The 141707-nt window shown below is 46.9% G+C and overlaps 3 protein-coding genes, 1 long non-coding RNA gene, 2 other non-coding genes and 2 pseudogenes across 7 annotated transcripts; 7 read left to right on the forward strand and 1 right to left on the reverse strand.

Annotated features, from left to right (window-relative positions):
- The first annotated feature begins 6761 nt into the window (after positions 1 to 6761).
- On the forward strand, positions 6762 to 35148 carry CCNT1 (cyclin T1). Its single transcript, XM_004599361.2, has 9 exons — positions 6762 to 7102; positions 8519 to 8600; positions 15049 to 15177; positions 17971 to 18031; positions 26801 to 26863; positions 28889 to 28934; positions 29933 to 30096; positions 30246 to 30316; positions 32755 to 35148. Exons 1-9 carry the CDS (start codon positions 6942 to 6944, stop codon positions 34150 to 34152), a joined length of 2175 nt encoding a protein of 724 aa, XP_004599418.1. The 5' UTR covers positions 6762 to 6941; the 3' UTR covers positions 34153 to 35148.
- Positions 35149 to 42474: 7326 nt separating this feature from the next.
- On the forward strand, positions 42475 to 64117 carry KANSL2 (KAT8 regulatory NSL complex subunit 2). Of its 2 annotated transcripts, XM_036497088.2 has the most exons (10): positions 42475 to 42601; positions 43049 to 43307; positions 44412 to 44590; positions 44944 to 45058; positions 48064 to 48227; positions 48430 to 48596; positions 49498 to 49594; positions 54924 to 55177; positions 62895 to 63014; positions 63774 to 64117. In XM_036497088.2, the coding sequence occupies exons 2-10, from the start codon at positions 43057 to 43059 to the stop codon at positions 63903 to 63905; spliced, it is 1479 nt and encodes a 492-aa protein (XP_036352981.2). In that variant the 5' UTR covers positions 42475 to 42601; positions 43049 to 43056; the 3' UTR covers positions 63906 to 64117. The 2 variants fall into 2 exon arrangements, with proteins under 2 accessions (XP_036352981.2, XP_058529803.1); XM_058673820.1 differs by lacking the exon at positions 63774 to 64117 and having other exon boundaries at positions 62895 to 63314.
- Positions 49688 to 49824, forward strand: LOC131482145 (small nucleolar RNA SNORA2/SNORA34 family). The gene has a single exon (XR_009246782.1). It is a non-coding gene; the product is annotated as a small nucleolar RNA SNORA2/SNORA34 family (small nucleolar RNA).
- Positions 63425 to 63560, forward strand: LOC118760135 (small nucleolar RNA SNORA2/SNORA34 family). Its single transcript, XR_004996604.1, has one exon. It is a non-coding gene; the product is annotated as a small nucleolar RNA SNORA2/SNORA34 family (small nucleolar RNA).
- A 34201-nt stretch (positions 64118 to 98318) lies between the features above and the next one.
- Positions 98319 to 98954, forward strand: LOC101530079 (mediator of RNA polymerase II transcription subunit 28-like; annotated as a pseudogene).
- Positions 98955 to 111405: 12451 nt separating this feature from the next.
- Positions 111406 to 114511, forward strand: LALBA (lactalbumin alpha). Its single transcript, XM_004599363.3, has 4 exons — positions 111406 to 111644; positions 111928 to 112086; positions 113095 to 113170; positions 114181 to 114511. The coding sequence occupies exons 1-4, from the start codon at positions 111512 to 111514 to the stop codon at positions 114239 to 114241; spliced, it is 429 nt and encodes a 142-aa protein (XP_004599420.1). The 5' UTR covers positions 111406 to 111511; the 3' UTR covers positions 114242 to 114511.
- A 16755-nt stretch (positions 114512 to 131266) lies between these two features.
- LOC131482129 (uncharacterized) lies at positions 131267 to 133177 on the reverse strand. The gene is made up of 2 exons (XR_009246769.1): positions 133045 to 133177; positions 131267 to 131763 (listed from the first exon to the last, which is right to left on the reverse strand). It is a non-coding gene; the product is annotated as an uncharacterized LOC131482129 (long non-coding RNA).
- Positions 133178 to 135874: 2697 nt separating this feature from the next.
- LOC101525486 (large ribosomal subunit protein eL21-like) lies at positions 135875 to 136697 on the forward strand (annotated as a pseudogene).
- Positions 136698 to 141707: the final 5010 nt, after the last annotated feature.

Genomic DNA, 141707 nt, shown 5'->3' on the forward strand with positions numbered 1-141707 from the left:
TGAGCCGCAACGGGCAGATGCGCGCCGATCCAAAGCTGGGAACCGGGAACCTCCTCCAGGTCTCCCACGCGGGTGCAGGGTCCCAATGCATTGGGCCGTCCTCCACTGCTTTCCCAGGCCACAAGCAGGGAGCTGGATGGGAAGTGGAGCTGCCGGGATTAGAACCGGCGCCCATATGGGATCCCGGGGCTTTCAAGGCGAGGACTTTAGCTGCTAGGCCACGCCACTGGGCCCGGCTGCTCCACTTCTAATCCAGCTCCCTGCTGATGCGCCCACGAAGCAGCAGCGGATGGCCCAAGCCCTTGGGATCTCTTCCCCACCTGGGACGCTCGGATGGAGTTCCAGACTCCTGGCTTTGGTGGATCCTTCTTGGCTACTTATGAAGTAAACCAGCAATAGAACATTTCTTCCTCTGCCCCTCCCATTCTTTATCTGCTTTCAGAGAAAGTAACATTTTTTTTTTAAAGTGATATAGAAAATGTTAATAATGAAGTTTAAAAATGTGTGAGAGGATGGGCATAGAGCCCAGCAGTTGGGACACCGGTTAAGCAGTATCATGTTCCTTAGTGTAGTACTTGGCTTCAATATCCAGCTCTGCTTCTAATTCCAGCTCCTTGCTCACATGCAGCAGCAATGGTCCGAGTGACTGGGTTGCTGATTCCTCATGGAACACATGAAATTGCACTCCTGGATCCTACCTGCAGAACCCCAGCTGTTAGTAAGTATTTAGGGAGCAAACCAGCAAATGGAAGATTTGTTTTTCAAATAAATCCGCTTTTTTAAAGCTGTATTATTTGGGGTCAGTGCGATGTGTTGCATGTAATCCTCTGCCTGAGATGCCAGCATCCTATACGGGCACTGGATGAATTCTGGCTGCTCCACCTTGATGCAGCTCCCTGCCGATGGCCTGGGAAAGCAGCGGAGGGCAGCTCAAAGCCTTGGGACCCTGCACCTATGTGGGAGACCCAGAAATTCTCGACTCCTGGCTTCAGACTGGCTCAGTTCTGGCCACTACAACCATTTGCGGAGTGAACTTGCAGATGGAAGACCTGTCTCTCCTCTCTGTACTTCTGCCTTTCAAACAAACTTTCGAACAAACATATCCTTTTTAAAAAATGTATTACGTCTATAGTTATTACATTATCAATAGCACAAAAATGGTTTCAGTGTCAAACGCCTATTATCCAACTTAGCAGATGGTGTGCTCATCTTAGACAAATGAGTGGTAGTCCAAGATTTCATTTTCATCTTACGATAATGCATTTGAAAATACCAACTGCTGAGGTTTGAACACTAGCTTGGCTATTTCACAAAGGCCCACGCAGCTGAGGGTTGGCTCCAAGGGCGGCAGGCATTTGGAGGAGACAGTCTCCACAGGCTGAGGTCTAGTAGGAAGCCCTTATGTTATTCAGGCTGAGCCGTTCCGAAAGTATTTCTCCTAAGAGTCTTACTACGAAAGTTTGTGCTTGGACCCAACTCTCTATTCTCTGTGAGCTATATAAACTTCGCTTTCCTTTCTAAGTAGTTTTTTTCTCAGGTATTTCACCGCAGAGACAAAGGGGAGACGAATCCACCCACCAATATTCACAACTGTCAGAGCAGCACAGGGTGAGTGGTGGGAAGCAGGCTGGGGATTGCTGGTGTTGTACACCATCGGAGTCAACTGCAACTCACATGGGCTGTGTGTGACTTGGCTGCTCCAGCACCGATCCGCCCTCTGGTGGAGCAGCAGCAGACGGCTCTAACGCTTGGGCTTTTACCACTGATGTTGGAGATCTCAGCTCCTGATTTCAGCCTGGCCCAGCCCCAGCAGATGGGAGATTGTTTCTCCTTCACTTTTTGTAACCTAAACATGGTTGTCAGATGTAATCACCATGAACTCAGGGATCTGGCAGAATTTGGGTGTGTTCATTTTGGTGCAGTGGGTGTAATACTGTAAATGTTGATGAGCCAGGGACCAGCGCTGTGGTACAGCATGTTAATCCACTGCTTGCGTGCGGGTTTGAGACCCTGCTGCCCTTACTAATGGCCTTGGAAAGCGGCAGAGGATAGCCCAAGTTTGGGCCCCCACACTCACATGGCAGCCCCCAGAAGCTCCCAGTTTCTGACCAGTCTAGCACCAGCTCTTGTGACCATTTGGGAAGTGAATCATTGGATGGAAGATCCGTCTCTCTTCTCTTAATTCTGCCTTTCAAGTAAAAGTAAAACTAAAATCTTAAAAATATTGATGTTCTCTAAGTTGGCTGGGGTGGCAGCAGTAACAGCTTGAGTACCTGGGTCCCCAGAATAGAATCCTGGTGCCCAGGTTTGGTGCTGGTTCAACCCCAGGCACCATGGGCACTGGGAGGGGCCCCAGGATGGAACTCTGTCTCTCTGCCTCTTAAACAAAAAGAAGAAAAAACGGCAAACCTTGAAAGTGAGACCATCCAAGTCTGCCGAGGTCTTGGCCACACTTTCAGGTGGGCGGCACCAGCATTGCCCATCCATTTCCTAATTAATTAAGAGACCACCAATGGGAAACATCTTACCTGTAGGTTCCCCACCCAACAAGGAGGGGTCAGAGAATGCTTAAAATCCCAAGACCCTTCCTCAAACCTTTGGTGTCTCTCTCTCCCTCCCCTTTCGAGAGGAACCCTCTCTCCCAGCTTTCTCTCCGGAAGTACTTCCCCTTCTCTCTCCATTCCCTGCTCACCTGGTCCTTTCACAAACTAACTTTTCTGTCTGCAACAGATTCCCGGCTTTTTATTTCTATACCAAGCTGAGGAAAGAACCTACCGGGAATTTCTGGTAATGAAAGCATTCTGTGAGAATTGGTGGGCTACTGGAAATATACAATAAAGATTGCAGATCATTTTTTTTTAAAAGAAGATTTATTCATTTTGATTGGAAAGGCAGATTTAGAGAGAGAAGGAGAGACAGAAAGAAAGGTCTTCTATCCACTGGTTCATTCCCCAAGTGACTGCAATGGTGACATTTGAGCCGATCCGAAGCCAGGAGCCAGGAACCTCATCAGCCAGGACAACGACTGGCACCCATATGGGATCTGAGTGCAGGCAAGGTGAACACTTTAGCCATTAGGCTTCTGCGCTGGGCCATGTAAATTTTATTTATTATTATTATTTTTAAATTTTTATTGCAAAGTCAGATATACAGAGGAGAGACAGAGAGGAAGATCCTCCATCCGATGGTTCACTCCCCAAGCGGCTGCAACAGCTGGAGCTGCGCCAATTCGAATCCAGGAGCCAGGAACTTCCTCCAGGTCTCCCACGCGGGTGCAGGGTCCCAAAGCCTTAGGCCATCCTCAACTGCATTCCCAGGCCACAAGCAGGGAGCTGGATGGGAAGTGGAGCAGCCGGGATTAGAACCAGCGCCCATATGGGATCCCGGGCATGCAAGGCGAGGGCTATAACCACTACGTTATCGCGCCGGGCCCATAAATTTTATTTTTTATAAATTCTATGATACACATTCTTTATATTAAGTTTCAAAATAAGATGAATTTGGAGCAACACAATGGCTCATTGGCTAATCCTCTTCCTGCAAGCACTAGCATCCTATAGGGGTCTCAGTGTGTGTCCCAACTACTCCAATTCTGATTTTTTGTCTTTTCTCTGTAAATCTGCCTTTCTAACAAAAAAATCAGTAATTAATTAGTAATGCTACACATCATGGATAACTTTAAAAATTTATTTGCTCCAAAAGCAAGAGAAGAGAGAAGGTCAGAGAGAAAAAGGGTAAGAGGGAGAGAAAAAAATCTTTCATTTGCTGGTTCACTCCCCAAATGGTTACAACAGCCAGGACTGGGCCAACCAAAACCAGCATCCTGGGACTCCATCCAGGCTTCCTAGAGGGACACAGGGGCCCAAGCACCCGGGCCGCTGCCTTTCCAGGTGCTTTCCTAGGAAGCTGGATCAGAACACAAAGGAGCCAAGATTCAAACAGGCAATATGGATGTGGTCACCTCATGCGGTTGTTTAACCCACTGTACCACAACGTACACTCCCAGACGTTAAAAAAAAAAAGGAAAATTTCTCTGCCTAGGATTTGTCAATGGTAAGGCTGTTATTATTATTATTGTTTTAAGATTGATTTGTTTTTATTACAAAGTCAGATATACAGAGAGGAGGAGAGACAGAGAGGAAGATCTTCCGTCCGATGATTCACTCCCCAAGTGACCGCAACGGCCAGTGCTACACCGATCCGAAGCCGGGAACCAGGAACCTCTTCCAGATCTCCCACACGGGTGCAGGGTCCCAAAGCTTTGGGCCGTCCTCCACTGCTTTCCCAGGCCACAAGCAGGGAGCTGCATGGGAAGTGGAGCTTCTGGGATTAGAATTGGCGCCCATATGGGATCCCAGAGTGTTCAAGGCGAGGACTTTAGCCGCTAGGCCACGGCACCGGGCCCAACGCTGTTATGCTTTACAGGAACTATGCTGAATATCCATGGTGGGGGGTGGTGTTCTATCAGGATGTGGAGATATGATTCAACATCACACAGCTTACCCTGTTGTGTCCAGATTTTGAGATCCCCAGAAATCACCAGGAGTCTGAAATTGATCCAAGTGCAGAAGGATGGTTTATTCAAGCTCAGCACAGGGGAGCCTGGGTTCTTGGTTGAGAGCTTACCGGGAGTGTGCTCACCCCTCCAAATGGCACATTCATAGTGTTTGTATAGAGGCAGTGCACAATAGCTTGAAAAGGGGCAATTCACAATAGCCTGCAAGATGTGTGTGGGGGGGAATACCACACATTCCCTACCTATCTTGGCTGCACAGCCCATGCCTCCAGCAACTAAGGGAAGCACCCACTTAATTACTTGGAGCCACCTGTGAGATAACCAGACTTAGGTGGGCCTTGATTCATTAAAGGTCACATAGGCCATTTGGCCTGCAAGCTCAAGGGGTTTCTTAGTAGCAATGAGCCATGAGCAAATGGTTGGGATTTTGATACTGAGGTTCTTCAACCCAAAGAAGGGCCGCCATCTTTGACTACTTTACACTAATTGAACTAAGCCAGTCGCAGAAGACAAATTCTCAACTGGCGTTTATCTGAGGCATCTGAAGTTGTCAGCATCAGAGAAACAAAGCAGAACAGTGGTCTCCAAGGACCGGAAGAGGGGAAAACCAGTCGTTGTGCACACTTTCAGTATTGCAGGATGAAGTTCTTGAGACTTGCAGTGCAACAAACTGTTATTGAATTGCACAAAATTGTGGTGCGGGAGAGGAGCTGGCCTCATTGAAACACTCGTATTTTACCTGATTGTTTCCTACTTTCAGTCGAACAATATTTCTTTTCTTTGCTTTCCCTGGCCTCTTGTTCTGTACGGCAGGGTGGCAAGCCACGGCCGGCAGCTGCACCGCCTGGAGCCTGACAGATACCACAGCTTTTTGCTACTGCAAATGCAGTAGACTGATTAATGTGAGAAATTAAATGGAAAACCAGAAAGAGGTCAGATGGCAACTAGAATCTTGGGAAAATAGTTTTGGTTGTTTAAAAAACAAACCTACACGACTGCATAACTAAAAATGTGCATATTGTATTGAAGTAAAAGTCTGCTAGAACTTGAAATCACAGCTGCTTTATCTTATAACCTGCAGTGTCATTACTAATTATGGGCAGTATGTGGCAGTACAAGGGCCTCAAACGGAAGTATTTCTGAGAACAAATGAGAATTAAACACACTTAGTGAGAAATGATTAAGTCCAAAATATAAAAACAAAACAAAAAATTCTATTATAAAGTTTTACGCAGGATTAGCCAAACCCAGTCCAGGTAAATTGACTTTTTTTTCCCCCCAGAAAAGCAGAAAGTTTGCAATCACAGAAAAAACAATGGAGTAGGACTTGATTTTAATATGCAGCCTTTGGTGTTGGTGTAGGACAAGCTACATCCCAAAGTGAAGCGCTGTCTGGCACCCTGACTGCTCAGCTCCTCACCCAGGTGTTAGTTACTCTGCCTTCCCAATCCTCAAACAAGGTAAAGAAGGCTTCAACACAATCTAAACTTGGAAGCCCTTGCGCTAAGGGCTAGGGCTAGCTACCTGACACGGTTGGCCTGCCTGACTGTACTCCAGGGAGGTATGGACACCTGCTTGGCTTTATCTCCCGGGGCCCGGGCCGCACTGGCTCGGTGCGGGATTCGAGAAAAACGAAGGCCCCCGTTCCTTTGCCCTCAGTTTCAGCACAACGTTAAGACCTACAGGCTGTTCGAAACACATTCAGTGTGCATTTGCCACAACCCGACGCGGGCACCCGTGCTTGGGGGCGAGCAGGGGAAAGGCGCGCGGTGCGCATCCCACTCGCGCAAGCGGGGCAGCGCGGCCCTGCGTCCTCGGCCGGCCCTGGCCACCCGCGGCCAGCGGACTCCATGCCCGACAAGGTCCGCGCGCCAACAGCCGCCAGGGCTGCTCCCTTCCGGGCCTGCGCTTGGTCTCCGGCAGCGCAGCCCTGCTCCTACGGAAGCGCTCCACCTGGCCGCTATGGAGAGCCCGGGGCGGGAGCCCCACGGCCCTCCCGGTCCCTCCTAATCCTTCCTGGTCCTTCCTGGTCCTTCCCGGTCGCTCCGGTCGTCCCGGTCCCTTCCCGATCCCTCCCGTCCCTTCCTGGTCCTTCCCGGTCCCTCCCAGGGCCGACACGTTCTAGAAATCTCGCGAGAGGAGCCGTGGCTGACTCCGCCCCCAGAGCGCGGCGCCTGCGTGCTCGCCGCCAGTCCTTCCCGGGCTGTTCCCGGGTTGCGCAGTGGACGCAGGAGCGCTGCCGGCGCCGTTCCGGAAGTGGACTTGCCGGCTCGCCCTGGGTGGGCGGAAGCGGCTCACAAAGCCGACCCTGGCATCTTGGCGGAAGTTCGTCACGTCGCAGGGCCCCCGCCTGGCGGATGTGTGTCGCCGCGTAGGTGACGCTGGGAAGTGCCCGCAGCCTCCGCCGCTGCCTTCTGGAAGCGCTATGGAGGGAGAGAGGAAGAACAACAGCAAGCGGTGGTACTTCACTCGAGAGCAGCTGGAGAACAGCCCGTCCCGCCGCTTCGGCCTGGACCCGGATAAAGAACTCTCCTGTCGCCAGCAGGCGGCCAATCTGCTGCAGGAGATGGGGCAGCGTCTTAACGTGTATCCTTGCGGCCTAGGCCCTGGGCCTGGGAGTCGGAGCTCCGGCGGGCGGGCGGGCAGGGCCGGGGCCGGGGCTCCGGCGGGCGGGCGGGCAGGGCCGGGGCCGGGGCTCCGGCGGGCGGGCAGGGCAGGGCAGGGGCCGGGGCTCCGGCGGGCGGGCGGGCGGGCAGGGCAGGGGCCGGAGCTGCAGCCTGAGCTCGCGCCGCGGAGGCGCCTGCTCAGCCCTTGCCGGGAAGCCGGGTGGTGTGGCCGGCGCTCGCGCTTCCTTTCCTGGCTCTGACGCCTTCCCCGCGGCCGCTGCCTCCCACGCTGGGCGCGGAGAGCGGATCTCCCGCAGGTGCGGTGTGGGGGACGAGGCTGGCCCTGCGGTGCCGTCCGAGCTGTCAGGAGCGGGTGTCTCGCCTGCTTTGCGTCTGGGCATTCGCGGGGTCGGATGGGTGTAGAATTCATGGATCCAGTGTGTTCTGCTGTTTGCGAAATTCTGGGTTCTTTAGCTTTACTCAGATTCGTTTTTCTTCATAATTCAAAGATTAGGGCATCTCGGGATGTTTTCCACCCGAATGCGTTAGAAAATACACACTTCGTGTTAGGGAAAACGATATCGAGCTAAAACGCCTTCTGTTGTGCGCGTGAAAACTTGCTGAAGTTCTAGCGTGTTCCTCGTACGTGTTGTATCAGGAAGTGTGTGTGCAGCTCCGGAATACAGGAGGCATCCTCCGATGCCAGTTTGCCTTCTAAATCGGATTTGTTGCTTAAGCGTTTGCCCTGTACAGAGCTAAACAGTTTTGTTCGAAATTCTGTGTCTGTGGATCCTTGAGACACTCTGTGTTTGATTTAGATGGTTGGTGTCAGGGGCCTGGTCGTTATTGTAACCCTGTTGTTCCATGCGATCTGGAGATGTATTTAGAAGTTTTTCTTTTCAATGAATGAGCATCAGATAATTTAGAAACTGCTGGTCCCAAGGGTTACTCCGTGGCCAGAGAGAAGTGAGACTGTTAGTTGCCAAGGGAAGTGGTGGCAACACATTTGCCAGGGCCGTGACTGCATCCCAGAGGACTTTGTAAATGAAGGTTAGGAGCTGTCCTGAGCCAGGGGATCATCTTTGCAGGATTTGTGGAAGTTGTGTGGAAAAAGCATTTAAGATGTTATTACACAGTTTTGTTGGTAATCCACACCGAGCCACACATGCTGAGAAATTTAATGACTTGGTGAAGTACTTGTGTTAAACTATTGCAATGAATAATTTGGTGAAGGAGAGCAGGCTGCTCTTTGAGTGGGAGAAGTAAGGAGGTTTTCCTTTCAGGACGTCTATTGTGCTCAGCCTTTTGGTCTTTCCGGGAGAGGGGAGAGAGGTGATATTTTTTGGAATCTTACTGCTTGCCTGCTTGATTTTGAACCTTAACGGAAACATCTCAGCTCACAGCTGACAATCAACACCGCCATAGTATACATGCATCGATTCTACATGATCCAGTCCTTTACTCAGTTCCATCGCAATGTAAGTATAATATGTTTATGTTGGTGATACTTCGGGGACTCCTTCCACATAGCCGTTTCTTTTTGTGGTTCGTCTTTGCGACTGAACTAAGCTACGAACTTGAGAATTCAATGTTGATCGGTTTTTGTCTGTGTCACACATTGTTCCGAATACAGCTTTCCAGTTTTCCTGTGAAATGTCTTAGTTTTCTGGGAGGTGGATTCTCTTATTTATTTTTTTTTTTTGAAGATTTATTTATTTTTATTACAAAGTCAGATATGCAGAAAGGAGAGACAGAGAGGAAGATCTTCCATCCGATGATTCACTCCCCAAGTGACCGCAACGGCTGGTGCTGCACTGATCCGATGCCGGAAACCAGGAACCTCTTCCAGGTCTCCCACGTGGGTTCAGCGTCCCAAAGCTTTGGACCGTCCTTGACTGCTTTCCCAGGCCACAAGCAGGGAGCTGGATGGGAAGGGGAGTTGCCGGGATTAGAACCGGCGCCCATATGGGATCCTGGAGCGTTCAAGGCGAGGACTTTAGCCGCTAGGCCACGCCGCCGGGCCCATTTTCTGGGAGGTGGATTCTCTTAATAATGAAGTAGACTGTTGAACGTGTGAAAATTTTTTTTTTTTGTGGTGAAGGAGTGGCATTAAGTGTAAATCATTTTTCAGTTCAGCTTACGAAGGGGCCAGTAATAACATGACAACAGTGCAAGTGAGTCTAAGTAATTTAGATTTTCACAAGTTCTTGATGAAAATCCAATCAGTGCTGCAAGGTTCTGGAAAGTGTATTATGCGATAATGCCTGGAGAAATAAATGCTTTGTAAGAACAGGAAAAAAAAGTAATAGTGATAAAGACTTCTTTTTTCTCCTGCGCAGAATTGTAAATAATGCTGTTTTCCGTTTTGTTGTGGAAGTGGTCCTGTTTAGCATCGCTACTAGTAAGTTGCCGTGGAAGTGAATGAATAGTGATAGAGTAGCTTGAGCTAAGACTTTTTTTTTTTTTTTTTTTTTTTTTTTTAAAGATTTATTCATTTTATTACAGCCAGATATACAGAGAGGAGAGACAGAGAGGAAGATCTTCCGTCCGATGATTCACTCCCCAAGTGAGCCGCAACGGGCCGATGCGCGCCGATCCGAAGCCGGGAACCTGGAACCTCTTCCGGGTCTCCCACGCGGGTGCAGTGTCCCAATGCATTGGGCCGTCCTCGACTGCTTTCCCAGGCCACAAGCAGGGAGCTGGATGGGAAGTGGAGCTGCCGGGATTAGAACCGGCGCCCATATGGGATCCCGGGGCTTTCAAGGCGAGGACTTTAGCCGCTAGGCCACGCCGCCGGGCCCAAGCTAAGACTTTTTTATCCCAGGGTCATAGGGATCAGCTTACGGAGTTGTTGATCAGAGATTTCCTTGCATATTTTTAGAAAACGTTATACTTTTGAAGAAACTGCTTTCGGACTTAGCTTTGGGATGATGGGGTTTGAACTTTTTTTTTTAAGCTCTCGGAAGAGAATTCGTGAAGTCAGATACAGCCCCTGTAAATGAACACATTGGCAGAACCAAGATTGGGAGTAATTGCCTAGAAAACCCTTTGGATTTGTGCTCTAGGAATTGCTCGTGTTTTCTGATTATTCAGCAGTCGCTCGACTGTTTCTGGTCTTGACCCTGATACCTCAAGTCATACATGTGATAGTACCAGGTAGCATGTAGTCAGACTCCAGGAGCAGGTTCATAGCTGCCTTGCCAACGTGAGGGCTTTCTACACCTCTTCCCTTTCATTCTGAGAAAGAAAGAAGATCTGGGGACAGCTGTGTCTGAAGTCAGTTTATTGACTCGGTGCATATCCAGGTTAATATGTACTTCTACCTTTTAAATTGTATCTTAAAATTTTGTTTTCATTGTGTTTGAAAGGCGGAGAGAGACAGAGGTCTTCTGTCTGTTGCGTCAGTTCTCAGATGTTAGAAACAGCCGGAGCTGGGTCAGGCTGAAGCAGGATCCCACAGCTCGATCTTGGGTCTCCCACGCGGGTGGCAGTGACCCAAGGCTTCAGCCATCCTCTGGGCCTCCCAGATTCTTCTCTAGCAAGAAGCTGGAGCAAAAATAGAGTAGCCTGGACTTGGACCAGGATATGGACATAGTCCAACTGGCGTTTTAACGACTGTACCAAAATACTACCCCCTGATTTTGTGTCTTTACTTACTTCATATATGTTAAGTTCAGCAAGAACAAGAACTTGGATTTTCTGTGTGTTTTCCAAAGCACCTTCAGTAAACTTGTTAAAGGACTGATCTGGCAGTTTTCCATTGTAGAATAGTCTTTTGGATGTCCTGACTGTTTTGAAAATCCAGTGGTTAGTTTGAGGCTGTTGATCCTCTTGGAAGGATTGGTCTTTGGAAGAAGTGTTTAGAGGCTGAGTGTTAACATGGGTTAACATGCTGCTGGGAACTGCCTTATACCAGTGCCTGCTCCATGCCTGCTCTATGCCTGTCTCAACCCTTTGCTGATGTGATCTGGGGGAGGTGGTAGGGGATGACTCGGGCAACTTCGCAGCAGACCCTGTTTTGGGTATTTTGGGAATGAAACTGGTGGATGCAAAGTTTGTTTCTTTAGAGTCCTGATTGCTCTGTTTCCAGTCCCTTTTTTAAAAAAAATTATTTATTTTTATTGGAGTTGATAGATGAAAATTATTACCTTTTTTTTTAAATTTCAGTTTTTGCAAAATATACTTATTTACTTGAAAGGCAAGAATTACAGATTGGTTGAATGGGGCTTGCGGTAGAGGATTTCTTTCTTCCTTTCTTTTTTAAAAAGATTTATTTTTATTGCAAAGTCAGATTTACAGAGAGGAGAGACAGAGAGGAAGATCTTCTGTGCGTTGATTCACTCCCCAAGCAGCTACAATGACTGGAGCTGAGCCAATCTGAAGCCGGGAGCCAGGAGCTTCTTCTGGGTCTCCCATGCGGTGCAGAGTCCCAGGGCCTTGGACCGTCCTCCACTGCTTTCCCAGGCCACAGGCAGGGAGCTGGATGGGAAACGGGGCTGCTGGGATTAGAACTTGTGCCCATATGGGATCCTGGCGAGTGTTTTCAAGGCGAGGACTTTAGCTGCTAGGCCACTGCACTGGCTGCCCCATTTCCCCTGTTTTTTATTTTTTTATTTTTTTATTTTTTTTGTTTTAATATCTACTGTGCCATGAATTCCTAGACTCCTTTCCCTTGCTTATCACAGAATGTGTTTCTGTGGCTGAAACAGGCTGTGCTTGGTGGAACCCAATGAATTTTCTCTTTGTCTTCTTTCTTTTTCTCTTTCAGAAGCTATCTCAGCTACTGTGGTGCTTAGTCTGGTCCTTGGGTGCTTACAGCAATCTGCTGGGTGACACTGTAGCTTCTTCTAGTTTTGCCTTTGTAACATTGTGATTTTATTTGAAAGGCAGAGTGACAGAGAAGGAGGGAGAAAGAAGAGAGATTAATGTTTCCCTCTGTTGCTTTATTCCCCAAATGTCTGCAGTGGCTTAGAGCTGGACCAGGTTGAAGTCAGGAGCCAGGGACTCCATCTAGCTCTTCACACAGATGGCAGGGGCCCAAGGTCTTGGACCATTGTCTGCTGCTTGCCTTGGTTCATGGTCAGGAAACTGAATGGAAGTGGAGCAGCTAAGATTCAAATCCACACATTGATATGGGATGCTAGTGTAACAGGAAGTAGCTTAACTCCCCATACCATAATGAACAGTTACTTAATTCCCTTGATGTCTATAATGTCATCTTTGTTGTTGTATCGTATTTGTGTGGCCAAAGGAACACAGCAGCCTGGAAAACTTCTGTTGGAAGGCTGGTGGCATTGTGACACTGCAGGGGAAGCCATGCTTGCAATTCTGACGTCCCATTTAGACACCAGTTTGTGTCACGGCTGCTCCACTACCATTCTCCTGCTCCCTCCTAATGGCCTGGGAATGACAGCAGAGGATGAAGCAAGTGTTTGGGCTGCTGCACATATGTGGGAGGCTTGGATGAAGCTTGAGGCTCTTGGCTTCAGTGTGGTGTGGGCCTGGCTTTTGGGGCCATCCAGGAAGTGACCTAGTGGGTGGAAGATCTCTCTGTCTCTGTTCTCTCTTTTTGAAATAAAGACATTTTAAAAAAGAAAGAAAAAATACAGGGCCCAGTGCTACCAATAGCCTAGTGGCTAAAGTCGTTGCCTTGCAAGTGCCAATATCCCAAATGGGCACTGATTTGTGTCCTGGCTGCTCCACTTCCCATCCAGCTCCCTGCTTGTACCCTGGGAAAGCAGTCGAGGATGGCCCAAAGCCTTGGGACCCTGCACCTGTGTGGGAGACCCGGAAAAAGCTCCTGGCCCCTGGCTCCTGGCTTTGGATTGGCTCCAGCCATTGTGGTCCATTAGGGAGTGAACCAGTAGATAGAGGATCTCTGTCTCTCCTTCTCTCTGTAAATCTGACTTTCCAAAAAAAAAAAAAAAAAAAAAAAAATCTTTAAAACAAACATGCAAACAAGCAAACATCTCTTGGGTGTCTCTGCCTCCTCCTGGAAGACACTAGTTCTGGTCCAAAGAGCATGTTATTTAATTTTTATTATAAAGGTAATAAATTCCCATGGTAGAGAGCAGGACAGAATGGAAATGGTCAGTGTAATGGAGGAAGTGACAGCTGCTCTGTGACACCCACCTGCAGAGGCAGCCACTCACCTTGCTGTCTGTAGACTCACATTTGTATATTTGCATAAAGAAATCATGTCTTATTAAACGACCGTGGTGTAATTTGCTCTTACCTCTTAACAGAGCTTGAGAGATATCTTCATATTTCCGTGATTTTATATTTTCATAATTTTAAGTAATCACTTAGTATTTGTTTAGTAACTAATCTGTTTAACCTGCTCCCCTATTGTATATTTGGGCTGGATTAGTAGTGGCAGTAATCTTATACTTGCATATTGCACTTCTGAGCATTTTAATCCAAGTTTTTACATGTGGGGTTGCTTTGGTCAAGGATATTCATATGTAAAATTTTTGTTGTGATAGTTTGCCCTCTTGAAAGATTATACATTGTTTCTGTGTGGAAGGTTCCTTTTCCCCATATCTTTATTTAAAAAAAAAAAAGGCTTATTTGTTTGAAAGGCAGAGTTACAAAGAGGGAGAAAGAGAACAGAGAGAAAGGTCTTCTGTCTGTTGGTTCATTCCTCAAATGCTGAAGCAGTTGGAGCTGGGCTGGGCGGAAGCCAGTAGCCAGGAGCCACTTCTGGTTCCCCTGCAGCCGCTTCTGGTTCCCCAGCAGCTGGGCGGCCTGCGGCTGTTCCCCAAGTGCTTGAGGGACTGTAAACCATCACAAGTGTGGGTTGCTGGCAGCGCAGGTAGCAACTGTGCTGTGCCTCAGCACTGGCCTCTGCACGTGGCAAATAACAAATATTTTTAGAAGTGCCAACGTTATCAAGTGCGGAAGATTTTTTTTTTTCAAAGATTTATTTATTAGAAAGAGTTACAGAGGAGATTTTCCATTTGCTGGGTCACTCGCCAAATGACTACAGTATCTGGAGTTGGACAGCCCAGAGCCAGGAACCAGGAGCTTCTTCTGAATCTCCAGCATTGATGTGGGTGTCCAAGCACTTGAGTCATCTTTTGCTGCTTTCCCAGGTGCATTAGCAGGGAGCTGGGTTGAAGTACAGCAGCTGGGACTCGAACTAGCGCCCATACGGGATGCTAGTGCTTCAGGTGGCAGCTTTGCCTACTATACCAAAATGAAAGATTATCGAACAAGATACATGGGGTCCTAAATTGTTTGCTTAAATGTCTGGAGTTGGATTGGGTCTTGTAGTACAGCGAGTTAAGCCATGGCTTGGGATGCTGGCATCCAATATCAGAATGCCTAGTTTTGACATGAGTGAGAAGGGATTTTTTTTTTTTTTTTTTTTTTTTTGAAGTTCAGGTCCTTGTCTTTGGGAAATGTATTCTAAGTGCAGGCACAAGACAAGTGCATAATGTGATCAAATTTAAAGGGTGAGAAAATGAGCACACTTTTGCAGCCGCGTAAACACAGGTTGCCCTACACAGAGAAACCCTTTTCAGGAAAGGAAGTAAGCCAAGATTCCTCTGAAAGCAGGAAAAAGGCCGCGGGTGCCTGGCAATCCCTTTAGCTGTAGATCGCAGCAGAAGAGCGCTCCTCTCAGTGTTTGAGCTCCTTCATGAACTCAGGTGGTGCCTCCCCGGGGATTATATGACATCTCCACAAGTTCCAGGTGGAATTCAGTGTCTGTTTTCATGGCGTCTTCCCCTCAGGTCTAGAGGAAGCAGCCTCATCCTGGGAAAGGGGATGCCTGATTGACAAGTGGGTTAGAATTACACTTGTGATTATAGTCGGAGGGTAAGTATAAGAGGTGATGATGCGGAGCCAGGCAGGGGACCTGATTGGAGATACTTTGGTCTGGAAATAAGTAATGACTGTGCTTTTCTTCTCTGGTGTGTGCAGTCTGTGGCTCCAGCAGCCTTATTTCTAGCAGCTAAAGTAGAAGAACAGCCAAAGAAGTTGGAACATGTCATCAAGGTGGCACACACCTGTCTCCATCCGCAGGAGTCACTTCCTGATACGAGGAGTGAGGTAGGAAGTTGTTACACGCTTCCTTATTTTGCTTGTAACTTTATTTTGCAACTTTCATGTACTGAAGTATGACTTAAAGGAACTTTTGATTTAAAAAACTGGGATAGCAAATGTAACGAAGGATGTAATGTCCACTTGTTTTCTTCAAAGCATGCTGATGTGCAGCTTCATGCTTGAGGCTCCGGGTTTTCGAAATGATTGGCAGAAGATATTTCCTCTACTAAATAGAAGGAACTAGCATAGTTTATGTTCTTAGTGTACTTAGTAAAATTGTGAAATATGGTGGAGAGTTAACTGCAATAAAGCTGTGAACTCATGAGTTATCCCAGTAGTCATTTAGCATACATGTAATCAGTGTTAAAACGTTATTGATGGGATCTTTTATATTGCTGTTTTTGCTAAGTCTTTAAACTCCACTGTGTAATTTATAATCACAGCACATTTCACTTAGACTAACTGCATTTCTGCTAGTCAGTAGCCACATGTGGCAAGACTAGATTTGACTGAGATAAATCTGAATTTTTTTTGTTTATTCCCTTTTGCTTTGAACTCTATTTTTAGAAATCTAGCATTTTCCCAAAGAGAATTGTTTGAGTCAAATATTGACTAAATATTACAATACAATAAGAAGATAGTACAAATATGTTTTGATGACAATTTTTGAAAATTTTAGATTTTTTTTATCTTGAAATGTTTGTTATGCAGATAATGGGATTGTAGACCCATGCTGGTCTCTGGGTGGCATGTGGGGGGATGAGGGGAGACCCCACTCTCCCTCCTATGACTGTGGTGGGAGTAGGGAGAAGAGGAGGTGTTGTGCTTCTGCTTGCTGCCAGATCACATCAGCACCAGGGGGCAGAAACGGTCCCTTGGTTTCATCTGAGGGAGCCTGATCGCAAAAAGAAATTCCCTGAGGGTGTTGCTTGAGTAGTCTAGATTGTTCTGAGATTGTGTTGGCTTCCTTGTACCAGGTGCCAGATACCACTTCCCATACTTGCCAGCTGTCTGTCTGTTTCGGTATGTCCGTAGTCTTAGATGCTTGGTGGAGAATTTGGCCTTCAGCATTATTCAACTTGCTCTTCTTTGCATCTTTTGGTGAGGCACTCAAGTTCCTCTGCTGAGTCAGAGAAACCAGCTGTCCTGTCTTCCATGTGCATCCCAGTGTGTTACTTCTCTAAGAATGGAGTCAGCAACAGAGGTGGGGCAGTCCCACAACATGCTCTGAGATGACCATTGTGGAGTTCCCCTGAGGTTGGAGAAGAGGTGGTGTGGATCTATTGGCTGACTCCTAAGAGTCTTTGCTGAGTTGGTCTCCAGATCTGGCTCTTGGGTGTGCCCAGCATGGCCCATTTAGGACCCACCCGTGCATGCACTGGTGGGTACTGAAGCCTGGTTGGAGTAACCCCCAAGAACCCTGACCAGGCCTGTGCCCAGATCCAGCCCCTGTGTGTGCTGGCAAGTGTTGCAACCCAGCCTGGTGTCTGTGTGAACCTACAGGCCTGGCCCGTCCAGCCCCCAGCGGGTGCTGTGGCCTGATCCAGCCCACCCCTGAATCTGGCACCTGTACCAGTGGGTGCTGTTACAACCTAGTTGGCGAGATCCCCAAGGACCCATTCTAGTGCTCCCTCCAGACCCAGCCTCATGTGTACTAGTGGTAGGTGCTGCTAAGGTCTGGTCAGGGCTGTTCCCCCAGAACCAGACCCTGAGCATGCTAGCAGGTATTGTGGCCTGGCCCAGCCTGCATCCAGACCTGGCACTTTGTTGTATCAGCAGGTGATGCAGCTTAGACAGACACTTGAGGCCCGCTTCCAGGCTTGCCCTCAGACCTGGCTCTCAGGTTTGCTGACAGGTACTGCAGCATACCCCAGCCCCAGATCTTAATTGCATCAGTGAATGCTTGTGGCCTAGTCAGGAACACTACTGAGGACTCCTACTAATTCGCCCTCTGCAACCTAGCCTGGCCCAGACCTGACTGTTAAAAGAGTGCTGGCAGATGCTGTGGCCTAGTTTAGCTTAGTCCCACCCTGGTCCTGGCTCTTGGGCGTGCAGGTGGGTGCTTTGGCCTGACCCAGGGAGTACCTCCGTTCTGATCCACCCCATCTCAACTACCCTGATATCCTGTGAGTAAAGGGGTTTGGTCTATGGAAGCCCCCCAAAATCATTCAATGTATGTCAAACAAGCCCTCAGTAGCCCCCATTCTGACCTGTTCCTAGTCCCTCAGTCCCTAACAATGCATGCAACCCTTTCCTCCCCGCACTCATGGTGGCAGCAATGGTGATGGGGTGGCCCTGGCTGGTGTGTGACCATGGTGGCATAGTGGGCATTCTCTGCTCCCTTTCCCTAGATCTTAACAGAGAAAAAAAATAGAAAAAATAAAATAGGTAACTATATTGGCACATTGGTATACTTAACACAAATTTGGCTTACCCAAGTGCAGAATGTCTGCCAGCTGTTAACTTTTCTCTCAGCAGTATAATACTGTCTGGGTATAAGGCAACCTAGGCCATTGCCCTCAGCAGGAGTAACGGCAGTGTTTAACGAGAAAATGACCCAGATCTCTGCTTTTGCTGTCACCATATGATTATTTCTCAGTGTTCTACTTCATCTCCTTTTTTCTTTTTTTAAAGGAAGATCGATAATGAGTAAGGATAGTGATGCGGAGTATTTGCCAGTTCTTAGTCTAACTGCAACCACCCTTTTTTGTGGTGTTGTTGTTCCTATTTTGTCTTGATTGTGTGCATTTATATATTATGCCTTTTCAGGAACTAATTTGTCTGTCCTCTTACCTTTAGGCTTACTTGCAGCAAGTTCAAGATCTGGTGATTTTAGAAAGCATAATTTTGCAGACTTTAGGTATGTATATTTTTCTTCACGTTTAAAATATTATGTATACAATATAATATTTAGGTTTGTAAAATGGAAACAGAAGGTTTTTGTAAAGTGTCCATCTGTGTTGGGGTTAAAAGGTTGTAGAGCGTGAAGAGTTTAACACTGGTCTATGTAGAATGTAGACCAGTATGTAGGCACAGTTGATCTTACCAACAGTGATTAGTAAAGGTGTTTTCTCCCTCTTCTAGGGTTCATGATACACTTTTAAGGTTTTCCGATTTTTAACCAAATACATATTATCAAGAACTGTCTAAAGAACATTTTTTATTCCATGGATTGTTACGGACTGTCATTGCATTTTAGAGAAAAGCATTTGTTTTTACAATTAGTGTCCAGTTCTGTTATTTATTTATTTATTCGTGTGAAGATTTTTAAATTTTATTGGAAAATCAGATTGACAGAAGGAAAGACAGAGAGAAAGCTCTTCCAGTCACTAGTTCAGTCCTCAAGTGGCCACAGCAGCCAGAGCTGAGCTGATCCAAAGTCAGGAGCCAGGAGCTTTCTCCCAGTCTTTCACACGGGTGCAGGGTCCCAAGGCTTTGGGCTGTCCTTAACTGCTTTCCCAGGCTACAAGCAAGGAATTGGATGGGAAGTAGAGCATTGGGACATGAATTGGTGCCCATATGGGATCCCATTGGATGCGAGGCAAGGATTTAGCCACTAGGCTACTGTGCTGGGCCCTACAATTGGTATTAAGTTTTAGAAAGTTGGAGAGACAATCAGAGCTCGATTGTCCATCTGCTGGTTGATTTATCAGATGGCTCGGCAAAGGCTCAAACCAGGAGCTAGGAGCTTATTCTCCATCTTCCATGTGGGTGGCAGAGACCCAAACACTTGGGTCATCTGCTGCTGCTGCTTTTTTTAGGCCAGTAGCGGGGAGTTGGAACAGAAATGATGCAATCAGACATGTTGCTATGCTACAACCAATTGTTCAGAGAAGTGGAGTAGAAGGATATGAACCCAAGCAGTAGCCATCAGATAAGTGGCTCTGATGTTTTATCTAATATGATTTCTAACAGTTTGCTGCTTTAGTACTTCAGAGGATAGTGATATTCTGGTGGAATAAATTGTTAAAATTTAATAGGTGAATCAATAACATCTAATGCACAGAATTAGGATAATTTACATGACCCAAATTTTGCAATAGAACTTGTTATCTGGGAAATTTTAGTTACATGTTCAAAAAGAGAAACTGGAGGATAATTTTTATGGCACACTGATTTTGCTAAGTTATCATGAGAAAGATCATTTGGGGTTGGCTATTATGAGTGCCATGTTGCAAGATGATGAGAAAGAACAAAATAGAGCTTAGAGAAGAAAGGTTTTAAATTGGGCCCGGCGGCGTGGCCTAGCGGCTAAAGTCCTCGCCTTGAATGCCCCGGGATCCCATATGGGCATCCAGCTCCCTGCTTGTGGCCTGGGAAAGCAGTTGAGGACGGCCCAAGGCTTTGGGACACTGCACCCGCGTGGGAGACCTGGAAGAGGTTCCAGGTTCCCGGCTTCGGATTGGCGCGCACCAGCCCGTTGCGGCTCACTTGGGGAGTGAATCATCAGCTGGAAGATCTTCCTCTCTGTCTCTCCTCCTCTCTCTATATCCGGCTTTCCAATAATAATAAAATCTTAAAAAAAAAAAAGAAAGGTTTTAAATTTATTTTTCAAGACTAAGATTTGGAAGGTAGTTGTTTCTTGAACATCTTATTCTGATTTTGCATTATTTTCTATTGTTCCTAAAAGAGATGGTTTTCAGCAATAAAAACTGGAACGGGTGAAGGCCAGTCAGGAAAGGCCACTGTTCCTGCTAGGACAGGAGGTGGACTAAGTAGGGCTGGCTCATGGACCCATCGATGGGCAAGAGATCTGGCATTGGGAGAGGTTCTGATGGAGAAGCTTGGGGAACTCCTCTGTCAGGACACAAGTCCCTGCAGGTGAGCGCAAGAACCACAATAGGGAGCAACCCAGACCAGGTCAGGGTTGGTACCCACCGGCATACATTTGGTGGAGGCCAGGGGTGAACCACGCTGGCCCAGTTCGAATCACCCACTGGTGAGCGCCAGAGTGGAGTGTGGGTTGGGATGGGTTTGGTCGCAACAAAACGTGGTTCACATGAGGGCCAGGACTGGGGACTGCTTGGGCTGGGCTGGGCTACACTGTAGCCCACAGCAGTCTGAGTTGGAACTGGGAATGGGCTTGGCACAGCCAGGTTACAGCACTCACTGGCAAGTGCCGAGGCGGGCCATGCCAGACTGCATGCACCCAAACCAGCACATGAGCTCAAGTGGGGAAGGGGTGAAGTTGGTAGGGGGGGTGTGAGGGGCTTCCCTGCTGGACCACCACTCTCACTGGAGAGAGTGAGTTGAAATAGTGGCAGACCAGGCCAGGCAGGGCTATAACACCTGTGATCCTCATGTGAGCTGGATTAGGGGAATGCCAGGCTGGGTTGACTGTTCCTTTTGGTGTATGCATAAGCCAGAGTGGGTCTGGGTTGGTTGGGCTGTGCTGCAGCATCAGCTGGCAGATGCTGGAACAAGGGGCACATTCTGTTAAGTTAAACTGCAGAATCACTCGGAGAGTGCAAGATCCAGGAGTGGGGGTGGGCGCAGTGGGCACCTCCCTCTTGGGTTGCCACTCCCACTGGTGAACATGAGAACTAGGACTGGGGCAGGCATGGCTAGGTAGAGAATGGCACCTGCTGGCCTGTGTGTGGGCTGGATAGTGGGATTGGTTGGGTTGAACTACGCTTCAATGCCTGTTGACATGTATGAGAGCTGAATGGGATGTGGGACAGACTGGACAAGTCTGTGGTACATACTGGCAAGCACAGGAACCAGAGTAAGGGGCAGGCCTGGTGGGGGTTATTGCGGGTCACTCTGACTCGGCTACAGCTCCCACTGGTTTGTGTGAGGGCCTAGTGTGCTGTGGGTAGGATCAAGCTGGGCTCTTAACACTCAGTGGTTTGCATAGAAGACAGGTCTGGAGACAGAACTGACCCAGCAATTGCAACGACCCCTGTGTGCAACGAAGTGTGCCAGACCCTGTATTGGCAGGAACACACAAGAAAGAGGTCTGGGATCAACTCAGATGAAGTTTGTTTGGCGATCCCTCCAACTAACTGCTGATTTCAGAACCCCAGCCATGAAGAGAATTGCAGGCTCCGTGGTCTGACTGTGTTGTGTGGATGTGTCAGAGTTGAGCCTCCTCAGAGGCCCAGATGGAGCAGTGGATAGCATATCCAGGTGCACATGGAGGATATGGCAGTCCGTTGGAACCTGCAGAGGACACCTGGTACCGGAATAGAAGACAGAGGACAGAACAAATCCATCAACTAGCCCAGCCAAGCATTGGCAGTGAATACCTGGGCAAATGGAGACTCTTAAGAGTGGAGTATGTCAACCAGTGGATTCTGGAGAGATTTCATTGTGCTTGGAGTGGCAAGATTGGCAGTAATTCAGAACTGTTGAACTTTTTTTCAGAAAGTTTTTAAATCTTGGGCCCGGTGGCATAGCCTAGCAGCTAAAGTCCTTGCCTTAAATGTGCCTGGATCCCATATGGGCGCCGGTTCTAACCCGGCACCTCCACTTCCCGTCCAGCTCCCTGCTTGTGGCCTGGGAAAGCAGTCGAGGACAGCCCAAAGCTTTGGGACCCTGCACCCGCGTGGGAGACCTGGAAGGGGTTCCTGGTTCCTGGGTTCAGTTCAGCGCAGTCCGGCCGTTGCACTCACTTGGGGGGTGGATCATCGGATGGAAGATCTTCCTCTCTGTCTCTCCTCCTCTCTGTATATCTGACTTTGTAATAAAAATAAATTAAAAAAATTTTTAAAGTCTTTTGTTTATAATTATTATCATTTTATGTTACAGTTCCATAGGCCCCTGGGATTTCCCTTATGCACTCCCCAATTTCCCACCTCCCATAGTCCCCCTGTATCATTACTAAAGTATAGTTCTTCACACAGAAACATATGTCCGTTATTGTGGGCATGGACAATGGCAGAGAGTCCATCGTCCTATTGTCATGTAACAGTTTCATTGGGAGTCCATCTTTAGTCTGGAAGTAGAGATGCATACTACATTGTATCCTCACATCTAGATATGTTAGTCTCCATCTCACAGTGACTATACATCCCATAAATGAAAAGCCACAAAACAAAATCAACAACAGGAAGAAAAAAGAAATTAACAACACCATGAAGTTAAATAACATGCTACTGAATGACTAATGTGTGGCTGAAGAAATATAAAAGAAAATCAAGAACCTTCTTGAAGAAAATGATGCTTCTGTATGATATATGAGTCAGTGGAGAATTTAATGAGAAGAAAGTGTTCTGAAGAGATGAAACTAACAAAAAAAATCAAAATCCATGAGATATAGTTTCAGCTTATCTTTGTGAAATGTGTCTCCTGTAGGCATCAAATAGGTGGGTTTTGTTTTTTAACCCAGTCTACTAATCTGTGACGAAGATGCGTTTAAGCTGTTTACATTCAGGGTTAATACAAATAGGTGGTAATTTGGTTCTGTTATTTTACTGGGATGTTCTTTACATTTGCCTTTGGTTTTGGTGGGTGCTATTCCTCTTCTCTGTCAAGAGAACATCTTTATCCGGGAGTGGGAGTGGCCTAGAAGGGAAATAGTGGGCTCCTCCCTCTTGGGTTACCACTCCCACCAGAGGGCACAAAAACCTAGGACAGGGGCTGGGGTGGCTAGACAGAAAGGCACCCGACAACATTTGTGTGGGCTGGATAGTTGAGCTGGTTAGATGGAACTAAGCCTCAATACCCATCGACATGTACGAGAGCCAAATGGGATGTGGGACAGACTGCACTAGTCTGCTACACAGACTGGCAAACCAGGGTAGGGGGCGGGCCTGGTCTGGTTATTGTGGGTCACTCTGACTAGGCTGCAGCTCCCACTGGTTTATGTGAAGGCTGAGTATGTGCTGGGCAGAATCAGGCTGGACTGCAACACCCATTGGTTCCAGTGGAAGTCGGGACTGAAACCAGAACCAACCCAGCAATTGCAACCACCAGCTGATCGTGGTGATGGACTGTGCCGGGCCCTGTACTTGCTAGTACATACAAGAGTCTGGTCTGGGAACACCTCAGAGTTTCTTTGGAGATCTCCCCAATCGAACTGCTGGACTCAGACCCCTAACCATGAAAAGACAGAGGACAGAACAAGTCAATCAACCACCTCAGCCATATGTTGGCAGTGAAAAACTGGGCAAACGAGTAAGATGGACTGTGTAAGTTGTGCTTGGAGTGGCGAGATTGGCAGCAATTCATGACTGTTGAACTATCAAAACCACTTGAACAGGACCCTTGACGCATGCCCCACATCCGGTACCTGGGGTGGGTGGGAGACTGGGTGGGGCTTCTCCCTTAATTTCTCCTATACCTCAGATACATGAAGGAAACAATGTAGAAATAATAGTCTTATCCACTTTCCTATAGCCCTTTAACCTTTTTAACTATGTAACGATTATCAAAACTATAATAAAAAATTTAAAAAAATCTGTAAGTATCATTTGTAGGGCAGATTTGGAAGAGGCAAATTCTTTTAACTTTTCTTTACTGTGGTAGAATTTTATTTCATTTTCAAAGACAAAGGAGAGCTTTGCTGGTTATGTTATCCTGGGCCGGCAATTTTTTGCTTTTAGAATCTGGAATATGTTGCTCCATTCTCTTCTGGCCTGTAGAGTTTCCTGTGACAGGTCTCCTGTGAGTTTAATTGGCATTCCTTTCTATGTCAGTTGATTTTGTTCATGTGTACTTTTAAGGATCTTTTCCTCATGTTTGGTTTAAGAAGCTTGACTATCATGTGTCATGGTGAAGATCACTTTTGGTCAAGCCTCTTGGGAGTTCTGTGCCCCTCCTGGATGTTGTTTTCCAAATTATTTCCTTAGATTCAGGAAATTTTTCCTTTTTATTTCATTGAATACATTTTTTTAAAGTATAGTATTTTTTTTTAAGATTTATTTATTCCTATTACAAAGTCAGGCATACAGAGAGGCGGAGAGACAGAGAGGAAGATCTTTCATCCGATGATTCACTCCCCAAGTGACCGTAACGGCTGGTGCTGCATTGATCTGAAGCCAGGAACCAGGAACCTCTTCCAGGTCTCCCACGCGGGTATAGGGACCCAAAGCCTTGGGCCGTCCTCCACTGCTTTCCCAGGCCACAGGCAGGGAGCTGAATGGGAAGTGGAGCTTCTGGGATTAAAACCAGTGCCCATATGGGATCCCGGCACGTTTAAGGCGAGGACTTTAGCCACTTTGCATCTTCTGGGACTGCTATACCTCTTATATTAGGCCTCTTAATAGTGTCTTTCAATTCTTGAATATTTTTTTTAAGCTTGTTCAGCACTGCTTCCAGCTTTTTGTTTGTTTTCCCCTGGTGACAGGAAATAGCTTCCAATTCTGAGATTCTTTCTTCTGCCTCCTTCATTCTATTTTGAAGACCTTCCACTGTACTTTTAATTTGCCCCACTGTATTCTTTTTTTTTTTTTTAAAGATTTATTTTTATTACAAAGTCAGATATACAGAGAGGAGGAGAGACAGAGAGGAAGATCTTCCGTCCAATGATTCACTCCCCAAGTGAGCCGCAACGGGCTGGTGCGCGCCAATCCGATGCCGGGAACCAGGAACCTCTTCTAGGTCTCCCATGCGGGTGCAGGGTCCCAGTGCATTGGGCCATGCTCAACCGCCCTCCCAGGCCACAAGCAGGGAGCTGGATGGGAAGTGGAGCTGCTGGGATTAGAACCGGTGCCCATATGGGATCCCGGGGCGTTCAAGGCGAGGACCTTAGCCGCTAGGCCACGCCACCGGGCCCCCCACTGTATTCTTCGTTTGTAATTTCTATATTCTTTCATTTGATTCAGTTCCAGTGTGACATATTCCTTGAATTCCTTGAACACCTGCTTTACATGCTTCTTGTTCATAAAAAGCTTTATAACAAGTGTTTTTAATTCTGTATCTCTCATTTGCTCGCTGTCTTCCTCAGTTAACTCTGAGGTTGGCAGAGGGTTTTGCTCCTTTGGGGGGGAATCTTCAGTAATATTCATTGTGGCTTTGTCTCTTCTTTTGCTCTTGGTCATTGTACTTCTGGCTAGCAGAATCTTCTCCTTGGGCAGGTTTCTAAGCTGTGTCACCCACAGATCTACAGTTCAATTTTACTTATTGCAGTCGGTACACAGCTCTTTGTTTGTAGTCAGTTTTGCCACTCCCTCCAGTGAGTTCCAGGTCTGGGTTCTTATGTTAAATTTTCTCCATGGTGTCTGTAGCCCCAGCTCCTGGCTCACCAGTCTCCACCTGAGTGCAGGTGAGGCTGCACTGTTGTCTTTACAACTTTTGTCCCACCTCTGGTTGGAGCAGGTCCCAGGATTACGGAGGCACCAGGATTCCTACATGGCTAGGTTGTTGTTGGGGGTACTCTTGCAGGAATGTGTTGGCCGTTAGATCTGAGGGCCACATGGACCCATTTTGTGCCGTACAATATCATAGTTGGTATTATGTGGGAGCAGTGCAATGCACTGAGTTCAGTGAGTTCATCCTGTATCTGGCACATGTGCAGCTCACTGTTGTCCTTTGCAGTCCTAAAACTTTTGCCACACTGTACAAAATGTCACCTGACATACCACTGCTAGAGTTCTTGATTTGCTGGCCATCCGTTTTGGTGGCTACCTGGACCTGTCTTGGGTGGAATCTGTAGGATGCCATGTTGTTGCAGTTCGTGGAGTCAGAAATGAGTTCACTCCCAGCTCCGTGCATGCTCATTCCTTTCCCTTGCCTTTGCCTCCTTAAACAAAATGGCGCTCAATTTGGCTCTAGGGGGGCCGACTGGGCTGTGAAATCCACTCTGTTCCAGCACTGCTCGTCTGGGATCTGCTGCTCTGTCTCTGCTCCTGGTCAAATCAAACAGACCAGCAGGATGGACAGTTTCTGTCTGGATTTACCTCCCAAGCTCCCAGTGAAAGTCCCTTCCCATCTTATTGCTGGTGCAGTTCCGGCTCCTGATGGAGTTCAGATCACCGTTTGCTGAATGCCTCTGGGGTATCCGTCACTGTAACACCTCACTGTTGTTTTTGCTGCTTTCCTGTGTTTGTCAGTCTCCAGGTACCCCTCTGCTGTTGTTCTGTCATCTCTTATTTCCTGGAATGTGCCCTCTCTGCTGTATGCTGGTTAATATTTCTCCGTCTGTTTAAACATGTCCTTACCCTATTCTGCCATCTTGATTTTCCCAGAACTGTTGAACTATTAAAACCTCTTTAGCAGGACCCTCGGAACATGCCCCACATTGGGGACCCTGGGGTGGTGTCACGTGGCTGGACCCAGGGTGCAGAGTCGTTTGGAAGGCTGCGTGTGGCTTCTCTCCTTATTTTCCCCTTTGCCCCAGATATAGGAAGGAAAAAAAAGAATGTGGAAATGGTGATCTCACCCACCTTCCTGTAGCCCTTTACCCTAATCACCCTAATCAACTATGTAAAAATCATTTAAAATTTAATATAAAAAAAAGGAAAGAAAAAAGGGTTTTTGGTTTTTCAGTGGTTTTTTGCACTTGCTGGCAGTGCTGTATCATCAGCTTGGGAGGTAATAAGTAGGTCTGAGAGTGCCTTGAGTCTTGTGAAAGAAGGAAATCAAGAAGGTCTTTCGGTGATCACCAGGTCTTTTGTGATGAGTGAGCAAAAGTGTAAATTGCCTTGATATCTTTTACTTTTTTTAACTAGTTACTTTTTTGTTGAAGGCTTTGAACTTACAATAGATCACCCACATACTCATGTGGTCAAGTGCACTCAGCTTGTCCGAGGTAAGTAATCCTGAGCTGAGATGACTGTCTAGATTGTTTTGCTGGGTTGGGTGTTGGGGCACAGTGTAAACTACCTTTTTGGGTTCCTGCAGCTGAGTTTACAATGTTTGCGATTGAATTCTGCCAGTGGTTATTTGTTGTTGTTGTTGCTGTTTGTGTGCTCAAGATTCAATTTTTGTTTGAAAGGTGGAGATACAGAGAGAAAAGAAAGATTGATTCTGTCCTCTGGTTCACTCCCCAAATGATTGCAACTGCCAGAGCTGAACTGATCAAAAACTGGGAGCCAGTACCTTTTTCCAGGTCTCCCACATGTCATGGGTGCAGTGGCCCAAGGACTTGGACCAGCTACTGGTGCTTTTCCAAGCTCATTTTCTGGATCAGAAATGGAGCCAAACCAGCTCATATGGGTGCTTGTGCCATAGACAGAAGCTTAGCATACTGTGCTGCGCTGCTGGCCCTGCCTCTGCTCACGTGCATGGGAGGCAGAAGGGGTTGACCCAGGTACATGAGTTCCTGCCACTCATGTGGGAAGCCTGTGTGGAGTCCTTGGCTCCCGGCTTCTTTTGTCTCAGCTCCAGATGTGGCCAGCAGTTGAGTGAACCAGCAGATGGAAATCTTTCTGTTTGTGTCACTCTGCCTTCAGTAAACCTTTCACGAAGTTGTTTTACAGTCTAGAGACTCTGATCTGTTATGGGCAAACACCAACAGCTTGGGCCAGAAGTTAAAATTGAAAAGTCTATTTGGCTTAAATCCAATTGAATTGTTCTGACTTGAAATTTTCCTTTTGGGTTCTGATAATTACTGTTTTAAATGATTTTCAGGTAGAGTTGAATTATTGTAAATACCGGAGCCATATTCTGTAAAGTTGCCAAAAGCAATTTTACTTACTATTTAGTTTCATTTTAGTTAAAGGCAGAAAAAGAAACATGCATAAAGAAAAATGTTCCATTTACTGGTTCACTTCCCAAATGTATGCAACAAATTGGGCTGGGCCAGGTCAAAGCTAGAGTCTAGGGTGTAAGGGTGGCAAGGGACTAAGGGATGTGAGCCAGCGTTTGCTGCCCTCCAGGGAAGGAGCACGCCGGTAGAAAGCTGCAGTTAGAAGTGGAGCTAGGACTTGGTCCCAGGCACTTCAGTGTGTGACTCAGGCACTCTCAGATGATATCCTAACGGCTGTTGTAATGATTATAAGCAAATTTTGGGTGTGGGTGATTTTATTTTGGTTTCAGATCTGAACATTTATAAAATTTCTGTCATTGAGCATCCCTTGGGAGAACTTTTCTCATTCTAATTTAACAGTATTAGTGCAATTGAAAGAGACCCAGTTACTTTCTTCAGTTTAAATAGTACTGTGAAGAGAACCTGGACACTACTGTGCTCCCAAGTTCTTTGAAAGTATTAAGATATTTACATTAAACAAGGATGGGATTAAACAGATGGAATCATACTACTAATAGTGAAAATTTTTAAGGAAATAAGTTTCCTTTATCATCGCAACAGTTTTGGGACAAGGAGGACTGTGGATGTTTTCGTTCTAGTATATTTATGCATATTGTGAGGATTAGCTAACAACTTAAAAGTAAATTTGATTAGCCAAAGATACTTTTCCGGAATGTATTTGGGTCTTTTGAGTTCTCATCTTCCTTTAGGTAATCCTAGTTCATCTTTACTTTTGGGCTTCTCAGTGAACTCTTGGATCAGAATCTGGGTTACTAGTTAAAAATGTGTGCATTTTTCTCCAAACTTAGTTAAGTTCTAGGGTGTGGACTCAATAATTGGTTTTTAAGCTTGTACCCTTGAGATCTTGTATATAGAGTGAAGCTGGAGCCCCTCGGTATGGAACCAACGTGATTATGAATATTAAAATGAAAAATCATTAATCTGTGTTCTTTGGTAGAATGTAGGTGTCAGGTGGCTAGGGACCACGTTTGTATCTGTGCTCATTGTACCTTGCAGGTGCTTGTTGAGACTGCGTGGAACTAACGTTTTTTCTTTTATCTCCCCCGCCCCACTTTTTTCCTTCAGCAAGCAAGGACTTAGCACAGACGTCTTACTTCATGGCAACTAACAGGTTTAAATTTAATTTTTGTCTTCTGTTGGGGACTACACTTATTTAGGTTGAAATGATCAGCTTTTAAGGGATTTAAGGAATCCAAATAACTTATTGGTGTATAACACTTATTACCCAGCATCTTGTTCCTGTGATTTCTGATTTCCAGTATTATTTATGCTAACTGAAGATACTGCTAACTGTCGGGGCTGTTGAATTCAGTGTGATCACCTGACAGGAGAAACTTGAAATACAGCATTCATTCACATGTGAATAAGTGAATGGCATTATTTTGAAACTGAAGGACGAGAGAAAGGACTTTTAGGGCATTTCTGTCTCTCTGTGATTTAGGGATTCTGCAAACCAGAAAGCTTATGACAGCTTGCCTTGTCAGAAACTTTTTCTTAGGGAAAACACATAGTAAACATTGATTTGGGGCTTAGAAATTAGCAATCCATGTTTTTGCCTTTAATATTTTTGGTTTTATTTGAGAAATGGAAATTAAGTTTCCACTTGCTAGTTTAAGCTTCAGATGCCCACGGTAGTCAGGGTGAGGCCAGGCTGAAACCATCAGCTTTGAAGTCAGTGTGGGTCCCTGTGTGGGTGGCAGGGATGCCGGGCCTTGAGCCACTATCAGGTGTGCAGTGACAAGAGGCTGCTGAAGAAATGGTGTAGCTAGTACTCAAAAACAGGCGCTCTTATGTGGGGTGTGTGTTCCAGAGACTAACTGATCACCCCCAGAAATTATTGTTTCTAAAAACCTAGCCTTCTGGGGGTACCTAAACAATGGAAAGATTGAGTAATGTGAAGTCATGAAATTCAGAAATGTCACCTGAAGAGTGGACTGATAGCAAATCATTACATTGAGTTCTAGATCAATGTATTGGATAATTGGTTGAGTCTTGCCCTTCTGATTTTTTTTTTTTGTTTGTTTTTGTATTTTTAAATAGTGGAGTTTTAGCTTTGGGTTGAGAAATGAGAGCTCACGACACTCTCTTTTTCCTTCCCTCCGATGTCAGCCTGCATTTGACCACATTTAGCTTGCAGTACACACCTCCTGTGGTGGCCTGTGTCTGCATTCATCTGGCTTGCAAGTGGTCCAACTGGGAGATCCCAGTCTCCACTGATGGGAAGCACTGGTGGGAGTATGTTGACGCCACTGTGACCCTGGAACTTTTAGATGGTAAGTTTTAGAGTAAGGGACCTTGAAAAACATTTAGTTTTGGCCTATTACATATCTGGCCGGATTTAGATGAAAATAGTGAGTTAGTTGAGGTTATTCTTGTTCTGTTTGCTGTGTCTCTGAATCTTTCTTGAATGTTTTATTCATAGAACTGACACATGAGTTTCTACAGATCCTGGAAAAAACTCCTAGCAGGCTCAAGCGCATTCGGAATTGGAGGGTAAGAAATTGTTCTGGTCAGCTTGTGGAAGAAAATCAGTTTCTTTATTTGTACCAGGGAATATGGTAGAAATTTTTCCTTTTATGGTTATGTGATGATCATGACTCCAGCTTCCTAGCTTGAGTACTGCCCCGGGAATCTGTGGCTGTTGGTGAGAGCAGTTTGCTTTACATTATGTTCCGCCTGCTATTGGGGCATCTGGTGATTATTTTCTGTTGGAGACTGTTGGAAGAACAACATGGCTTCTCTGAGGAGCATTTATTGGCTTCTGGTAGACTCAAGTAATCTAACTACAAACTTAGGGCCTGGCATGATAGCTCAGTGGCTAAATCCTTGCCTTGCAAGTGCTGGGATGCTGTTTGGGCTCCGGTTTGATTCCAGGGTGCTCCACTTCCCATCCAGTTCCCAGCTTGTGGCCTGGGAAAGCAGTGGAGGATGGCCCAGAACCTTGGGACCCTGCACCCACGTGGGAGACCTGGAAGAAGCTCCTGGCTCCTGACTTTTTATTGGCTCGTTCTGACTTTTGTGGCCACTTGGGGAATGAACCAGCAGACAGAAGATCTTTCTCTCTCCTTCTCTGTAATCTGATTTTCCAGTGAAAATAAGTCTTTAATCAGTAAATCAATAAATAAAAATCTTAAAGCTGGTATCATAATTTACCTATACTTAAGGTGATTTTAGAATTTTTTTTTTTTTTAATTTTTATTTTTATACATCTGGAAAGGCAGAAAGACAACTATAAAGCCAGAAGTTAGGAAGTAGATTTCCCATGTGTGGGCAGGAATCCAGTAGCTTGCGCTACCACTGCTGCTTCCCAGGGTCATGGCATGATGGCTCAATTGGTAATCCTTCATTTGCCAGCGTCAGGATCCCATATGGGTGTTGGTTCGTGTCCCAGCTGCTCTATTTCCAATCCCGTTCCCTGCTGTGGCTTAGGCAAGCACTGGAGGCTGGCTCAAAGCTTTGGGTCTTTGCACCCATGTGGGAGACCTGGAAGAAGTTCCAGGCTTCTGGCTTCAGATCAGGTCAGCTCTGGCTGTAGTGGCTATTTAGGGAATGAATCAACTATTGGAAGTTATTTGTCCTTTTCTCTGTAAATCTGCCTTTTCCATGAAAATTTAAGTAAATCTTAAAAATATGTGTGTGTGTGTGTGTACATATAAATCTACTTAACAGGAGAAATAAAAGGAATAATTTCATTCACAAATACGACTTTGATATACAATTCTATTATTTTTTAAAGATATGTATTTGAAAGGCAAAGTAATGGGAAGGAGCAGGCATTCAGGCTCGTGGTAATGCCTTGCCTCTGTCAGCGTGGGTTGGTTTGATACTCGGCTTCTGGCTCCAACTTTCTGTTTCTGTGTTGATTGTGTTCCTGGCACAGCTGTATCTCATCTCAACTGCTTAGGACATCTGGGAAGTGAAGCAGTGGGTGGAAGATCACTTGCTGTTTGTTCCCTCTTTCTGCTTATCAAATAAGTGAATAAACGAAAGTATTGTCTTTATTTCTCATATCTAGGCTAGCAAGCCTACTTTAATTCTTAGTTGAGTGAGTTACAGAATACAAGTTTTCTTAGAAACATGCTTGAGCTTGTAGTTATCTTTTACTTACAATCTCATGAAAATTTCTAGAATGTGATGAATCAAATACCATTGTAAGAGGTCATAGATGCTTGTGACCGATGTCTAGATAATATGATCAGCATCCCCCCCCCCCCTTTTAAAAGTGCTTAAAGTTTTTATTATTTATATTTATTTAAAAGAGAGAGGGTAAGAGTTTCCATCTGTTGGTTCACTTACCAGATCGCTCAAAGCCTGAGACGGTCAGGCTGAAGGCAGAAGGCTGGAACATAGGTGATCTCCTTTGTGAGCGACACAAACTCGTGCACTTGAGCCATTAGCCGCTGTCTCCCAACATGTGTATTAGCAAGAAACTGGACCTGAGAGTTGAACTCGGGCATCCTATGGGATGCACTCATTCTCACTGCTGTCTTTTACTTAGTTATTTTATTTGAAAGGCTTAGTAGCCCTTCCCACCTCTCCACCCCCTGCCACATACCTGCAGCTTCCATCAACTCCCACAATGGAGTCCGGGCAGGTCAGGCTGAGTCCAGAAGTGCGTTAGAAGAGACTGAGTGCTCCACCTTAGTCTCACATGGGTCACAAGGGCCCAACTACTGTGGCTATAGCCTGCTGATTTCCCAGGTGGCAGATGCCTGCCCCACAAATTCTTTATTGGTTGTTGTTGCTTTGTAACATTGGTATAGATTACTGTGACTCTTGATGGAAGATTTTAAATATTTAATGTTTATTGGACTTCACATTAGGGTAATTACAGGTCTTTGGTCTTGCAGTAAGTATATTCTATGAATTTCAGTGGCTTTTTATTTAGTAAACTGACCTGGAGTAAAAAGAGGTTGTTTGCTTCATTGTAGGCATGCCTAGCTGCCAAAAAAACAAAAGCAGATGACCGAGGAGCAGATGGAAACACTTCGGAGCAGACGATTCTCAGTATGATTTCCCAGAGCTCTTCAGATACAACTATTGCAGGTCTAATGAGTATGTCAACTTCTACCACAAGTGCAGTGCCTTCCCGTCCAGTGTCTGAAGAGTCATCTAACAAGTTAACCAATGCGGAGGTGCTGCAAGGCGAGCGTTGGCTGTCCTCTCAGCCTTCTTTTAAACTCGAATCTTCTCAGGGTCACCGGACTAGTGAAAATGTAGCACTTATAGGAGCTGATCATTCCTTACAACAGGACAGTTCAAGTACATTCATTTCTCAGAAACAGAGTAGTAAGAGTGCGCCGTCAGCTAAAGTGTCACTGAAAGAATACCGAGCCAAGCATGCAGAGGAGTTGGCAGCCCAGAAGAGGCAACTGGAGAACATGGAGGCCAACGTGAAGTCACAGTATGCGTACGCTGCCCAGAATCTCCTGTCTCACCACGATGGTCACTCTTCAGGTATTCTGAAAATGCCCATGGAAGTCTCGGAAAATTCTGATCGGTCTTTTCTTGAGAAAGCTGACAAAACAGCTCTCAAAATGAGACTGCCAGTGGCAAGTGGAGATAAAACTGCCTCTGCAAAACCAGAAGAGATTAAAATGCGCATTAAAGTCCACTCTGCAGGTGATAAGCACATTGCTGTAGAGGACAGCGTCTCCAAAAGCCGAGAGCACAAAGACAAGCACAGGATCCCCCCGGCCAATCACCACCACCACCACAATCACCACTCGCACAAGCACTCCCACTCACAGCCTCCGGCTAGTGCTGCCAGCAGACGGCCAGCTGAGCCAAAGCATAGTAGCCAGTCAAGCACCTTACCCCACAAAACCTACGGCTTGTCTAGTTCTTTCTCTTCTTCTAGTTCGAGTCGTAAAAGAGGCCCTTCTGAAGAGACTGGGGCCATGTTTGATCATCCAGCAAAGGTTGCCAAGAGTACTAAATCTTCTTCCATCAACTTCCCCTTCCCACCTCTTCCGACAATGGCTCAGCTGCCTGGGCATAGCTCAGACACAGGTGGCCTTCCCTTCTCACAGCCCAGCTGTAAAACTCGAGTTTCTCATATGAAACTGGATAAAGGCGCTGCCGGAGCCAATGGTCACAACACAACGCAGACGATAGACTATCAAGATACTGTGAATATGCTTAACTCCCTGCTCAGTGCCCAGGGTGTTCAGCCCACTCAGCCCCCATTTGATTTTGTTCATTCTTACGGTGAATATCTGAATCCGCGGTCTGCTGGAATCTCCTCCAGAGCTGGCAATACAGACAAAGCCCGGCCACCACCTCTACCATCAGAACCTCCTCCACCACTTCCACCGCTTCCTAAGTAAAGAAGAAAAAGAAGAGGAGGAAAAACTTGTTTAAAAAAATGCTTTTTTTCTTGACTACTGATTCTGGACTAGGAAAATTACTTCCCTTATGAAATATGTCACCCTTCTTCGATTAGGGAATGCAATTGATGTTGCGCAGTAGGTGGGAGGGTGATGGTTGGCCTTGGTTGGTGTATGTGCTGCCTCATACATTGTAACTATTTTATTATAGTTTTTGCTGTTATTAGAGAGGTGGTCACGTGTTAAAACTGTGAAGGATTCAGAACACTTTGTTGGCCTCTCCACTGCCTGATTAGGTTGATTGGAGTTAATATCTTCCCTCTTGTCAGAACTGAAACATTGAAGGTTTGTTTTATCAAACAACTGTGGATCCTTTTGGTGTTTAATATGTTGGAAGAGGGGAAGTATTTAAACATCAAAATCATTTAAAAGACTTTAAAAATAATTTAAAGAAAGTAAGTTATCTTTAGTTTTTTTTATATAATTGGGGAGGGGATTGAGATTTTTTGCTGTGTGTAAGAAAGATGCATAGCAGTAACTCGTGGTGGGTGGGATTGGAGGGTGGGAATGTGTTCAGGGTGGGTGGGAGGGTAGGCTTTTGGCTAAGAGTTCTGAAATGGGCTCAAGTCACTTGAAGTGTTGGAACCTTTAAGTATGTATGTAAGTGTTGAGTATGTGTGTTTTTACTGTGTGTTTAAAGATCATGTTTTACCTTTCCCTCCGTGTCCCTGAACATTTTCACATCCCAGCAATCTACTAGAGAGAATAGGGTCGGCCTTGGGATCACAAAGGAAAGGAGAGACGTGTATCTGACGCGGTATTTCCTCCTTTCTTTATCATTGCTGATTTGGGTAAGTGAAGCTGGTGGCTTGACTGCAGTTAAAACTTTATTTTCACCCCATTTTTCATTTTGATACAGAACAAAAGTGGGGTTGAGGAAAGTTAGAGCGCAGGGCCAGCCTCTACCCTACTGAAGTGGGGGTGTCTTTTTTTTTCCAATTGTTCAAATGGGAACAGAGTCGGGATCTCTGAAAAGAAGGCGAGTGTGCTGTATTCATCCTGCGTGTGAAGGCCCAGGCCATGTGAGAACAGTTCTGGGTGAAGCCATGGAGCTAGAGGATTCTATAAACAATGAAATTGGGATTTAGAATTTTTAGAGCATTGTATTTTGCATTATGAATCTAAGACTTTTTTTTAATATATGTATCTGAAAGGAAAGCAGCTTCATCCTCAAGTTCTACAGCTTCATTGGTTTTAGAGATCGGAGCTTTTGAAAGTCAGCAAACCTAGCTAACAGTTACCTGTTCGGCGTAGATTGTCTGCCTTTGGTGGCTTTGGATTTTAGGCAGATTTTTAAGGATCTTTCTAATAGGTTATTTTTTTTTATTTTTTTATTTTTTTTGTAAACCGAACAGGTCAGGAGTCCTGCTGTTATGAGGACTTCATTATTACTCCAGATATTAAGGAGTGAACTTTTTTTTCCTTAATCAAAAGAAATCTGGTTAGAAAGACTTTCTAAACCAAGCTGTTTAACTGAAGGTGCCACCCAGCCACAGATAATTTGATAAGACACTTGTTGGTCTTCGTAAGATTTTTTTTTTTTTTTTTTTTGGTGATGAAAAAGATGGTATAGTTTGAATTTGTCATGTTTAATGCAGCTTCCTATGCACCAAATGTTGTTTAGGGGGAAGTTGATTTCTTTTCAAACTTACAGGATGGGAATTGTGTATGAACTCCTACTTGCCAGGATCAGGCTGGGCCAAAAAAAACCCAATGTAATTCTGGTTGAGGATATGCTGGCCTACTATGGGAAGGGATGTGTAAACTTAACTGGGGGTGAGTTGAGTGTCCTGCAGCTCTGCATTTGCCTGCCATTGCTTTGCAAAATAAGTTCTTTGCTGACCTATAAGCCAGTAATACTTGACTTGGAATTGTCACTTTATTTTAATAGATGATAGTTTCCTCTTTTTCAATATTTTCTGTGTTGTGTCAGATAATTTGGTAAATGCGTGATTATGTTTACTAAGTTTAGGCTTTTAGTTAGCTTTTCTTTGTAGGATGGTGGTTTCCTTCCTGACTTCGCAAAAAGGAATATGCTATTTAGTTTGCATCTGTTATCCTCGCGGAATTGATAGTCACTGATTTGGTCGTGGTGTTTTCCAGGGTTTTCGTCGCATTTTGTAGTCACATGCACTCCCTCGCCACAGAAGCACGTATTCATCCACCCGGTCTCTAGAGCAGTATTCTTTGGCGCTGCTGTAGTGCTTGTCAAGGGCCTGCTGCTTTGTGGCCAGGCCTTTGCATTGTAGATCGTTACTGAAATAGGTCAGTTTGAGACCCCTGTGCGCTCATGCCTACTGGTACTGTGGTAACGTAACCAACGGTGTCTGCTTCTAGATGGAAACTCCTCATGGGCTCTCTGAAGCTGCTGCATTGTCTTCAGGTGAGCAGATATGTGTGTCAGCATATCAACCACATTCCACTAACTTAAGATTTCTAGAGGGTTGTGTGGTTTCTAAGCTTTGTGTCTTCCCTGCCCTCCCACCTTTAAAAGGTGAGCAATGGGATTTATTTAGCCAAAAATAGTCTACTAAACATGGTTTTCTGTTTCATCCTTGAGTGTGTGAAGTGATGGTAAGCGGGTCTAGAGCTCAAGTTCTGTAAATCTTGATATTCCTAATACTTCACTTGACTCTCATGTTGACAAAAAACAAATACCTGTGGAGTGTCCTTAGTGGTTTTTAATCAGATATCTATGTTGTTATAGGCTGAACTCTAGTGAAGCATGAACCAAAAGCCAATTTCATCTTCTGAAGTATTCAGTTACGCTTTGTGGGTTTAGAAAATTCCTAGGTGGTAGTCTAGTGTTGCACCTTGTAAATCAGTGTGTTTCCATATTTGAGATCCTTCCTTTTCCTTCGTGTAAAAAATCATCTTAAATGTTTGTTTAGATTTAGTGTATCCTGTATAGTCCTGTATTATTGGCTTCACCAGTGTTAATGGAAAAAAAATTCAATTTCCAGTTGCAAAACATTAGGTTAAATTATAGAAATAAAATCATGGTAACATTGCTGGGTTTCTTTAAACCTCTGCTACATAATTCCTCATTATTGGAAATGGGTTCTTCTCAGACCTTTCTTGTGGACAAAGGCAATTGGAGGGACTGTATCTATCCTAGTATGGTTGGACTACAAATAGCTCTATAATTACTTTGGAAATTGATTTTTTTTTTTTTAAGTTTTCTTCTGTTAATTTGATACCAGTACTAGAAAAGTGGAGAATCTGGGGTATTCACAAGTTTGAATAGAAGTGTCCTCTTGGGCTTGGGAGAGTTTGGTCTGTTTAAGCCATCAGATGGTGACAAAATCCCTGTAGTCCCACTAAGTGTTGACTTCAGTGACGTTGATATACCCCCAGCTTTCTTGGGCTGTTTGCTAGCACCCAGCTTCTAGCTGAGTGTTGCTTTCTGATGGTTTGGGAAGTGTTCATTTTGCCCCACAGTCAAGTTTTAGTTTACCATCTTATCTCTTGGTGAATGTGAGTTTGAAAGCATCACAGTACTGTAATCCTACCTAATGGAGTAATCTGTAAATAGTTATTTTATAAGTGGGAGAGCTCCATTTCAGTGTCTAAGTTTCTAAGTATGAACTTGGAATTGGAGAAAGGAGGGAAAGAAAACATGTTGTCTAAAAAAGCAATGTCTACTCTTCCCTTCATCAGCATGTGTTCATGGTTGAATGGAGAAAAGAGAAAGGCTGGGATTTTGTGTGGCCATGTTAAGCGTGGAGAGGGATGCTTGACAGCATGCTAATTGAAGCCAGAGCAAGTATGTCTCCATCAAGAACTCTTCAGTTCTGAAAGCTGAGTAGTTTAACTGGTTAGTTGTTGATCATAATTGGTTACAAAGTCGAAGTGCTAGCTGGCTGAAGCACCCAAAGAAAAGAATGCAGCAGCCTTAGTGTTAAGCTAGGTTTCTGACCTTGAAACTGACCTTTTCCCTAATCCTATTTTGTATTCCTGAAACTGTCCATTTTCCAATCAGACCAAAGAGCAAACAGGAAAAAAACAAGCAAACAAACAAACAGAAAAACAATAAGTAAAACATTTTAGCAATCTGTGTCACTCAGGTACAATTTTGTGAGATTTTTTTGTTTTGTTTTTATAGCTCTGTAGAGTCCTTTCTCTGTATACCTGCTGTTGCCTCTGTCCTGGGGCACCTCAGTGCTGGGTGCCACCCTGGGATCTCTGCCGCCTGTTCAGTGAATGATAGGATGTAAGTGACCATGGGAATAGTAAGGGCTCTTTATAAAAAATAAATAAAAACATTTTTAAAAAGGATATTGTATACATTTTATAGTCTGGCTATCAGTTTGATATCTTGCTGTCAAGTATGTTTCTCAATCTGTATTTATCCATCCCATCAATAAATATTAATGCTAAAAATTCATCTGGTTGTTATTTATATGTACTGTGTCCTCAAGTCAGTCCTCAGTCTTTAATTGCCAGTTTATTGATAGTTACAGTTTTCTTCCACTTTGATATTATTAGGTCTTTTTTTTAAGATTCGTTTATTTTTATTGCAAAGGCAGGTATATATAGAGGAGGAGGGACAGTGAGGAAGATCTTCGTCTGATGATTCACTCCCCGAGTGGCCACAATGGCTGAAGCTGAGCTCATCTGACCAGGAGCTTCTTCTGCGTCTCCCATGTGGGTGCAGGGTCCCAAGGCATTGGGCCGTCCTCGACTGCTTTCCCAGGACACGGACAGGGAGCTGGATGGGAAGTGGAGTAGCCGGGATTAGAACTGGTGCCCACATGGGATTCCGGTGTGTTCAAGGCGAGGACTTTATTTTTTTATTATTTTTTTTTAAGATTTATTTATTTTTATTACAAAGTCAGATATACAGAGAGGAGGAGAGACAGAGAGGAAGATCTTCTGTCCAGTGATTCGCTCCAAAGTGACCGCAACGGCCAGTGCTGCGCCGATCCGAAGCCGGGAACCAGGAACCTCTTCCGGGTCTCCCACGTGGGTACAGGGTCCCAAAAGTTTTGGGCTGTCCTCCTCCACTGCTTTCCCAGGCCACAAGAAGGGGGCTGGATGGGAAGTGGAGCTGCTGGGATTAGAGCCGGGTTCCCGGGGCGTTCAAAGTGAGGACTTTAGCCGCTAGGCCACCACGCCGGGTCCAGGACAGGACTTTAGATGAAAGTCATGATAGCTGCCACAGATAAGTGCTGCGCTTACCTTGCAAGCACTGACAAAGAATGATAGATACAGTAACAGATTCAGAAGAAAATAACTTTGTGGGGAAAAAAATTCTTGATGGCGCCTGGAAATGATGGTGAATGCCTATCCTCATTCAGAAGCAGAAAAAGAATGAAAAACAAAGACCAAGGTGAGTCTTGGAAGTGATGAACTCTGAAGAGTAGGAATGCTATTGAGAAAGTACTGCAAAGACTGAACTGAAGTTCAGCAGGCTTGAAAGGAAGAGGTCACTTCCTAAAAGTTTGCTCCTTCTATTCTGATTTGTCACTGGGAAACATGTAAGCTAGATGTCTGGTTTTTCAATTTTGAATCTATGACTGGCACGTAGTGTGTTAGGTCTAGGCTCTGGTTCAAGTTCCAGATCTTCAGTTTCCATTTGTTTCAGCTCCTTGCTACTTACTGTGCCAGGGAAAGCAGAGGAAGATGGCTCAGGTCCTTGGATTCCTGCCACCCACACAAGAGACCTTGAACAACAGCTCCTGCAGGGGTCTTTGTCTTAAAAACCCTGCTCCTGCTGCATTAGGAAGTTTCCGTGAAAAAAAAAAAAAATCTTTTAATAAATCTCACTTTGCACACTTAAAAAAACAAAAAGCTCCGTGCTCCTGAATTTTTTCCTTGCTCAGTTGTGGCCATGAGAAATGAACCAGGGGATGGAAGATGTCTTTCTTCTACAACTGCCTTTCAGAGAAATAAGCTTTCAAAAAAGTTTTGAGAGCCTGGTGCAGTCCTCGCCCCCTGTGTGCACTGTTCCACTTCACTTCCAGCTCCCTGCTTGCAGCAGAGGACATCTCAAAGCCTTGGGACTTGCACCCATGTAGGAGAACCCAGGGAAGCTTTTGGCTTTGGATTGGCTCATCTCTGGCCCTTGGTGGCCACTTGGGAAGTGAACCAGCAAAGGGAAGTATGTTCTATCTCTCTAAATCTTACCTTCCCAATAAAATAAATTTTACAAAAATTTGAGTCCATCTATTTCCAGTTAGTTTATTAAATTCTTGATATAGAGCTGGATTTCATTTTCCATTAATGCCTACATTCCTATTTCCCAGACATTAAGAATTGTATGATTAGAGACAGATGTTTGGTGTTGAAATTCAGTTCCCTGGGATCCCTTATGTTAGTGCTTGGGTTTCATAGACGCTAAGTCTGTTGCACTCTTATCCCATGTGCGTTCACACTATTCAGTGTGGTTTTATTTTTTTAAAGATTTATTCAGTTTATTACAAAGTCAGATATACAGAGAGGAGGAGAGACAGAGAGGAAGATCTTCCGTCCGATGATTCACTCCCCAAGTGAGCCGCAACGGGCCGGTGCGCGCTGATCCGAAGCCAGGAACCTGGAACCTCTTCCGGGTCTCCCACGCGGGTGCAGGGTCCCAATGCATTGGGCCGTCCTCAACTGCTTTCCCAGGCCACAAGCAGGGAGCTGGGAAGTGGAGCTGCCGGGATTAGAACTGGTGCCCATATGGGATCCTGGCGGGTTCAAGGCGAGGACTTTAGCCGCTAGGCCACGGCCGCTGGGCCCCAGTGTGGTTTTAATATTCCTTTTTGATTCCTGTATTTGGTTACAGTTTTCAAAATGTATTTCTTTTTCTTTTTTTTTAAAGATTTATTTATTTTCATTACAAAGTCAGATACACAGAGCAGAGGAAGATCTTCCATCCGATGGTTCACTCCCCATGTGAGCGCAACGGCTGGTGCTGCGCCGGTCCGAAGCCAGGAATCAGGAACCTCTTCCGGGTGCAGGGTCCCACAAACAGGGAGCTGGATGGGAAGTGGAGCTGCTGGGATTAGAACCTGCGCCCATATGGGATCCCGGGGCTTTCAAGGCGAGGACTTTAGCTGCTAGGCCACGCTGCCGGGCCCTCAAAATGTGTTTCTAGGAGAGGAGATGTTTTCCCTCTTTTGGTTCTCTCCCCAGATGACCACAATGGCTGGAGCCAGGCCTGTCCCCAAACCAAGATTTATTCTAAAGGCAACGGACAGAGGAACACACAGGTTTTCCTCCTCCGGTTCATCCACCCAATGCTGCCAACAGAAATTCTATCTAGGTTTTCTTTTTTTTCTAAAGATTTATATATTTTTCTTGGAGTCAGGGTTAAAGAGAGAAGGGGAGACAGATTTTCTGTCTTGCTGTTTCACTCCCCAAGTGGTTGCAATATGAAACCAGGAGCTGCTTCTGGGTCTCCATCGCGGAGTGCAGGGTCCCAAGGCTTTGGGCGGTCCTTGACTGCTTTCCCAGGCCACAAGCAGGGAGCTGGATGGGAAGTGGAGCTGCTGGGATTAGAACCGGTGCTAATCTGGGATCCTGGCACCTACAAGGCGAGGACTTTAACCGCTGGGCTATCAAGCCAGGTCCCATCTAGGCTTGTAACTAAGTGGCAGGAACTTGGGCGCCTTAGGAACCATCTGCTGCCCCTCGATAGGTAGGACACTGGGGTGGGGGGGGAACCTGGCGAGTAGCCTAGCAGCTAAAGTCCTCTCATTGAATGCGCCGGAAATATATATGGGCGCCGGTTCTAATCCCTGCGGCCCTGCTTCCCATCCAGCTCCCTGCTTGTGGCCTGGAAAAGCAGCCGAGGACGGCCCAAGGCCTTGGGACCCTGCACCCATGTGGGAGACCCGGAAAGAGGTTCCTGGCTTCTGGCTTCAGATCGGCGCAGCGCAGCACCGGCCCTTGCAGCCGCTTGGGGAGTGAACCATCGGACGGAAGATTTTCCTCTGTCTCTCCTTTTTGTGTATCTGACTTTCGCAATAAAGAAAAATTATATATGAAATTCATTAGGTTTATCATGTAGACCAAAAACACGTTGAAGAAAAAGTATGGAACTGCTCAAGAAGGATGCAGCTTTTTCATATGTAAATACCGAATCGCAAGTCGTGATATTCCTTTACACCTCTGTGTAAACGCAGTTTGGCAGCAGCAGCTCAGGAGCGCACACGACTGGGAAGCCCGCGCCGCGAGGCAGCAAGCTAGGCTGCCCGCCCGCCGGCTCAGGCTCTGACGGACAGTTCTTCCAGCCACTCACGCCGCGCATCTCGGCAGCGCTCCTCCCCTCCGGGTCCCAGCCAATGGCAACCGCGCTCCCGCGGAATGGCAGCCAATCAGTGGGGAGCAGCCGGGGAAGCCGCCGGGCCCAGTTAGGAGCGGCCCGAAGAGAGCGAGGTGCGCGGAGAGCGCGGCTGAGGAGGTAAGATGGCGGCGCCCCCCGGCCTCGTCCCCTGCGGGCGGGCTGCCGCGTCGCCCCCCTCAGTGGGCGCAGACGTGCGGCCGCATCCGTACCGGCGTCGGGAGCCCCTCTCCCGTCCGCGGGCTCCCAGGAGCCCGGCCCGCGGGTGCCCAACCTCCTAGGACAAAATGGCGGGCGGGCCGGGCGGGGCGGGCTGTGAGGAGGCGCCGGACAAAGGCGGCCCCCGGGAGGCGGGGCGGCCTCGAACCTGCGGCTCTGCACGCGCGCCTGCGGCTGTGCCCGCGTGCCCGGCCCGGAGAGGCGCTCCGAGCTGCGGCCGTGGAGCGGGGACCCCCGGGGAGGGCGGCGGGAGGCGAGCGCGTGCAGCCGGCGAGGCCTCGGGACGCCGTCCGCCGGGCTTTTTGCGGAAACGGTGAAGGCTTTTTGATCTTCCGTGTGACGCCACAGGTTCTGGTATGAACAGGATTCGGATTCACGTCTTGCCAACCAGTCGGGGGAGGATCACCCCGGTCCCCAGGTCCCAGGAGCCCCTGTCTTGTTCCTTCACTCATCGTCCGTGTTCGCAGCCTCGACTGGAGGGGCTGGAATTTTGCATTAAGCATATCCTGGAAGATAAGAATGCACCGTTTAAACAGTGTAGTTACATATCAACCAAGAATGGAAAAAGATGTCCCAGTGCGGCCCCAAAGCCAGAGAAGAAGGATGGGTATGCGCGTTTATGTTATTTGTGCCTTTGAATCTGAATGTGAGATGGCCTGTGGCGGGCGGGCGGTGGTGGTCATCTAACAGTGCGGGGTGTTAGCTGAGACAGAGCGGCCGAGTTTAGGTCATGACATTGTGAAATTGGGGTAAAGGGTGTATCCTTGACAGATTAGAGGCAAGTAAACGGATGAAGATGGGAAGGACGACTAAAAGCACTTAGCCTTCTCCTTCTCTTTACTTTGGAGTGTGCTTTTGTGTGTGGGAGGACCTTATTAAATAATATGCAGAATCGCCTGCGTGCATTCTGGACCATGATTCGTAGCTTCAAAGGCATTCATGTGAAAATGTAACCTGAGTGGATAATTTGTATAGAACCTGTAGTTTTAAGGCTGTGTGTTACATCTTACTCGTCTGCAGTGAGTTCATACTCAATTTGCCTTCCAGAACCAGTATTGAAAGATGAACAGTGGATCTCTTTGGTTTGTTACAAGATGATGTCAGCATTTTATAGTTGGAACTGTTATATTTCCTGGCTAGAGCACTTGGTTGTGCTATCTGCTTTTTCCTTTAGTACAATTGAGTTGATCTCAGGCCAGCTGAATTCCTCTGACTCACTCTTTTTTTAAGATTTTTATTTTATTTTAAGATTTATTTATTTTTATTGGAAAGGCAGATATACAGAAATAAGGAAAGAGAGAGGAAGATCTTCTGTCTGATGATTAACTCCCCGACTCCCCAAGTGACCGCAACGGCCAGAGCTGAGCCCATCCAAAGACAGGAGCCAGGAGCCTGTTCTGGGTCTCTCACACAGCAGGTGCAGGGTCCCAATGCATTGGGCCGTCCTCCACTGCTTTCCCAGACCACAAGCAGGGAGCTGGATAGGAAGTAGGGCCACCAGGATTAGAACTGGTGCCTATACGGTATCCTGGTGCATTCAAGGTCAGGGCTTTAGCTGCTAGTCTAGTTCCAGGTCCACTGACTGGTCTTTTTAGAGGTGAATAAAATCCTCGTTCATTTGAACTTAAAAGTGAGTTGATAATCAAGCACTGTGGAAATCCCCAAACTTGTCAAGAAGAGATGTAGAAATACTAATATTTTGTCATCTTAGGGTGTCCTTCTGTGCAGAGCATGCCCGTAGAAATGCCATGGCAGTCCATGCTCAAATGAAGAAAACCAACCCGGGGCCCATGGGCGAAGCACTCCTGTGCCAGCTGAGCTCCTATGCTAAGTCGGAGCTGGGCTCCCAGACTCCAGAAAGTAGCCGCAGCGAAGCCATCCGTATCCTGGGTAAGATGAGAGTGGACTGCGCTGTGGTTTAGCACCGTTGAACGTGCTGGTGGTATCATTAATTTGTTGGTAATTGGGTGAGAATTCCAGGATTGTTTCGTTGCTTTTGGTGACCTCTTCCTTCATTACTGTTGTTATGCTTAACACCTTCGCTAGGTTATTTCAGGAAAATAATCCCTTTCAGTTGACTTTTTGCCCTCTTGAGTTGTAAGTCATCTTCCCTGCCTGTGTGTTGAAGTGTTTCTGATTGCTGGTGCCTCTGTCTTGGGTGGCTGTATCGAGTACTCTGGCTCTGTGTGGTGGAGTTACGGAGGTGGGAAGTCTTAATGGCTGCTCTCCCTTCCTTGCCTCAGAGGAAGACAGCTGGAGTGATGGGGAGCAGGAACCCATTACTGTGGATCAGACATGGAGAGGTGACCCTGACAGTGAAGCTGATAGCATAGACAGTGATCAAGAAGATCCCCTAAAGTAAGTTGTAACTCCACGTAAAACTTTTGACTACTTTGTGCAGGTAGTGTGTGGTCTGTAGCACTGCATGATGTCAATGGAGTAATCGCACCAGCAGGGGAGAAGACAAATTTCGTGAGCAATGATAGTTTCTTAAAGGTGCCGTGGGGTTCATCACTGGTTTGCCTCAAGGCAGGATGTAATTTACTTTTTTAAAGTTTTGTAATTAAGAAAAAGATGTGAACACTAAAAAAAAAAAAATTAGGAAATTTCTCGGACCATGGGAGTGGGAGGTGGATTGAGAAATTCTTTAGCCCAGTTAGAGAAGACAAAATGGGTGTGAACAGCTGCCAGGCCTAACCCTCGGGTATGATAATCCAATTGTACTTGAATAACTGCTTCGTTTGCAAAACTTTGTACTTAGGGATTTTTGTTTTGTTTTAACTTGGGAGCCTGAGCTGGAGCTCTCTCTGTCTTAATACTCCTGCGGTAGCTGGGCTTGGGCCAGGCTGAAGCTGGTCCTTGGTCCTGGTGTCCAAGGTGGGTGGCGGGGATCCAAGTACGTTGAAGCTGGACTCGAGGACAGAGCCAGGCACTCAGAGATGGGATTCAGGGGTTTTAACTACTATACCACATGCCTGACCCTGATTGCATTTTCTCTCCATCTTTAAAAATATCTATTTTTTGAGAGACCAGTTGAGAAACAAAGAGGCTGGAAGGGAGGGAGAGAGGTATTCGTCTAGTGGTTTACTCACTAGGTTGCTGTGACAGTCAGGCCTGGGCCATGCCGAATTGAGGAGTTCCTGCATGAAGGGCCAGGCTGGCACGGATGTGGGATGCCCGTGTGGTAAGTGGCAGCTTGACCCTCTGCCACAGTGACCCCTCGTTACGTGTTCTGGGTAGAATAATTTCGTCCGTCTGTTGAGTAAGTTTATCAGCCGTCCAGGAAGTTCTGTTTTTGCGAAGTCCATGTATGTTGTTTGAAAGAGAATGTTTCCTGTTGGCATTTTGTCACAATATAGCTCACACCAACATATGCCTTCCGCTTTGTCCCCGTTATTATTCTAGCTGGCCATATTTGCTTTAAAGACCTGTATCCTCCGTGGATTACTAGTTGATCTTTCATACAGTAAATCAACTCAGTTTGGAAGATTCCGAAATTTGGTTTTGTCAGAGTGATTTAATCTCCAGAGCATGCACCCAGATTAATTCCTAAGAATGCTGTATAATCCAGAATACCAGTTAATTTTATGAGAAAAAGAAATGCCAAAAAGACTAGGTAGTTGGTATTAGTCTCTCCTGAAAGATACTCAAAAGGGAAAATAAAGCCCCAGATTTTTTAAAAAATATTTATTTTATTTTTATTGGAAAGGAGATTTACAGAGAGAGGACTGAAAGATCTTTTATCCACTGCTTCACTCCCCAAGTGGCTGCAACAGACACAGCTGAGCTGATCTGAAGCCAGGAGCTTCTTCCAGGTCTCCATGTGGGTGCAGGGTCCCAAGACCTTGGGCCGCCCTCGGCTGCTTTCCCAGGCCAGTGGGTGGGAACTGATGGGAAGTGGAGCAGTTGGTGTAGGAATCAATGTGCATGTGGGATCCCGGGACTTGCAAGGCAAAGACTTTAGCCACTAGGCTACCACACTGGGCCCAGGCCCAAATATTAGCTGATAGGCAGCTAATATAAGACTTTACTTAATATTCCCAATGAGCTTGTCCAGTAAAAAAAAAAACCATTAAGTATATGCACATTTAGGGATGTACATAGAGTTATTAAATGTTATCAATTAGTGTAGTGATATTATTAGCATGTTATGTACAGGAATTTAATTTGGTGTTCATTTAATTAAATTCTTTTCATTAGGAGTTTACATCTTCTGTGCCAGTAGCTTTGTCATCGGTAGGACCAGTTTTATAAAAAAGATTTTACTAATTTGAATGATATAATTAGAAGGACAGAGAGAGGACCTTGTATGCTCTGGTTTGCTCCCCAAGTGGCTGCAACTGCTGGGGCTGTCTGGCCCAGGCCAAAACCAGGACCCTGGATCTCTGTCCAGGCCTCCCTTGAGGGTGGTAGAGCCCCAGGCACCTGCCCAGGAGTTAGGAGTTTCTTCCAGATCTCCCACACCGGAGCAGGGTCTCGAGGACTTGGGAACCATCCTCCACTGTTTTTCCAGGCCACAGACAGGGAGCTGGATGGGAAGGAAAGCAACTGGACCACCAGCTGGTGCCCATTTGGGATATGCTGGTGCTTGAAGGAGGAGGATTAGCCTCATTGATGAGGCCCTTCACTCCTGAGTTAATTCTGTTCATCATGTGTATTCCACTAGTTATTAGCATGCTTTGAGTTCCTGTTTGGAATTGGCAGCAAAGCTTAAGGTTGATATGGATTGTTTTAAATTGGCAATTAAAGATTAACTTGGGGTGTTGAATTTTGGAAATAGTATCAAGAAAATGAACTGGGGACAGTATGTATATACAGAGCTGTTTGAGTTGCAGTATCTGAATTTTAAAAAGTTATGGGCATTTGTTGTTGTCTTTTTTTACTTTAATTAAAATAGACTAACATACTAAAGATATTTAGTAGAAATGTTTTAGAGGGTTATGGCTGATGATTATTAAATCATTAAAGCAGTACAAGTTGTGGATTAGAAAAAAATGAATGTTTATTACATCCTCACTTTCTTAAAGTTATTTTTTTCAGAGATTTATTTATTTGAAAGGCAGAGATACAAAGAAAGAGGTGTTACGTCTGCTGACTTACTCCCCAAACAGCTACAGTCGCCATGGTTGGGCCAGTCAAAAGCCGTGAACTCTGTCCAGGCCTTGCACATGGGTAGCAGAGCTGGAAATGTTTTGGTCCGTTTTGTGCTGCTTTCCAGTGGACGCTGTCAGGGAGCTGGGCTGAAAGCTGAGCAGCCAGGACTGAGGGCGGCATGCTGGGCTTACCAGCGGTGGCTTAGCCTGTTACCCCGTGGAACTGGCTCCTAAGCCTGTCATTATACTTTGCTGAATTTCTTATTCCAGACACGCTGGTGTCTACACAGCAGAAGAAGTGGCCCTGATTATGCGTGAGAAGCTAATCCGTTTACAATCTTTATACATTGATCAGTTTAAGCGACTTCAGCATCTGCTCAAGGAGAAGAAACGCCGTTACCTGCATAACCGCAAGGTGGAACACGAGGCTCTAGGCAAGTTTCCTGTCCTTGTAACAGCTGTTACGGGTCCAGCAAGTGGGTTGGGGAGTAATTGGACTTATTTCCATCATAGTATGTGGTATAGGGGACAGTTTGCTTTTTAAACTGCTTATCGTGACAGCCAAAGCTTTTCCTGTTTACTTGTTGATCTGGAGGTCAATCCTTGATGGAGATCTTGGCTGTTGTGACTCCCCAGGTGGTAGTCTTCTGACTGGCCCAGAGGGGCTTTTGGCCAAAGAGCGAGAGAATTTGAAACAGTTGAAATGTCTCCGGCGCTACCGCCAGCGCTATGGCGTGGAGGCGCTGCTGCACAGGCAGCTGAAGGAGCGCAGGATGCTCGCCACAGAAGGAGCTGCTCAGCAGGTAAGCACATGCCTTCTGGGCAGGGCTGGCGGAGCTTTGTTTTCCTGCCAAGGACCATTTTGATATTCACAACATCTGTGGGACATCAAAGTTGGTCAGCTTAGTCTGTGGATTGCTGAGTTTTGAGTTCCACCTGTGGTTGCCATGGTAAGGCCAGAGCAGATAACCCAATGGTGCTGTTCAACAGCCAGCTATTCCACACTGATGCTCGGACGTATATACATTCAGCTTATTTACAGAATTAGGATCGTTGTTAGAACATGGTATCCAGGCTTGGCACATACAATTTTATGACTTGGGATAGTTCTTTGGTTTACCTAGTCCTCAGTTCAGATGTAGGCATAGGTTAAAACTCTCTTGCTTGGCAGTTTTAGAACGCCAGGAGATAGAACAGGAGCTGCTGAATGTAAGGAGAGTAAGGTTTTACAGGAAGAAGAGATCACTCAAATTTGTAATTAAAAAAAAACGTCATTTTCATTTTGTTTGAAAGGTAGCAAGAAAAAAAAAAGGTAGATTGTCACCTGCTGATCGATTCCCCACGTGCTTGCGACACCCTCTGCTGGACCAGACCGAAACCAAGCGCCAGACCATGCTGCGTCGCCCATGTGGGCGACAGGGACCCAAGCGCTAAGGTCGGCTGCGCGCTCCGAGGGACAAATTAACAGAAAGCTAGTGTGGATAGAGTGGGGACTCAGACCTAGGCACTACAGTAGGAGACGTAGGAAACCCAGAAGGTGATAGAATTGCTGTGCCAAGTGCCCAATATTAATTGTGTGTGTGTGTAAGACTGGTGAATTTGTAGAGGTTGAAAGTAACCAATAAGGAAATGCTTTGTAGGTGAATATTTTCATCACGGTTAGTTATATGTTCTTCTATGAGTTCCTGTTTTTTCCATTTTCAGGCTCATACAACGCGCTCCAGTCAGAGGTGCTTGGCCTTTGTGGATGACGTTCGTTGTTCCAATCAGTCCCTTCCAATGACCAGACACTGCCTTACTCGTATCCTTTCAATATGTTGAGACTCCCATTTGCTGGCTGGACTGGGAGCCGCTGGGAATCTCTGTGTAGTTTGCTCATTTGAAAGGCTTTGCCTTGGCCCTGAATCAAGACCAACAGTTTGCTGAAGCTGTTGGTTTCAAGCAGGAGCCTAAAGAAATGTCTTTCTCTGGTCTGTTGACCATTTCAGAACTGCGCAAATGTAATGGTCAATTCATTGGGAAGAAACATCAGAACTGTGGATGATAGGTGTGGGTTAATGTTTAGTTTTAGTTTTAGTATGTGGATTCTAAAGGCTTATATGTATCTCTGGATTCTTGGTTTAACTTGCTCATTTTAGAGTTAAAACTGTTACAGTGAGTTTTGCATGGAAAACAAAAGGATGGTCATACATTGTGGGCTTTGAATGTCATCCTTTTGTATGGTCAGGACCCTTACTTGTATGTTTTAAATTTCATTTGAATCAGACACAATATTTCGAAAATCAAGCTGCTGCCCTTTTTTTTTTTTTAAAGATTTATTATTTTTTGGGTAAAGACGGATATACAGAGGAGGAGAGACAGAAAAGATCTTCTGTTCGATGGTTCACTCCCCCGCGGCTGCAATGGCTGGAGCCGAGCTAATACAAAGCCAGGAGCCAGGAGCTCTTCTGGGTCTCCCACGTGGGTGCAGGGTCCCAAAGCCTTGGGCCGTCCTCGACTGCTTTCCCAGGCCACAAGCAGGGAAAGGAATTGGGGCCGCTGGGATTAAAACCGGCGCCCATATGGGATCCCAGTGTGTGCAAGGCGAGGATTTTAACCACCACGCTATCGCTCCGGGCCCTTCTGCCTTTTCTTAGAGTTAATTTGTCTTTAACGGTTCTTGATTCTACTCTAGAGCTATATTTACATTGGGTTGAAAAATTGTTTAATTGTGTATTGGAATGTGAAGTGCATTTTTTTTTTCCTTCTGATCTATTTGTTTGAAAGATAGAACAGCAGAGAAAGGGAAAGAGTAAAAGATACTTTGCGTTTGCATTTGGTGGTTTCACCCCTGCAATGGCTGCAGCAACCGGGTCTGGGCCAGAAACCCCCTTGAGGGTTTTCTGTCCCTTTTGGGACCGGAAAGGTGTCCTTGATACTCTCCCAGGCCTGCTAGCAGGGCTGAACTGGGTGCTGAGTACTTGGGACTAAAACTGTCACTCCACATGTCGCATTCCTGGAGTCTGGCTCCATCCATCGCCCACATCCCAGCTGCACTGCTGATCCAGTGTTCTGCCAACGTGTGTAGGCAAGCAGTGACATGGCTTAAGTGCTTGCTGCCCGTGGAGTCCTGGATTGAATTCTTGGCTTTGGCCTGGTTCAGCCTGGCTTTTGGGGTCATTTGGGGAGTGAACCAGGAATAGAAGCTGTCTCTGTGTGTCTCCCTGTAATTGTGCCTTTCAAATAAATAAATACATCTTAAAAAAAGAGCTCCCATCTACTGTTCACTCCTCCAGTGCCTGAAATGGACAGGGCTGGGCTGAGGCCAATCAGGGACCTGGAACACCTGAGTCTCCCACGTGAGTGGCAGGGCTCAGCTACTGGAGCTGAAAATGAGGCTTCCCAGGAGGTGCTTTTTTTACAACGCGGAAGTACCGGGAGCTCTTGCATCTGCTGCAGTTACTCCCCAGGTGGTTTTCAGTGGCTGGAGCTTCCCCAGGCTGGAGCCAGGAGCTTCTGAGCTCTCCTGTGTAGGCGCAGGGGCCCAAGGGGCCATCCCTGTTGCATCAGCAGAGGGCTGGATTGGAAGTGTAGTAGCTGAGACTCAAACCAGCGCTCCGATGGGATGCCTGCATGCTTTTCTGCTATGCCACAGTGCCTGCCTCCCTCCAGATGCATTTTAGCTGGAAGCTGGAATCAGAATTAAAGCTGGGATTGTTACTTGCTCTGATAAGGGGATGCAGGCATCTTGACTAAATAAATACCTGCCACCAGATTTCATTTCTGTGAGTGGATTTCAAAGATAGGGTAGGTGAGACGGCCGGTGGGACTGTACATTGCTGCGAGCTGTTTGAAATGCATTTTTTTTTTTAAAGATTTATTCATTTTATTACAGCCAGATATACACAGAGGAGGAGAGACAGAGAGGAAGATCTTCCGTCCGATGATTCACTCCCCAAGTGAGCCGCAACGGGCCGGTGCGCGCCGATCCGAAGCCGGGAACCAGGAACCTCTTCCGGGTCTCCCACGCGGGTGCAGGGTCCCAATGCATTGGGCCGTCCTCAACTGCTTTCCCAGGCCACAAGCAGGGAGCTGGATGGGAAGTGGAGCTGCCGGGATTAGAACCGGCGCCCATATGGGATCCTGGGGCTTTCAAGGCGAGGACTTTAGCCGCTAGGCCATGCCGCCGGGCCCTTGAAATGCATTTTTAAGTGTACAGTACCAATGAGAATTTAAGATGATAATTGCTTGTAGATCAATATTTTTATATAAAATATTCTTCCAACTAGAGGCAATCTTAATACTTTTAGAGGTGTGGAAGAGTAAATCATGCCGTAGTATAATGTGGAATATTTTCGGGTATATTGACAATTTATCAATTGCAGTAAAATGGTAGTAAAAAAAAAATGGAATTTCATAGAGAAAGAATGCTACATACATGTGATTATGTTTAAATGAATAATTTTTTTAAAAATGCTTTCTAGGTTTTTTAAGTGAGCTTGAATTTTCTGAAGGGGAAAAAACAGTACACATTTTAAGTACAACATTTCTTGTAATACTGAAATCATTGACTAGGCTGTAAACGTTTTTAAAAACAAAGTTGATAACAATACTTGAGAAAGGAAGTGTTTTTTTTATTTTTCTTTTCCTTTTATACTCTTCCAGTCATAGTTGCCTAAGTCACTTACCCTTCCTTAAGTCCTTATCCCAGAGAAAGATGGACTGCCAGTGGGGACCTGGATGTATTCCGGTCTGATGGAGACCGCACTGGACTGAGAGGGAAGGATCCAGACTCTTAGTTGTAGGTCAGTTCTTCCCTTCCTTGTGTCTCGGTGTCTTCCTCTGAAAGGGGAGGAGGCAGAGGGAGATGGAGAACGGGTTTTTAGGCTGTTGTATTAAAAGGCTTTTGTGGAAGTTCTTTAAATTCATGAGAAAGTTGAGATTGAAACAGTTTAGTGGATTAAGATTTTAAATAATCTAAATAAGATTGGCTTACTAAGCATATTAGATAATCCTTAGATTTTTTTTTTTTTTAAATTTATCATTGGAAAGGCAGATTTTAAGAGAGACAGAGAAAGATCTTTGATCTTCCATCTGCTGGTGGATTCACTCCCCGAATGACCATAAGGGTTGGAGCTGAGCCAGTCTGAAGCCAAATATTGAAACTTCTTTTGGGTCTCCCACACAGGTGCAGGGTCCCAAGGCTTTGGGCCGTCCTCAACTGCTTTCCCAGGCCACAAGCAGGGAACTGGATGGGAAGTGGAGCTGCCGGGATTAGAACCATACGGTGCCCGTATGGTATACCGGCGTGTTAAGTTGAGGACTTTAGCCTCTAGGCCACCGCTCCTGGCTCCTATATGTGTTTTGGTTTTGTTTTTTTTTGTTTGTTTTTCTTTTTTTTATTAATTATTTTGCATTATGTGACAGTTTTCATAGGCTCTGGGAATCCCCCCACCCCTCCCCACGCCCTTCCCCCCTGGTGGATTCCTCCACCTTGTTGCAGTATTACAGTTCAAATTCAATCAAGATTCTTCATTTGCAAACATATACCAAGCATAGAGTCCAGCTACTCATTGTCCAGATGGGTTGAATCCTATATGTGTTTTTAAAAAAGGTTTATTTACCTGAAAGACAACATGAGAGGGAGACACAGTGAGGTTGTTATCTGCCATGTGCTGGTTCACTCCCTCCTGGTGGTCAGGGCTGGTCCAGGCCTAAGCCTGGAGAGTGGAACTCCGTCTTGGTCTCACATGGGGAGCAGGGCCCTGAGCACAGATCTCATCTTCTGCTGGCTTCCCTGGCCCATTAGCATAGAGTTGGATAAGAAGTGGAGTAACTAGGACTTGAATTGGCAAGCTGATATAGGATATGGTGTTGCAGAGGGCAGCTTTGCCAGCCCCTAAATTCATGTTTACTGAATGATTATCCTGTGCTGGCTACTGCTGTTTTAATGATTGCCAACTTGGGGGCATTTTGTCTTCTGTTTGGCTGCGTGGAGAAAGTTTTGGCTATCTTAAGTGGGTGGGGGCTCCTCAGAGGTGGTGAGCAGGGAGGCTGGCAGCAACCTCCATCCAGCAGGCGGCTCCCTGCTTCACAGTGTCCGCAGTGCCGTCATGGTGAAATCCTGCTCGGGTGGTTAGTTAGCTCCCAATGTGGGTTGAAAGAAATAGCTTCATTCAAGAAGGCGTTTTTAAGAAAAAGAAAAAAAGTTAATTTATTTATTTACATGAAGGACAATAACAAAGGTAGGGAGAAGAGAAGAGGGAAGTCTTTCATTTGCTGGCTCACTCCCCAAATGGCTGCAACCGCTTGGGCTGAGCCAGGCTCAAGCTGGGTACCTTGAATTCCATCTGGATCTCTCAGGGGTGTTGAATCACAAGGACGTGGGCCATCTGCTTTCCTAGGCACGTTATCGGGGAGCTGGATTGGAAGTGGACCAGTCGGGACTTGAACCAGTGCCCTATGGGATGCCAGCATTGTAGGTGGTAGTTATACCTGCTGTGCCATTAATACTGACCTCAAGAAAGTTTATTTGATTTTAAAAATTACAATAGATTGAAAGTTTTTTTTTACTTTATTATGTTTCCCCTTTCCTCTCCTTTTTTTGGAAGGCAAAATTGCAGGGAGAGGGAGAGGGAGAGAAATCCTCCATCCACTGGTTTACTCCACAAATGACCCAGCAGGCAGGATCAAGCCAAGCTGAATCCTGGAACCAGGGAATTCATACTGGTCTCCTTTGTCTGATAGGGACTCAGAAAGTTGGGTCTTCAGCTGCACCAGGTTTATGTAAGCTATTTGCTTTTGTCATAGCATACTTTTGAGTGGCTGTTACCTTCCTAGGAGCTCTGTTGATATTTGGTCAGACATTTTCCTAAGAGGGAACAAGGTTAGTATCTCTGGTTTAAGTGAGGATCCTGAAAAGGAGATTGGGGATCAGTCCATTACTGGTAGAACAACAATTGCATGCTAGTTAACGTACAGTTATTTTGAGAGGTAACTTTGAAAATTGTTCATTGCATTTGATTTTATATATAAAGAATGTAATATATATATATTACAGATTATTTCCTGTAAGTTTTATATAGACACCTCTGTCTTATTTTGCACTTTTGGTAGATCCAGTTTTATTTTCCTTAATCATTCTTTACCAGATATCTGTCAGGACACGAATCAGGTACTGTTCAAATGCTGCCAGGGATCTGAAGAGGTTCCCTGCACCAAGCCAGTCCCTGTAAGCCTCTCGGAAGATCCCTGCTGCCCACTGCACCTGCAGTTGCCTCCTCAGATGTATAAGCCCGAGCAGGTCCTGTCTGTGCCAGACGGTCTGGAAGCCGGCCCCGTGGAGCTGTACTTGAGTGCTTCCGAGCTTCAGCCCACTGAGAGTTTACCGCTGGAGTTCAGTGATGTAAGTTAGGGAAGCTCTCTTCTGCTTGGCTCTGGAGACAAGGCCTTATCTCAGTGGTGAGAAGAGGCTAGGATTTTGTGGTCAGGAGGGTCGAAGTGGCAAATGTGTGGCTGGTTGTACGCTAACATACTCGCTGCTGGAGTTCTACCCTATCCTGCTTTTTCTTCAAACTTTCTTAAAACTGCTTTTCTTGGAAAACATTCAGCTGTCACATGGTCTGCCCTTTTAAACTGTAATTGTAGTATTTTAAAGTATATTTATGAAGTTATGCAGCCATCACCTCATGTTGGAACGTTTTCATCACCCACAGAAGAAAGACAGAGCTTATTAGCAGTCACTGCTTGTTCCTCTTCTATAGCTGTCAAAACCCTAGTCGTCTTTTTGTCTGTAAATGTGTTTAATCTGGACAGTTTATATAAATTTTTCTATATAAGTGGTCTTTTGTCCAGCTTCTTTCACTTGGTATATTTTTTTTTTTAAAAGATTTTATTATTATTGGAAAGCCGGATATACAGAGAGGAGGAGAGACAGAGAGGAAGATCTTCCATCCGATGTTTCACTCCCCAAGTGAGCCGCAACGGGTCGGTACGCGCCAATTCGATGCCAGGAACCAGGAACCTCTTCCGGGTCTCCCACGCGGGTGCAGGGTCCCAAAGCTTTGGGCCGTCCTCGACTGCTTTCCCAGGCCACAAGCAGGGAGCTGGATGGGAAGTGGAGCTGCCGGGATTAGAACTAGTGCCCATATGGGATGCCGGCACGTTTAAGGCGAGGACTTTTAGCCGCTAGGCCACGCCGCCGGGCCCCACTTGGTATATTTTTAAAGCTTATCTTTTATCGTGTGCATGAGTATATCATTCCTTTTTTGTGACAATTTATAACAATCCGTAAAGGATTTGAGAGGGAGAGAGTGCCCCTTTTCTCCCTCAGGCTGCTCTGTACACCACGTGGCCCACCAGCTGGGAGCTAGGGACCTGGTCCAAGCTGCCCAGGCTGCGCCAGGCTGCAGGCAGGAGCTTAGAACTCAATTTGAGTTTTCTTTGTGGCAGGGGCTCAAGCCAACGAGCCATCATGTCACATGCTGCCTCCCAGGTTGTATGTTAGTGGCAGTGGAGTTGGGAGTGGGGCTGGTACTACATGAGTATCCCAGGTAACAAGCCAAACGTGCCCTTCTCTTTCGCTCATAAGCAGTGTTGCAACTGCTAGGCCAAATGTCTGCCCCTCTGTCGGTATTGACGCTTAGAGAATCACTAAGTGAGGCTAGTGTGAGGGAAATTGGGAAGGCCACATGGTGGTTGGGCGCTGTCACCAGAGTGTGTTCTTTTTTTTTTTTTTTAAGATTTTATTTATTTTTATTACAAAGTCAGATAATACAGAGAGAGGAGGAGAGACAGAGAGGAAGATCTTCTGTCCGATGATTCACTCCCCAAGTGAGCCGCAATGGGCTGGTGCGCGCCGGTCCGATGCCGGGAACCAGGAACCTCTTCCAGGTCTCCCACACGCGGGTGCAGGGTCCCAATGCATTGGGCCGTCCTCCACTGCTTTCCCAGGCCACAAGCAGGGAGCTGGATGGGAAGTGGAGCTGCCGGGATTAGAACCTGCGCCCATATGGGATCCCGGCGCGTTCAAGGCAAGGACTTTAGCCGCTAGGCCACGCTGCCGGGTCCAGAGTGAGTTCTGATTGGAACTGAAGTGAATTCTGATTTCTGTGGAAGTAACAATGTAAGTTAATGATTTGGCAAGGTAGTAAATTCTCTTTGCAGATTGCTGTTTCTCTGAGAAATGATTGTGTTCGGCTCTGGCTGCTGCTTGAACTTTTGGTGTGTTACATGCAGATTGTGCTGTTAGCCGAATAGAACAATAGTGATATTGCCAACTATTTAAAAAAAAGTTTTTTAAATTGTGTTACTTTTTAAGATTTGTTTGTTTTCATTGGAAAGGCAGATTTACTGAGAGTAGAGGCAGAGAGAAAGATCTTCCGTCTGCTGGCTCACCCCCCAAGTAGCTGTACCTGATTGCTTTTTTTTCTTTTTTCTTCTTCTTTTTTTAAAGATTTGTTTATTTTTATTGGCTAGTCAGAATTACTTGAGAGAAGGAGAGATGAAGATCTCCTATCTACTGGTTTACTTCCCAGGTGGCCATAGTGGCCAGAAATGAGCCGATCTGAAGCCAGGAGCCAGGAACTTCCCCTGGGGCTCCCAAGCAGATGCAGGGACCCAAGGGTTTTGGGCCGTCTTGTACTGCCTTCCCAGGCCACAAGCAGGAGCTAGAAGGGAAATGGAACAGCTGGGATATGAACCGGCGTCCATATGGGAGCTCAGGCATGCAAAGCAGGCTTCAGCCACTAGGCTACCCGTGTCGGGCCCGCACAGTTTTCCAAGTATGTACACCACTCTGACTTTGAAAAACCTGCCCCTTTGTCCCTGCGCAATATCCTGGTGGCAGAAGTCCTCGCCTTGCAAGTGCTGGGATCCCAAATGGGCGCCAGTTCGTGTCCTGGCAGCCCCGCTTCCCGTCCAGCTCTCTGCTTGTGGCCTGGGAAAGCAGTCGCCAAGAAACGGCGCCCATATGGAATCCCGACGCTTTCAAGGCGAGGACTTCAGCCGCTAGGCCACCATGCCTTGCCCTTTTCTGTATATTTCTAAATTATGTGATAAATATGTCTTGCATTTGACTGTGATGTGTTTAAAATCCCAGTTCTAAATGGGAAATTTAGGATAAGTTGTGGCATTCTTAAGATTTTGGTGGCGAAATCTGTGTCACTAAGAAAAATGGACTAGGGCAGTAATTTATGAAAGACAAAATAATATTGAATAAATTAATTTAAAATTTCCCCCATAGTTTCTCTTTTTAAAAAAATGATTATAAGGTCTGGTCTTGTGCGGTGTGTTAAGCTGCTGCTTGGGACACTTACCTCATGCCAAGTGCCTGTTAGTTCTCTGCTGATGTGCAGGGGGAGCAAGCAGCTGATGACTTGAATACTTGAGTCCCTACCAACCACGTGGAAAACCTGCATGGAGTTCCAGGCTCCTGGCTGTGGCCTGGCTGTTGATATCATTAGGAAGTAAACAGTATTTGGTTAAGATTGGTTCCAGTTCCCCTAGCCCATCTCAGAATACCTGGGTTTGGGTTCTGACTCGAACTATTTACTCATGCTTCTTGCCAGGGAGCCCCGAGGAGCAGGTGGCACTCAGGGAGTTGAGTGTGGAGAACCAGGATTACGTCTGGCTTAGTTACTGCGGTTGCAGGCATGGGGGCGGGGGGGTGGTTACACCAGCAGTGGATTAAGCTCCAGTCCAGTGAATGTAGGATTCTTCTCTGTCTCTTCACTTTGTGTCTGTGGCTCTGATGTATAAATAAATCTTAGACTAAACATAGATTCCTTGCATTCTGATACTTTAATCTCTGAACATTACTTTTTTTAAATTATGATGATGATGATGATAATATTGGAAAGGCAGATCTATGGAGAGGAGAGACAAAGATCTTCCATATTCTGGTTCACTCCCCAGGTGGCTCCAGCAGCTGGAGCTGAGTCCGTCTTACTCCAGGAGCTTCCTCTAGGTCTCCCACAAGGATGTGGGGTCCCAAGGCTTTGAGCCATACTCCACTGATTGCCCAGGCCACAAGCAGGGGTGGAAGGGAAGTGGAGCAGCCGGGACGTGAACCAGTGCCCATGTGGGATCCTGTGCTAGAGGGGGAAAGATTAGCCAGCTGAGCCATTGCACTGGGTCCATATTCCTGCATTTTCACTAAACCTTTGTATGCATGTTAGTTTTACTTTCATTTAAGAGTTTTACTCTTCATTTAAGAGTTGAAGAGAAGGTGGGATGGGGGAGCTAGAACATTTTCATGTGCTTGTTCACTTCCCAGATGGCTGCAGTCAGGAGGCAGAAGCTTCATCTGGGGCTCCCTTGAGTTGGCTTGGCATTCTTCAGCTGCTTTTCCCAGGTCCTTCACAGGAGCTGGCCTGATGTAGAGCAACTGAGACTCCAGATGACACCGTATGGCAGGTGGTCACCTTCCTGCTTTACCACATGCCAGTCTCTACTTTATTTTTAACTGATAGAAATTTATGTAAAAAATTTTATGTATTTGAACTTACCTGTCCTTTTGGTTGCTGTTTTGAATGGGAGCAGCATGTTTTCTGCACTGTTGTAAGGGTATCCTCCCTGTTTACAGACGCGTTAAGACAAGCTCTGTCCTGGGAAGACCCAGATCCGCCAGGTTCCTCCTGTTGACAGAGCTAGGACGTTCAGGATGGCTGTTTGAGAGCTGTGAAGATGTGGGCTGCTCGTGTGCACCAGAAGCCGCTCTGGGGAGAAACGGCCTGTGCTTGTCATGCCTCTGCACTGTAGTCCTGGGGACGAGCCCTCTGAAAGTGCTTGCATGCCTGCGAACTGCCACTCTGCCTGTTCTGAAGGGAGCAGAGAATGCTGGACCCCTCTGCTCCCAGAGCTAGGCTTTTTGGGGGTGTTGGCTCTCATGAAGTTGGGGTGCTTTGTTGTGAGGTGGACAAGTTGGACTTTGGATTTTGGAGTTGGCTCTGAGCCCTTTTCGCATCTGAGTGAAGCCCCTGGGAGTGTCCCTGCAGGTGTCCTCTGCCCCTTCTTGCGGAGGTCGAGTGAACAGTTAAGTCCCAGGAACCTTAGAGTTAGGTGCTGTACATGGGGGCCGAGTCTTGCCCTCCGGGTAGGGGCTCACTGCGTTTTGGGGATCCCTTTGCTGAATTTCCAGGGAGTGCTTGGGTCGGGGTGAGTGCCTCAGTGTGCCTTCGCTTTGCTTGCTGTTAGGTGTGAGTGTTGCTTAACCATGTGGTGAGCAGGCAGCAGGGAATTGGTCTGTGAGCAGACGTGTCTGTGCAAGGAGAGAGCGAGCGAGCCAAGAGGCTCCTGCTCACATCAGTCACTAATCCTTTAGGTTTCTTTTTCCAATGTTAATTTTTGTGAAATGTAGCACTGTATACACGCAGCAGGAGGAACTTCCTGTATCACCTTTTGAAGACATTTTCAGTCCTTGTCATCTTGTTAATTGAATTACTTTAGCTTCACTGGTTTCCATTAAATTCTAAGTTAATTATATAATTGTACATACTAAAAGAATTGCAGAAATACAATTTACAGTCTGCAGGGTGCGGATAATGGTTTCTGTGGAGGGTACTGCATTTCCCAGGACATTAGCAACGAACATTAGGTAGAGTGACTATCTTTTTCTCCTGTTTGTGCTTTGATTGCCCAGCTCAAGGCCAATAGACTTCCTTCCTTTTTTTGTTTTCTACTTTATTTGAGGTGAAGAGAGAAAGTCAGCTACCATCTACTGGCGTACCCCCTCAGTGCCCACAGCGTCTGACTGGGCCATGCTAAACCTGGCACGCAGGTGTTTGGTCTCAATCTCATGGGTGGCCGGCCTCCCCTGACAAGCCAGTATGTGCTGCTCCGAAGGTGCGCTTTAGAGAGAGGTGGAATTGAGCAGAGTTCAGACCTTGACCCCAGGTGCTCTGATGAGGAATGGCAGGGACTCGAGGTGTTGAAACACCTACACCAGCAAGTTCTTTTTAGATTTATACATTTTTACTGGAAAGTCAGATTTACAGAGAGAAAGAGAGACAGATCTTCCATCCACTGGTTCACTCCTCAAGTGGCTGCCATGGCTGGAGCTGAGCCAATCTGAAGCCAGGAACCAGGAGCTTCCTCTCGGTCCCCCATGTGGGTGCAGGGTCCCAAGGCTTTGGGCCGTGCTCTACTGCTTTCCCAGGTCACAAGCAGGGAGCTGGATGGGAAGCGGGACAGCTGGGACAAGATCCTGGTGTGTGCAAGGCAAGGACTTCAGCCACTAGGCTACCACCCCAGGTCCCAGTAGGTTCTTTAATGATAATGCTTTTTGGGATTGGCATGGTGGCTCAACTAATTTTCCCCTGGAAGCATCAGAATCCCATATGCTGGTTCATGTCCTCGCTGATCCCGCTTCCCGTCCAGCTCTCTGCTTGTGGCCTGGGAAAGCAGTGGAGGACGGCCCAAAGCCTTGGGACCCTGCCCCTATACCGGAGACCTGAAAGAAGCTCCTGGCTCCTGGCTTTGAATCAGCTCAGCTCCGGCCGTTGTGGTCATTTGGGGAGCGAACCAGCGGATGGAAGATCTTTCTCTTTGTTTCTCCTTTGCTTTGTAAATCTTTCCAATGAAAATATTTAAATGTTTTTTTAAAAAGAGAATTCTTTAATTTTTAGGGGGAGAAAGAGGATTACAAATTTCTGCTCAAAAGCACTTCCAGAACCAAACTTCTTATGAAAGTAGGTTATTAAAAAATAAGTGGCCTCCACAAAGGCCAGGGGTTACAAACCCTGATGTGTTTTGTGACCCTTGGGAAGGAGAGTTTAGTCCTAGACATTTAGAACGTAGTGGTGTGAAAGTTTTATATACGCTTACTGTTTTAAGACTTTATGTTACCCTGAAGGCCCTTCAGCAAACCTGGTTGGTGTAGCTTTTGGTTTCAAATAGGCAGCAATAATGTGTTCCTTGTGGTCAGTTGACCCCAGCATCCCAGTGGGACTCACCAGTTCAGTTACTCTAGAATAGAATCCATTGTCTTTTTTTTTTTTTTTCCTAGTAAAGTAGTTGAAGTCTAGAGTATATATTGCCTTTTTAAATACAGCATTTGAAGCATGTTAGGCATAAGGATCAGAGAGTTCTGTGTTGGTTATTCAGAGGAATTGGAGGTTTTGGTATCTTCTTCCTCAGTTTCCTTTCCCTTCCTCACTGGCTGGCTTTGTGGCTCGTTAGCAGTCCTGCGGTGCCTAGCGTTTTAAGCGATGTCTAATTTACATTTATGCTGATTCTCCATATTACATGAACAATTAACTTAGATGTTGATTGCAGTTAGTCTCAGGAAGTATCTGTTCTCTTTAAGGTTTAGTTGTTCTTATTGGAAAAGCAGATTTACAGAGAGGAGGAGAAACAAAGATATTTCTGCTGGTTCACTGCCCGAGTAGCTGCAACAGCTGGAGCTGAGCTGGTCTGAAGGCTGGAGCATCTTCTGGGTCTCCCACACAGGTTCAGGGTCCCAAGGCTTTGGGTCATGCTTACTGCTTCCCCAGGCCACAAGCAGGGAGCTGGATGGGAAATGGAACAGCCAGGACACAAACCGGCACCCATATGGGATCCTGGTACTTTGAAGAGTCGGGGGATTAGCTAATTCAGCCATTCTGCTGGTCCCAGAACATGCTCTTTTTAAAAAGCGTATTTTGTGGCATGTGTGTGTGTATATGTATGTATGTATATACTGTTTTAACTGCTGTAGCCATTTTTAAAAATACGCTTGACAGGCATTAAGAGCATTCATATTGTTTGCAACCATTACCACTCCTTTTCCAGAATTTTTTTCCATCAATTCAGACAGAAGCTATCCTTTGAACAGTAATTCTTTCCTTTCTGCCAATCCCTGGCAGCTCACTCTACTACTCTCTGTCACTGTGAGTTTTCCTGGGAGTTAGCTTTTTTCCTTTTTGCATGTCAGCGTACTGGTTTGTACTTTATACTTGGCAGCAGTACAGAGTTCTTAGTGCTTCTAGGTCTTATTTGTTGGACATTTGGTAAAATTTTCTTTTGCTTAAGGATAGGCTGGAGTGAGGAGCTGTGGGATTGCTGCGGGCTTAGCTGAGGACTCTGCTAGTGGGCGTGGATGGCCTTCCTGCTGCTGCTGACGGGCTTTCCCCTTTGTTTCCCAGGACTTGGATGTTGTGGGGGATGGCATGCAGTGCCCCCCATCACCTTTGCTTTTTGATCCTTCACTAACCCTTGAAGATCATTCAGTCAAAGAAGTTGCTGAAGGCGCAGTGGATGTTTTGGCAAGTGAAAAATGCCAGCCCGGGCTCCTTCTGGCTGGTGGGAGGGGCGTGGCATCGCAGGTGGACTGTAAAGTTCCCCAGAAACGAGGCTTTCACCCAGTAAATGACACTGTAAGGCAGGGACGTCAGAGAATACTGTCCAGATGGGCCCTTAGAACATCTGATGGCTCCTGATCCTTGTTCCAGAGTGGGACATGAATTTAAATAAAAAGTTAAGAACCTGAAGAGTTTCGCGCAGGAGTTTTGTTACCTGTTTATTGTCAGAGTATTTGAAGTTAAAACAAAGATAAAATTTGTTTCAATTCATTATGTATTAACCGAAAAGAAAAGGGTTGAGACGGGAATCAAGGTAAATTGCACTGTGTAAGGAGAGTTGGGCTCTCTCTGAACCGTGTGGGGGGTGGGTGCCGGTGGCCCTCACTGAAGACCAGCAGTTTACTGTGGTTGTTGGTTTCAAGCAGAGGCCTATAGCACTGTCTTTCTGTGGTCTGGTGGCTGTTCTGGAACCTCAGCAGAGAATGGCTGTTTGATTGAACAGAAACAAACCACAGCTCTGTCTGCCATTGGCAGAGCCTCAGGGACGCACAAGTAATAGCTTCTGACCTTGAGGGCCAGGCCAGCCAAGGGTGTGGAGTAGAACCACCCAGGGTTGTTGGTTTCTGTTACCTTGTGCTTGCTGCTAGAATGGGCCTTGATAAATAAGATTAAGACTCCAGAATGGATAAATGAGTTCCTAACCAAAGTGCCTTTCTTTAACAGGGCCAGATACAACCGGCTGGAGATGGGTGCAGAAACCAGGGACCTCGAAATGCTGAGAAAGTTCCTGCACAGTTGCCTCAGAGTGCATTGGCTACTGCGAATGGGAAACCCGAGCCCTCTGCCCTCAGTTGACAGTTTGCTTTGGAAGGCATTTGACTTTGGTGGAGTTTAACTTCCCATTCTTTATGCAAGTGTCTGTGAGCATCTCTCACTCAGCAGTGGCAATCCACACTGCTTTGGTTTTCTTCCGGACTGAGGTATACAAGCATAAGTCCACATTTTAGGAGAACGGAACAGTATTGTTTTAGAGTTGTAGGATTCTTCCTGCTCTGGGTAAGGGAGAGAAAGTGAAAGGGAGTGGAGTCCTTGTTGGAGCTCCTGGGATTGGATGGCGGCTGGGGTTATGTCTACTAGGAAAGACTTCTTTGTATTGCGATTTCCCAAGTCCTTGGCATGAATCCACACCGACGAGCAGTATTTGGAACCTTGGTAGCCTTAACGTCTGGTTGTCTAAGACTTGCAACGAATGCTTTCCTCACCTCCATTTCATTGGGCAACCTGAATCTTTCCCCCAGTGTACTCTACTTTAATTCCTCAGAAAATAGCTCACAGGCCTGGGCTCTCCTTAACCATCTGTCTTGTTTATAACCTATGTAAATTTCTATGGTGGCTAGCTTACGTTTGACATATTAAAAATTTATTGTATATAGTTTCTAATAAATGTTATTAAAATATTAAAAAGTCACCTTAAGTGAATGCATACTTTGTGTTCGAGTGTCTTTTTTTCTGGGTTTTAGAGGGCTTTCTGATGGGGGCAGGAAAAAATGAGACACATAATCTCTTCTTTTACAAGTTTATTTTTACTGGAAAAGCAGATGTACAGAGAGGAAAGAGACAAAGATCTTCCATCCCCTGGTTCACTCCTCGTGTCTCCAATGGCCACGGTTGAGCTGATCTGAAGCCTGGAGCCAGGAACGTCCTCTGGGTCTCCGATATGGGTACAGGCTCCCAAGGCTTTGGGCCGCCCTTCACTGCTTTCCCAGGCCACAAGCAGGGAGCTGCATGGGAACTGGAATAGCTGGGATACAAACTGGCACCATATATGATCAGGCACATGCAAGGTGAGGATTTAACCACTAGGCTACCGCACCAGGCCTGAGACATAATCTCATTCTAAGAAGTAAGGTTTTCAGTAGTTAGTAGTTGGTTTTATTTTTATTTGAGCCATCGCACTGGGCCTTAAAACTTAAAAAAAAAATCATTAAAAAAAAAATTTCCCATAGTTTTTATTGGAAAGTCAGATATACAGAGAGGAAGATCTGTCTGCTGAATCACTCCCCATGTGGCCACAACGGCCAGAGCTGAGCCCATCAGAAACCAGGATCCTGGAGCTTCTTCCAGGTCTCCCACGTGGGTGCAGGTCCCAAGGCTTTGGGCCGTCCTCGACTGCTTTCCCAGGCCACAAGCAGGGAGCTGGGTGGGAAGTGCGGCTACTGAGACACTAACCCTAACGGGCTCCCAGATGGTACCCCAGCACATGCAGGGCAAGGACTTTAGCCATTAGGCTATTGCGCTTGGCTCTTAAATTTCTGTTTTAGATTTGTTGATTGGAAAGGCAGATGTACAGGGAAAACGAGAGAAAGATCTTCCATGTGCTGGTTCACTCCTCAGGTGGCCTCCGTTGCCGGAGCTGGGCTAATCCGAAGCCAGGCGTTTGGAGTTTTCTCGGTCTCCCGTGTGTGCAGGGTTCCAAGACTCAGGGTTGTCCTCTGCTGCTTTCCTAGGCCGCGAGCAGAGAGCTGCATGGGAAGAAGAGTAGCCAGTTTTTTGTTTTCTTTGTGTTTAGTTTGTAAGGCGGAGAGAGTGACAGCAGATGAGAGATGTACACCAGTGCAGATCTGGCCACAGGATTACCCCCCAAATGCCCACTACGACCAGGGCTGGGCTAGGGCATGGCCAGGAGCCTTGGTCCGTCCGGTCTGTCAGGTGGGTGTGAGGAATCCAAGTGCTACGCAGGAAGCTCTGTCAGCAAACCAAGTTGGATGTAGTCAACTAAAATGGCCCCGTGACTGCTGTCCAGCTCCCATCTCTTCAAAGCACCGCCCTCTGCATTTTTGGCTTCCAATTCCTGCTGCTTTGTAGGGAAATCTGGCAAGTCCCACTTTGCTGAGTGTTGGCGTCAATGTTTGGTTCTAAGAGATGCCTTGGTAGTAAGTTTGCCTTATTTCTGAAGTGTGCTTGTCAGGATGTTGAATCCTAGCAGAGGATGCTCCTTGTCTAATGACTTTTTGCTCACATGGTCTCAGGTTCTTGTCTTCTGGTCCAAGCACCATCAAAATCCAGTTTCGAGAGCGCTCCTTTTAGTTTAAGATCAAAAACAAGCTTCCTGTGCTTTGAAACTATAGTCTTCAGGACATTGTGTATACTACTGTGTCTGTTACGCATTGGACCTTTTAAAAATAAATATTGCATAACTTGGAAAAAAAGAGTGCTTCTTTGGTTCCTATCAGTATATCCTATATTTTTGCAAGATATATTTACTTGAGAGAGTTACAGAGGGGTGGGGGAAAGAGATGTCTTCATTGGCTGCTTTGCCCCCCAGATAGCCACCATGGCCCCAGAGCTTGGCCAGGCTGGAACCAGGAGCTTCTGTTCCCATGGCGGCTAGCAGAGGCCATTAGCTGGGAGCAGGACTAGAAGTGGAGCAGCCAAGACTTGAACGGTGCCAATTCGGGATGCTAGCTTCTGCAGATGGCAGCTTGTTCTTTGGGCTGGCTGGCTTTCCTCTTATCAGGCTCAGTACATTTCCAGCTGGGTTATGCTGGGGTTTAATCCTAACTATTATCTCGTGTCAGTGGGTGAAGTGGAGGAGATTGTGGCAGGGGTTGGTGAAAAGGACCGATGTTTTGTGAGAAGGACCTTTAATGTCATGGGGAAAGTGCTGGATCTTGCAGGAGTGTCTAGGTCTTTTCCTGCAAGCCTGGGCTGGCTTTCCTAGCGGGCTGAGCCCTGGTCCTGCAAGCCTGGGCTGGCTTTCCTAGCGGGCTGAGCCCTGGTCCTGCAAGCCTGGGCTGGCTTTCCTAGCGGGCTGAGCCCTGGTCCTGCAAGCCTGGGCTGGCTTTCCTAGCGGGCTGAGCCCTGGTCCTGCAAGCCTGGGCTGGCTTTCTTAGCGGGCTGAGCCCTGGTCCTGCAAGCCTGGGCTGGCTTTCCTAGCGGGCTGAGCCCTGGTTATTGGAGCTCCTCTGACCTGAGGCCGCATCAGCCGCTGAGGAGTGCTTTGGCTAAAGTCAGTCCCACATCTGCAGGGCCCTCCTCTATCGGCTTCTGTTTGTATTGCCCTTCAGGTGGTGGTTGCTTCTATGATATCACAGTGTTCACTTGGTGACTTTCCAGTTCTCACACTGAATAGCATTTTCTTTTTAAATATATTTTTATTTTGAATTTTGAATTATGTGGTACAATTTCATGTAGACTGGGATTCGCCCCCCCCAATCCCACCCCCCAGCAGATAGTCCTCATTTTACAACCATGGAATCATAGTTCCATTAGCCTCTTATTTCAGTGTACCCCAACGTTAGTACAGACAATGTCAGACAGTCCAACATCCCATTGTCTACACATGTCCAACAGTTTCATTGGGAATCCATCTTTTGTCTGGAAGCAGGGATGCATGTTGCATTATACCCCCACATCTGGAAATGGTGGACCCCAGTACTCCATCATTATACATTTCCATAATTGAGAAGCCATGAAACAAGGTCAATACCTGGTATGCGTTAGAACAACAGCCACAACAACATCAACAACAAATTTCAGCACCATGAAAAAACATGCCCCTGAGTAACCAACACATGGGTGACTAAAAGGAAACACAAAAGTCTCTTGGGAAAAATGCCACCGTGTAATCCATGAACCAGCAATGAATTCGACAAGAGAAAAGAAATTTGGAATAAATAAAACTGAAATAAAACATCAAAACACATGGGATACAGCCAAACTAACAGTGTGGATCGGATTATTGAAGTTACACTTTCCATGCTGGTTTCCTTATATAAGAGAGAATATATGGTATTTGCTCTTTTGTGATTGACTCATTCCACTGAGCATAATGGTCTCTAGTTGGGACCACCTAGTGGTAAATAGTATAATTTCATTCTTCTTAATAGCTGAATAATATTCCATGGAGTAGATGTACCACAGTTTCTTTAACTGCTCTTTGGATGCACGTCTGGATTGTTTCCATGTCTTTGCTATTGTAGATTGTGCTGCTGCAGTATAGGATTACAGGTCCCCTTCCCATATGCAGATTTCATTTCTATTGGGTATGTTCCTTGAGAGCTTGTTTGGAGGTTCTAGCAGGGGAGCACAGCTGCTCGTATACCCTTGACCGAAGACCGGTCCTCCTCTAGCAGGGATGGTCGTCCTCTCCGACTGAGAGCGCAGCTTCGGGAGGGACGCACGTGGAGCGGTGAGGGAGGAGGGGGACACCTGCCTAGCCAGCCAGATCAGTGAATCAACCCTGGCGATCAATGGGGTGACAGATGTAGCAACCAGATCGCCCTCACATCCTCTATTGGGTATATTCCTAGGAGTGGGATCGCTGAGTCATATGGCAGATTTATTAGCAGTTCTCCAAGCACTCTCCATACTGATTTCCACAGTGGTTGTACCAGCCTACACTCCCATCAGCAGTGAAGGAGGGTGCCTTTCTCCCCACATCCACACCAGCAGGTGTTGTTACTTCAGTTCTGAATGTAGGCCAACCTCACTGGAGTTAGGCGGTACCTCAACATGGTTATCATTTGTATCTTCCTGATGACTAGGAAGCTGAGCATCTTCTCATATGTCTGTTAGCTTATTTGAATCTGTTCTCTTGAAAACTGTTAATTTTCTTTGCCCATTTTGTTACTGGGGTTTTTTTGTTTGTTTGTTTTTTGCTGTCCCTGTGTTTCTGAAGCTCTTTATAAATCCTGGATATTTGTCCCCTATCACTTGTGTAATGTGTAAAAATTTTCTCCCATTCTGTTGGTTGTTCTTAACTTTGTTAATTGTTTCCTTTGCTGCACAGAAATTTTTTAATTTGATGTAGTCCCATTTTTCATTTTGGCTTTGATTGCCTTTGCTTTTGGTGTCTTTTCTTTTTTTCAAATTATGTTTTTGACAATCTTTACATAGTTAATTAGGGTAAAAAGGTTCAAGGGCTATAGGAAAGTGGGTAAGACTATTATTTCCATATTGTTTCCTTCATGTTTAAAGGGGGATATTGAGGGAGAAGCCCCACCCAGTTTCCCACCCACCCCAGGTCCCCGATGTAGGGCATGCTCTGAGGTTCTTGCTCAAGTGGTTTTGATAGTTCACCAGTTATGAGTAGCTGCCAATACGCCACTCCAAGCACGATGAGGTTGTTGAAGAATCCACTGATTGACATAATACTTCATAGAGTCTCCATTTGCCCAGTATTTTGCTGCCAACATATAGTTGAGGTGGTTGGTTGACTTGTTCTGTCTTCTGTCTTTTCTTGGTTAGGGTTCTGAGTCCGGCATTTCGATTGGGGAGATCTCAAAAGAGACTTTGTCTGAGGAATTCCCAGACCAGATTCTTGTATGTTCTAGCAAGTACAGAGCCTGACACAGTCCATCACCCCGATCAGCTGGTGGTTGCAATCGCTGGGTTGGTTCTGTTTCCAGCCCCAACTTCCACCGGAACCAATGGGTGTTGCAGTCCAGCCTGGTTCTGCTCAGCACATACTCGGCCCTTACATAAACCAGTGGGAGCTGCAGCCTAGTCGGGGCCACCCACAATAACCCCCACCAGGCCCGCCCCCTACCCTGGTTTGCCAGTATGTGTAGCAGACTAGTCCAGTCTGTCTCACATCCCATTTGGCTCTCGTACATGTCGATGGGTATTGAGGCTTAGTTCCATCTAACCAGTTCAACTATCCAGCCCTCACGGATGTTGTTGAGTGCCTCTCTGTCTAGCCACCCCAGCCCCTGTCCTAGTTTTTGTCCCCTCTGGTGGGAGTGGTAACCCAAGAGGGAGGAGCCCACTATTTCCCTCCCAGGCCTCTCCCACTCCTGGATTATGCACTCTGCAGGTGGTTCTGTGGTTTGACTTGACAGAATTAGCCCCCAGTGCCAGCTTCTGCCAGCTGATGCTGCGGCTAAACCCAAACAACCCTCACATACTCTAATTTTATTTGCACCAGTAGGAATAATCAGCCCAGCCTGGCTTTTCCCTGATCTGGTCCACATGAGGCATACAGGTGTTGTAGCCCTGCCTGGTCTGCCCTATCCCAGCTCATGCTCTCCAGTGGGAGTAGCTGTCCAGCAAGGGAACTCCCCCATATTCCCCTTGCTGGCTCCGCCCCCTCCTTTCCTGGTTCTCACGTGTGCTTTGGCGTCTTTTCTAACAAGTCTATCCCTGTTCCTATGTCTTGCAGTGTGCTTCCTATGTTTTCCTATAATAGTTTGATGGTTTCCGGGTGTAGATTTAGGTCCTTGATCCACTTAGAGCTGATTTTTAAATAATGTGACAGGTGTGGGTCTTGCTTCTTAGTTCTGCACGCTGCTCTCCAGCTGTCCCAACAGCATTTGTTGAATAGACCAGGCTTTTTGCCTGGATTGTTTTTTTTGTTTTGTTTTTTTTTTTACCAACTTGACATAATTAGGGTAAAAAGGTTCAAGCGCTACAGGAAGATGGGCAAGACAATTCGTTCCGTATTGTTTCCTTCATATATCTGAAGTAAAAGGGGATTTTGAGGGAGAAGCCCCACCCAGTCTCCCACCCACCCCAGGTCCCTGATGTCAGGCATGCTCCGAGGGTCTTGCTCAAGTGGTTTTGATAGTTCACCAGTTATGAATTGCTGCCACTCTCACCACTCCAAGCACAATGAGGTCGTTGAAGAATCCACTGATTGACATAGTCCATCATAGAGTCTCCGTTTGCCCAGTTTTTGACTGCCAACATATAGCTGAGGTTGGATTGTTTTTATTTCTCTTGTCTAAGATTAGTTGACTCTACAGGTGTGGGCTCCCTTCTGGTGTTTCTATTCTGTTCCATTGATCTTCTCTGTTTCTGTACCAGTACGAGACTGTTTTAATAACAACTTCTCTATAGTATGTCTTGAGATCTGGAATTGTGATTCCATGTAGCTCCCTGCTTGTGGCCTGGGAAAGCAGTCGAGGACGGCCCAAAGCTTTGGGACCCCGCACCCGCGTGGGAGACCTGTAAGAGGCTCCAGACTCCTGGCTTCAGATTGGCGCAGTGCCGGCCGTTGTGGTCACTTGGAGAGTGAATCAATGGACGGAAGATCTTTCTCTCTCTGTATGTCTGACTTTCTAATAAAAATAAAATAAACCTTTAAAAAAATACCTAACTCTTTCTCCCTGACATGTTTTAAAAGCATATTTATTTTCATGTTTACGCAAAAGGCAGTGAGCAGAGACTGCCTGCATTCGCTGGTTCACAAAGTGTCTGCTACAGCCTGGGCTGGGCCAGGCAGCAACCAGGAGCTCAGAATTCAATGTTTTGTCTGGTGATAGGGTCCTGGAACAGCAACACAAGATACCAAAGCTAGCATAAGCAAGTAGTCTTATTACTTATTTTATTTATTTTTTAAAAGAATTTTAAGCTTAGTGTTATTTATGTGGTTCAGAGGGATGTATGCCCGCGTGGGCCTCTGATAGGGTGGGGAAGACTCAGGTGTGGCGGAAGGGGTTGGGGACACATGTCTTAGTCTTTTTTTCTTTTTTTCTCCTGTGTATTCAAGGGAGGAGTGAGGAACTGCTCTTTGCTGTAAAACTACGTTAGTACCCAGGGTTGGGGGACGGTTCTTTGATGACGCCTTAGAGACTCCAGTGTGGGGAAGAGTGCTCCGAGGGTGCTACCTGAGTGATTTTGCTAGTTTTGAGAAGTTGTTGGTTTTGTTGCTCCAGGGTAAAGACAATCTTTGCCAGTAGGTTGACAGGCTTCACCTTAATGCATCCACAGACCCAGGAACATGCTGCAAAGCTTGGCTAGGAGAATGTCCAACCTGATCTGCTTTCCATCCTCTGACAAGGCACTTGACATTCTGCTGGCCTAGATGAGGTGGCCGTCACACCCCCCATGTACATCTGGGAAAGCTGTCCACTGCATAGCCATCAGCAACCAAGGAGGCCAGTGCCCAGTTCAGGCACTCCAAGGTCAAACTACACATCCTGTGATTTTCCTGTGGCCAGGGTCTGAGTCCAGTGGTCCAATTGGGGATTCCCCCAAGAAACCTTGCCTGGAGTGACCTCAGGTTTGACTCTTGTGTGTGCCAGCCAATGCATGGTCAGGTGTGGTCTGCCACCTGTACCAGCCAACACACACACCAGTGGATGCAGCTTCGTCAGTTCTGCCCCAATCAGTGGGTGCCTCAGCCTGGCCCAGTCAGCCTGCCACAGACGCACCCAGTCCTCATGCCCACCAGTGGGTGCTGAGGTCTAGTCTAGCTGACCCCCAATAATTCCCACCAGGCCTGTCCCCAGCCCTGGTTTTTGCATGTGCCAGCCTCTGCTGCAGCTTAACCCAGCCTAGCCTACATCCCCTCTGGCTGTCGTGCACATCCATGGGTACTGTGGCTTAGCTCAGCTCACCCCACCTCCAGACCAAGCCTCCACCTATGCCAACAGGAGCTGCGTCCTTGTCCAGGCTAGCCTGCCCCCAGCCCTGGAGCTTGCTTTCACCAGTGATAGGTACATCTTAGCAGAGGCGTGCCCATAATTCATCTGCCAGGCATGTTCCCAGTCCCAGATTTTTCACCTGCCAGGGAGTACTGTGGTCTAGCCTGACGTGTACCCAGTCCTGGCACTTGCCACCTGTTGCTGCAGCCTACCTCTGCTGGCTCATATCCATTCTGGCTCTTGTGTGTGCCAACGAGTATAGCCCAGATTGGCCCAGCCCCGATCCTTGCTCTCAGGCTCACCAGTGCAAGCAGCAGTCCAGCAAGGGAATTACCAAAGTTCCCCTACTAGGACCATTCCTAGCCCTAGGTTTTGCATGTGCCAGCAGGTGCTGCAGTCCAGCCTGAGATGGCCTGTCCCAGTCTTGACATTCACCAACAGGTGCTACAGCCTGGCTTAGCCTGCCTAGTCCCAGCTCTTGCTGGCAGATTCCCCAGCCTTCCCCAGCCTGGGATATCCCCACTCTTCATGTGAACTGGAAGATGTTGCAGTCAAAGCTGGCCTGGCTTGCACTCTGTCCTGGCTCTTACTCATTCTGTTGTATGCTGTGGACTGACCCTGCCTGGCCCACCCCCAGACCCAGCTCATATATGTACCAATGGGTATTGCAGCCAGCTTGTTCTAGTTTGCTCCCAGCTCCATCTGTTGTGTTCACCAGTGGGAGATATACCTAGCAGGGGCATTCCCCAAGTTCCCCTAGTAGGTCTGCTCCCGGCCCTGGATCCTGTGTATGCCATTGGGTGCTGCTACCAGTCCTGGCATTCATCGGTGGGTACTACAGCCCAGTCCAACTGGCCCATACCCATTCTGGCTCTCACCAGCAAGTGCTATAGCCTAGCCCACCCAGCATGGCCCATCCTCAGACCTGGCTCTCATGTGACCCATGCCGCAGGCTAGCCTGGTCTGTTGCATACCCATTCTGTCTCTTGTGAGCACCAGCAGGTGCTAGAGCCCAGCCTAGCTTGGCCTGCCCCCAAACCCAGCCCACATGCGTGCTGATGAGTGCTAGAGCCTTGCCCAGCCTGGTTTGCCCATAGCCCCAGCTCTTGCACTCACCAGTGGGAGCTGCGTCCCAGCAGGGAAGTTTCCAGAATTGCCCTGCCGGCCCATTCCCAGCCCCAGGTGTTACATGAACTGGCTGGCAGGTGCTTTGGCCCAACCTGGTATGGCCCTCCTGCAGTCTCAGGGGTTTGTGGGTATGTCAGCACAGCCCTGCTGGGTGTGACCAGTAGGTACTAAGGCCTCCCCAGTCCAACCCCAAACTAACACTGAGGAGTGCTACAGCCTTGCCTTGCCAGGCCTGCCCTCTGTCCTCCCTCCTGTGCTTCCCAGAGGGAGGTGTGGGATAGTAAAGGAGTTCCCCACATTCCCTTACCAGGCCTGCTCCCAGACCTGGATTCCACATGTGCCACGGGGCAGTGGCCCTGCTTGGCATGGTCTACCCTCGGTTCTGGCTTTTGCATGCACCAGTGGGTCTTGCAATCTGATTTCACCCAGCCTTCTCCCAGCCCTAGCCTCCACTGGTGTCAAGTGAGTTCTGTGGTCTACCCTGGCTTGGCCCATCATTGCCCCAGCTCTCCATGTAAACTAGTGCGTGCTGTGGTCCCACAGAGGCGAGTTCACAACTCCCTTAGAGGATTTGCTTGTAGGTCCTGTTCTTTTGCAGTCTGGTGGGTGCTACCACCTGGCCTGATGTGGCTCATCCTGTGCTGTGGCACTGCAGCCTAGCCCAGCCAGACATGCCCTCCAGACCCAGCTATTGCCAGGTACCAGCGGGCCATAAGCAATGCTACTACTTAGACCAGACCATGTTTGCCACATGGGTGGGTGCCTTGGAATGACCCAGACATGCCTCAGATCACTACATCTCAACTCCCTCATCTACCTGCGAATGCAGTAGCCTAGTCTGCAGAAGACCCCAGAAGGCACTCCCTCCTTGTCAAAAAAAAAACTCTTAGCTGCTCCCACTGCAATAAGTCCCCCGACCCCCTTCCCTGCACAATTTGAAACATTCCTGCTCTAGGGCCCCAGGATGGCATGTTCTGGCCTGGAGTGCCCTGCCTTCCCCACTTAAAAAAAGAGAGAGAGAGAATAAAGAATAAGCTACCATGCAGGCATACAGGCATACTTAAAACAATTTAGCATTAACCAGGCCCACAATGCCTGGCAGCTATTGGCTGTTTTTCTCCCAGCAGTGTAAGACTACAAGTGTAAGGTACAAGTGCCCTACTTTTATCTTATATTCATATATGAATTTGAGTGTGTGTATATATATATATATGTACATATTTTTAATTTTAATCTTTTTACTAATGATTACATGATAGATCAGGGTGGGAAGGACCGAAGTTTGGGGAAAATTGGGTGAACTCATTGCTTCCAAAGTTGCGATTTCTCCTTGTTTCTGGGGGAAGGGGAGAGACAAAGGGGGAAACCACTCATGACTTCCCACACGTCCCAGTACCCAGGGATGAGCAACCGCCACCTCGTGTCAACCCAGTGTGTACATATTCTGAGGGTTCTGTCCAAGTGGCTTGGATAGTTCTGAAATGCTGCCGATTTCACCAATCTGAGGCTGATGTCACCCTCTCAGCCTCCACTGACTCCATTCACCGAGATTTTTTGCTGTCATTGTTTGTTGGGGTAGTTGTCCAGTTAGTTCTGTTCTTCTGCTACAGAACAAATGAGCTGTCATGTTTTCCTTTTACCACAGGGCCTGTGTTGTTTGCTCCACCTTTTTCATTAAGTAGGGCCTGTTCTTTCAGGTGGGTCCTAGTACCTGGGTCAGGAGTCCTAAGCATCGCCAGATGCCCCGGATCTGCCAGTGAGTGTTATGTGCTGCCCCAGACTGGTCTGTCCCGAGACCTGACCCACATGTACGCTGGCTGGAACTGTAACCTGGCATGGTCTGGGCTGCTCCTTGCCTTGCTTCTTGCGCTCACCTGCAGGGTCTGGGTCCCAAGGAAGGAGTTTCCTAAGCTCCTCCATTGAGTCTCCTCCCAGTGACAGTTCTCACACAACAGTGGGTCGTTGGCCCAGGTTGACTTTGTCCAGCTCCTGTGCTGACAAGAACAGTGGCCTTGCTCAGCTGGCCACACTCACTGTGGTTCTTGTTGTTGGGTATTCTAGCCCAGTGCTACCTGGTCTGTGCCCAGACACAGCTTTTACATAGTTCAGCAGGAGTCAAGACCTGTTTTTGCCTGTCTTGTCTAGTCTTGCCTAGTCTTGTCTCTACACCCAGCCTGGCTCTCACATGTACCAGTGGAGGCTGGAGTCAAGTTCAATCTGTTGCTCCACTGTCCCAGTGCACACCTACGCCAATGTAGCCATGTACAGCCACTCCTGCTGCCCTCAGTCTGACTATCATTCTCACCAGTGAAAACTCCAGCCCAGCTGGGGCTCCCCCTTAGCTCCCCTGCAAGGCCTGACTCCATCTGCAGTTCTTGGGGGAGCCAGCAGAGATTGCAGTTCCCCAGGGGTGAGCCCACATTGCCCCCACAGATTCTGCTATCAGACCCACTTCTCTCTTGTTCTCCCTTCCAAACCACTTTGGTGTCGGTCCCCGACATACATACACATGTCATGGACTTATCAATGGAAGTCCCTCAACTATAATTCCTAACCTGGGCTTAAAAACCACAGGTCATCTCCCACTGCCACCTGTGTGATCCCATCATCCCCTATCAGTCAAGACCCTCTAATCATGAAGGTCTTGATTTATAAATGATGACAACCCACTGGCGGCCCGTGGATTTAGCTGGGGCACCAAAGGTGCTTGGGCTGCTTGGCTACCTGCGTCAGTGCGGTGAAAACACCTCACCTCCAGGATGGGTGGTCCTGGAGGCCTATTGAGCTTCCCTCTCCCCAGGGTGCTCAGCTGGACATGCCTGCACCAGGCTTGAAATGCCTGTAAGCAGGGAGTCTCGAAGGCCCGCTGCATGCACCCCTCACCCAGGGAAGTGTGCGGCCGGCTCCAGGCACCTTTGTGGATGTCCTTCCTTTCCAAATATGTTGCCTCTCTGTGAATGGAGTCAGCAACAGGGTTGGGCCAGTCCCTCAACGTGCTCTGAGATGACCATTGTGGAGTTCCCTGAGGTCGGAGAAAAGGTGGCATGGATCTATTGAGTGACTTCTAAGAGTCCCTGCTGAGTTGGTCTCCAGATCTGGCTCTTGGGTGTGCCTGCGAGTGCTATAGCCCAGCAGGACACACTTAAGACCCACCCGTGCATGCACTGGTGGGTTTTGAAGCCTGGTCAGTGTGACCCCACAAGAACCTCAACCCAGACCTGACCCCCTTGCATGGAAGCAGGTGCTATGGTCCTGCTTGATTGACCCTAGTGCATCCCCAGACCTGACCTTGGGCTAGTCGGTGCTGTGGCCTGGTTGGGAAATCCTGGACCCCTTCTCGGCTATCCTCCAAGAACTGGCTCTCAAGTTTGCTGGCAAGTGTTGTAGTCTAGGCCAGCCCAGCTCACCTGCAGTGTTAGCTTCCATGTTCCGGCAGGTGCTGTAGCCTGGTTAGGGTAACCCTCACTGCCCAGAACTTCAACTAGGCTTGTACCCAACTACAGCCATTGCCAGTGTCAGCCAGTGCTGCATACCAAACCATCCTGGCTAGCCCCGAGCCCTGGTTGCTGCGTGAACTGACTGGTACTCTAGCCTGGCTCACCATGCCCTTAGAGCTGACTCTTTTTTTTTTCTTTTTTTTTAATTAATATTCTGCATTATGTGACAGTTTCATAGGCTTTGGGAATCCCCCTCCCCCCCTCCCCTCCCCCCTGGTGGATTCCTCCACCTTGATGCAGTATTACAGTTCAAATTCAATCAAGATTCTTTCCTTGCAAACATATATTAAGCATGGAGTCCAGCTACTTATTGTCCAGATAGGTTGAACAGTTTCTTGGGGAGACCATTTCTGGTCCGAAGTCAGAGCTGGTATAATATCATCACAGTCAATTAAGAGTCCCAATATAACATCAACAGCAATTTGCAATATTATGGAATTGACATAGTTTTGAGTAACCAGTATGTTAAAAAAACAACAACAACAACAAAACAAAACAAAAAAACAAAAAACAAAGAACAAAATAACAAAAAACAAGTCCTAACCACAACCTATGATTAGCTCATTGACATCTCAATTTTAGTTTATATACAGGACCGGACCGGCTGCTATATACCTTGAAAAGGCTATAGGGTACCATTCAGCTGTCTCATGTCTATTTCATTTTAGTATTTAGCCATTTGTTGTGTTGGAGTATAATTTTGTTGATCTTGGCAGATTTTGGGATAATCTAGACTGGCTTGTAACTCTAACAAGATATTTGTCGACATTTAATGTGCAGAACATTTTTTTTTTTTGGGAGGGGGGTGTGCAGGAAAGTCCTCAACACCATGGTGAGGAGTGACTAATCTTTGTGTCCCACCCAGCAAGGCATGAGCCAATCCATGCCAGCTCTTTCCTGTCAGATTTCAAGCTCTACTTTCTGTTGTTTGTCTATTTATTTTAGGTTTTTTTTTTTTTTTTTTTTTTTTTTTTTTTTTTTTAGTTTGTATGATTGTTTGCTGTGAGGGGTTTTCGAAGCGATCCCGATAGTCACTGCGAGGGAGGGCGGGGGTCCAGAGGTGTAGCCAGGCTCGGACCAGAGAAAGCTCTTCTCCCTGGTCCCGAAGGACATTAATTGTTCTTCTGTGTCTGCTGACCGCTCAGGGCTTCTGGTTGTCTTTCCGATGACGTTGGTTTCTGCGCGGTAGTGTTTGGACTTCTTCCATCCCCTGCGGAAGCTCCGGTTGGGTGACCTCAGAGTACTCAGCCTCCGAGGGCATCCAATTCCCTGTGGCCTCCTTGGCAGTTGGGGTATAGTCCTTGTTGCTCGTATTAGTAGTTTGTGTTGAAGATCTGGGAGTCTTCGTGGTTGGGATCCAAGTTGGGAGCTTCCTCCTTACCACCTGCTCCACTCTGGAGTGCCCCCCTGCTCCACGCACATGACCTCCTGTTAAGAGGTTGTCAGGATCGCACCCGATTCCCCCCTCATGCATTGGTATAGTAGTTTTATTGTTGTTTAGTGCCGCTTTGAGTCTGTTGTCTATGAATTACCAGATTTGACCTTGATAAGCTATATTGTACTTTTTTCTCTCTCACTCTTTTTATGGTCTTGAAAGATTTCCCTGCACTCCGTCCCCATTACCGATTAACATAGCGTATTGAGGGTAAGAGCTGACTCTTTCTTGTACCAGCAAGTTCTATTGCCTGACTGGGGAGGTTCTTGAGGCTGCCTGCCTGGTTTGTCCCAGATCCAGTTCTCACATGTGCCTGTGGGTGCTGTGGCCTTGCCAAGGAGAACTCAGAGACTCCCTTCCAGGCCTGCCCTCTGAAATGGCTTTCATGTTCACCATTGAATGCTGCAGCTTAGCCTAGCCCCGCCTGCCCCCAGACCCAGCTCTCATGCATGTCATGCCTTGGGCTGACCTGCCCACAGACCTGCTTCGTGCATGCACTGGTGGGTATTGTGGGTTGGTCTGGGCTACCCTCAACCTGGCTTTTACTTCTACAATGGGTGCTGTGACCTAGTTGAGAAGATCCCCGAGGAACCCTACCAAGTCCACCCCATGACCTGACTCTCCCATTTGTCAGTGGGTGTTGCAGCCTAACCGGAGCAGCTTTTGTGCACACCAATTGAGTGTTGTGGCCTGGCCCAGCCCACCCACAGACCAGGCTGTTACTTGTGCCAGCATATGCAGTGGCCTAATATGGAAGACCCCTGAGGACCCCTACCTGGCCTACACTCTGACCTGGCTCTCATGTTCACTGACTGGTGCTGTAGACTAACCTGGCCTTGTCCACCCTTAGCCCCAGTTCCCACATGTGTTGGTGGATACTGCAGCCTATCCCAGCCTGGCCTGCTCCTAGCACCAGCTCTTGATCACTCGAGTAAATGCTCTGTGGTCTAGCAGGAGAGTCTTCAGTGATCTCTCACCAGGTCTGCTCCCAAGCCTGGTTCTTTTGTGTGCTGGTGGGTGTTGCAGCCCACCCTGATGTGGTCTGTTTCCAGGCCCGACGTTCAGGTGGGTGCTATGGTCTCGCTGGAGTGACTCCAAAGAAGCCCTGGCAGATTGTCCTCCAAACATGGCTCAGGCGAGTGCCTGTGGGTGCTGTGACCTCACCCGACCTGGTCTGTTCCAGCCCTGGCTCCATGGGTGCAGGCAGGTGCCCTGGTCTGACCCAGGGAGGCCTTCTAGATTCCCCCTTCTTGTCCATCCTATCTCAGCTCTCAGTTACCTGCGGGTACAGTGGTTTGGTCCATGGAAGCTTCCAGAAATCATTTTATATATGTCAAGCAAACCCTCAGTGGCCCCCATTCTGACCCATCTCCGGTTCCCCAGTCCTTAGCAATGTGCCTATCTCAACCCCACATGCTCATGGTGGCAGTGATGGCAGTGGGTTGGCCTCAGCTGCTGTGTACCCATGGTGGCATGGCAGGCACTCTGACCCTTCCCCCAGATCTTGAAAAAAGAAATGAAAAAAATAAAACAGGTGAATGCTGGTACACTGGTACAGTTAATACAGACTAGGCATTAGCCAGGTACAGAATGCCTGCCAGCAACTGGATGCTTCTCTCCCAACAGTGTGATACTTGCTTACATATAAGGCAAGCTAAGTTATTACCTAGAGTTGGGGTAAGACACCACATTTTCTTCATCCATTCATTTATATATGGGCATCTGAGTTGTTTCCATGTCAGCTATTGCGAATTGTGCTGCTATAAACATGGGGTTGCAGGTCCTTTAGTCCTTTAGTAACAGTTACAAGTTTCACATTCTGCTGTTTAAGTGCATCATGGCATTGTAGGCATAGATAAAGGTGGAAAATCTAGTCCCAGAAGTGGGATGGCTGTCACATGGTAGATCAATTTCAGTTGTCTTAGCATTCTCTAGACTGACTTCCATAGTGGCTGCACTAGCCTACACTCCCACCAACAGTGGAGTAGGGTTAACTTTGTCCCCACAGCCACATCAGCAGGTGTTAGCAGTTTTGAATGTAGGCCAATTTCACTGGTTAGTTGGGACCACAATGTGATTTTTGTTTGTATTTCCCTGATAGCTAGGGAGCATGAGCCTTTTAAAAAATGTGTATTAGCCATTTACATTTTTTCTTTTGAAAAATACCTGCTCATTTCCTTCACCCATTTTCTTCACAGGGTTGTTTGTTTTGCTGTTGAGTTTCTGAAGCCCTTTGTAAATCCTGGCTATTAGTCCCCTATTTGTTGTGTAGTGTGCAAAGATCTTTTTTTTCCATTCTGTTGCTTGCATTTTCATTTGTTGATTGTTTCCTCTGCTGTGCAGAAGCTTCTTAGTTTGATGTAGTCCCATTTGTTTATTTTAGCGTAGACTTCCTGTGCTTTTGGTGACTTCTTTTTCTTTTAAAGATGTATTTTTACTTTTATTTATTTTTAATGATGTTTACATAGTTGAGTGGGAAGGATCGAGGGTTAGGGAAAAGTGGGTGTGATCATTGTTTCCAAATTTTCTCTTCTTCCTGTATCTGGGGAAGGGGGAAGAGAGAGGAGAAGCCACATCCAGCTTTCCAACTGTCCCAGTATCCGGGAATGGGGAACGGCCACCTGATATCAACCCAGGGTCCCCAGTGTGGAGCATGCTCCAAAGGTTCTGCCCAAGTAGTGTTGCTAGTTCTGAAATGCTGTCAATCTCTCCGATCCAAGGATGAGAAAACCCTTCCAATGTCCATGGGCTGACATAGTCAACCTTGGTGTCTCCATTTGCCCGGATATGCGCTGTCATCATTTGGCTGGGGTAGTTGTCCAATTTGTTCTGTCTTTCCTCTGCTATGGTACCAGATGTCCTCTGCAGGTCCCAGTGGGACCAGTCATTTACTGCTCTGTCTTTTCCACTGTGGAGGCCAACTTCTGAAACATACACTCCACGGTTGGTCAGACCACCAAACCTGGACATGAATCCTCAGGTTCCCACAGGCCCCCACCTGTGCTATCTCCCTGACCCCCCTTGCAAGCCCACACACCAAGTCCCCACATGCACGCCACCGGGTGGCCAGTGGGCTTCCCCCAGAGCCACTGGCAACCCAGGCTGCTTGACCTGGGCCCTGCTGTATCCCCCACACCCAGGGCTAATGGACCTGGCACTCACTGTGCGGGTGGGCCCAAGGACTAGGGCCAGGTGACCCCTCACTTACTTGCTAGTATGGTGGCCTTGTCTATGGAAGTCCCCCTGTAGTCATTCCTCACCTGTAATGAGCCCTCAGGTCCCCACTTGCCCCAATCTGTGCTGTACCCCAGACCCCCTGTAAGCCCATCGCCCTAGTCCCCCGAGCATGTTGCCAGGCAGGGCAAGGGCATGGCCCAGTGCCATTGGTGCCCAGGTTGCCTGACTGGGGGTCTGCCTGCCCCTGTCACCCAGTGGGTCCCATCATACCACTGCCTTAAGGCCAGGTCAAAAGATCCAGGACAAGCCCCGCTATGATTTTTAAAATCCTTTATCCGGCATATCGTCAATGCCTTCATCAGTTAATCCTGAGATTGAAATAGTCTTGGTTCTTCGTGGGCTTGATGTTGTAAAACTCTTTCATGGTGCCTGAGCCTCTCCTTTTGGCCAGTACAAATCAGTTAAGCAGATGATGCTTCTCGGAGTTGATCTTTGTGATTGTGTCCACAGGTCTACAGATTGAACTTTACTATCCTGTTCTTTCTCTGCTTCTCCGTTGGCGTCACTTGTGCCACGCCCTCCAGCAAGTCTCAGCCCCAGCTCCCGCACTGCCCGTCTGCCGTGGCCTCCACAGCTGGGCGTCTGGGTCCTCTCTCTGCCTCCTGTGTTCCTGTGCTGTGAGTGCACTGTTGTCTGCGCAGCCTTTCCTTTGCTTGGGGTCCAGTAGTTCCCAGGATGAGGGAGATACCTGGTGTTTCTTTAAACTTGGTCACTGAAGTCAGTAGCACCTGGGTTTCTGTTTTCAGATAAATTATACTAAGGTGCTGCAAAGGAAAAAAAAAAATAAGGTAAACCTTGAGAAGGGCTTCTGTGAAATTTGTATGTAGGCTTTTTAGACGCAGTGAGGGGCAAGTACAGGAAGGTGGAGGTTTGATTTGCGCAACAATTCATGTACATTTGGCTATTTACAAATTAAATAAAGAATTAAATAGAAGAAATTTCGACTTTAGGAATTTTTTTTGACTTTTTAAAGAAGATTTATTTTATTTTTATTGGAAAACGGATATACAGAGGAGGAGAGACACAGAGGAGGATCTTCTGTCTGATGGCTCACACCCCATGTGGCCGCAATGGCCGGAGCTGAGCCAATCCAAAGCCAGGAGCCAGGAGCTTCTTCCAGGTCTCCCACGCGGGTGCAGGGTCCCAAGGCTTTGAGCTGCGCTTGACTGCTTTCCCAGGCCACAAGCAGGGAGCTGGGTGGAAGCAGGGCCACTGGGATTAGAACTGGAGCTGCTGCGATTAGAACCAGTGCCCATAGGGGATCCCAGCACGTGCAAGGCGAGGACTTTAACCACTACGCTATCACGCTGGGCCCTGGACTTTAGGAATTCAAAATATTAAGAATTAAGTCTGGAAAAGGAAAAGACAAAGAGAAAAATGCAGAAAGTGCTTTCCAAAACTTGAGGAAATCTTATGAAAAAGACAGTTTTACATTAGCAATATTTCAGAGGACACAACAGGCATCATGGAGTGGTGGCAGAGAACCCAGCACCATCCACCTTTGCTGGTTTCCTAGAGGCGATTCTTGAGGGGCTAACTATTGTCCCATACGGCTTAGTTTTTGGGTTTGAATTTTGGATGAGGCTCAGGGAACAGGGTCTGAGAGAGGGAAATAGGATTTTTTTCCTTGGGCTTCCAGAGATTTACTGGTAAAAATGGACCTCTTCAGGCCCATTGTGGTGGCTTAGTGGCTAAAGTCCTCGCCTTGAACACACTGGGATTCCATGCGGGCACCAATTCTAATCCCAGTGGCTCTATTTCCCATCTGACTCTCTGCTTGTGGCCTGGCGAAGCAGTCAAGGACGGCCCAAAGCCTTGGGACTCTGCACCCACATGGGAGACCCGGAAGAGGCTCCTGTCTTTGGATTGGCTCAGCTCTGGCCATTGTGGTCACTTGGGGAGTGAACCATCAGGCGGAAGAGTTTCCTCTCCATTTCTCCTCCTCTCGGTGTATCTGATTTTCTAATAAAAATAAACAAATCTTAAAAAGAGACTTATTTAAAAAAATGGACCTCTTCCATTGGTCTCTCCTGGAACAAACATAGATTTGAAAGAATGCATGTATAAAAAAAGAGTGAATGGGCCCGGCAGCGTGGCCTAGCGGCTAAAGTCCTCGCCTTGAGTGCACTGGGATCTCATATGGGCGCTGGTTCTAATTCCGGCAGCTCCACTTCCCATCCAGCTCCCTGCTTGTGGCCTGGGAAAGCAGTCCAGGACGGCCCAAAGCTTTGGGACCCTGCACCCGCATGGGAGACCTGGAAGAGGTTCCTGATTCCCGGCTTCGGATCGGCGCAGCACCGGCCGTTGCGGTCACTTGGGGAGTGAATCATCGGATGGAAGATCTTCCTCTCTGTCTCTCCTCCTCTCTGTATATCTGACTTTGTAATAAAAATAAATAAATCTTTTAAAAAAAAGTGAATGGTCAGCTCTTATTATCCCTATAAAAAAAAAAAAGCTGTCTTTGTGTTTAGGTTGGGCTGAGGCAGCAGGGGGCAGTAGTGATTCAGATGAACTCCAGACTCATCATGGGGGGTGGGGGAGCCAGCTTTGCTTTTCTGTTGCTCCGTGCTTCTGCTGACGGCTCCTGATTGCTCCATGCATCTCCCTGTCACTGGCTCTCCACCACGAAGGCGCTCATGGAAGATTCTGCTCTTCGCTCTTCATGTGCTGCTCTTAACGCTGAAGATTTTCCCCAAAGCACAGTAGTCTTGCTTCCTTGTGGTGCTTGGAAGAGAGCCTCCTTGGAGAGGAAGTGCAGGTTAGAGCCAAGCCAAACAGCTGCACCTATGTGTTGGTTCCAAGGGAATGTTCCAGTCCACAAGGTTCCTCATCCGGGTGTTACATTCAAATCTGATTTCCTTGGAGTGCCTTCGGAGGCCAAGAACTCTGAGGTCACCCACCTCCATTTGGACCTACAATGTGGGATGGAAGAAGTCCAATTCCTGCCTTGCAGGATCCAGGGTCATTGGAACAACAGCCAGGATCCCTGAGCGGTCCGCAGAAACAGAAGAACAGTAAACTTCCTTCGGGACTAGGGAGAGGAGCTTTCTCTGGCTCTTGCCTGCTTCCAACTTTGGGTCCCCACCCTCTTTCATAAGGACCAACAGGAGCGCTCCAGAAACCCCTCAAAACAAACAAACAAATGAACAAACAAACTAGAATAGATAGACAGAGAACAGCTAGGAAAGCTTAGAAACAGACAGGAAACGGTCAGCGGGATGCACTTATGCCTCACTGGGTGGGACACAAAGATTAGTTACTCCTCTCTGGGGTGTTGAAGATTTCTCTGCACACCCCTCCCAAAAACGTTCACCTAAACTGTTGACATATGTCCTGTTAAAGTTATAGAGTTAGACTACCCAAAAAACAACCAGGTTTAGCAAAATCATGCTTCAATGCTATAAAATGCTAAATACTAACATTAAAATAGACAAGAGACAGCTGAATAGCAATCTATAGCCATTTTAAGGTGTATAGAACACGGTTGAATATAAACCAAAATTGAAATGTCTATGAGGAAGTCACAGGTGTGGTTGAGAACCTGCATTTCCCTAGTAACATATTGGTTAATCAATACCATGTCAATTAATGCCATAATGTTGTAAATGGTTGTAAATATTATGTTGGGTTTTTTACTTGGTTGGGATGATACTCTGCCGGCTCTACCTTCAGACCAGAGATGGTCTCACCAAGAAACTATTGAACTTACCAGGACAATAAGATGCTGGACTTTATGCTTGGTAAATACCTCCAATGAAAGAATGTCAACTGAATTTGAACTATGGAAATGCAACAAGGTGGAGCAATCCACTGTTGGGGAGGAGGGTTTGGGGAGGGGCGGGGGGAGTCCCAGTGCATAAAAAAATGTGTCACATAATGCAATGAAATTAATAAAAACAAAAAAACCAAAAAACAAATCTGATTTTCTTGCTTCCGAGACAGGGAAATGCTGATAAGACAAGAATAACCATAAGTAAAGCCAACGTTTATGTAACACTTTGGAGCTTATCATGCAAATATCTGCTTATTTAAAAAGCATTTGGTTTTTAGAATGAACTCCAAGGTGAATGCGTAGCCCTACAGCGGATAACCAAGTCTGTAATGTCTGCGTTAGCAATCCTTTCTCTCTGGCATGTTTAGGACTTGGGGTCTTTCTTTAAAACAGCTGTGTGCTACAGCTTATTCTGTTTGGTTTAATAGTCCAACCTCACAGATTAACACAGACTGGTCAGGTCTCTTTAAGGTAAGAGATCACAAAATGAAGTTAGGTGACAAGTGTAAGAACCCTTACCACCGAAACAGTGCACCACATCCCTTCCATGTGGAGGGAGACGTGAGCAGGGCACAATGGGGCCTAGGCTGGGACTGGGCTTTCACAGGAACGGGCAAGGGTGACTCTTCCCGAAAGGAACTGGACAAGTGCCTCACCTCGGCAGAGACAGGAATGAGTGGGTAGCCTTGGATGAGAAAAAGGTGACTTGGAAGGAAATAATTAGCATATTTTCGTGGAGGGAGCATCAGGGAATAAAGCTGAATAAAACAAAGAGCCTGAGGGAGAGAGGTGAGAGAGGGAGGGAGAGAGAGAGGGAGGGAGAGAGAGAGGGAGGGAGCTATTGAGAATGAATCCGTTTTTTATTATTAATTATGTTTATTTTTGATGATAGTTGATTAGGGTGATTAGGGTCAAGGGCTACAGGAAGGTGGGCGAGATCACCATTTCCACATTGTCTTTTTGTCCTTCCTGAATCTGGGGGGAACGGGAAGAAAAGGGGAGAAGCTTCACCCAGCCTCCCAAACACCTTTGCACGCTGGGATGGAGGACAGGTGCCCGACGTGGAGCCTGCTCCGAGGGTCCTGCGTAAGTGCTTTTGATAGTTCATCAGTCCTGAATTGCTGCCAATCTCGCCACTCCAAGCACGATGAAATCTCTTCTGAATCCACTGGTTGACACAGTCCACCATTTGCCCAGATTGCCACTGCTATCAGTTTTTTTCCTGATAGAAAGCAAAGCCAGCATTAATTGGCTTAGGATATATGGTAATAGTAATAAAAACACTGAACTTGTGCTTAAATGGGTAATCTCTTTTCCGAGATGTTGTATGTGAATTCCAAGCAAAAATGAATCGGTATACTGTTTTTAAGGCATTAAATCATGTGTTTGTGTAAGTAAGTATCGCAACTTAATTCAACACGCTTACTGTTTTCAACATGTTTTATATTCTAGATAGAGCAGAGACCACAGAAGTCGGTTAGTAGAGCACACATTTGATTCTGTTTGAAGTTACCCATGCTTAGTGATGTAGCCTTATTATCCACGTCAGGATCCGACACCTTCTTATGCGGAGGTGGCTCTCCTGAGTGCTGGTGGTCCTGCCCTGGGAAAGGCCACTTTCACAGGGCCAGCTTTGGTGTCTGTCACCCCAGGGGCTGTGCGCATTGGAAAGAAGGGACAGGATTTAAGGACAAGGATGCGGTCAAGTATACAAAGAGGCCATTGACAGCAGCTGACCCCCAGAGAGGTCAAGTTTGCCACAGCCAGTAAGGGGCAGAGCCACGCGGTGGAGCTGACGTGTCCTCTAGGTTTGCCTTTGGATAATCGAGAAAACAGGCAAATGCAATATATCTAAAGAAAGAGGAGGAGGAGGAGGAAGAAGAAAACCACACACAGAGCAAGAAGAAAACTGTGTTGGGATTGACCTTGGAATTTACTGAAGTGTAAAACTAGCTCAGGTGCTTTTCCTGTTGAACAGATACCTGGATGTGCAAGCTTAAGGTGTACCCCAATTTGGGCTCCTATTGAGTGTCTGAGCTTCATCCTGAAAAAATGTCAATTAGATGTTATCAAACAATGGTCTCATTAAAGCACCCTTACGATACCTCATTGCAGGCCGTAAAATTTCCTGGTGATCCTTGAACTACAAATTAGCCGTGGTGGGCCAGCATTGTGCTGTATTTTATTTCTTAGAATAAAGCATTGTGGGCCTGGCAAGGTAGCCTAGGGACTAAAGTCCTCACCTTGCGCACACCAGGATCCCATATGAGCGCCGGTTCTAATGCCGGTGGCTCCACTTCCCATCCAGCTTCCTGTTTGTGGCCAGGGAGTCTTGGGACCCTGTGCCTGCATGGGAGAGCCGGAAGAAGCTCCTGGCTCCTGGCTTTGGATCAGCTCAGCTCTGGTCATTGCAGCCACTTGGGAAGTGAATCAGCTGAAGGAAGATCTTCCTCTCTGTATATCTGATGTTCCAATAAAAATAGAATAAATCTTAAAAAAAAGAATAAAATATGGTGCTTTATTTTATTTATTAAAAATAAAATACAGTAGATAACGTTGCCTGCTATGCCAGTTTCCCTTTTAGGCTCTAGTTAATGTGATGGCTGTTCATGTTCTGATCCAGCTCCCTGCTAAAGACTGAGGGAGAGCAGGAGAAGCCAGCCTGGTGGTTTGGGCCCTGCAGCCATGCAGGACAGCTGGATGAAATGCCTGGTTTTGGCCTGGCCTACTGTTGGCCTCTGTGACCATCTCTGTCTGGATATCTCTCTGTGTGACGTTGATTTTAAAATAAATAGATCTTAAACAAAATGTGCTTGTAGATCATTACATGAACTAATGTTCTCAACAAAGCTGCTTGGTAAAAATATCAAGACGATAGAGATTATTTAGTAAAATATTTGGGCTTTTGAAGTTTCTCATGAAGAAAATTAATTAGCCTTGTTAATGTTCTTGTGTCATGTTTAGGAATTATAGCTACAAGGGCCCGGCAACGTGGCCTAGCGGCTAAAGTCCTAGCCTTGAACGCCCCGGGATCCCATATGGGCGCCGGTTCTAATCCTGGCAGCTCCACTTCCCATCCAGCTCCCTGCTTGTGGCCTGGGAAAGCAGTTGACGACGTCCCAATGCATTGGGACCTTGCACCCGTGTGGGAGACCCAGAAGAGGTTCCTGTTCCCGGCTTCGGACCGGCGCGCACCGGCCGTTGCGACTCACTTGGGGAGTGAATCATCGGATGGTGGATCTTCCTCTCTGTCTCTCCTCCTCTGTGTATATCTGGCTGTAATAAAATGAATAAATCTTAAAAAAAAAAAGAATTATAGCTACACTACATATAAATTGTAATAACTCTGCTGTTAAAATGGAGAACATTTAACTAATATTTTAATATAAGCATTTTATATATTCCTTATTTAAAATAATGATATAATATTTATTATGTAGATATAGCAAAATTTGCCTAGTCATTTTTCATTAAACCTTTGAGTTGGCCAGGACTCTGCGTGAAGAGGCCATTTATTCTTGTCTTATCTATTTCTACTTGTAAGAAGACAATATCTTTTGAGTATCTTATTAATGCATCAAGTGAGAAATTTTTAGGTCGATTATGTCTCAGGCATAATTGCAGGTTTAAGACATAGGGTCTACCAGAAGACTAGCTATGGTATAATATGGAATATGTGGAACTGTCAGAAGAGAGCCACAGAGTTTTTTTAATTGGAGAGGCAGAGACAGGCAGGAGAGAAGATAACATAAGTGAGAGAGAGAGACACACAGAGAAAGAGAGACCTTCCATTCGATGGTTAACTCCCCAAATGACCAGGTAGGCTGATGTATTTTTCATGATACATTTCCGTAGGCTCGGAGGATTTACCTTTCTATTCATTTCTCCTCCCCTCACTGTTTTCTCCTCTATTATTACAATACTACAGTCCTCCACCAATAGTCACAAGTTCATCATTCTGCTGTTTAAGTGTATCCTGACATTGTAGGTACAGACAGTGGTAGAAAGGCCAGCATCCTATTGTCAAGATATATTTAGCAGTTTCACCGGGAGTCCGTCTTTTATTCAGGAGTGGAGATGCGTACTACAATGTATCTCTACTTCTTGGCATGCTGGTCTCCATTATACAGACCCTCTAGATGAGTATATATTTATACATGTTTACCTACATATCTGTTGATCTCGTATTTTTAACAAAGCTTTAAGTTAAGATTTGAAAAGATTACAGATGGGAAAGTTGTGGCATAGTAGGTTAAGTCTATCATCCCATACAACACTGGTCTGAGTCTCAGCTGCTCCACCTCCAATTCTAGCTCTGGCTATTATAGCCATTTGGAGAGTGAATCGGAGGACGGAGGATTCTCTCTCTCTCTCTCTTCTTTATAAATACATAGATTTAATACAAGAGTATGCTTTTGGAGTCCAGGTAAGTCTGCTCAGAGGCACAGGTATCTTACTCTTCCAGCCACGTGGCTGTGGCTGGGAGAACCCATGCTGGGCCAGGCTTCCTGCTGCGGATCCTAGCTCCCTGACCACTGCCAAGTGATGGGCAAATTCTGGGCTTGCAGGTGGCCAGAGCACCAACTGGCACTGGGCTCTGCTTGCTGGCTGCCCAGCGGCAAGCTCTGGGGACTCAGGGGTGTGGAATTATTGCCCAGGGACATCCACAGATAAGGCCATGGTATGTGTAGGTGAGGAATGAATCCTGAGGGACACCCAATGACAGGGCCACTGTACTTGCAGGTAAGCGAGGGGACTGAAACCTGGTGGTTTGGAGGGGAGAGAGAAAGTGGAAGATTTGTATGGGTTAGACTCATACACCAGCCCACATGTGGGTCCTGAGTTGGGCTTGTGAGCATGGAACATGGCTGACTGCCACATGTCAGTCTATGTGAAAGCTAAGCCTGGGAGCCTGTCTAGCAGGACTTGATCCCAGTACCTGACTGAATGTTGGAAGAGTCAGGGCCATGACACTAACCAGCACATGAGAATCAGGTTCAGGGGTAGATTCTGTGGGTGCTACGTGGGCCAAACCTTGTGGAAATACAAGTCCCGCTGGTTAGCTCAAGAGTTGGGGTGGTGATGGGCTGAGCTAGCTGTGACCTTGGAATCTGCCAACACTCACGGATACTGGGGTTGAGAATAGGCTGGGCAGGTCCAGGCTGCAGGACCCACATGTGCATCCTAAATAGGGTGTGAGGCGGGCCAGACTGCAACACTCATCAGCTCTTACTAGGTCTAGATGGAGGGGCAGGCTAAGCTGGGCAAGGGCCTAGCACCCACTGGCAGGTGTGAGATTGGGTCTGGGAGTGGGCTATATGGGGGAACTTGGGAAATTCCCCTAATGGATCATAGTTTCTGCTGGTGAGCACGTGATCCAGGCTTGGGGGTCGGGCAAGCTGGACAAGGTAGCCCCAACTATTGGCAAATGTGTGGGTTGGCTTTGAAAGGGGGTGGATTGGGGCAGGGCCGAGCAAACCTTTGCTCACCGGCAAGTGCAGAAAGCAAGCTGGCTGATGCTGGCAGGGGCACAAATTCTATCAAGCTAATCTGCATAACCACCTGGAGAGTGCAAGATCTGGGAGTGGGGGTGGGCTCAGTAGGGGAATAGTGGGTACCTCCCTCTTGGGTTGCCACTCCAACTGGTGAGCATGAGAACAAGGACCAGGGCATACATAGCTAGACTGAGTGGCACCCACCAACATGCATGTAGGCTGGATAGTGAGGCTGGCTAGGTTGAACTAGGCTTCAATGTCCATTGACATGTATGAGAGCTGGTTGGGATGTGGGACAGACTGGACCAGTCTATTGTGCATACTGGCAAGCATGGGAACCAGGGTGGGGAGCGAGCCTGGTGGGGGTTATTGTGGATCACTCTTACTAGGCTGCAGCTCCCATTGGTTTTCATGAGGGCCGAGTGTGTGGTGGGCAGGATTAGGCAGGGCTGCAACACCCATTGGTTTGTGTAAAAGATGGGGTTGGAGACAGAACTGACCCAGCAATTTGCACCCACCAGCATATGCATAGGCTGATTGTGGCGATGGTCTGTGCTGGACCCTGTATTGGCAAGCACACATAAGAATCAAATCTGGGATCACCTCAGATGAAGTTCCTTTTGGGATCCCCCCACCTCCAACTGAACTGCTGGACTCAGAGCCCCAACCATGGAGAGAAGTACAGGTTCCATGGTCTGACCTTGGAGAGCATGTGTCAAAGCTGGGCCACTTCGGTGGCTTAGACAGAGCAGTGGATAGCATGTCCAGGTGCATATGGAAGATATGGCAGTACATTGGAGTTTGCAGAGGACATTGGTACCACAACAGAGGGCAAACGACAGAACAAATTGATCAACTACCCCAGCCAAGAGTTAGCAGTGCATATCTGGGCAAATGGAGACTCTAAGGTGGACTATACCAACCAGTGGATTCTGGAGAGATTTCTTTTTTCTTTTGTTTTTCTATTTCTGCTAGCTGTTTATTTAGTATATTTAAACTTGGCAGTTTATAGTATTCAAGTGAGATTTTACAGAACTTCATGCTTTTTAGGATAATCAAAACAGTCCTATAACAACTGAAGAGTAGAACAGTCTTAGGCAGTCTTAGAGCAGAAAAATCCCCAATAATTTAGCTAATGAGGAATAACTGAACCCTACATTCTACCTAGTGATGTCTAGCAAAAGCCTGACCAGTCAGGTACAAGTTGGGCAATTATGGGCCAGCTGACTTTTCCTGTCTGTTCAAAGCTTTCTATATTAGTCTCTCTGACTATCTAAGCTAATTTTGTGGCTCCTGAGTGACCCTGATGGTCAGTGCAAGACAGAATGGGGAGCCAAAGCTCCAACTAAATAAGGACCAGAGGAAGCTCCTCTCCTGAGTTCAGAAGGAAAGTTACAATTCTTCTATCTCTGAGGATCACCCGGGGCTCCTGGCTGTTGCTCTGATGGCACAACACCCTATGACGAAGGTTCTGGGCTGCTTCAATCCCATGTGGGAGATCTGATAAGAAATGGCTGACCTGAGTTCTCGGCCTACGAGGGCACTCCAATTCCCTGTGATCTCCTGGCAGTTGGGATATGGTCATTGGTGCCCACACTGACAGTCCTTGATGAGGTATCCACTGCTTCTGTGGCCAAAATACTTGGGAGGTTTCCAGGGGTCTCTGGGACTAGGATACAGACCTCCTCTTGTCTTCCTGTTCTGCTCTGGGGTCCCTCCTGCTCTGTGCGTATGATCTCCTGTTAAGAGGCTGTCAGGATCATTCTTGCATCCCACTCTATGTCTCTATAGTTTTTGCTAATGTCTAATGCGGTTAAGAATCTGTTCTCTGTAAGTCATCTGTTACAATCTTAATAGATTATACCTAACATCTTCCTCACACACTCTAAGAAGATGGAAGATTTCTCTGCCCTCCTGATCTATTGCAGAATAAAAAAGGTTATTAAAATCATATCAGGCTTTTCAGTTCTTTGATGCAGTTCCTCTGGGGATTCCATCCTGTCTAGGAGCAGCGCTGTATTCGAGGTGGTTGTCCACCTCTGAGGTCAGAGGAGTCGTAGGGAAACCCACACTTTTTCAGGGAAATCCCTCAGCAAAGTCTAGAGACAAGAACATTATCTTTGCCCCGGGTTATTAGTATTCCAGGATACCAATGGTTTAGTTATCTTATCTACACAGGAGTTTGTAAAGTCCTATCACAGAATGTAGAAAATGTTTATCAGCAGGAGTTTAATGTCTGGATTCTGGAGAGATTTCATTGTGCTTGGAGTAGCGAGATGGGGCAGTAATTCAGAACTGTTGGACTATCAAAACCTCTTGAGCAGGACCCTCAGAGCATGCCCCACATCGGGGACCCTGGGGTGGTGTTGGATGACTGTCCTCCATCCTGGGGTACAGAGGCATTTGGGAGGCTGGGTGTGGCTTCTCCCCTTTTCTTCCCTCTTCCCCCAGATACAGGAAGGAAAAAAAGAGAATGTGGAAATAATGGTCTTACCCACCTCCCTGTAGCCTTTCATCTTTATTACCCTAATTAACTATGTAAAAATCATGAAAAAATTAATCAAGAGTAAAAAAAAAAAAGAATATGCTTTTGTTGCAAAAATTTAAAAGGATTTATTTATTTGAAAGATTTAGAGAAGGAGAGAGAGACAGAGAGAGAGAGAAAGAGATCTTGCATCTACTGGTTCACTGCCAAAATGTGTAAATGGCCTGGCTGGACCAGATTATGAGCCAGGATTTTTCTGGGTTTCCCACTTAGTGGTCCAAAGATTCGGGCTATCTTCTGGTACTTTCCGGGCACATTAGTGGGGGTTCTGCATTGAACATTAAGTTGCTGGAATTCAAATTGGCACCCATGTGGGTTGTAATAAAGTGGATGCTTAACTCTGTATGCCACATGTTGACCCCAAATACAAAATTATTTTTGAAACCCATGGATATGAAAGATAAAAAATCCTAGAATATGGGGCACTGAGTGTGGCTCGTTGAGTGTAACAAAATTACTAATTTAAGACGTTGATGAGGATAATGAAGGATATGTGGGAATTCTTTGTATTACTTATTTTGTTTTGTAAAATATTTTAAAAAGGAAAATGCATATTGTGAGAAAAATTGCAAGGATTCCAAATAGAGGATTATATGTACAAACCCAGAGAGAATCTATCCTCAGGAAAGGAAGAAATGCTAATGAACTTGAGAATAGGCCATTTATCCAAACACACACTTAGAGGGAAGCAGCCAACCAACGAATGGATTTTCACTGATGAGGAAAGTGGTTCAACAAACTTGAGTCTGAGAAAAGGTAGGAACACATTTTAAGATGCAGCATCCGGGCCCTGGCATGCTCTGGGATCCCATTTGGGTGCTGGTTCATAGCCCAGATACTCCACTTCCATCCAGCTCCCTGCTTGTAGTCTGGGAGAGCAGTCAAGGATGGTCCAAAGCCTTGGGACCCTGCCCCTGAATGAGAGACCCAGAAGAAGCTCCTGGCTCCTGGCTTTGGATTGGCTCAGCTCTGGCCGTTGCAGCCACTTGAGGAGTGAACCAGTGGATGGAAGATCTTTCTCTCTGTCTCTCCTTCTCTTTCTAAGTCTGCATTTCCAGTAAGAAATAAATAAATCTTAGAAAAAAAAGGTATAGCACTCAAGGTATTTAAAATTTGTTGAGGACTTGGGCCCGTCGCCGTGGCCTAGTGGCTCAAGTCCTCGCTTTGAACAGACTGGGATCCCATAAGGGCACTGGTTCTAACCCCAGCAGCCCTGCTTCCCTTCCGGCTCTGTGCTTGTGGCCTGGGAAAGCAGTTGAGGAAGGTCCAAAGCCTTGGGATCCTGCACCCGTGCGGAGACCCGGAGGAGGCTCTGGGCTCCTGGCTTTGAGTTATCGCAACTTGCGGCTGCTTGGGGAGAGAATCAATGGATGGAAGATCTTCCTTTCTGTCTCTCCTCTTTTCTGTATAAAATTATATGACTTACGAATTTCAGGAAGATAAACCCAGAGAGAGCCTCAGTGGGGGAGCCCGGGGCTAGAAACGGGCTAGGCTCTGTCCTACAGTTTCTCAGCAGCAGCACATCCTGACCAGCACAGACACACTAGATAAAAAGGGAGGGAAGCTGCTTGCAGCAAGTATTTCCAACAGCCACTAACATTTAGGGTTTGACAAAACAAGCCAGAAAGGAAGGGCTTCATTCAGATTGGCCCCTGTCTTTGCAGTAACTGTAACCACTACATTTATTGCTTGGAGGTGACATGCTAAAAACATACAAATACCCCTAGCCTGAGAGCCTCCGTGGTTTGGTGTTTCTATCAGGCCCTGTTTGTTTAGAAGCTTTCTTCCTACTTAATTAAAACTCCATTTCTTCTACCTCCACTAGTCTCGTAAATTGTCATTGACAACTGGACAGGGGCTGGATTCATCTCACCAGTTCTCCTGCGACATCAGGAGATGTTTTTTACCTGTAATGGGCAGAGCAGGATGGAAGCCAAGTAAGATCATCCATCAGTCGTTCTCCCACTTGAACAGCTGGCTATTTGCGCACCAGCTTATCTTGCGAGAGCTGTGGAGGCTGGGTGGGAGACCACGGTTCCTGGCTTTAGCAGGATAAGATGAACGCAGTGCTGAAGAGGGAGGGAAGCGTCTCTGTGCCCCGACACCCTGGAGTGGGAGCTGTGTTGGTGCAGGCCCAGTTGAAGGTGGAGTTGACCAGAGGCCAGGGGGACGGAAAAGCCTGACGAAATCTGAGCTCAACACAAAGACCGTCCTGTCCTCAGGGTTCTGGGCTTCCTGCACTCTCATTTCTGGCTGGAAACACTGAACTCAGTGTCCTTGAAGCCCCAGGCCCCCGTAGAAACGTTAAGAACAAACAAACAAATAAACAAATAAAAAACAAGTACCAGGGGGGTGCATTTGTTGAACTCTTTTGCTAAAACCTTGTTTTGTATATCTTATTTTAAATAGGTGTTGAACCAAACCCAAATCCCTTCCCCGACTCTAAGTAACACGCTGTGGGCAGGGATGCCTCCTGCGTGGAAGGAGCAGAGGGAGTTGGGGATAAGCCTTGGGTCTGGGCCCGGCTTCAGGAAGAGCTGCGTGACTCCCTCCTGCAGGTCAGTGCCCTCCCACACACTCTGTAGCCGTGTTGGCCACACCACTGGAGGGCTGTCTGCAGCACCCTCTCCGCCAGGGGCGGGCTCTCCCTGATGGACATGGCAGCAGCGGTTGGGCCTGGACATTGCAGAATAAGGAGAAACATAGTGACCTGATGGAATTCTATCTCTTGGGGTCATCTCTAGACTAGGAGGGTCTTTGGCGGTTCACAGACACCTGAGGCATTCAGGTGGGCCTGGGCACAGTTTGGGGAACTAAGGGGCACCCACACTGCTGCATTGCCTTAGAGGAGAAGTCTGCCTCACACACAAGGCTCCTCTACCCAAGCTCTCATCTTGAGATCCCTACGAAGCAGGTAGGCTGTCTCCCAGGGAGTCTGCTAACTCAGGAACCCTGCGAACCCCCAGGAGGCCTAGCTCACTCTCCCTCTGCCCTGTGCATGGCCTACAGAGGTCTCCAGGGGGGAATGTAGTAATGCTCTCTCCTGCTGCCCTGGACAGCCCCGTGCATTCACACTTGGCCTGGGGGGGGGGTGGGGGATTTAAACAGCCACTGCCTGGCCTCAGTGTCACAAAAGATGGACCAAAGCAGGCAGGATGGAAGAGCTGCCCATGTCAATGTGCCTCTATCTTGAAATGGTACAGCATGAAGGGATGCCGTGCTCCTGCTTGGGGGAAGGACAGGAACCTCAGGCAAGATCTTACATTTGAAACCAGGGGAGAGTTTGATCTGGAGCCACTGCCAGGGCAATAAAGACACCCAAAGGCCCCAGGAACTGTCAGAGGGAGCCTCCTGATCTGCCCCAGCAGCACGTGGATACTTTCCATTAGTGAAGCAAACTCATTTTAACCCATATCGCCACCAGCCTCCTGTAGGTGTGGCATGCGAAACACTCAGTGACCCCCTGGCGTCAGCCTGGAGGGCCACGCGGGTCCTGCGGCGCTCCCCGGCATCCAAGCCCAGCTTTCGGCTAACGTGTACACTGGGAGGCAGCAGAGGACGACACGAGGACTTGGGTTCCTGCACCTATGTGGGAGACCTGGATTGACTTCTGGGCTCTGGCATTTTCAGAAACATATGTTTAAAACATCTTAACTTTCTGTTACTATTTAGCAGCTTAGAGGCAGTTCTGTGAACACGGTGACATTTCGCTCTATTCTCCCTTTGGGCTCCTGCCTTTGGTCTGGCCCAGGCCTTGCTTGTTTTCAGTATAACCGGGATGGAAGCTTTCTGTTTCTCTGATTTGCAAATGCTAAATCATGCAATCAATCAACAAAGAATTCATTCCAAGAGATTCAGAGCAGAACAGTAATTAGCAGAGTCTGGGAAGCGCTCCTCTCTGCCCATCTTCCCTTGCCTTTCCATCCCCAGCTCTCTGAAGGACAGTTACAGAGAGTGAGGGACAGAGGGTTCTTCCACCTTGTCCTTCACTCCCTAAAGGAATGATGGGCCAGCTGGAGACGGGCCAGGCATAGACCAGGTGCCAGGAGCTTCCTCTGGGTCCCTCAAGTGGGCACAGGGACCCAAGATGATCTCGATAGAAGTAAAGCAAACCCTTGACAAAATTCGACACCAATTTGTGATAAAAGTGTTAAAACAAATTAGGGATAGAAGGAATATTCCATCAACCTAATAAAGGTTACATATGACAAATTAGCAGGCAACACCATGTTATTTAGAAACAATTGTTGCAAGACTTGAAACAAATGAGGTTGTTCATTGGTACTGTTCTGATGCAATGCAATGCTGGAAGTTTTACCTAGAAGTATTAGGCAAGAAAAGAAAATTAGAGTGTCCAAATAGCAATGGAAGAACTCAGATGACCCCCTGTTTGCAAATGACATGATTCTATATAGAGAGAAACCAGAAGATTCCACCAAGACACTGTCGGAACTGATAGGTTTAGCAAAGTTGTAGGATACAACATCATTATTCAAAAAGTATTAGCATTTTTAGCACCAATAATCAGCGTGCTAAGAGAGAAATTGTAAGAGGAATCTCATTCACAATAGCTATAAAAATACCTTGTTTAGCCATGTAAAACACAGTTAAAATAAAAGTATGAAAACACTTGTGAAAGAGGTTGAAAAGAATAAAAAAAAAAAAACACTGCAAAGATCTATGTTTGTGTATTGAAAGCCTTAATATTGTCGAAATGTCCATATCACCCAAAGACATTTAGAATTTCAATGAAATCTCCATTAAAATAGCAATAACATTCTGATTCCAAACATGGCGGCGCCGCTGGGATATGTTCTCCGAACAGCCGCTGGGCCCTCGGCCACCAGGATCTGGGCTCCCGGGTCAGGCTTTGCTTGTTCAAGCAGCACCAGGCGTCCCGAGAAGTTCTAACAGTACCTTAGGGGTGGAGGAGTTCGAATCATCATTCGAGGCTTGCTTTGCCTCTCTGGTGAGCCAGGACTATGTCAATGGCACTGAACAGGACGAAATTCCAACTGGTGTTGATCAGTGCAGCCAGAAGTTTCTAGATACTGCAAGACAGACAGAATGCTTCCTCGTGCACACACACACAAACACACACACACACACACAAAAGGATTGCAGTTGTCTGTGCAAAAGTTGGAGCAAGTTTTCAAAGAGGATGTCTCGGAGTTGCAGCGGAAGAACACGCTGGTGTGGAAGCACCTGACCAAGCTGAGGCATTGGCAGCAGGTGCTGGAGGACATCAACGTGCGGCACGAACAGCCAGCTGAGATGCCCAGGGCTCGTGGGCCTACCTGGAGCAGGCGCCTGCCAATATCCCTGCCCCTCTGCAGCCCACCTGAGGCCATCTGGGCGCGGTTCTGCCTCACAACTTCCCCTGGGGCCTTGGAAGAACTCTTTGCTACACGACCGGGATGATTTGGGGAAACTTCTCTTTGTTACACAATAGGATGATTTTAGTTTTATCCTGCCAGCTAAAAAACTCACCCCATTTTTATAAATTGTGGATTTCTTTCATACTTTATAAAGTGGCTAGAGCTTTTCTTTTTTTTTGTTGTTGTTGTTCATATTGAATATTTATTTATTTTTATTACAAAGTCAGATATACAGAGAGGAGGAGAGACAGAGAGGAAGATCTTCCGTCCGATGATTTACTCCCCAAGTGAGCCACAACGGCCAGCGCTGCGCCAATACGAAGCCAGGAACCAGGAACCTCTTTCGGGTCTCCCACGTGGGTGCAGGGTCCCAAGGCTTTGGGCCTTCCTCGACTGCTTTCCCAGGACACAAGTAGGGAGCTGGATGGGAAGTAGGGCCGCTGGGATTAGAACCGGCGTCCATATGGGAATCCCGGTGCATTCAAGGCTAGGACTTTAGCCGCTAGGCCACGCTGCCGGGCCAGCTAGAGTTTTTCTTAACAGAATACTTTTTTGTGTTGCGCCAAGTTGAGACTGTGAAAATACTGAGACTTTGTTTTTGTTTTGTCTGTATGACTTTGATCATTTTTTCAGTTGTTAGTTTATGTGATCGGTGAATGAAAATAGCCTGGGAACGTGGGGAAAATAATTTTGGCTTAGGGTTTTAGGGTAATCTAAAAATAATAACTAAAGTATGTTTAGACTTTGAACTATGTCAAGTAACCACAACTACAGAGCCTCCAAGGCATTCCAGAAGTGGGTATTTTAAATAGGGCAGAAGAGGATTTAAAATATCCTGGATTAGAGAGGCGAGCCGAGGGCTGCGGGAGAGGACGTCTAGCTCGGATCCCGAACCCAGCCCGCTGTGTGCCCATGGCTCATGGCGGGCTGGGCCCGGACATGCCTGGGTGCGGGGCCTGCTTCCTTCTGGGGTGAGTACGCCGAGGGGGGAGGCCTCCGTGACTGGGCATGTCCGGGGCCCACCCGCCACCCTCATTGGGTGGTGAACGGGATTGGGGAGGGGTGCAACTTCGGGCCTGCAGGATTACACCTCCGGCTGCCAGAGGCGAGCCGAGGGCTGCGGGAGAGGACGTCTAGCTCGGATCCCGAACCCAGTCCGCCATGTGCCCATGGCTCATGGCGGGCTGGGCCCGGACATGCCTGGGTGCGGGGCCTGCTTCCTTCTGGGGTGAGTACGCCGAGGGGGGAGGCCTCCGTGACTGGGCATGTCCGGGGCCCACCCACCACCCTCATTGGGTGGTGAACGGGATTGGGGAGGGGCGCAACCTTGGGCCTGCAGGATTACACCTCCGGCTGCCAGAGGCGAGCCGAGGGCTGCGGGAGAGGACGTCTAGCTCGGATCCCGAACCCAGTCCGCCATGTGCCCATGGCTCATGGCGGGCTGGGTCCGGGCGGCCAGTGCGCCATTTGGCGCCAGGCTTTGGCTGCTGGCCGCCCTGCCGGGGAGCTCTGGGGTATTGGACGTCTGAATCGCTGCTGAGATAGCTCTAGAGTGACCCCACTGTTTCTGGGATCTGAGTCAATCCTAAAGATTCCCAATACCAGCAACTTTTCCTTTGAAGAACTTCCAATCCCTTAATAATGCTGAGCTTTGAACACCTATCAAGTAAAAGATAAGCTCCGGCTTGTCTAGCAGGCTGGCACCTAATGGTCCTTGGAGCAACCACGTGCAGGTGCGTGATTTACGGCTAGGAACGGTCCCAATCTGGGATGCCACAGCTGGGATGAGGTTCCCACCAAGGCGTGTATGTGCTGGAATGGGGGCTGCGTTCCTTCTAGAAAACAGTTGCAGTCACCCGAGGCACTAGTGTGGGCTGGGATTGGATGCACCAGGCCGGTTCAGATCCCAACACCATCTGGTGTTATGGAGAAACAGGGTAGATGTGGGACTGACTAGGCTGGGTCTCAATCCCCTTATGAGCCATGTGTGAGCTGCTTGTGGGTATGGACGAGCCATGTCTGGGCTGAAACATCCAACAACAAGAGTCAGAATGGGGTGAAAGCCAGCCAGGAAAAGCCACTGTTCCTGCTAGGACAGGAGGTGAACTGAGTAGGGTTGGCTCAAGAACCCCCTGGCAAGCGCAAAATCTGGCATTGGGAGGGGTTCTGATGGAGGAGCCTGGGCAACTCCTCTGGCAGGACACAGTCCCTGCAGGTAAGCGCGAGAAGCATGATTGGAAACAGCCCAGAATAGGCCATGGAAAGTTTCCCACTGGCATGCATTCGGCATGGGTCAGGAGCAGACCAGGCTGAATCAGTTCATGTCATCCTCTGGCAAATCCGATCACCAGAACAGAGTGTGGAATGGGCCGGGTTCGGTTGCGACAAAACCAGTACACATTATGGAACGCCAGGGCGTGGTTGCCTGTACTGGATATGAATGCAGCACCCATCCAGCACACGTGAGATCCAGGAAGGGAGGGGCAGAGCTGGCGGGGGGTTAAGGGGCTGGCCCCCTCGCTGGACAGCCACTCCCACTGGAGAGCGTGGGCTGGGATAGAGACAGACACGACTAAGCAAGGCTACAACACCTGTGCGCTGCATGTGGACTAGATCAGGGCCACAGCTTCAGCTGGCAGAAGCTGGCACTGGGGACTAATTCTGTCGAGTCAAATCACAGGACCACCTAAAGAGTGCATAAACTGGGACAGAGAGACCTGGGAGGGAAAAAGTGGGTTCCCCCTTCTTGGGTCACTATTCCCGTGGGAGGGCATGAAAACTAGGACGGGAGCTGGGATGGCTAGATAGAGAGGTACTCAGCAATATCCATGAGGGCTGGATGGTTGAGTTGGTTAGATAAAACTAAGCTTTAATACCCATTGACAAGTATCAGAGCCAAATGGGATGGGGGACAGATTGGTCTTCTGCTACACATACTGGCAAACCAGGATAGGGGGCGGTCTGGTGGGGGTTATTGTGGGTCGCCCCAACTAGGCTGCAGCTCCCACTGGTTGATGTAAGGGCCGAACCAGACTGGACTGCAACACCCATTGGTTCCAGTGCAACTCGGGACTGAAAACAGAACCAACCCAGCAATTGCAACCACCAGCTGATCAGGGTGATGGACTGTGCCGGGCCCTGTGCTTGCTAGAACACACAAGAAACTAATCTGGGAATACCTAAAAGTATCTTTGGAGATCTCCCCAATCGAACTGCTGGACTCAGAACTCTAACCAAGAAAAGACAGAAGACAGAATAGGACAATCATTCATCTCAGCTACATGTTGGCAGCTAAATATGGGACAAATGGAGACTTCATGATGGACCATATCAATCAGTGGACGACCTCATCGAGCGAAACTGGCAGTGACTCATAACTGGAGAACTATTAACTCCACTCGAGCACACATCTCAGAGCATGCCCCACATCCGGGACTTGGGGTGGGCGGGAAACCAGGTGGGGCTTCTCCCTCAATATCCCCCTTTACCTCAGATACATGATGGAAACAATATGGACATAATAGCATTGCCCACCTCCCTATCCCCCTGAACCTTTTTTTTTCTTTTTCTTGTTTTTCCTTCAACTATAGTTAACTATGTAAAGATTGTCAACAACAATACAATAAAATGGATAAAAAAATAAAATAAAATAAAATATCCTGGATTAGGATTGCAGTGTCTCAGGGGTCCGTAGTGGACACTGCTTTTGTTTGGGTGTGTTTGTGTGGTACTAACTTTCATTGCGAGAGGAGGTGGGAGGAGAACGCGCTACAGAAGTGAAACCATGGAAGGAAAAGGGCTGATGGTGTTGTCAGTGGTGCTGCAGCTGGGCAGGGGGAGCAGCAGGATCCCATATGGGCGCTGGTTCTAATCCCAGCAGCTCCACATCCCATCCAGCTCCCTACTTGTGGCCTGAAAAAGCAGTCGAGGACGACCCAAAGCCTTGGGACGCTGCACCCACGTGGGAGACTCGGAAAGAAGTTCCTGGCTCCTGCCTTCGGAGCAGCACAGCACCGGCCGTTGTGGCCGCTTGGGGAGTGAATTATCGGATGGAAGATCTGTCTCTCCTCCTCTCTGGACATCTGCCTTTGCAATAAAATACATAAATCTCTTTTTAAAAAAAGTGAGTTGGTAGGGCGTAGTAGCCTAATGGCTAAAGTCCTTGTCTTGCACACACACACCACCAGGATCCCATATGGGCATCGGTTCTAGTCCTTGCAGCTCCACTTCCCATCCAGCTCCCTGCTTGTGGCCTGGGAAAGCGGTCAAGGACGGCCCAAAGCCTTGGGACCCTGCACCCGCGTGGGAGACCCAGCAGAGGCTCCAGGCTCCTGGCTTCGGCTCCAGCCACTGCAGCCACTTGGGGAGTGAATCAGTGGATGGAAGATCTTCCTCTCTCTCTGTATATCTGACTTTCTAATTTAAAAATAATAAATCTTTAAAAAATAATAAGCTGTTGTACATGCATGGATTTGTTTATGAGAGTCCTATTCTGTGACACTGGTTTATGTGTCTACTTTTATGCAAATGTCCCTTGCTTGCCACAGCTTGAAATCTGGTGTTGTGACGCGATGTTTTGTTTTTTTTTTTTTAAAGATTTATTTTATTTTTATTACAAAGTCAGATACACTGAGAGGAGGAGAGACAGAGAGGAAGTGGAGCTGCCGGGATTAGAACCAGTGGCCATATGGGATCAAGGCGAGGACCTTAGCCACTAGGCCACGCCGCCAAGCTCAACGTGATGTTTTGTTCTCTGTGTTTGGGATTGTTCTGGCTATTCGTGGTCTTTTGTATTTCCATATAACTTTCATAACTGTTTTATCCAGTTCTGTAAAGAATGTCCTTGGTATTTGATTTTTTTAACACTGAAAAATTTAAAGTGATACTATGGGAGAGATTACAAAAGTACAGCCAAGTATTAACAGTGAATAAATCTCTAGGAATTATATGTATAAGTTACTATGATATTTCTGCAACTTTCCTATGGGTTTGAGCTCCTTTTTGAAGGAGATTATTGATTTGTTTGAAAGGAAGAGACAAAATTTTATCTTTTACTTTTTCACTTCTGTATTCCCAAGATGAAGCCAGGAGCATGGACGACATTGGGTCTCCCACACTGATGACAGTGACCCAAATACGCTAGTCATCAGTTGCTACCACCCCATAGGATCGAACTCTCTTGCTAATGAGCTGAGCAAGCAGCAAAGGAGCAGAAAGAAAGGCAAGGAAAGGGGCTTGCAGGGAGTTTTATTTATAATTTTTTCTAAGATTTATTTATTTTTTATTGGAAAGGTTTATATACAGAGAGGAGAGATAGTTAGGAAGATCTTCCGTCCGGTTGTTTGCTCCCCAAGCGGCCGCAATGGCTGGAGTTGAGCTGATCTGAAGCCAGGAACTTCCTCTAGGTCTCCCACACAGGTGCAGGGTCCCAAGGCTTTGGGCCGTCCTGGACTGCTTTCCCAGGCCACAGGCAGGGAGCTAGATGGTAAGTGGGGCGCGCCAGATTAGAACCGGGAACCATATGGGATCCCGGGGCCTTTTCAAGGAGAAGACCTTAACTGCTATGCTATTGCACCGGGCCGCAGGGAGTTTTAACCCCTTCCTGAGACAGGAACTGAAGTGGGTGTCGCTTCAGTCCTTGTTTGATGAGAAATGTTGGCCTGTGCCCCTCTCTGGTCCAACAGTGACTCCGTTGCCTCTGGGGCGCGCCGGATTTCTGCTGTCCTTTCCGGATTCTAGTCTGAGGTCAAAGTGACAGTACCTGCTTGGAAGCAAGCTCCCCCTCTCCTCCAGCAACCATCGCAATAGAAGAGGGCCCAAGTGCTTGAGCCTCTGATCCCATCTGGGAGACCTGCAAGAAGCTCTGGGCTTTGGACAGGCCCACCTCCAGCTGTTGTGGCCATCTGGGGAGTGAGCAGCAGCTGCAAGAAACCGGGATTCCAATCCAGGCATGCATGCCTGCCAAGTGGCATCTGAGGCACGACACCAAATGCCTGCCCTTTAAATTCTTTTTGATAATATAAAGTCTGATCTTCCAAAAGAAGAGAAAACGTAGTAGAATAGAGCAGAAACACCCATTGCAAATGACATCAAGAAGATATTTGTGTTCAAGTAGGCAAATACAACAGCTTGTGTGGAAAACTGCACATAGATAGAAGTGCAGATAGATTCAGAGTTTTAAAATATGGCAAAACCATACGAATGTAGATAATACAATAATAATCGAGAAACAATTGATAGAAACATGGCAAATGTTAATATGAATTAATACGAATTAATTGGATGACGGGAGGTGGAAGAAAGGAGGAGAGAGAAGACAGACTAAAAAGGAAAAACGATAACAGCAAAAATAGCACGCAAATTTCCGTAAAAAGAGTGTAAATGTAAAATTATATGAGGATATGTTCATTTAAAAGTAAACATCCTGTAAATTCAGAAATACATTGCAATTTATGCAGAGATTTATTATTTTCTTGGTAATTCCCGTGTAACATTTGTTTTAATATTCAATTAAAAGTTTAAAATTCATTCTAGTATACTTTAAAATTTTTGTTACTAATGTTTGCATATTTATATTTTTAAAGATTTGCTTTTACTTGAAAGGTAGAGTTAGCTCACTCCCCAGACGGCTGCAATGCTGGAGGGAGGCCAGCAACTCCTGCCTGGTGCTTTTTTGGGGTCTTTCAGAGGGGGTCAAGGCCTCAAGTACTTGGGCCTGCCTCTGTTGTTTGCTCAGGTCATTAGCAGGGAGTTGAATCGGAAGTGGAACTGCTGGGACTCAAACTGGTGCCTATATGGGATGCTGGAACCATAGGCAGTCAGACTACTGTGCCACGGTGCTGGTTCCATGTTTACATTAAAAAAATATTGGAAAGGCAGGTATACAGAGGAGGAGAGAGAGCAAAATCTTCCGTCCGATGATTCACTCCCCAAGCATCCGCAGTGGCCGGAGCTGAGCTGATCTGAAGCCAGGAGCCTGGAGCTCCTTCCGGATCTCCCACACGGTTGCAGGGTCCCAAGGCTTTGGGCCGTCCTTGACTGCTTTCCCAGGCCACAGGCAGGGAGCTGGATGGGCAGCGGGGATGCTGGGATTAGAACCGATGCCCATATGGGATCCCAGCACGTTCAAGGCGAGGACTTTGGCCGCTATGCTATCATGCTGGGCCCTGTGTTTACATCTTTGATTGCTACTATTCCTAGTTCACAAAAGTTAATCAATATTAAATGCAGTTTTGAAGCCAGTAATACAAATACAGATTCTTCTCAATTTACAGTGGGTTATGTGAGATAAGCCTGGCGTGAATAGGAAATATTTTCAATCCAGAATACATGAATACACACACCTTGTTGTAGTTCACGGCTTAGCAAACGAATGCTAGGCTGCCCTCTCTCCCGGTCACTGGGATGCTGTGAGCCGAGGTGCTGGAGCCCAGCGTCATACTTCATATTACTACTTCAGGAAAGACCCAACTTCAAAAGCTGGAGTACAGTTTCTCCCGAGTGTTTGTCACTTTTAAAGTATTATAATGTGACAAAGTAAAGAATTTGAACTTTCTTAGGAACTGTTTGAACCATTCAAAATTGTTCTATATGAATGGAGAGCAGAACTTCAGTGTGGATATGGAATGTTATTCGTGGATTATGGGAGTAGGCAGAGCTAAGGGAGAATATTAACTGTGAGGAATAATGACTTGTGTTCCTGGTGTTGCCTGCAAGTGGTGGTCCTGGGTTCCTCTATAAGCCACTAGTCACCCATAGAGCTTAAGATGGGAAATGTGTCTTTTTTTTTTTTTTTTACTTTTTTATTATTTATTATTTTTAATTCATTAATTACATTGTATTATGTGACACAGTTTCATAGGTACTTGGGTTCTCCCCACCCCTCCCCAAACCCTCCCACCATGGTGGATTCCTCCACCGTGTTGCATAACCACAGTTCAAGTTCAGTTGAGATTCCCCCATTGCAAGCATATACCAAACATAGAGTCCAGCATCTTATTGTCCAGTCAAGTTCAACGGCTTCTTAGGTATACCCTCTCTGGTCTGAAGACAGAGCCAGCAGAGTATCATCCCGATCAATTAAAAGCTCCAACATACCATCAGCAAAAATTTACATCATTATGGAATTAATTGACATAGTAATGAGTAACCAATATGTTAAAAGTAAATGCGAGTTCTTAACCACCTTCTGTGACCACCTCATTGACATTTCCATTTTAGTTTATGCACAACATATAACATACATAACATAACATGTTATACATAACATCATATCATCTTAAATTAAGGCAAACATGTGGTATTTAACCTTTTGGGATTGGCTCATTTCCCTTAGCATTATGGTTTCCAGTTTGGCCCATTTGGCCACAAAGAACTGCATTTTGTTTTTTTTAATAGCTGAGTAGTATTCCATGGAGTAGATGAACCATAGCTTTCTTATCCAATCCTCTGTTGATGGGCATTTTGGCTGCTTCCATGTTTTTGCAATTACTGATTGTGCTGCTATGAACATAGGAATGCATGTTGGTTTCTCATAAAACAAGTGTTCTGGATATATTCCTAGGAGTGCTATTGCTGGATCATACGGTATGTTGATTTTGAGTTGTTTGAATGTTCTCCATACTGATTTCCATAGAGGCTGTACCAGCCTGCAGCCCCACCAGCAGTGGAGTAGGGGGGAAATGTGTCTTAAAGCAGATACTTCTGATTCCTGGAAGAGGATTCTTGGTTGGTGTTTCTTCCACAGCACCTTAGAAATTAACATAGATGTATGAAGAGCTATGCTTTAGTAATGATGTAGAGGAACTAGGTGGGGGGCGGAATTGGGGCTGGGATAAGGGAAGTACCAGGAGCCTATAGAATTGTATCATAAGGGCCTGGCGGCATGGCCTAGCGGCTGAAGTCCTTGCCTTGAAAGCCCCGGGATTCCATATGGGCACCGGTTCTAATCCCGACAGCTCCACTTCCCATCCAGCTCCCTGCTTGTGGCCTGGGAAAGCAGTCGAGGACGGCCCAATGCCTTGGGACCCTGCACCCGCGTGGGAGACCCGGAAGAGGTTCCAGGTTCCCGGCTTCGGATCAGCGCACATCGGCTCACTTGGGGAGTGAATCATCGGACGGAAGATCTTCCTCTCTGTCTCTCCTCCTCTGTGTATATCTGGCTGTAATAAAATGAATAAATCTTAAAAAAAAAAGAATTGTATCATAAAATGATGATGATGATAATAAAAGTTAAAAAATTATCATAGATTCTTAGTGTTTTTATTAAAAAAAAAAACCCAGAGAAGTGTATCATAAATGCCTCTTCACCATCTGGACTTGATCGCCCTCACGCAGAGCAACCTAACTAAGACAGGGATTGTGGCAGGGACTTTCCCGGCTGGCTGTGAGCACAGCTTTCTGTAGCCTTGCTCCTCCAGGGCTGTGGCCGCTGTTGTTCACTGTTGGACCGTCTTCAAGAATCTACAGCCTTCTCTGAACGCTTGCAGCTGTTCCCACTAAACACCGGCCACCTGGCCTCTCCGGTGCTCCTCGGGCACTCTGACTACAAACATTTCTGAGGAAATCATGGTTCCTGTTACATGAGGCCTATTCATTATCTTTTTCTGGGCTTCATTGTGATTCCTGATGTATATGATCCTTGTTTGAAAAAATTTTTTATTTGAAATAAATGAAGAGGCACATAAAATGACACAGACTTGTAGGGGTACTGTGTGATTGTTAAATGTACACTTTGTGTAATGTCTTATCAAAGTAAATATATTTATTCTTTTAAGAATTTAATATTTACAGTAAAAACATTCAAAAATCCTATCTTCTGGTTTATTTATTCATTTATTTAGATTTATTTATTTTTATTGGAAAGGCAGATATACAAAGAAGAGGAGAGACAGAGAGGAAGATCTTCCATCCGATGATTCACTCCCCAAGTGAGCACAACGCCTGAAGCTGAGCCAATCCGAAGCCAGAAGCCAGGAGCCTTTTCCAGGTCTCCCATGCTGGTGCAGGGTCCCAAGGCATTGGGCCGTCCTTGACTGCTTTCCCAGGCCACAAGCAGGGAGCTGGATGGGAAGCAGGGCTGCAGGGATTAGAACTGGTGCCCATATGGAATTCTGGTGTGTGCAAGGTGAGGACTTTAACCACTATACAATTGCGCTGGGCCCCTGGTTTATACTTATTAGGTTAATTTGCAGCAAGTTAACATTCTTTCTCTTCACCGTATTGTTCACTGAAGGTGTGGACCTTCTTTCCTTCTTGCCTAGTAGGAGCCTAGGGCTCCCAGCCAGGGAAGGTTGAGTGTATGTTATTTAGTATTGTTTACAGGGAGAGGTAGAGCTCCAATCCAGCTCTAGGCAAGCAGACTGCTGCCATGGAAGTATGAGTGTGCTGTGAACACCGAGACTCTGTCACTTGCCCTTTGAAAGTGCTTAGGCCAGGGCAGGGGGCGTTTTCACATGAGCCTCCACTACTGGGAAGACTAGCCTTCCTCACCCCTCCTCTCATATATGGTTCAAAGCCCTCTTCCCACCCTAGGCACGATGGGGTGCTTCGTTCCGTCTCATCGGAGTGGGATGGAGGGGAAATGTGGAGGAAGCACTTCCACTGTTTCTGATTTTTTTTAAAAAAAGATTTATGTATTTTTATTGGAAAGGTGGATATACAGAGGAGGAGAGACAGAGAGGAAGATCCTCCATCCGATGGTTCACTCCCCAGGTGACCTCAACAGCTGGAACTGAGCCAGTCCGGAGCCAGAAACCAGGAAACTCTTCCTGGTCTCCCACAACACAGGTGCAGGGTCCCAAGGCTTTGGGCCGTCCTTGACCGCTTTCCCAGACCAGGGAGCTGGATGGGAAGCAGGGTTGCCATGATTAGAACTGGCGACCATATGGGATCCCAGCGCATGCAAGGCAAGGACTTTAACCAGTACGCTGTCGCGCCGGACCCACTTCCACTGTTTCTGAACACACATCTCTGCTATCAGGACTTTGTGTTCATCTCTCAGTGCGCAAAGACCTTCCGCTCGTGTTGGCCTCTGCGCTGGTTACATGTACTGCTACATGATTTCACTCATGCTGGCCTCTGTGCTGGTTACCAATGCTAGAAGACAGGATAAAAGTGGCAGTTTTTCCTGTCATGAAAGACTTACAGCGCACCTTCGACTTTTAATTGGTTGGGACAGATATTCCCTGCTTGGAGGTTTGGGCCTGGTGAGGCAGCCTAGTGGCTAAAAGTCTTTACCTTGTTCGCCCTGGGATCCCATGTGGGTGCCGGTTCTAATCCCTGCAGCTCCGCTGCCCATCCAGCTCCCTGCTTGTGGCCTGGGAAAGCAGTCAAGGATGGCCCAAAGCCTTGGGACCCTGCACCCGTGTGGGAGACCTGGAGGAAGAAGCTCCAGGCTCCTGACTTCAGATTGGCTCAGCTCTGGCTGTTGTGGCCACTTGAGGAGTAAGTCAATGGACAGATTATCTTCTTCTCCATCTCTCCTTCTCTCAGTATATCTGCCTTTCCAATAAAAATAAATAAATCTTAAAAAAAAAAAAAAGACTTCTGACCTGGCGCGGTAGCCAGTGCCTGGGGTCCTTGTCTTGCATGCGTTGGGATCCCATATGGGTGCCGGTTCTAATCCTGTCTTCTCCGCTGACTTTCCAATAAAAATAAAATAAATCTTAAAAAAAAGACTTAGAGTTTTGAATACGGAGGATCAGCTCTAGCAAGAAGAAGGCCAACACTGAAAGGTATAGTAACGCCAAGACTGATGTCAATTCATCTCTGCTTGCTTAGGGCCAGTGGCTTTATGGCTCAGAACTGAACGTATCACTGGATGTATACACAACTTTCCAGAATCAGTTCTGAGGTTTTGCAAAAGCTACTCCATCCCCCAAACAAGTGTATTGCAAGTTATTTGCTTTGGATTTACAGAATGTCATAAGGTTAATGAATATTTGGCTCTTTGTGCTAATGTGACTGGAGGAGAGAGACCTGCTAATAGCTCCTAGGATGTTAGAAATTTGCACACATGAACTTCAAATGATTCATTTTCCTAAGTGGAAACTCTTGGGATCCAAGTGGCATCTGTTTTGTCATGTTCCCGTATTTTGTCCCTGTTTCTGAATCTTCATTCATAAACAACCGTATTAAGTGACTTTTCTGGACCTTCTTCCAGAAAGTCTTTACGTAAGTGCCAGTTCTCATCCTGATTTGATGACACAGACTTTCGCAGGTTGTGAATGTCTCTGCGGGGGGGAGAAGGGAATTGGCCACGACGCCCATTGTGTTTTCTGAGTACATCACTTAGATTGTCCCCGAGGCATTTGTTCCTGGAGTGGGCTGTGCACTCCCTGCTTCCAGGAACTGGCCACACAATAAACAAAGGTATAAACAGAGCCAAGTGTTTGCAAGTCTCTCTGGGCAGAGACTACTACCTGATATGGACTAGGTTGGAATTTATGAAATGAAAGCTCAGCGTTTCTGTCTTGGCATGACTAGCTTTTCCTTCACCCTCTTCCTGGATGTAGGGTTGGGTTACAGGCCCTCGAGGCTTTCTCCAGGAATAAAATGAGGCATCACTGAGAGGGTTCCTAGTTCAGGTTCTTGGAGACAGGCAGAATGATGTCCCTGGTCCTTCTGCTCCTAGTGAGCAGCGTCTTCTCCGCCATCCAGGCGACACAACTGACTAAGTGTGAGCTGTCCGCGAAGCTGAAAGACTTGGATGGCTATGGAAATATCCCGATGTCTGAGTGTGAGTGCCTTGCACCTTTGTTTCATTGCTTTCCTTAGCTTCGCTTTTCCGTCTCCGGTCTAAGGATATTATGTTCTCAGCTGCTCTATGTATTCTTTTATTCCATTTCTTTCTTCTCCATTTGCCTGATCCTGTTGGGAACTCTGCCTTGTAAAGATACACTTCATGCTTTGGCTTCTTCGGAGGCTTGGTGGAGAGGCTTTTTCTATGTATAAAAAACAGTTGCTCATTGTTGCTGGTACTGAACAACTCTGTGATGACCCTTTCTCCATCTTTTCTTCAGGGATATGTACCTTGTTTCATACCAGTGGTCTTGACACACAGATTACAGTCAACAACAATGACAGCACAGAATATGGGCTCTTCCAGATCAGTGACAAACTTTGGTGCAAGAGCAAACGGAACCCTCGGTCGAGGAACATCTGTGACATCGCTTGTGAAAGTGAGCAGCCTGTACCTTGTCCCTCTGGGGTAATTCCCGTCATGGTGTCACGCTTCCCTACTCAGTAGGACCCCATACAAATCTCAGCGTTTCAATTTGCAATGCTAAGAAGCTAAGGATTTTTCACGAACACGAAATCCCCTGAAGTTGTAAGGCAAATGTTCTGAATTGAGAATCCCGAAGTTTAAAAAAAAATCTGCATTTTCACCGAAGTTAATTCTTCCTGAGATTGTCTGGGAAGCTCCTACCTGTTCGTGAGGCATTACTGTAATTTTTAAAGGTTGATTTATTTTGCTTGAAAGTATTATAGAGAGAAGGAAAGGAGAGAGAGAGAGAGAGAGAGAGCACTTCCATTTTGTGGTTCTCTCCCCAAATGGCCACAATGGTTAGAGCTAAGCTGATCGTAAACCAGGAGTCAGGAGCTTCTTCTAGGTTTCTCACTGCTTCCCCAGGCCATTAACAGGGAGCAGCAGTGGGTACCAATGCTACAGGCAGAGATTAGCCTGTTATATCACTGTGCCAGCCCCATGATTACATATATTTTAAAAAGGTCATCATGAGAGACAGAGAGAGACAGAGAGAGGTATGAGAGCTGTCTCAATAATTTACTCTCCATGTTCCTGTAGCAGCTGGGGCAAGGCCAGGCCGAAGCCAAGAGCCTTTGAATCACTACAGGTCTTCCATGCCGGTGGCCTGGACTTGAGTATTTGAGCCATCACCTGTTGCTTTCCAAAGTGCACATTAGGAGGAATCTGTATCAGAAATGGAGCAGAGACGCAAGTAACATCACTCTGATATGGGATGTGGGCATGTCGGCTGCCACACCAAATGTCTTATTCTCATAAGGCATCATGATTGTGTTGGGACTTCCATAGAGAAAGACAGTAAGCGCAAATGTTCAGTTGAAAGACAACCCAGACCCACTGGGTCTAGAGAGTTGGGAAACCCAAGACCTCTGTGGGTAATGCTGCTTAGCCGTCTCGCTTCTTTCCCTGACACTCCTGCCAGAGTTCTTGGATGATGACCTTACTGATGACATAATGTGTGCCAAGAAGATCCTGGATAAAGAAGGCATTGACCACTGGTAAATAATCCTTCTGCTATTTAAAAAGATTTCTTTATTTTTATTGGAAAGGCTGATTTACAGAGAGAAGGAGAGACAGAGAGAAAAATCTTCTGTCTGTTGATTCACTCCCCAAGTGGCCGCAATGGCCAGAGCTGAGCCAATCTGAAGCCAAGAGCCAGGAGCTTCTTCCAGGTCTCCCACGCAGGTGCAGGGTCCCAAGGCCTTGGGCCATCTTTGACTGCTTTCCCAGGCCACAAGCAGGGAGCTGGATAGGAAGCAGAGCATCCTGAACATGAACTGGCACCCATATGGGATCCTGGTGTGTGCAAGGCTAGAATTTAACTCAGGCTATCACTGTGTCTTGATTTTTCTAGTTTTTCCTTCTCTCCTTCCTTTTGTCTCTTTAGCCCAACACTGTTTTCTTCTGTCTCCATTTCCTTGTCATTTAATGTTGAATATAATATCTACACCAAAATTCCTGTGGAAGACCCAGGCTTTGATTTTCAACTCTCCTTTGATCCATTTTCATCTGGTAACTTTCATTATTGCTCAATGGTGGGCATTAGTTACCTGGCATTAGACACATGATTCTACCACCTAGTCCCATGGCCACATCCAAATCCTTTGTATCATTTTGCGTGTTTTCTAGCTTTACAGTCGCTTGGGTTGTTAGTGGAGACGACATCGCTAGATGGGTTAGTGCACATTGTCATTTGGTTAGTCAAGTGTTACAGCAATTACCACACCCTCTCTTTTTTTCTTTTTTTTTTTTTTAAAGATTTATTTTATTTTTATTACAAAGCCAGATATACTGAGAGGAGGAGAGATATAGAGGAAGTGGAGCTGCCGGGATTAGAACCAGCGGCCATATGGGATCAAGGCGAGGACCTTAGCCACTAGGCCACGCTGCCGAGCCCCACACCCTCTCTTTCAACTCAGCCCTCCCGAGAACGAAGCTAGATGAAAGTTTCAGAATTTCAGCTAAGATATGATCAGACAGTTTACCTTGTCTCTTTCTCCATGACCAGGCTGGCACATAAACCACTCTGCTCTGAGAACCTGGAACAGTGGGTCTGTAAGAAGTTGTGAGCTCCTGCTGCCCTTGCCACTTCTGCCCATTCTGTGCTCCTGGAATCCCACTTCCCCAGTGCTACCTCAGTTTGCCTCTTGTCTGCCCTCCCCACCCCTGACGCTGATTTGTCCCTGAGCCCTGTGCTGTACCATTGGACTCCTTAGGACTGTTCTCCAACGATGCATGACCAGCGCACTGGACTTCAGACTCCTGCTCAGTGTCCTTAACGACACGCTTACTGTTGCAGCAGATGCCAACTCTGTTCTGAATAAAGGGTCTGGTATGGACTGGTTGGCTCTGTTTTCTTCTTTGGGGGAAAGGGAGGAAATAGGACAAATGGGTGGACACCGAAGCCATGGGACATAGCCATCTTCTATCTCTCCTGCAGAGTTCAGCAGAACTTACAAAGGGAATCACGCAGGTGACTCTCTGCACCACTTCCACAAACACTTGTTCACTACTGAATAGATTCCAGGAACTATGCAGAGTTCAAATTTGCTGAAGGTTCGAATTTTTATTTCCCTCAAGGATTTATGGGGAAGACAAGGAAACTATTGTAAAGAATAGTGTTGTAAACATCACGAAGGGATGAAAAATGTACCCTGGGAGCTGGCCTTATAGCAGGTGAAACACTAACGATAATGCTGGGAACTCTTAAGGGTTTTGGTTCATGCCTTGGCTGCTCCACTTCTGATCCAGATGCCTGGGAAAAGCAGCAGCAGATGACCCAAGTGTTTGGAGCCCAGCCACCCGTGTGGGAGACCTGGGTGAAGCTCTCGCCTCTAGGCTTCAGCCTGCCTCAACGCTGGTTATTGTGATCATTTGGGGAGTGAACCAGAAGATGGAAGATTCTCTTTTTATCTCTTCCTCTCTGTGTCTCTGACCTTCAGACAAATAAATACGTAAGTCTAAACATATGTGCCTGGTGGTAATTCATGGGAGGAAACGTATTTTATATTTGGAGGAGAAGTGGCAAAAAAAGGAATGAATAAAAGATTCCTGAAAGTATAAAAGTTAAAAATGGTTTTGGAGGATGTGTGGCGTTTTGACGGGTAGAGGTGTAGGACTGCTGAATGAGGGGCAGGAGCTGCACGTATCCTGAAATGATGGCTTGAGTAGGTTAAGGCATCTCCTACAACAAACTGCAGAAGGAACTCTTTGGAAAGCAGAGATAGAACAGGCAGCCTATAATCGGCTCAGTGATGTTTAAACATCGGTGCAGTTGGAATTTCCCCTCCATCATTCCTTGTGTTTCACTTGTTTTTAAGGACAATGTCTGCAGAATTCTACTTGTTCTAATGATTATGGGGTGGGAAAGGAGAAGGACCATGAGATTTGGTTCCTGATGTCTATTTTTACAAAAATTTTTATTCAAAAAACCGAGTGAGAGACAGAAGGAGAGAGAGAGAGAGAGAAAGAGAGAGAGAGAGAGAGAAAGAGAGAGAGAGACAGCTCTTCCATATGCTGGTTCACTTCCCATACAATTACATTGCCTGAAGATGAGCTGATCCAAAACCAGGAACCAGAAGTTTCTTTGAGGTCTCCCATGTGATTGCAAAGGGCCATCCAGGCCACAAGCAGGGAACTGGCTAGAGAGTGGAGGAGCTGGGACAAGAGCCAGTGCCCATACAGAATGCTTGTCCCACAGGCAGAGCCTTAGCCTGTTACACCATGGCACCGGCCCCACCTGGAGTCTATGCTTGCTGCCCGTTAATGATTGAATCTGGGAAATCATCTCCAATCCCTGTGCATCAGCTTCCTCAATTTAAAAATGCATATTTTGATCTAGCAGAGTTGTGTATGGAAGCGTGCTGGGCCCACAAAAATGCATATTTTTTTTAAAGATTTATTCATTTTTATTACAGCCAGATATACACAGAGGAGGAGAGACAGAGAGGAAGATCTTCCGTCCGATGATTCACTCTCCAAGTGAGCCGCAACGGGCCAATGCGCGCCGATCCGATGCCGGGAACCAGGAACCTCTTCCGGGTCTCCCACGCGGGTGCAGTGTCCCAAGGCATTGGGCCGTCCTCAACTGCTTTCCCAGGCCACAAGCAGGGAGCTGAAATGGGAAGTGGAGCTGCCGGGATTAGAACCGGCGCCCATATGGGATCCCGGGGCTTTCAAGGCGAGGACTTTAGCTGCTAGGCCACGCTGCCGGGTCCCAAAACTGCATATTTTGATCTAGCAGAGTTGTGTATGGAAGCGTGCTGGGCCCACAAAAATGCATATTTTGGCCTATATAGTTTTCGAAGATCTCTTTCTGCTTAACAATTCAATTTTCCAAAACTACACTTTAACTTTTCCTTTTTTACAAAAAATTAGCTGGATCTAAACTTTGCATATTCTTCTGCATTCCTAAGGTTTCTAACCAAGCAGACAACACCCTTCTCGCTCCAGCGTCCTTTAGAACTTTAGTTATGCCTTTTTTAAAAAAAGATTTTATTATTTTTATTGGGAAGCCAGATATACAGAGAGGAGGAGAGACAGAGAGGAAGATCTTCCATCCGATGATTCACTCCCCAAGTGAGCCGCAACGGGCCGGTGTGCGCCGATCCGATGCCAAGACCAGGAACCTCTTCCGGGTCTCCCACGCTGGTGCAGGGTCCCAAAGTTGGGCCGTCCTCAACTGCTATCCCAGGTCACAAGCAGGGAGTTGGATGGGAAGTGGAGCTGCCGGGATTAGAACTGGCGCCCATATGGGATCCCGGGGCTTTCAAGGCGAGGACGTTAGCCGCTAGGCCACGGCCGCCGGGCCCCCTAGTTATGCCTTTTTTGTTGTTTAAATCTTAGAAACCATCAACTTCCAAAGAGAGCTCTTGTGTTTAGGGGACCTATACATCTAGACACATGGTGAGGAAGTCAAGGAAAACCAAGTCAGAAATAGCTTGAGATTTGCATTATTATCTTATCGTCTTCATTTGGAAGACTGTATCTTCCAAAGGTGTTACACGCTGTTACCTTCTTACATTGTCATAAACGGCTCTCCGCCAAGTCCACAGAGATTCAGAGCTTTCTACAGTCCTGTGTATGCGTGTGAAGGGGAAGTGTTGGATGGCTGTTCTGTCCCCTGAACTCACACATACACTTTTTAGTTATCAGCCTATACCAGCCACATTCCTAGAGGGCAGCATGCTTTGGACAATTTAAGGGACTGTACCCTTCAAGTGGCTAGAGCAGCAATGGCACTCAGTCTGGGTCTGAGTTCATTAGTTCCAGGGCCCCTGCTTCAACTACAAATGAGGGCAGTTCACCTGAGACCAGAAGTGCAGCCGTATAGGGAGCCATGATCTCTAGGATTGTACTGAAGGAATCTGACAATAGAAGAATCCTTTGTAGAGGTATTTTAGGCCCAAGTATCAGAAAATAAAGAGAGATGGCACAGAAACAGTCTTTTTTTTAAAAAATTTTTTTTTAAAGATTTAAAAAAAAAAGATTTATATATTTTTTATTGCAAAGTCAGATATATACAGAGAGGAAGATCTTCCATCCAATGAATCACTCCCCGAGTGACCACAACAGCTGGTGCTGTGCCGATCCGAAGCCAGGACCTAGAAACTTCCTCCTTGTCTTCCATGCAGGTGCAGGATCCCAAGGCTTTGGGCTGTCCTGGACTGCTTTCCCAGGCCACAAGCAGGGAGCTGGATGGGAAGCAGGGCTGTGGGGTTAGAACTGGCGCCCATATGGGATCCCAGTGTGTTCAAGGCAAGGACTTGAGCCACTAGGCCACTGTGCCGGGCTCCAGATTTGATTTTTGTGTGTAGTTGCCAATACAGGGTCCGGCACAGTTTACCATCCAAATCAGCCTACGCACACACTGGCAGTTGCAATTGCTGGTCAGTTCCGTCTCCAGTCCCATGTTTTACGCAACGCAATGGGTGTTGCAGCCCAGCCCAATCCTGCCCACCACTTACTTGGCCTTCACATAAACCAGTGGGAGCTGCATTTGGAACAACCCACAAATACCCCCACCAGGCCCACCCCTGCCCTGGTTCCGTGCTTGCCAGTATGTACAGCAGACTGGTCCTGTCTGTTCCACATCCCACTCAGCTCTCATATATGTTGCTGGACATTGAAACCCAGTTTGTCCCCACCAGCCCCACTATCCAGTCCACACTGGACTGGATGCCGCCATCTGTCTAAGCCATGCCTGCACCTGACAGAATTTGGCCCCTGTGCCAGCATTTGCCAGCTGATGCTGCAGCAAAGCCCAATCAATCCACACCAATACTGGCTTATGCATGTACCAGAAGGTACACTCAGCCCAGCCTAGCTTTTCCCTGATCCGGTTCACATGTAGGTCATCAGATGTGGCCCTGCCCGGCCTGGTCTGCCCCCATCCCAGCTCTCATGCTCACCAGTGGGATCGGTGGCCCAGCAGGGGTGCCCTTGCAACCCCTCACTTAGGCTGTCCCCACAACTCCCGGATTTCACATGTGCTTTTTTGGTGCTACGGCCCAGTCTAGCATAGCCCCCTCACCTTGGTATTTGCCAGTGGGTGCTGTAACCTGGCCAGGCCAGGACCACCCCCAATTCCAGGGCAGCCCCCAGTCCCGGCCCTCATGTGGACTGGCTGGTATTGTACCCTGACCTGGCCTGACCCACACTCTGTTCTGGCACTCAGATTCTCCAGTGGGTGATATGAACTTACCCAGCCTGGCCTGGCCTGACCCCGACCTGTGCCAAATGTATGCCAGTGGGTACTGTGATCTGGCCTGGTCTGGGCTGCTCTCTGTCTTGGTTCTTGGTTCTTGCACTCACCTGTAGGAGCATTTCCTGACAGAGGGCAGGTTCTTCCATCCAGATCTCTCCCAGATCTCCATCCAGATCTCATGCATACCAGTAGGTCCATGGGCCAGCCCTACTCAGTCCACTTCCTGTCCTAGCACTCACTGGCCCTCACCCATTCCGATTCTTGTTGTTGGGCACTACAGCCCAACCAAGCCTGATCCATACCCAGACAGAGCTCACACATGGCTCAGCAAGGGCAAAAACTCAGCTTAGCCCATTCTATACCTACCCTAGCTCTCATGAGCACCAGTGGGTGCTGGATTCTAGCCCAGTCTGGCGCATCCCATACCCAGCCCACACACTTGCTGAGGGATTCTGCAGCTGTATCCAAACCAGACTGCAGGCCCGCCCTGGCCCTTGTGCTCACCAATGGGGATCACAACCTGGCCAGGGCCTCCTCTTTGCTCCCCAGCCAGGCCTGCTCTCCTCCACAGATTTCATGTGTGCCAGCGGTTGCTCTGACCTGGCCTGGCATAGCCCCCATCTGTCTTAGACTTTGCCTTTGGATGCTGTAGCCTGGCCTGACCTCGCCAGCCCCCAGTCCCAACTCTCGCTGGTGGGTGCTGCAACCTGGCCCTGCTCAGTCTACTCCCCTCTCCAGCTCATGTGAGTCAGTAGGTGCGATACCCTACCCTGGCATGACCTGCACTGCAGCCTGGTTTCTGCACTCACTAGTGAGCTAAGATCTGCTTGGCGTTGCCCAGTCCACCCTCTTCCAATGATAAAAGTTCTCATTCAATGTATTGAGACATGGTCTTTACCAATAAATTATGCAAAAATAAAATGCGCCACATCAGGGTGTTCAAAACTAAGTTGTCACCATAATCTATGAAAGAAAATGTTGGTAGGTTAGATGGATTCAGATTTAAAATTTTCTGCTTTATGAAGGCAGTGTTAAGAGTATGAAGTCACAGATTGGAATAAATATTTAGAAAACATGTGATTGGGGTCCGGCGCCGTGGCCTAGCAGCTAAAGTCCTCGCCTTGAATGCCCCGGGATCCCATATGGGCGTCGCTTCTAATCCTGGCAGCTCCACTTCCCATCCAGCTCCCTGCTTGTGGCCTGGGAAAGCAGTTGAGGACGGCCCAAAGCTTTGGGACCCTGCACCCACGTGGGAGACCTGGAAGAGGTTCCAGGTTCCCGGCTTCGGATCAGCGCGCACCGGCCCGTTGCGGCTCACTTGGGGAGTGAGTCATCGGACGGAAGATCTTCCTCTCTGTCTCTCCTCCTCTGTGTATCTCTGGCTGTAATAAAATGAATAAATCTTTAAAAAAAAAAAAGAAAGCATGTGATTGATAAAAGACTTATGTCTATAGTACTTAAGCAATCAATCAAGATGCCTAGGACCCACAGTATCCCCTACTGGAGTACCTTGATTCCATGTCCACTCCCACGTCTTCCTGCAGATGCAGAGTCCAGCACTCAGCAGGGAATGCTCCAACGCCTAGGTTCCTGTCACTCACGTGGCAGGCCTGCGCTGTGCTCCTGACTGAGCTTGTGGCCTGTCTTCCCTGTACCCCTCTGCTCCCGGTCACTGCATGGACTTTAGGAGTGAACCACAGGGGGTTTTCTGTCTCAACATTTCTGTCAAACGAATAAAACCTTTCAAATACTCTTAGAAGCCAACAAACAAAATACTGCAATTACAATACTTTTAAAAAGTGTGACATCTTGCTAAATGAGACATATATAAGATAAACAAGTGCACGGAAAAATGTACGACGTTAATTACAGCCAGAAAGGTAACCCAATAATGAGACATTACCTCTCCCTCCCCCCAAAAAACCTTCATACTACCAAGTGCTTTGAAGATATAGAGCAAGAACTGTTGAAAATGATGCAAGCACTTTTGAAGGCAATTTGGCAGTTTCTTCTAAAACTTCACATAGTTGAAGAAAAAAAGAATACGTAATGGAGAGTATACAGGTGAGAACAGAGGGAATTTCACACTAGAAAATCTGACAGATTTTTCTATGGCTCAAAACTCTGTGTAAGGTCATCACCAACATTTGCAATTCACATTGCCAGTGCACACATCTGATATCATGCGGCTGAAAATAGTGCCTCAGCTCTGTGACTTTCTCCTAGAAGTCCATGATTCCAGCCTATTCGTGAGAAAAGCATCAAGTTCTAATACAAAGACATTTGCCTTACCCATTCATTGCAATCCTCAAAACTCTCAAAATCGTCACATACATGGGAAGTAAAAAAAAAGTCACAAGAGGAGACAGAGGAGACCTGTCTACTGAATGTGTGTCTGTTATGCAGGAAATGAAACGCATTATACGAAAATAAGGAAATTCAATAAAACTTGGATTTTCACTAATGGTAATTCCTTATTCTGTTTCATTGATTATAACACGTGTGCCATATCAAAGATGCTAATAATAGAGAAAACCATATGATGCGAAGGACAGGAGCATTTAATTTACTATATTTTTCTGTAAACATAAAACTATTGTGACCTCTGGACATATTATAGGATGGTGGTTATTAAACAGCCTGGTGTTGGCACACAGACAGAGAGGGAGATCAATGGAGTAGACCAGAAGCAATAGAAGGGAACACACACAGAGATACAGCCAAATAACCTTTGACAAGAAAACAGACGACAATCCAGGGAAAAGCAAGGTCTCTCCAATAAATGCTGTTGGGGCAACTGGCTGATAGCCTACAGAAACAAGAATCTAGACCCATGCCTTTCACCATACACTAAGATCAAATGTAAATGGATAAAAGACTTAAATCTACATCCAGAAACCTTCAAACGTTTGGAAGAAAATGTTGGAAACACCCTGCAAGATTTAGGTGTAGGTCCTGACTTCCTAAAAAGGACACCAAAAACAATAGCAATCAAGACCAGAATAAACAAATGGGACCTCATCAAACTAAGAAGCTTCTGTACAGCAAGGGAAACAATCAACAAAGTAAAAAAGCAACCCACAGAATGGGAGAAGATCTTTGCACACTACATAGGAGATAGAGGGCTAATCTCCAGAATATACAAAGATCTCCAGAACCACCAAAACAACAAAACAAACAAACAATCAAGAAATGGGCAAACACTTTACAAAAGAACAAATCCAAATGGCAAACAAACATATGAAAAAATGCTCAAGCTCTCTGGCAATAAGGGAAATCCAAATTAAGACATCGCTGTGGTACCATCTAATGCCAGTAAGAATGGCTCACTTACGGAAAAACACCAACAACACTTTCTGGCAAGAATACGGGGAAAAGGGAACCCTACTCCACTGCTGGTGCAATTGTAGGCTGGTGCAGCCTCTATGGAAATCAGTATGGAGAACACTCAAACAACTGAAAATCAGCATGCCATATGACCCAGCTATAGCACTTCTAGGAATATATCCAAAACATCTGTTACATGAGAAGCTAACATGCACCCCTATGTTCATAGCAAAACAATCAATAATTGCAAAAAAATTGGAGGCAACCAAAATGCCCATCAACAGAAGACTGGATAAAGAAACTATGGTTTATCTACTCCATGGAATACTGCTCAACTATTAAAAAAAAATGAAATGCATTTCTTCTTGGCCAAATGGGCCCAACTGGAAACCATTATGCTAAGGGAAATGAGCCAATCCCAAAAGGTCAGATATCATATGTTTGCCTTAATATAAGATAAAATGGGGGACTGGAACCTTGGCTGACCTAGAGGCGGCTGGCCGCCCCCCAGGGCTCAGGGCGGCCCTGGGGGAGCGGCCCAACCAGGCCAGACCCGAGAAAGAGGACTCAGCATGCCAAGACCACCGCCGCAAGGCAGTGAGGGGATCCCTGGCTTTGGGCGGCCAGTGCACCAAATGGTGCCAGGCTCTGCCTGCTGGCCGCCCGGCAGCGAGCTATGGAGTTTTATGATCAGAAAAAGCTGCCCAGGGACATTCTTGAATAAGGACAGCCTTTGTGTCGGTCAGAGATGAATTTCTGGTGATTCCCAGCAATAGTAAACATAAACGCTAGGGCAAGAGTGGGACTGAGACATGAAGGTTTGAATGAGATTACCCATAAGAACTATTAGAAGCAGATTGAATTACCAACCAAACCAAGACCCAGAAGCTCCAGTGTCCTAGTAGGGAAATAATGGACATCTTCCTCCTAGGTAACTACCCCTCTGATGAACATGAAACCAAGATAGGGATGGGAATCCTAAATGAAGCTCATATGCCAGTATTTATCTGGGATGGGTAGAGGGCTGGTCAGGTTGAGTTTGGCTTCAAAATGCATCAACAATTTCCGGAGTTTAATGAGAGGCTGGACAGACTGAACAAGACTGCGGTAATGTTTTTATGTCAGTCTGATTGCTCCCAAACAGTCTCTTTCCACTAAAATTCATCACGTGCTCATGAAGCAGACGATGGCATCATTTTTCCCAAAAGACTTCTGTGTTTCCTTTTAATTAAGCATGTATAGGTTACTCAGAGGCGCATTATTTTACTAGGGTGCTATACTCTGTTGTTGATGTTGTTGTGGTGGTGGTAATTGATGTGGCTGTCATGAAATGAAGTCAATCCAGAAAACAGTAATATTGTTTCAACCCCAAACAGCCTATGTCTCATGCAATAGGACGTTGTGAGGTGGCCAATGAACCAACAATCGATATGAGTCAGATTGCTTATGATCTGCATCAAGAATTGTAAGACCTAATAAATTTGTAAGGCCCTATGATACTTGGAAATGGGAGGGAGGGCAGAGAGATCTTACATCACCCCAGTAGGTGTGAGGAAGACGGGGGAAGTATAACCCATCAGGATCATAACAGGTAACTCATAGACAGCAGACTGGAGTCAGCATTAGACAATAGCAAAACTACAAAGACCTGTGGAGGGAATCAGGAGCAATCCTAACAACCTCTTAACAGGAGGTCATACGCATAGAGCAGGAGGGGACCCCAGAGTGGAGCAGGGGGACAGGAGGAGGCTTTTATCCCAACCCTCAGGACTCCCAAAGCCTCACCAAGGACTATCAGTACGACCACCGAGGACTACATCCCTACTGCCAAGGAGACTACGGGGGAAAAGGAGTGCCTTCAGAGGCCAAGAACTCTGAGGTCACCCACTCCCATTTGGATCTACAATGTGGGATGGAAGAAGCCCAATTCCTCCTTTGAAGGATCCAGGGTCATCGGAACGACAACCAGGATCCCTGAGCGGTCCGCAGAAACAGAAGAACAGTAAACTTCCATCGGAACTAGGGAGAGGAGCTTTCTCTGGCCCTTGCCTGCTTCCAACTTTGGGTCCCCACCCTCTTTTGTAAGGACCATCAGGATTGCTCCAGAAACCCCTCAAAACAAACAAACATGAACAAACAAATTAGAATAGATAGACAGAGAACAACTAGGAAAGTTTAGAAACAGACAGGAAGCGGCCAGCTGGGATGCACTTATGCCTCACTGGGTGGGACACAAAGATTAGTTACTCCTCTCTGGGGTGATAAGGATTTCTCTGCACACCCCTCCCAAAACCGTTCACCTAAACTGTTGACATTTGTCCTGTTAAAGTTATAGAGTTAGACTACCCGAAAAACAACCAGGTTCAGCAAAATCATGCTTCAATGCTATAAAATGCTAAATACTAACATTGAAATAGACAAGAGACAGCTGAATAGCAATCTATAGCCATTCTAAGGTATATAGAACATGGTTAAATATAAACCAAAATTGAAATGTCCATGAGGAAGTCACAGGTTGTGGCCGAGAACATGCGTTTCTCTAGTAACATTGGTTAATCAATACCATGTCAATTAATGCCATAATGTTGTAAATGGTTGTAAATATTATGTTGGGTTTTTTACTTGATTGGGATGATACTCTGTTGGTTCTACCTTCAGACCAGAGATGGTCTCACCAAGAAAACTTACCAAGACAATAAGATGCTGGACTTTATGATTGGTCAAAACCTCCAATGAAAGAATGTCAACTGAATTTGAACTATGAAAATGCAACAAGGTGGAGTAATCCACCGTGGGGGTGGGGGGAGGGTTTGGGGAGGGGTGGGGGGAATTCCAGTGCATAAAAACAAATGTGTCACATTATGCAATGAAATTAATAATAATAAAAAAATTACACACACAAAAAAAAGATAAAATGATGTCAAACCTAAAAACAATATCTGTAAATTATAATATTATTACATCCTCAAACTGTCTGTACCACATGCAATAAGATACTGTGATGTAACCTATGAATCAATAATCAATGAGAGACCATATGTGATAACACTGTTAAAAATTTGCCCTTTAACACTAATTTTTAAAAGTTGGGGGCCCGGGACGATAGCATAGTGGTTAAAGTCCTCGCCTTGCATGCCCGGGATCCCATATGGTCACAGGTTCTGATCCCAGCGGCCCTGCTTCCCATCCAGCTCCCTGCTTGTGGCCTGGGAAGGCAGTTGAGGACGGCCCAAAGCCTTGGGACCCTGCATCCATGTGGGAGACCCGGAAGAAGCTCCTGGCTTCGGATTGGCTCAGCTCCCCGCCATTGTGGTCACTTGGGGAGTGAACCATTGGATGGAAGATCTTCCTCTCTGTCTCTCCTCCTCTCTCTGTATATCCGCCTTTCCAATAAAAATAAATAAATCTTAAAAAAAAAATTGGCCACAAGGAGACTTGAATACACCTGTTGATAAACATTTTTCTACATTTTCTGATAAGACCTTACAAACTCCTGTGTAGATACAATAAGTAACGACTGGAATCCTAGAACACTAAAACCCAGGGCAATGGTTATGTTCTTGTCTCTAGACTTTGCTGAGGGATTTCCATGAAAAAGTGTGGGTTTCCCTACGACTCCTCTGACCTCAGAGGTGAACAACTCCCTCGAATACAGCGCTGCTCCATAGACAGGATGGAATCCCCAGAGGAACTGCATCAAAGAACTGAAAAGCCGGATATGCTTTTTTTTTTTTTTTTAAAGATTTTTATTATTATTGGAAAGCCGGATATACAGAGAGGAGGAGAGACAGAGAGGAAGATCTACCATCCAATGGTTCACTTCCCAAGTGAGCCGCAACGGGCCGGTGCATGCCGATCTGATGCCGGGAACCAGAAACCTCTTCCAGGTCTCTCACGCGGGTGCAGGGTCCCAAGGCTTTGGGTCGTCTTCGACAGCTTTCCCAGGTCACAAGCAGGGAGCTGGATGGGAAGTGGAGCTGCCGGGATTAGAACCGGTGCCCCTATGGGATCCTGGGGCATTCAAGGCAAGTACTTTTAGCCGCTAGGCCACGCCGTCGGGCCTCTGATATGCTTTTAATAACCTTTTTTATTCTGCAATAGATCAGGAGGGCAGAGAAATCTTCCATCTTCTTAGAGTGTGTGAGGAAGATGTTAAGTATAATCTATTAAGATTGTAACAGGTGACTTATAGAGAACAGATTCTTAACCGCATTAGACATTAGCAAAAACTATAGAGACATAGAGTGGGATGCAAGAATGATCCTGACAGCCTCTTAACAGGAGATCATACGCACAGAGCAGGAGGGACCCCAGAGCAGAACAGGAAGACAAGAGGAGGTCTGTATCCTAGTCCCAGAGACCCCTGGAAACCTCCCGAGTGTTTTGGCCACAGAAGCAGTGGATACCTCATCAAGGACTGTCAGTATGGGCACCAAGGACCATATCCCAACTGCCAGGAGATCACAGGGAATTGGAGCGCCCTCATAAGCCGAGAACTCAGGTGAGCCATTTCCTATCAGATCTCCCACATGGGACTGAAGCAGCCCAGAACCTTCGTCATAGGGTGTTGTGCCATCAGAGCAACAGCCAGGAGCCCTGGGTGGTCCTCAGAGAGAAAAGAATTGTAATTTTCCTTCTGAACTCAGGAGAGGAGCTTCCTCTGGTCCTTACTTAGTTCGAGCTTTGGCTCCCTGTCCTGTCTTGCTTTGACTATCAGGGTCACTCAGGAGCCGCAAAATGAGCTCAGATAGTCAGAGAGACTAATACAGAAAGCTGAACCGACAGGAAAAGTCAGCTTGGCTTTTCCTAGACCTCACTAGGTAGGACACAAGGTTCAGTTACTCCTCACTAGATGAGTTATTGGAGACTTCTCTGCACACCCCTCCTAAGACTGTTCTACTCTTCAATGGTTAATATATGGCTTGGTAGAATTCTAAGAGTTATAAGTCTGTTTTGATTATCCTAAAAAGCACGAAGTTCTGTAAAATCTCACTTGAACAGTATAAACTGCTAAATATAAATATAAAAAAACTGTGATGAAGTCTACTAATCCACAATTTAAAAGTGATGATTGAAACAATATTGCATAACTGGAAAAGTTTAACACGAAGCAGGTGCTCAGAGTATTTTGGCAAATGCCAGATGTGCCATGACTTGGTAATCAGACCCTGAGGTGAGGGTGTAGTTTCTGAGGACAATGAGTTTTTGCTACTTCAAATAAACTATTGGTGTCATACAAGTGAAGGTATTATCTGTGATGGAGGAAGCCCTGCTGCTTGATTAGCTACTTAGTAAATCGAAATGTTGCTGCTGTTGCTATTACTAAATAATTCACCCTTCGAGTTATCATCAAAGAAATATTTCCTTATAACATACCTTAATGAGTAGACACATCCATGTACAAACAGTACAGCTCAAGAAGGAAGGAATTTGGAGCCCGGCGGCATGGCCTAGCGGCTAAAAGTCCTCGCCTTGAATGCCCCGGGATCCCATATGGGCGCCGGTTCTAATCCCGGCAGCTCCACTTCCCATTCAGCTCCCTGCTTGTGGCCTGGGAAAGCAGTCGAGGACGGCCCAATGCATTGGGACCCTGCACCCGCGTGGGAGACCCGGAAGAGGTTCCAGGTTCCTGGCTTCGGATTGGCGCGCATTGGCCCGTTGCGGCTCACTTGGGGAGTGAATCATCGGACGGAAGATCTTCCTCTGTCTCTCCTCCTCTCTGTATATCTGACTTTGTAATAAAAATAAAATCTTTAAAAAAAAAAAAAGAAGGAAGGAATTTGCAGGACACAGTGGGCTTCCAAATATAGCTGCTTTCCCACATGCATTTGTAAAAAGCTGGACCTAAAATGATGCAGCTGAAACTCAAAACCTCTTAACTACCTGTGCACTATACCAGCTCCTGAGTTAGCTGTCAGCAGAAGTATAAAATAGAAAAAAAAAGTAGTAATTACTAACATGATTACAAATCATTTTTTCCTTTATCATTAGCTCCAGATATGCAAATGTCAACATATTTTCTTCAATGAATTCAGTTTTTCAACAAACTTGATAGAATGCCATATGGCTACCAGTTCGCGTCCTGGCTAGTTGTGGTCTTTAAACGGAGAGGCAGCCTGGCCCGGGGCTCTCGGGCTGCTCGTGCTCCACGCTTTGATCTCGTGGTGTTTGACAGCTTTTCGCCTCAAAGGAAGAATTTGAACATTTTCCTCGCTTCGCGGGAAAGCCATTTTCAAGTCAGTGCGGAGTCTGGCGCTGCGCACGCCATCTAGCGGGCGAGTGCGTACCTGCAGACTTGGCACCGAAGTTTCCTGAGAATTCTCTTACCACACACACGCCTTCTGTTGCTGCGGGTGCAGGGCTGTGAGATCCCATCACTGCACACTGCACCTTCATTCACATGTGTCTCAGTTTACGTTTTCAATAGCCAATGCAATAGGTACAGTCACACTCCATAAGGACGTTTCAGTCAACAGCAGGCCACATACACTGCCTGGTGACGTCCTGGCCATTACCATGTCACGACTCATTCTCCCGTTCTCTGTGTGGTGCTGTAGATGTAAATAGACCCCATGCACTGCCACCTGTATGAAAGTACAGCATCGGGCCCGGCGGCGTGGCCTAGCGGCTAAAGTCCTCGCCTTGAAAGCCCCGGGATCCCATATGGGCACCGGTTCTAATCCCGGCAGCTCCACTTCCCATCCAGCTCCCTGCTTGTGGCCTGGGAAGGCAGTTGAGGACGGCCCAATGCTTTGGGACCCTGCATCCGCGTGGGAGACCCGGAAGAGGTTCCTGGTTCCCGGCATCGGATCGGCGCGCATCGGCCCGTTGCGGCTCACTTGGGGAGTGAATCATCGGACGGAAGATCTTCCTCTCTGTCTCTCCTCCTCTGTGTATATCTGGCTGTAATAAAATGAATAAATCTTAAAAAAAAAAAAAGAAAGTACAGCATCTCCGCTTCTCTGCACGCACACACTTGATAACAAACGCCATGCTACGGACGGGTGAATTACTTTTTATTGTAATTTGCATTAAAAAGACTCCTATGAGTTTTGATGGCACCCAGAGGCCACCTGGAGGGACTGACCTATGCTATCCAGGTGTGGAGGGCATCCCAGGATGTTCACACAGGAGGAAATCACTTCACTACACGTTTCTCAGAACTTGTCCCCGTTATTAAATCACACGTGCAAAAGTACTTCTAACACTTCAAAGAAAAAGGTTAAAAGGTGGATTTCTTTTGTGTAAGAATTTTTAAATTCAGGCCTCTCAGGGACTTTTCAAAAAGCTCATGAAAAATGTTTATGATGAAAAAACTCCTCAAGGGTTTCAAGATCTTTGGGCCCAACTGAACTCGCGGTTTTCGTATCTTTTAGAAGAACGGGGCAGTAAGCCAGTTGCGTAGGCTTTGTAACTCAACTGTGGCTCTCAGAGCAAGCACTGCTCACGACTCCTGCTTTCCTGCGAGGGAGACAGCTGCAGGGCCTCTCACTCCCTCAGAGCCCCTCAGCCGGGCAGCATGGGGGCTGACGGGGAGCCTGGCCAGGCTCTGGCTGCAGCTCTAACCTTGTGAAGCTGGCACCCAAGATCCCCAGCCCTGCACCTCCCAGCCTAGCCCATGTGCAAAGCAGAATGTCTCCATTACTTGTCCACTGCCATGTGATGGTGTCCTGTGAGTCTCAGCGCAGGCCCCTCCTCTCTGTAGGAGGGTGATGCCTGCGATGGTGGTCAGTGCGTGATGATGAACCGTCAGCTCAGGGATGCACTGTCTCTGGTGGTTATCACCAGTGGACCGGGGACACCAGTGGCCCTCATCACTGGTGTAGTCGCGACAAGGCTGCCTGAGGGCAGATGGGCCCCATCCTGGCTGCACTGTTGCCAGCCTGACTTTGAGGTTCCTAAGTCCCCCATTCCTAAGTCCCAAAGAGGAGGCAAAGATAGAACATCTAACATCACTTTGTCAAAGTATGTTTAACCGTTCCACTGCCCGCCTGGAGCTGGAGCTTTGGTTGCAGTATCTTGGTTACTCCTCACGTGAACCCTCATTCCTGGGTTCCCACTTCATACTTCCCATGGGAGGACCAGGAATGGGGCCACAGTGAGCAGCAGTCACAGGTAGCTGGAAGCACATCTGTGTATGTGATTGTGTGTCCGTGTGTGCCTGTGTGAGCATACATGTGTGTCTGTATGATTGCATATCAGCGTGTGCCTGTGAATGCGTGCTGTGTGAGTGCATATCTCTGTGTGTCTGTGCATCTGTGTGTGCCTGTAAATGTATGCTGTGTGTGGGTGCACATCTGTGTGTGTGATTGTGTGTCTGTGCGTGCCTGTGAATGTGTGCAGTGTGTGAGCGTACATGTGTGTCTGTATGATTGCATATCAGTGTGTGTCTGTGAATGCATGCTGTGTGTGGGTGCACATCTGTGTGTGTGTCTGTGAGACTGTGTTTATCTCTGTGAGCTCCTGTGATGTGGGTGGGCGAGACTCTCCTCTGCCCTCTGAGGAGCTCATTGCAGAGGGCAGCCCAGGTGGCAATCAGCAGCCCAGGTGGCAGGGAAGGGCTTGGTGAAGACAGGGGTCTGAATGCCATTGACTGAACCACATCCAGGTGAAGCAGCTCCTCACGTGGGCAGGGCAGGGGAGCAAGGACCTTCTCACAAGCCACAAAGATGTGAGCACAGGTGTCCTGGGGGCAGAGCTGCAAGTGGCTCCTGGCTGTCTCCAGGGAGTTGCATTGGGCATGGGAGGCCTCAGTGTGGCTTGGGAGACTGGGCCCGTAGACACTGCCACCAAAGAGATTGGGGTTTGAGGAGCCGGGGGTGGGAACGTGGACACGAGGCCCCCCCACAAACACGCTGGGGGCTTTGGAGGTCCAGCAGAGACAAGGGATGGAACATGGGGTATGGCTGTGATGTGGCTGTGCCTACATTCCCAGGCCCCACCCAGCCTGCAGCCAGGTGTCCAGGTGGCAGTTTTCCAGCATCCTGGACTGTGGGACTGGTTGGTTTAGTGCCCAAAGAGAACACATACGGGACAGGCTGGGAATGGAGTATACACAGAGTCCCTCAAACCACATGACTTTATTTGTCCCCACTGCAAAAGGGACAAAGGCAGAGTCCAGTAGGTGTAGTGGACTAGGCTCTGACGGTGGCCCAGATGCTCCGCACAGGACCAGCCGTCACCAGCCCACACTGCAGCTCTGGCACACCACCAACAGCCCAGGGGGCAAGCAGTAGTGCATGGAGCTCTTCAGACCTGCCAGGAGCATCTAGTTGTCTCCTTAGTGGGAAAGGCACCTCCCACAGGTGGCCACTGCTCTGTCCTGTGGGACTCAGGGCTGTTGAGGCTAGCCTTGCCAGCTACCGCCTGGAGGAGTAGAGACAGCTCCCACTCCAGGTTCTCAATTTGCTGGGCCAGGTGGACCCTCCTCACCTCCAGCACCAAGGCCTGCTCACTCTGTAGGGCTGGAGTTTCCAGCTTCTCTTTGCCTGGGCTGTCCAGTTCAGCTGGGTCAAGTTTGCCATCCTGCCATACTCTGGGTGAGATGCCGGCAGCAACCTGAGAAAGAGAGGTGACCCTGGGAGCTCTCAGCTTCCTCTGCCCTGGGGCTCGACCCTCTGATCCTGACGAGGCACCAAACACCTGCCACACTTGAGGAATGCCCGTGAGCTTCCTCCAGGGCCTGGTGTCTTCTGGTTTATGTTGCCACATGAAGGCACAGCAACAGCCAATGAGGCCATTGCACAACTGTCATGATGAAGGATGTGGAACAATTATAGAATCATTGAACCTGACTGTGTTTTATACCCTCTCATCTCATCCTGCTTATTCCTTCCTTAACAACATGGACATTTACATAGAAGATGTTTTTTTCTAGAGTGAAGCTCTCCTGGGTGAAGCCTCAGGACAGGCCCTGCATCTGGTCCTCCACAGTGGAGCTCCCTGTTTGAGGCCGGAAGGGTGGAGCTCAAAGGAACTCTTTGAAGGGAGTCCAAAAAGAGCTCAGGGCAAGACAGTGCGCACACTGAGATGAGGACCCATGATCAAGGTGTGTCTGGGTCAAGCTTTGATGCCCCTGGGGACTCAGGGATCCTACATGGCCCAGGGCAATAGTCCGTGCAGCTCACACGGGTGTTGGTGGCCCTGCCATGTTCGTGTGCTCATAGGGTATGTTTCCCCTTAGCTGTTGGGGAGCGTGGGTGCCTTGTCTGAAAGGTCAGTTGCCCCAAGACTGGATAGCCCAGACCTCCTGATGTCAACACCAGGACATTCTCATGGAGCTCTCTGAACCAGGAAGCACCCTGGCTCTCTCCTCTGAGGTGAAAACTCAGCCCCTGACTCCTTGACCCCACCCCAAGGTCACTGTTGCAGGGGGTCTCCTGGACAGAGAGAAGATTAGACACACAGAGGAGACGACAGTGCCAGGAAGTACCAGAAACTGCAGCCAGGATAGACAGTGTTTTGTGCAGTCCTACAGTAATCAAACTGGCTGTTGGTCTAGCAGATGCATCGGCACTGAGCTCAGCAGGTGCGGCTGGTGGTCCTCCAGGGGCAAGAGCACGCATTGTTCGGATGCCACATCCTCAATGACTGCTCTCGTCGCTCCACTTCCATGCCTTCCTGCAGTCTCTGCAGCTATGAGCTGACACTGAGTGAGCTGCACCCTGACACTGAGGGCATGGACCCTGCCATCCTCCTGGCTTAGTCGTGCCCACTCCATAGCTGCAGTGCCTGATTTGGGCTGGTGGACACTGTGGCCAGAGCTGGTTGTTCTGGTCTCAAACATGGGTCCTACCTGTAAACATCTCAATAGCTAGGAAGTTTGTCTGCTGTGCTTACCACAAAGGTGTTGCCTTCCCCTGGGCACAGTCTCTCTGGCTCAGTGTCCTCTTTCTGCAGCTCCAGGGCCTGGGCACTGAGCCAGAAGAAATCTTCATTCAGCTCATCCACAGTGTCTTCCAGCTTCCAGATCTTTCTCTAGGAACAAGGGGCAGATTATCTTCATCACTTTTATTTTTATTCTAAATTCAATGGGATTTGAAAAAGATTTGTTTGTTTTTATTGGAGAGTCAGAGTTACAAAGAGGAGAGACAGAGAGAAAGATCTTATACCCACTGGTTCATTCCCCAGTTGACCACAACAGCTAGGGCTGAGCTGATCTGAAGTCAGGAACCAGGAGCTTTCTCTGGGTCTCCCAAGTGGGTGCAGGGTCCCAAGGCTTTGGGGTGATCCTTGACAGCTTTCTCAGGGCTCAAACATGGAGCAGGAAGCGAAGTGGAGCAGCTAGGACGTGAACCGACACCCACAGGGGTTCCCAGCACATGCAAGGCAAGGACTTGAGCCACTAGGCTACCATGGCAGGCCTTTCAATAGTGTTTCTTAAGCTCCTATTCCACAACAGCTGGAGGGCAAAGTCACATGATACTCTGAGAAAGAGGATGAGGGCTCCAGCTATGTCCAACACCATGAGGCAGTCAAGCCTGTTGTCAGGGGATGCACTGTGTACTACAGGAGCAACATGTTGTCCCGTGTGCTCTTGTAATTACACTAAAACCAGGCACCACCTGGTTCCCTATCTCCTGTAAACGTAGATCAGTGTATAAACAGCTGTTTGTTAGATTCATTGGATGCCAATTATGGTGTCTCTGTGGGGAGATGATTAGGAGAGGGTCTTATCATCACCTTGCTCTACTGACCTACTGACCTCCAAGAGATTTCTTTTTTTTGTTTTTGTTTTTGTTTTTGAAGATTTAGTGCAAAGTCAGATATACGGAGAGGAGAAGAGACAGAGAGAAAAATCTTTTGTCCAATGATTCACTCTCCAAGTGACCACAACGGCTGGTGCTGTGCTGATCCGGAGCTGGGAGCTCTTCTGGGTCTCCCACACAGGTGCAGGGTCCCAAAGCTTTGGGCCGTCCTCGACTGCTTTCCTAGGCCACAAGCAGGGAGCTGGATGGGAAGCCAGGCTGCCGGGAGTAGAACCGGTGCCCATATGGGATCCCAGCATGTTCAAGGTGAGGACTTTAGCTGCTAGGTCACGGCACCAGGCCCAAGATATTTCTTATGTTGCAATATTAAAATTGACATCTTGCCTATCTGATTGGTTCTTTTCTGTGTTCTGATGGAACTGGAGGATGTAGGTATTACAGGTGGCGTCTTTACCTGCTATGCCAACATGTCATCCCTCAGATTTGCTTTTCTTAATTAACCAATTTGAAAGGCAGAGTGACAGAGAGTGAAGGATAGCAGGGGAAAGACAGAGAGAGAGCGATTGAGAGAGTGAGAGAGAGGAGAGGGAATCTTTCCCTCACTGATTTACTTCTCAAATGCCTGAAACAGCCATTTTAGACTCAGTGTGATTGCTGGCTTACAAACAGCTTGCTAGCAGGGGCTGTGGGACCCTGAGGGCAGCTTGTTACATGGGGCAGCATGCAGAGGAGCAGGGATGGAAAACAGCAGTGAGAGAGGGGATCCTGAGTGTAGTCTGGCAGCGTCTGTTCATGATGGCGCCCTCTGCACTCACATTTCACACACATCTGTGCTGGGTGTGCTTTGTCATCTCTAAAAAACATTGTTTCAAAGTCAGAGAGCTTGACAGAGATAGACGATAGATAGACAGATAGATGATTGATTGATTCTTACCCCTTGTTTCACTCCCACCTGCCTACAACAGCCAGGCTGGGCCAGGTGGAAACCACACCAGGAGCTGGGAACTCCACCAAGGTCTTCCTCATGGGCGGCAGAAACTCAAGTACTTGAGCTGTCACTGCCATCTTCCGGGTTGCACATTAGCAGGACACTCTGGCATGGACCCTGGGATGCTTAACCTTCTCAACCAAAAAGCCATAAACTCCCCCTACAACCCCACTCTGTTGTATCCTGGATACTGTTTCCTGCAAGAAGACGGGGTCTGTAGCACCTGCTCTGTGACACTGGGCAGCTTGGGCAGCATTTTCCTCTCTCTCACTTTCAATGAAAAAGTAATATTCATTTAATTTTAAACTAATAACAGTTTTAACTAAATATGTAAATTAGCAAATAAAACTTGCACATTTTTATGGCTGCTGTGCAACACATGGGTATACTGTAAACTGATCCAGTCAGGCGGTTCCAGCTGCTTATCTTTTCTCTATGTTGGGAACTTACCAGCTCCTCTCAGTTCAAATGGGAGGATCCGGAGGCTGTTATGTTAGATGACATAAGCTGTACATGGAATATCAAGTACCACATGTTCTCTCTCAGATGTAGAAATAAGATAACACTGATCTCAAGTCACCATGGTGATTACCAGACACTGGGAAGGATGAGGGCATTGATGGAGTAAAGCTGGGTGGTGGGCATCAGTACCCAGTGAGGCCGGGAGGAGGAAGCTCCAGGGCTCTCGGCTGCTTCCTAATGAAGCCAAGCCGTGACCCAGAAGCAAAGCACATCTCGGTATTTGGTACTCTCCTGGAAGAATTCCTTGTTCCTTCCCATTTCTGAACCAGTGCGCATCTTAGGTTGAACAGGGACGGGAAGGTGGATCCAGGGCTGCTGTGGGGTCCCAGGCTGCCTGGCTCCTGGGAAGCGTGAAGTGACCAACATTGTCCACTCTGACTTGCTTGAGGTTTCATGCTGATCTTTGTACCTCGTATTCAGTGTGGATTCATGGGAAGGACAGACAAAGGTCATGGTGGACACTGACAGCTTCCTGGGACACGCAGACAGTGCTGGACAGTCCTTGCACTTGCTACACTACCTACCCTCATGAAGAGGAAAAGGGAAACAAATTGTCCTGTGCAGCGTCTCCCAGTCTGTCCTCAGCTGAGGACTCATCAGGAGGCAGGGTCCTGGAGCTGTGGCCTCTGCAGCATCTCCAGGAGCAAGGGTGGGGTGGGGTTGAGGCTGCCCCAGGTTTCACGGGTTTCCTCTACTGTGCGTTCTGTTCCCCATTAGACTCACTCTCCTGCCTTTTGATTAGAAAGAGAATGACTTTTGGCCACAGCCACCATCTTCAGTAATTAGCCAAGATACTGAAGGGAAAGGGAAAGAAACGAGGCACCTACTACATGTTCTCTAGGCCTTTTAGGCCACATGGAGTTGTTCCTTTGGCCCCATACATGCAGATTTACAAGGAAAGTGACATTGAAGACACCAAGGGAATGGGTACTATTCACGAAGGAATGCCCCACAAATGTTACCACGGCAAAACTGGAAGAGTCTACAATATTACCCAGCATGCTGTTGGCATAGTTGTAAACAAGTCAAGGGCAAAATTCTTGCCAAGAGAATAAATGTAAATGTGTGCATTGAACAAATTAAATATTCTAAGAGTCAAGACAGCTTCCTGAAAGAGGGAAGGAAAATGGTCAGAAAAAGGAAGAAGCCAGAGGGAAAGGTACCTGGGTTCAACTAAAGCCCAGCATGCTCCACCCAGAGAAGCCCACTTTGTCAGAGCCAACTGGAAGGACCCTGAGCTGTTGAAACCCATTCCCTATGAAGTCATGGCATAATAAGTGTAAAAGAAAAATAAAAAAAAAAAACCTTTGCTGCCTGTGATGCTGGGATCCCATATTACAATCAGTTGGAATCCAGGACCTCCCTGAAATGTGTCTGGGAAAGCAGGCAACGATGGCCCAAATACCTGACCCCTGTCATCCATATGAAAGACAAGGAGGAAGACCATGGTTTCCGACTTAAGCCAGACCCATGCCTGGACACTGTAGACATTTGGGGGACTGAATATGTGGATGGAAGATCTATTTATGTCTTTGTTTCTCTCTTCTTCTGTTGCTCAAAACCAAAAACATTGATCCTCTCAACTTTTGCTATGCCAGTTCTAGAAGCTAACACACTGCTCATGCTAGACTGTCAATGAGTGCAGCACTTAAATGTATAAACCAACGTATTCATGTCATCCACCACCCACAGAAGCAGAAGACAGCTCTCTGTGCCAGTGCCCTCCCACCGTGGGTGGAGCTTCTTGCTTGCTCCTTGACCTTGGATTCACCATTTAGCTTGTTCTGGCTAGCAGGTTGAGGTGGAAGGCATGCCGTGCCAGCTCCTTGCCTGGGCCTCCAAGGCAATGACAAGGACGTGGCCCAGCTGCCTGCTGGATCTTGGTGCCCATGTACCCCTTGTTGTCCAGCCTCGGTTACTTCTCTTTCTACCTTGCCAGCCTTTCTCCTGCCTTTGTGGCCTCATCTTTCTCTGTTGCCCCTTCTCTTAGGACTTACACCCGGTCTGATTTCCTCATTTTTGAAAACATACCATATGAGGGTATTTCAGAAAATCTGTGAAAAATAAGGTTAAAAGATAAGCTTACTTCGGTGCGTTTTTTGAAGTTCATGTACCTCTTTTCATGACACAGTTTTCATGAATTTTTGAAATTGCGTATGTGTCTCAAACATAGTTAAAACAAGCTTATCTTTTAATTCCTTGTCCATAAACTTTTTTGCAGGACCCTCGTTACAAGAGTAGGTAACCCAATCTTATAGTTCAGGTTCTTGCCCCTGCAGAGATCAGTGTTCAAAGCAGAGGCATAATTAAGGTGTAAAATAAGGGGCAAAAGTGAGAGCAGGATGTGTTTGGAGAGTTGGTGCACATTCAGGCATGAGTAAGGGCCACACCACAGGGAGAGGTGCCCGCTGCGAGGGCCAGAGACCTGCTTGGGAGAGGGTATGTGAGAGGAGGCCTGAGAAAGGCCACCAGCAGACATGAGAAGCCCAGCAGTCATGAGCCCACTCCTATGTGTGGCCCCTTCACGGTCCCTTAAGTGCATACACACACATGGTGGGGTGTGATTGGGAACTGGTATGCCTGAGGCTTATGTGACTTTCATGGTAGCTTCACATGGATTTTCACTCCCATATGGCCACAATGGCATCTCCTCTCTGGTCCTGGATGAAATATAGGTGCATCACGGGAAGTGTGCCAACTGGATTGACAAGCAAGAGGTGGAATTATTGGGGGTTGGCACTGTGGCATAGTGGGTAAAATAGCTGTCTATAGTGCCTGCATCCCGTATGGGCACTGGCTTGAGGTCCGGGTACTCCACTTTTGGTCTAGCTCCCTGATCATGTGCCTGGGAAGGCAGCTTAGTATGGTCTGAGTGCTTGGGCCCCTGCTCTTAGGTGTAAGATCTGGAAGAAGCTTCTGGCTTTGGTTTGGATCAGCCTTGTTCTGGCTGTTGCAGCCATTTTCAAGTGTCCCAACAGATGGAAGATCTTTTTTCTCTCTGTTTCTCTCTCTCTCTCTTTTTCTGTAACTGCCTTTCAAATAAATCAATAAATCTTTTTTTAAAAAAGAGGTGGAGTTACAATGCATAACTTCCCTAATTTCCTGCAAATGTCCCCCATATCAGCTTATCTAATCTTCCATCATCTACCTAGATTTCTTAGTTCTCATATGTTATTTAAATGATATTAAAACTCTATGACAATTTTTAATAAGGACAGTAATGTTTCATGATAGGACTCTATCATAATTGACGTATTGTTGGAAATTTCTATTTGCACATGTTATATTGTTGGAAGCTTAGTTAATCTGCGTTCTTTTTTAAGATTACAAAAATTACAATGAGTGTCTGTCTTCATGCTTGCCCGTTTGTTGAAGTTATTTTTATCAGGAGAGTCAAAGTTGGAGTCAGAGTTAGTGAATCAAAGGGAATGAATATTTTAGAGGCTTTGGATACAAATTGCCAGTTCTTATTCACAAAGTTCTTAGCTTTTCTCCTTCAAGCAGCCAAACATTGCAGTGTCGCTCTCTTCAGTGTTCAGAGTCACTTAGTACTGCAGCTAAATGTTCCAGGTAGATGGAGATATAAAATATTATATTATATTTATATAGTTAATATTATATAATAGATAATAATATACTACATATAATATGAAATAAATGGTTACTTTTATAATATATAGTATGTATTGAAAGTTATATATATCATATACAATATTATATAACAGTAATACACTATATATTATATATATTATATATTATGATATTATAATGTAATAGAACGTATAATAAGTATTTTTCTTTTTTCTAGGATCACTTACATTTTGACAGAATGAATAATTCTCCTCCCTTGTATTCTCTAACTGTAATGCCTTTCCCCACCAAATGGGCGTTCCCATGATGTTTCCGCTTGAGGGTTGCCATGGTTACAGGAGAAGGGTGGCATTTGCGTCAGACCTGATATGTCTGATGTTGGGCCTCAGGCTGGTTCCGGAAGGGGAGGTAGAGATCCAGCGCATCACCAGGACAGCGAAGCCCTGATGGACCAATGACAAACTCAGGCTGGCATTCCTCACCTAATAAGGACCAAAGCAGGACCCGTTCGGGCTTCCGTATCAGGAGGGGTATAAAAACCTCCTGCGCGCTCCCTTTGCATGCCTCTTCGGCCCTGGAGTTCCTCTCTGTTTCTCCATTGCGATGGAGAAAGGCCTGAGTATGGAGCTCCCTGAATAAAGGCCATTCTTTTCTATACTCGGCTGCTGCGTTCCTTCACTGGTGGTCGGTGGATATAACACCTCTAACCTCATGTCTGATTGAGTTCCCAGAGTTCCATCAGGCATGGGGACAACAAGCAGGACTGACAGACATGTCAGCTGGGCCCGTAGAACCTTCATTCAGAAAGAACCTTGGGCACGCTGTCAACTCCAACACTCCCCGGTGGGCCTGGTCTTGGTCTCAGGGTCGCATACCTACCTGTAGCTCAGGAAGGGCTCCTTGGTCTTGCGTAGCCCAGCGGATCCATTCCTCAGGGCCTGGACTCTCAGGAACTTCTCCTTTAGTATCACCCTGGGACTGCCATGTGGATCCTGAGTCCTGCTGGGGTCTGGGCGAGAGGAAAGAAGACGACCTCTTAGGTCCTGGTGCCCAGGAGTACAGTTCAGAACACTGGGCACCATTGGCTTCTCCCAGAATGTCTGAACTTCAGAAGGATGTGGTCTTCCTGCCACAGAGAAGCTGATAAACCTTAGGCTCCCTGGAGCTAGAAGGTGTTCACAGGGTGCCCACTGCTGTGGCAGAGCAGCTTCTCAGGGAAGGGGTGTGGAACAATCCAGCCCCTCCATGGCTGCCACTGAGGCACATGGGCTATTTTGTGTTGAGGACAACTGAGTAGAGGCCGATAGAACAACATCTTCTGTCTTCTTCATTGGCTAAAACTAGGGCACACATTTGTGAAGATGCTCCCCGTGTTCTGCACTGGGGCTTGGTGCTAGCAGGTCATCACTGGGATCTGAGACACACTGAAGAGCGGACGGAACACGTGCTAGCGCTTACTGACCTCTGTATACCTGTGGGTTATTCTGCAGCCCACCTTCCTGGGATGTGCGGTCTTGGCATTTCAAGTCCTTTCCTTTGTCTTGTCACTTTCCTGAAATGTACTCTTTTCTCTTGGTGAGGATCCAAGTTCCTATCACCCTTTGATCACTCCTTCCTGGGTGTTCCCACTGGCAACCAACACACACGTGAAGGAAGGGAGCATGTTAGCTTTTTCTTGATGATCTGTGTTTGGGCATCCTAGAGAAATCTTAAAACCTTTAGAACCCTGTTATTTGTATAAGCAATTTCTCACTTTTTTAAAAAATTCATCAGAAACACCCTCAGGCTTGCTTTTCCTGACCCACTTGGCTTCAAAATCTCTACTTGGTACCCATTTCAGATGGAACTTGCTGGAGAAAGAATTCACTCTACAACCATAACATCTGCATCTGTGAATTCTTTTAAAAAAAGATTTATTCATTTTTTATTGGAAAGAAAGATTTTATAGAGAAAAAGGAGAGAAAGAAAGATCTTCCATCAGTTGGTTCACTCCCCACTGGCCGTATTGGCTGGAGCTGAGCCGATGTGAAGCTAGGACCAGGAGTTTCTTCCAGATCTCACAATGGGGTGTAGGGTCCCGAGGCTTTGGACTGCCTGCTACTGCTTTCCCAGGCCACAAGCAGGGAGATGGAGGGGAAGTGGAGCAGCCAGAACATGAACTGATGTTCATATGGAATCTCAGCACTTGAAAGGGGAGGATTAACCAGTTAAGCCATTGGCCCTGCCCTGGTTTGTCAATTATTTAAAAAAAAAAGTTTTAATTTTTCATGATACAGTTTCATAGGATCCACCCAAATGTTTGCCTCTATATTATTACAATAGTGTAGTCCTTCAACAACATTCACAAGTCCATCATTCTATTTAATGAATCATGACATTGTAGGTATACACAATATTAAGAAGTTCAGCATTCTACTGTCAAGATATGTTTATCATTAGGAGTTCATCTTTTACTCGGGAGTAGAGATGCATACTGTGGGGTATCTTCGCTTCTTAGTATAATAGTTTTCATGATCATTTTCTGTAGCTTAATATGTATATATACATTTTGACTTATATATCTATTGATGTTGTATTTTGCATGAAGGTTGCCTTTTATCAGAGAGAACATATGATAACTGTCTTTTTGGGATTGGCTTATTTCACTGAGCATAAAATGGTCTCTAGTTGGGATCGTTCTGTTGCAAATGGCA

The sequence above is a fragment of the Ochotona princeps genome, chromosome 15 (genome assembly GCF_030435755.1).
Source record: "Ochotona princeps isolate mOchPri1 chromosome 15, mOchPri1.hap1, whole genome shotgun sequence".
Classification (NCBI taxonomy): domain Eukaryota; kingdom Metazoa; phylum Chordata; class Mammalia; order Lagomorpha; family Ochotonidae; genus Ochotona; species Ochotona princeps.

Coding starts and splice junctions, on each gene's coding strand:
- CCNT1 (XM_004599361.2), top strand. CDS start 6,942: ATGGAGGGAGAGAGGAAGAACAACAGCAAGCGGTGGTACTTCACTCGA. Junction 15,178..17,970: donor TTCCTGATACGAGGAGTGAG/GTAGGAAGTTGT, acceptor TCTTACCTTTAG/GCTTACTTGCAGCAAGTTCA. Junction 26,864..28,888: donor GTGCACTCAGCTTGTCCGAG/GTAAGTAATCCT, acceptor TTTTTCCTTCAG/CAAGCAAGGACTTAGCACAG.
- KANSL2 (XM_058673820.1), top strand. CDS start 43,057: ATGAACAGGATTCGGATTCACGTCTTGCCAACCAGTCGGGGGAGGATC. Junction 48,228..48,429: donor GGTGGAACACGAGGCTCTAG/GCAAGTTTCCTG, acceptor GTGACTCCCCAG/GTGGTAGTCTTCTGACTGGC. Junction 55,178..62,894: donor TACCGCTGGAGTTCAGTGAT/GTAAGTTAGGGA, acceptor TTTGTTTCCCAG/GACTTGGATGTTGTGGGGGA.
- LALBA (XM_004599363.3), top strand. CDS start 111,512: ATGATGTCCCTGGTCCTTCTGCTCCTAGTGAGCAGCGTCTTCTCCGCC. Junction 112,087..113,094: donor CTGTGACATCGCTTGTGAAA/GTGAGCAGCCTG, acceptor CACTCCTGCCAG/AGTTCTTGGATGATGACCTT. Junction 113,171..114,180: donor AAAGAAGGCATTGACCACTG/GTAAATAATCCT, acceptor CTCCATGACCAG/GCTGGCACATAAACCACTCT.